The 118,060-nt window shown below is 39.0% G+C and overlaps 5 protein-coding genes and 1 long non-coding RNA gene across 10 annotated transcripts; 3 read left to right on the top strand and 3 right to left on the bottom strand.

Moving 5' to 3' along the window:
- The first annotated feature begins 15,591 nt into the window (after positions 1–15,591).
- Positions 15,592–42,212, top strand: LOC121522807. Its single transcript, XR_005993002.1, has 3 exons — positions 15,592–15,667; positions 33,662–33,799; positions 41,985–42,212. It is a non-coding gene; the product is annotated as an uncharacterized LOC121522807 (long non-coding RNA).
- On the bottom strand, positions 38,028–50,928 carry cbsb (cystathionine beta-synthase b). Its single transcript, XM_041807459.1, has 15 exons — positions 50,831–50,928; positions 47,889–48,188; positions 47,595–47,701; positions 46,600–46,734; positions 46,429–46,508; positions 46,148–46,352; positions 45,967–46,058; positions 45,591–45,710; positions 45,379–45,463; positions 45,159–45,264; positions 43,551–43,628; positions 43,339–43,473; positions 41,966–42,074; positions 41,782–41,866; positions 38,028–38,158 (listed from the first exon to the last, which is right to left on the bottom strand). The coding sequence occupies exons 2-15, from the start codon at positions 48,179–48,181 to the stop codon at positions 38,034–38,036; spliced, it is 1,755 nt and encodes a 584-aa protein (XP_041663393.1). The 5' UTR covers positions 48,182–48,188; positions 50,831–50,928; the 3' UTR covers positions 38,028–38,033.
- Positions 50,929–52,343: 1,415 nt separating this feature from the next.
- On the bottom strand, positions 52,344–60,582 carry u2af1 (U2 small nuclear RNA auxiliary factor 1). Its single transcript, XM_041807341.1, has 8 exons — positions 60,497–60,582; positions 57,795–57,882; positions 57,376–57,442; positions 56,810–56,859; positions 53,543–53,641; positions 53,315–53,448; positions 52,758–52,850; positions 52,344–52,667 (listed from the first exon to the last, which is right to left on the bottom strand). The coding sequence occupies exons 1-8, from the start codon at positions 60,538–60,540 to the stop codon at positions 52,544–52,546; spliced, it is 699 nt and encodes a 232-aa protein (XP_041663275.1). The 5' UTR covers positions 60,541–60,582; the 3' UTR covers positions 52,344–52,543.
- A 3,271-nt stretch (positions 60,583–63,853) lies between these two features.
- gabpa (GA binding protein transcription factor subunit alpha) lies at positions 63,854–72,059 on the top strand. Of its 2 annotated transcripts, none has more exons than XM_041807485.1 (10): positions 63,854–64,004; positions 67,492–67,591; positions 67,685–67,829; positions 67,976–68,060; positions 68,188–68,412; positions 68,505–68,699; positions 68,878–68,934; positions 69,134–69,256; positions 69,540–69,732; positions 71,324–72,059. In XM_041807485.1, exons 2-10 carry the CDS (start codon positions 67,515–67,517, stop codon positions 71,544–71,546), a joined length of 1,323 nt encoding a protein of 440 aa, XP_041663419.1. In that variant the 5' UTR covers positions 63,854–64,004; positions 67,492–67,514; the 3' UTR covers positions 71,547–72,059. The 2 variants fall into 2 exon arrangements, with proteins under 2 accessions (XP_041663419.1, XP_041663420.1); XM_041807486.1 differs by lacking the exon at positions 63,854–64,004 and adding an exon at positions 64,139–64,403.
- An 85-nt stretch (positions 72,060–72,144) lies between these two features.
- On the bottom strand, positions 72,145–97,729 carry appb (amyloid beta (A4) precursor protein b). 2 transcript variants are annotated; one of them, XM_041807482.1, is made up of 18 exons: positions 97,522–97,729; positions 92,158–92,325; positions 91,928–92,057; positions 91,197–91,309; positions 90,507–90,697; positions 90,194–90,420; positions 89,870–90,037; positions 85,528–85,661; positions 84,467–84,541; positions 82,659–82,817; positions 82,291–82,419; positions 82,011–82,110; positions 80,894–80,961; positions 79,493–79,631; positions 78,554–78,607; positions 76,723–76,814; positions 76,493–76,639; positions 72,145–74,175 (listed from the first exon to the last, which is right to left on the bottom strand). In XM_041807482.1, the coding sequence occupies exons 1-18, from the start codon at positions 97,573–97,575 to the stop codon at positions 74,074–74,076; spliced, it is 2,250 nt and encodes a 749-aa protein (XP_041663416.1). In that variant the 5' UTR covers positions 97,576–97,729; the 3' UTR covers positions 72,145–74,073. The 2 variants fall into 2 exon arrangements, with proteins under 2 accessions (XP_041663416.1, XP_041663418.1); XM_041807484.1 differs by lacking the exon at positions 89,870–90,037 and having other exon boundaries at positions 97,522–97,728.
- Positions 97,730–98,118: 389 nt separating this feature from the next.
- si:dkey-192g7.3 lies at positions 98,119–117,584 on the top strand. 3 transcript variants are annotated; one of them, XR_005992961.1, is made up of 6 exons: positions 98,119–98,351; positions 110,728–111,030; positions 111,144–111,419; positions 111,573–111,681; positions 114,625–114,910; positions 116,613–117,584. XR_005992961.1 is itself a non-coding variant. In XM_041806485.1 (5 exons), the coding sequence occupies exons 1-5, from the start codon at positions 98,303–98,305 to the stop codon at positions 116,734–116,736; spliced, it is 861 nt and encodes a 286-aa protein (XP_041662419.1). In that variant the 5' UTR covers positions 98,119–98,302; the 3' UTR covers positions 116,737–117,582. The 3 variants fall into 3 exon arrangements, 2 of the variants coding, with proteins under 2 accessions (XP_041662419.1, XP_041662420.1); XM_041806485.1 differs by lacking the exon at positions 114,625–114,910 and having other exon boundaries at positions 116,613–117,582; XM_041806486.1 differs by lacking the exons at positions 98,119–98,351; positions 114,625–114,910 and adding an exon at positions 104,708–104,774.
- The last annotated feature ends 476 nt before the right edge of the window (positions 117,585–118,060 follow it).

Raw genomic sequence — 118,060 nt, 5'->3', positions numbered from 1 at the left:
GTTGCGCTCCACAGGGAATCCATGAGGAATCCCAGACCTGAAACCCACCTGAGGTACAGAGTGTAACCGATAAGAGTGATCACTTGGTCGTTGTTGTGGCTGTGGTTAAAAATAAACATACACTGAAACCTGAAGTAGACACATCACTGATGTACAGTTGTTTTGTTATGTAATAACAATGCAGAGATGATCCGTGCTGTTGTTCTTAAACTCACACATATGCCCTCCTGAATCGTCCTTGGACCAGTTAGAGATTGTCTGCTGAGTATTAAACATCAACCTCAGTGACAGATATATAGAAGCCAATCTGTTTATAGCTCTCTGAGCTTTGTGGTGTTTCTGATGCATGATGTGTAAAGTGAGCTTTGGGTTTGTGCAGTTCAATGCAGGTTACAGCTAACACTGGACTCTGTGATCAGTACAGCTTGTCCCTGAGCTCCCAGTGCTTGTCAGCTTTTCATGAATAGAAAAGGAAACACAGAAACGGTGAGTAATGCCCAGAGAATGTACAAGAATTTTCAAAACAAATGCAAGGTCCTTCTGCTTAAACAACAGAAACAATGATACATAAGAAAACCCAGTAGGCATTGTCTGGATTCTGGGCATGACCTCTGGTGCATTTTGTCTCTCCTGTGGATGCCCAGTCTCTTTCTTATCGGGGAATCATGAACTCTGACCTGAACTGAGTCAATTGAGGCCTCTTTGATGTTGTTCTGTGTTTTTTTGTGACCTCCTGGATGAGCTGTTGCTCTTAGAGTAATTTTAACAGGCTGGCCACTTCTGGGGAGGTTCACCACCGTTCCAAGTTTTCTCCATTTGTGGATAATGACTCTTACCATGGTTTACTGAGTCCCAAAGCCTTAGAAATGGCTTTGGGACTCTTTCCTGACTGATATATGACAATGTTTCTCATCTGTTTTTGAATTTCTCTAGATCGCAGCATGATGTGAAACTATTTGAGGTCTTTCAGCCTACTTCACTTTGTCAGACAGGTTCTATTTAAGTCATTTCAGGTCTGGCGGTAATCAGGCCTGGGTGTGGCGAATGAAATTGAACTCGGCTTTCTAAAGATGTGGTTGATGACGGTTAATAAATGATTAGGCAAGGGGCGGCAATTACTTATTTTTTTCTTAGGGCCAGGTAGGTGTGGATGACTTTTTCTCATAAGAGGAGGACAATGGATAGAGTTGGAAATGGGAGTAGTACATGGGTAGCGCCTTAGACCGCTAGGCTATCTGTGCACCCCATCAAATTGACCTTGAATAAAAGAAATCATCGTTTGAAAACTGCATTTAAAATTTTTTTGATGATCGCAAAAATTGAAGTGTGACAAATATACAAAAAATTAAGAAATCACAAAGTTGGCAAATACCTTTAAATAGCGTTAATATTGTCAGGGATGGAAGGACAACATAAGAAATTATCTCCGATTATGTACACAAGCACATATACCTGACTTTTTTAGCTATGTATCACTGCAATAAGGCTGGTTGTGTTTCATTGAAAGAGGTGTTTCACCACCTTTCCAAACTAAACTTGTTAATTATTGAATTCAGGTGTTTCAATCAAACCCATTACCACAAAATCAAACACCTCTCCACGTCTCCATTTGCAAACATTTTTGGTACAAAATAGGTCGTTCTGAAGATCTCTGTGACTTCAAGCGTGGTACTGTGGTAGATGCCAACTTTGCAATAAGACGGTTCATGAAATTTCCTCTCAGTTGGATATTCTACAGTCGACTGCTAAGGCGCATGGTTTGTAAAAGTCACGCTCTGCTGATTCCAGAGCTGAAGAGTTGTAAAAACTGTGCAGTGGGAGCTTCATGGAATGACTTTCCAAGTCCAAGCAGCTACATGCAAGCCTGACATCACCGAGTCCAATTTTAATTGTTGGATGGAGTGATGTAAAGCACACGACACTGGACTGTGGAGCAGGGGAAACGTGTTCTGTGGGGTCACGAATCACGCAGAGCACCCTAACTCCAATGAAGGCCAATCATAATGCTTCAGCATACTAAGAAATTTAAGACAATGCTATGCTTCAAACTTTGTGGCAACAGTTTGGTGAAGGCCCTTTTCCATTCCAACATATCTCTGCCCCCGTGCACAAAGCAAGGACTAGAAAGACATGGTTCGATGGGCTCCAGACCCCTGAACTCAACCCTGTTTAGCACCTTTTGGATGAACTGGAATGGAGATTACGCCAGGCTGTCTCATGCAACATCACTGCCTGACCTCAGAAATTCTCTACAGAAGGAATGGGCCTAAATTCCATCTAAAAACACTCTAAAATCTTGTGGACGCCTTCCAAGAAGAGTGGAGGCTGTTACAGCTGCAAAAGGGGGGCAACTCACAATTCAAGTACATGCGTTTGAATACAATGCCATTACATTCCCTGTTGGCATTATGGGCAGGTGGCTCAATACTTTTGTTCATATAGAGTATGTGACTAAATTAATTGAAACGACACAGCCGGAGAAAGGAGTACATACCAAAATAAAAACAAAGTTTAAAATAAAAAATTGTTTGGTTGTATCAGATTGTGACCTTTTCTGCTTATCTGTTCACAGAAGGAAAAGAACCACATGCTGTCAGCCTTTCCCAAAGGTGCCGTACTTTTATTAAAAACAGCCTTAAAATGGAAGTTTACATCTTTGGCTGAAAGTAAAATTAAAGTCTGTCAGAGTTTGGACCGGACTATTACACACTTCAGTGTGAAGAAGACTTGACTGGTCCCATTCTGTCTCACTCTTCGGCTCTACCATCCACACTCACACACTTAGACACACACACAGAGTGAAAAAACATCTTGGGTTGCAGAGAAAAAGCTTGCCATAAAACATTCAGCGTGTTTTTCGAGTAACCCAGCTCTTAAAAATGAAAGCGTCTTAAACAGAGAGGTTTCCGAGAAAGTCTCAGTGTAGACATATGTGGAAGAGACAGAAGATTAGAAAAACCAGAAATGCCTGGGATGAAAGAGTTATTGTAAAGAGAGAGAGGGGGAATTTATGTTCCATGACAAAGGGGAAAGACAGATTTAGAAGGTTGATTAATCTGTGTCAGCCAAAATATCAGTTGCATAAGAAAGTTCCAGATAATACAGTTACTATAAGACAAAAAGTCCACTGGCCTGACTGTGATTTTCTTCACATAAATCAAACTCATTAATATTTTCAGAAGCTGCTGCAGAGGCTTTTGGATGCCTCCCGTGGCTGTGAGATTAACACTCCACTAATTGTGTGTACGTGAGTGAGAAAGTGTGCACATGCGTCACTGCCAATAATCGAGTTCTCTGGCAGGACAAGTCTGAATACCAGAGGATTTGTGTAACTTGTGGAAGTTCACAGCAAAGTAAATAAACAGGCTTGGGAAGTGCGCGACAGGACTCTGCATAGCAGAGTCTGATCTTACGTTAGTCAGTTCAACCATTCATCTGGGAAGAGCAGCGGAAATCTTTTTCTGTTTCTTTGAAAGTATTTTTTAACTCCTCTCAGCAGGTCCACTCAGTTTTGTGAGAGTGAGCACCCAAACTTTGTCCGAAGAACCTGCGGGATATGTACAACATCCCAGTTGAATTTGGTGTCAGAGATGTTCTGGCATGTAAATACAACCAGTAGAACCAGTAGAAACCTTGAGGGGAAATGCAACAATTCATTTTAATTTACTCCATTCTCCAATCATAACTAGTATATCTATGTTCTTTTCAGAGATTGTAACTTGTTTATCTAGTTGTAATGGGATGACAACACCAGTCTTCACATGATGAGTAAATTTATGAGCACTGACCTCAGAGCAAGGACTCCACTGAAATTGTTAAAGTTCTTATTACTCTGGAAAATGAATTAGTAAATTGAATGACTTAACATATTCAAAAGCTCAACAAACTTTACAGAATTGTGTCCCTGTGGAAATTGACATACAGTGCTTAACAAATTTATTAGACCACCCTAACCCTAACCAAAGTAAGGTTTATGCCACAGCTGCCCTAAATTAACAGGATTGGTAATTACCAAAGTCATTTTTCATGTTTCTGCAGTAGTTAATACACCAATATCTAGAAGCTCTTTAACCAAAATTATATTTTTAATGCTTAAATATCATTATTATTGCTATCCATGAATTTTCACAATTTTATTTACAAAAAAACCCTTAAAAATGCTAAAGCACATTATTATTTCTTGATTAATATGTCAAATTATAGTTATTTACTTGCATTCCTGAACAGAAAAATGAGTTTTAGTGTTTGAATGTTGTGCTTGATTAATTTCTGACTTCTCAGAGAAGCCCAGTGAGCCGGCTCAAATTTGGGTGAAATCAGTTTGAAATCCCTCATTCCTGTTCAAAATGGTAAAACATTGAGAGCTCACTGACAATGAAAGAGTCCGCATTAAAGCACTTCATGATGCTGGATGATCTCTGAGACAAATATGACAGGTTGTCTAATAGATTTGTTAAGCACTGTATTTCTGAGGTTTTATGCAGGTCCATCATGCAGGGGTCCACTGGGAGCCCAGGATGTCAGCAAGGGGCCTGAGTAAGAGCTACATGCATGACAATCAGACCAGAAATGTATCATGAGGAGACAGATAAAGGTTTCTTCAGACCATCCTCTAAAATGCACAGGAAGTGCATCACATACAGCTGTCCTTATCTTGCTCTCTGTCCCTGCTTTCTTCTCCTCCATCAACCTCAATTGCTCTCTGTCCCTGCTTTCTTCTTCTCTATCATCCTCATCTTGCTCTCTGTCCCTGCTTTTTTTTCCTCCATCGTCCTCCTTTTGCTCTCTGTCCCTGCTTTCTTCTTCTCTATCATCCTCATCTTGCTCTCTGTCCCTGCTTTTTTTTCCTCCATTGTCCTCCTTTTGCTCTCTGTCCATGCTTTCTTCTCCTTCATCATCCTATCTTGCTCTTTGCTCTGCTTTCGTCTCCTCCATCATCCTCATCCTACTCTCTGTCCCTGCTCACTTATCCTCAACTGTCCTAACTTTCTTTGGGCAGTTTCAGAGGGAAGAGCAGGGGTTTCATGGTTTTTTATTTCACTTTATTCCAATTAAAAAAAAATCTGTCTGTTGACAGTACATTTGGTTGCTTTTGATTCAATAATGACATGAATTACTAACAGAAAAAATAATACTCCAGGCTTCTTAAGGGCCCCTGCCTTCTGTGGGCCTGGGTAATTAGTACCCTTTCATGACCAGTGCTACACCCATGCTCACCAGTAACTCTCGCAAACCCATGCCAAACCAGGCTGAGAGAGGAGTGAAAACATCTTTTCCATACTGAAAAGCACTCATTGCTGTTTTAAACTTTTATCTTATAAGGAAATGTGGTCTAGTTCTGATAAAACTGCTGCTATACTATGGCTACATCCAAGCTTAACACTACACTGCTGGCAACCATTGCTAACGGCCTCTAGTACAACTGAACCCCACCCATAGCTACTGCCTCCCCCATTTTCAGACCGGGTACAATTATTTCATAGACGAGCTTTGCAGGATAAATCTGCTTGAATGTTCTGTTGGAATGTGGCCATGACTGAGAAAGTGTGCACCAGTAATAAAGGCATTCATTTACTTCCTCATGAAACTACACATTTGAAACAGTAGATGCCATCATAGTTTGTAACCTGCCATTTAACACAGGGAAAAAGAACAAAAAGCAGCACTGTGCAGCAGCAATAATGGCAGACTAAATATAGCGTCACTGTTGTGGGTGTTCTTCGGTGTTTCAGAGGAGGATAACGTGTTTGTGAAACATGCAAAGATCTCAAAGCAAGGAATCCAGTCCTCAAGTTTGAAGACATCGGCTCTTAAAAGTCACATTAAAGTCGTAATCCAAACAATAGACTGTTAACGGAATACAAAGCGACAATAGCTGCTAGCTGCTGCTAAAAAAACAGCAGACTTCTTAGACGTACCCCTGCCTGTTCTGTTTGATGTCGTTTCATTCAAGGTCTGATTGACAAAATCAGTAGCACAAGCTTCACCACAGACATCATTATTACGTATTTTTTTTTACCTTCCTTTGATATGACTTATATCAGTGCATATTTTATTTTTTTCTTTGGGGAATCAGCTCTTATTCAGATTTGACTTTTGCATTAAAAACAACACATCTGGCCAACAAACCTCTCAGTTTATTGAGCATGACAGTAAGTTATCATTGGTGTGTTTAAAAGACAGACTCCTTTTACAACAGGCTTTTAGGGCCCAAAAAAAATCACATTTATGTGACTCTTCAAGTTCAGAAGAGAGACGTTCCACATCATATTTACCCAACCTAATCAGGGGTCTTGAAATAAGAGTGTAAATTATGAATGATGCTGTAACAAATGATGGAACCACAGGAGGAAGTGCCAAACAAAGGAGAGGAAAGCTCTCTCCTGCTTGTTTGTGTTAACAGCTGGGACATTTTGTTCATCACGCCATTCGTCACTTGTCATGTATTGAAGTCAAATCCCCAAATGACATCCTGAGCTTTGGTTAGGGAATTACTGAAATGTCACAGCATCACTTTGTCAGGTGTTTCTGGACAACTTTTTTGTGATATTACACGTGAACAAGCAAGTACACGTGCATGCACATGTTTCTGTTCACTTATTGACGAATGACACGTTGACACACCAGTACTTCTGATCTCCGCTTTGAAGCTTGAGTTTCACCGTTGGGGAGGAGGTGCAGGTTCAGCCTGACCTTTAGATGTGCACACCCATCACTGGAAGAATGACAACTTTTGACAGCAAAGCATCAGTCATCAAAACTGAGCATTAAATAGAAGATCAAATATTTTTGAAATTAAGTCTGTTGAAATATGGGTGGTTGAAGGTTTATTCAGATGACTAAGGTTACAGCCAGGATTATTGAGTTCAGAGGTCATACGTGTTTTTTTAACTTGTCCAAAAGCAAACAAGGAAACTCATGCAACTTCAAGGCACTTAACCGATCACTTCATTAGGTACACTTGTTCAACTACTCATCCATGCCAATGTTTACTTTGCCAATCACATTGAAGAAACAATGCATTTGGGCCCCGTCCACACAGAGACGAATTCAGGAGTATACACAAAAGTTTTTTGTCATATCGGTGTTTCACCCACACAGTAAGGCATTTTGGGAGGCTGTGAATGCTACTTTTTGAATTGGGTCCCAGACTGAACAAATCTGTATCTGCCTACTGTTTCACCAACCACATCTTTCTTTCTTTCTTTTTTTTTTTTTTTTTTTTAAGAAATATTTTTGGGCCTTTTCGTGCCTTTATAGGATAGAGAAGGACAGTGGATGGACTCAGAAAAAGGGATGAGAGTGGGGGTGAGACATGCGGCAAAGGGCCACAGGCTGAACTCAAATCTGGGCTGCCAACGTACATGGTGCGCGCCTTAAACCACTCAACCATCGGCACGCCCACAACCACATCTTTCTTGAATCAATTACATCATACATAGCATAGCCCACCTAGGCCTCATGCACGGGTCCAGCCAAAACAACAGTGGCGGATAACAGGATTGCTTTATACATATGCTCTGTAATCCTCTTCTCTCTTTTTGGGGTATTTGTGTGGCAGCGTTACAGTGCCACTAATAGGCTTGGCATATATACTACAGCGTTTTCAGATGTTTTCAGTGGTTCTGTGTTTACGTGGACATTTCCTGAAACTACCACGTGTTTCTGGAAAACATTTTCAAAATGTAACCAAAAAATTTTGTTTTCGTCTCCGTGTGGACAAGGCCTTAGACACGTAAACAGGGTCGAGACAAACTGTTGTACCTCAAACTGAGCATCAGAAAGGGGAAAAAGTGATTTAAGTGACCTTGTGAGTGTACAATGGAATTCCTTAAGGTGCGCTTAAGCATATACTAGAGGCCATAATTGCACCATCCTCATACGTTGCTTGCTTATGTCACGACTGGTCCTGTCACTTTCTTGCTGGGCCCAAACTGTTCAGATGGGAGCTTTGCAAGATGGAGTCGCCAGTGAGCAGCGTTACTTTTGCACCTAACTCGTTAGATTACTGCATTACAAACTGAGAAAAGTAACTTGTTACGTTACTGCATTACCTACTTCTAAAACTAACGAGTTAGAGTTCTTTTGCGTAACTAAATATGAAAACGCTTTAGCCACTCGCTCCACTCGGCAGTTGTAAAAACGGCAGATAACGACCGCACGTCTACATTTGAATGTGCAGACTCGAATGCCAATGTACAGCGTATTTTACAGCCAATAATCTGTATCTCTGCAGCCTGTAAACACCACTAACAGCTCTTTAACATGCTCTTTAACATGCTCACAATCTGACAACAAGCTGAGCAGAGGCAGACAGGATCACTCGAATGCTGTGCGTAATAATCGTGTGTAATTGGAACGACTGCACAACTGATCAACGAAAGCAAACAGAGCTTTTAAACTTACGTTTCACCAGGATGCTGTTCTTGTCCCTTTTATCCAAAAATCCATCATAATGGGGATCATTCCACAGTGGCCTGCTGTCCTCTCTGTTATCTCACTGCTTCAACAAGCTAACAATGCGCGCCTAATGGCACAGAATGTTTACCTTCCGCTGGCATGGCGCTACATGCCAACGTGACTACAGGAAGAAAGAAGGACAAACAGAGCAGATGCTTCAAGGAGCTTCCTTTTTTTTCTTTCTCTCTTTTTGAAGCCACAGAAGAAAGGAAATTTGGGATTTTTCTTTCAGTAACACATTACTCGTATGAAAATGTGACTAATAACAGGATTACTTGGATTGTTAAAATAACGCGCTACAGTACTTGTTACAACAAAAAAGTAATCTGAGTACTCTAATGGGTTACTTTGTAAAGTGTTACCCCCAACACTGCCGGCGAGAAACACAGAAATGGGCGAATCCATCAGCTTTGCAAGGTTAGTTAACTTGAGCATTGCCTAGAAAAACATGGGACAACAATGGCACTGATGGGATCATCAAAATCCCTTGTGATCTGCAGGGATGTACACTCTGCCGCCGGTTTCTAGTCTATCTTTTTGTCTTTTTAACATCATCCATCACTGTCCGCTTCCATCTCTTAGGGTGCAGGAAACAGAAAGCTCCAGAAACCCTTGTAAGTCAGGGTCACCCTGATGAAGGCCCCAAGCCGAAATGCGTCAGTCTAACAAAGTTCTTCCAACTACAAGTTTTGCTGGAGCTTTCTGTGTCCTTGAAGACTTTATTGATTCCCCATGCACTTTGGAAGTTGGTGAAGTTGTGCCAGAAATACGTCCTTCATCTCTTAGGATGTGCCTTAGCATATTTAATCCCCAAAGCATGATACACTTCCCCAGCCCTGACACATAGGCATGACATAACTTTATGGACAAAAGTATTCAGCTGCCTGAACATTACACCAACAGGGACTCTAATGATATTACACTCAAATATGTGTTCTTTCATATGGAGTTACTCCCTCTTTTGCAGCTATAACAGCCTCCAAAAAACTTTTCCATTGGCACATTGCAAAACCTGCTGCACAAAACTTATTCATAATTAATATGGACTTAAACTCTACACCTTATGCTTTCAAATAATGATGCCAGAGTCTTACACAACAGCAATTTTAAATAACTAGGAGCAATCATGCCATAAATGAGACCACAAGAACCAAAAGATAACAACACCACTAATTGCACAGCCTCCCATGTCATTCAAAGCCTCAAACTTTCACACAACACCCACGATGCATTTGAGGTAATGTGCTATTGTTCTACACTGTGGTGACACCACCCGGCTCTTTAATTTGAAGGCTTGTACATCAGCACAACACTGTTGTGGCACTCCAGTAGAGCAGGATTAAAGGGAAGCAAATAACACACACTCTCACACACACACACAAAGAGTGTCAGCTGTGAGAGCTATGACGCACTTCGGGCTCTGTTAATATTGTACAGCAGGCTTTGGCGTCTGTGTGAGCATTCCATTACAGGCATTACATTCCATTACTGTCTCATACTGAGTTCACTAAGCAGCTGTGAGCTCAGCTAAACTCTGAACCTCGGCCACAGCAAACACGTAGCCGCTCCAACTTCTCTTTGTTCGCTAAATCTGTCACCTTTCAAGCTCCAATAAATGTTTATTGGATGCTCTTTGTAGATTAATGTGGTGACATTTCAAAGAGGGCTGTTGTTTTCAAATGTAGTTTTACTGAGCTTGTAAAAGCCCAGGTACCATCTTACCTACAAATGGTCCATTAAAACACAGAGATCTACATGGGACTTGATTTTGAATTTAGACCATTAGGAGGCTTTTCACCTTTTTATTGGGGCAAATATTCTGAAGAAAACTCATATGGTGCTTTTCTGCCATCACAACACTTCACACTGCACATCACCACAAAACACACCATCCTCATTGTGAAGCATATCATGCTGTAGGGATGCTTCTTGGCAGCAGGGCCTGGAAGGCTTGTTATTAGCTCATATCATATTGAATTTGTTTGACTCGGCTCAGTGTATCATATTGCTATTTTTTTGTTCAGCTGCCTCAGTCGGAAAAGGGCGGAATGCCCTCTCCAGGTTCGGAATGAGATCCTGCCCCAAGTGGAGGAGTTCAAGTATCTCGGGATCTTGTTCACGAGTGAGGGAAGAATGGAGCGGGAGATCGACAGCCGGCGGTGTGGCGTCTGCAATGATGCGGTCTCTGCACCGGTCTGTCATGGTGAAGCAAGAGTTGATTCGGAAGGCGAAGCTCTTGATTTACTGGACGAGCTACGTTCCTACCCTCACCTATAGTCACGAGCTGTGGGTAGTGACCAAAAGAACGAGATTGCTGATACAGGTGGCTGAAATGAGTTTCGTCTGCAGGTGGTCTGGGCTCTCCCTTAGAGAGGGGTGAGAAGAGTAAGGAGCTCAGCCCTCTGAGAGGGACTCGGAGTAGAGCCGCTGCTCCTCCGCATTGAGAGGAGCCAGATGAGGTGGCCCGGGCATCTGGTACAGATGCCCCCTGGACGCCTCCCTGGTGAGGTGTTCCGGGCAGGCCCCACCGGGAGGAGGCCCCAAGGAAGACCCAGGACATGCTGGAGAGACTATGTCTCCCGGCTGGCCTGGGAACGCCTTGGGATCCCTGGGAAGAGCTGGACGAAGTTGCTGGGGAGAGGGAAGTTTGGGCTTCCCTACTTAGGCTGCTGTCCCCGTGACCCGACCTCGGATAAGCGGAAGAAGATGGAAGGACGGATGGGTGCCTGCTAACTGTTTCTGATGTAAAACTAAAGGATGCAGCCTATGAGGACGATGGTTGATTTAATCTCCTTTTTTGTGTTTTAACAGCCAGTTCAAGGTATATGAGTCATAAATGGTCAACTCTTCATAGAAAAGCATCTAATAAAGTCCATGTCAGGCCGAATGAGTGAGGTGTAATGAATTATTTAGTCCTGGAAACAACAAAAGCCTTCACCATGTACTCACATGGCCAGCTATCTGCAGGACATGACAACATCAATCTTTAAATGGAAAATAAATTAAAATATTTGTAACTTTTAAAATTGTTAAAACAATTAGGCTCAAACTACTTAGAGAAAATGACAGTTTTGTTTGAAGAAATAATAACATGCAAATAAAGGTAGTCTTAACCTTCATTATCCCTGTCTTCTTTAACCTGCCTCAATCTGTTTGTTAAAACATTTCAGGTCTGCGTTTTGCTGTCATATGATTCTTCATCCTTTCTTTTCTGTTCTGCTGTCCCATAACCCCCCTCATCTTATCTCTAACTGTAGTCTTTTATCTTTCCCTCCAGGGACTTTACACAATGCACGTAAGTGAGACGATGGGGCTGAAGAAGTTCAACGATCAGAGGGGGAGAGTCACAACATCTTGTTGCATCACACACTGGTATCATGACACAGAAGCGTCAGAAGTTGTTACTGGAAACTTGGTAGACTGGAGGCAGATGATGCCTGCGTCACTGAGCCTGAATCCTGAAACTTTAGCTTCTGTTACACTTTGAAAAAAACACAGAGGATAGCAGTTCTGCTTTGTTGCTACTAAGTTACGTGTTACAGGTGGGTATCACAGGTATCACTGCACTTATCCATGGTGCTCCCTCCTTCCTCCTACACTACAAGAGGCCAGAGTTTAGTCTTTATGACTTAACAGCAACATTTTCACCATGTTCTGCTTCAATTTGCATTCATTGCTTCTCAAAAATTCTTAGCATGGTAACACATCAAACTAAGATGCTAGTCTTAGTCTTAGTCTAACCACAGTAAAAATATTGCTCATAGATGGGGGAATTATGGTTCAAAAATTCATTAAATTGCATAGATTTTTGTAAAAATGATGCAACATATGTTGCTTGGCTAGCCGGTTAAGGGGGGCTCTGTGTAATATTCTTTCAGGGGGCCCAAATATCCTAGCTTCACCCCTGCTGAGATATGGCATAGAAGGAGCCACTTTTACATTCTTATCATATATATGACTTCTATTCTTTCTGTCATTCCCAGTTATGGTGCTTTCACTACTTTTGTTTTTAAAGCTAAACCATTTTAGACAGATGCTACTACAGCCCTAAGAGAACATGCACTCATACATTTTATCTTGCTTATTTTTACTGGGGTGAGTACATTTTAGTTGATTTCTCAAATTCAAAATTTATATTTCTTGTCAGTTTGAAACAAAAATATCAGTGTCCCTGTGATAATGGGATTGAAGAAGAAGAGGTTTGGCACAAGAACCCTTCCAAAAGCTGGTCACCCAGCCAAACTGAGCAATCAGGGGAGAAGGGTCTTAGAGAGAGAGGTGAGCAAAAAGCCAATGGCCACTCTGACTGAGCTCCAGAGATCCTGTGTCACTCATCAGAGTTACAGTACAGTACAGAGATATCCTCAATGAAAACCTGTTCAGGACACAGAAGTGGCTTAGGGACAACTCCAGGAATGTCCTAGAGTTGCCCAGCCAGAGCCCTGACTTGAACCCTATTGAAAATTTCTGGAGAGACCTGTAAATGGCTGTTTACCAGCAGCCCCTATCTGACCTGAGTGAGTTTAAGGACTTACAGAGAAGAATAACAGAAAATCACCCAGTCTAAAACTGCTGTTACTTTAACCATCCCAGCTCATCCTTGTCGTATATAGCAAGAAGTGGCACCGGTTATTAAAATTTAAACAATACATGTGTAACAATATGATATAAAATAGATCATTTCTTAAGTTCAGAGATTTTCAGTTAGTATCTTAGCAAGTCTGCTGCCCATAATACTACAGTTATACTCCAATATAGTCCAGGCCCTTTCTTTTTGCTGTAGACTGAAAACATTTTGGTTTGACATCAAAAGATGAATATGAGACAGGAAGTCAACATTTCAGCATTTAATTCCAGGTATTTACATCTAAATCTGATACACCACTTAGAAGGGGGCCTTTTTGTAACAGAACACCAAATTTTAAGGTGAGCTTAGGTGATACTTTTCAAAGTATTGGAGCAGATAGGCATGAAATAGATTAGAGTAAATGTTTAAAACTTTTACATTCTTCTTTTATGATGTTTTTCCAGGTTTTCTTCACAGCCTCTTTCAGTTGGTGTTTGTTTTGGGGGGTTACACCCTTCAGTCTCCTCTTTAGCAGGTGAAATGCAGGTTTTATAGGGTACAAGTCTGGAGATTGACTTGGCCAGTCTAAAACCTCACACTTCTCACCCCTGATGAACTCCTTTGTTGTTTGGCAGTGTGTTTTGGGTCAGTATCTTGGCGCATGATGAAGGATATCTCAATCAGTTTGGTTACATCTTTCTTTAAATTGGCAGACAAACTGTTTCTGTAGACTTCTGATTTCTTCTCCTGCTGCCATCATGTGTTACATCATCAATGAAGATTAATGAGCCCGTCCAAGAAGAAGCCATGCAAGCCCAAGCCATGACATTACCTCCACGGTGTTTCACAGATAAGCTTCAACTTTTGCCTTTCCATCACTATGGTAAAGGTTAACTTTTGTCTAATCGGTCCATAGAAGTCAGTCTCAGCATTTTTGAGCCTCATCTCTGTTTTTTTTTTTTTTTTTGGGGGCAGCAAATTCCAGTGTGGCCTTCCTGTTCTTCTTGCTAATGAGTGCTTTGCATCTTCTGGTGTAGCCCCTGTACTTTTGTTCATGAGTTCTTCTGCCAACAGTATACTGCGACACCATCACTCCTGTGAATGGTAGATTGTGAAACCCTCACGCTTTTGAACTGTAGTTGTGAAACCTTCATTCCTGTGAACTGTAGATTGTGAAACCTTCACTCCTGTGAACAGAAGATTGTGAAACCTTCACTCCTGTGAACAGGAGATGGTGAAACCTTCACTCCTGTGAACAGAAGATGGTGAAACCTTCACTCCTGTGAACTGTAGATTGTGAAACCTTGACGCTTGTGAACAGAAGATTGTGAAACCTTCACTCCTGTGAACTGTAGATTGTGAAACCTTGACGCTTGTGAGCAGAAGATTGTGAAACCTTCACTCCTGTGAACAGAAGATTGTGAAACCTTCACTCCTGTGAACAAGAGATGATGAAACCTTCACTCCTGTGAACTGTAGATTGTGAAACCTTGACGCTTGTGAACAGAAGATTGTGAAACCTTCACTCCTGTGAACAGGAGATGGTGAAACCTTCACTCCTGTGAACAGGAGATAGTGATACCTTCACTCCTGTGAACAGAAGATGGTGATACCTTCACTTCATTGGACAGTAGATAGTGAAACCTTCACTCCTGTTGTTACTGATGTAACCAACATTTATTTAAGGGTCCTTCTTTGCACCTCTCCCAATGTTTCTGTCATCAGCTACTGCTGTTTTCCTTGGTCTACCTGTTTGATGTCTGTTTCTTAGTACACCAGTGGTTTCTTTCTTCTTCAGTACATTCAAAATGGTTGTACTGGCTATGGCAATGTTTTTGCAATGGCTCTGATAGATTTTCCATCTTCTCTCAGCTTCACAGTTGCTTGTTTTTGACACATAGACAGCTCTGGTCATTAAGTTGGTTACACTGCTAACCATAAATTTAGTCTGCACAGGCAAAACCCAAATCTGAAGCTGAGTGTAAATATTCAGTGCTATTTATTGTTTGAACAACCAATGTAATAGGACACATGTGCAACTAAACACATCTGTCAGTCACATGTTCCATTACTTTTGTTCACATTAACACTGGTTGGGGTGCTCAGCCCTGCTGGCCCATTTAAAACAGCCATCCCTGTTTGTCTGTAAGGGAAAAAGGTCTGCAGCTGAGTCCAGACGTAATTTTGCATTATAGCACAATGTTATTCTTTACAAAGTTAATTGCACAACAATGAGGAATTGTCTCTTTTAGTGGAAACAGTCCCTCTGACTGCAGCTTATTTGTTTATCTGTGTCACCTGTCTGTCAGTCATCTCCCCAGGCTGCAGCAGATCCATGAAGTCACCAGCCTCCACTGACGTCAGCTAAGCTCCACAATACAGCCAACAGTCTGCAAGAAGTTTACAAGTCCGTCTTTCATCCCTTAAAACTGTTGGTTACACAAGATGTACAGACCTTTTGTGAGTGTGTGCGTGAGCCTCTCTAAGTGGGTCATGTGAGTTTGCACAACCGGACGGAGGGCAGGAAAATGGGTCGAGTATGAGGGCAAGGGTTAGCATTCGTAGAGCAGATTGTTTGAGACAAGGAGCAATATTTTGTTCCAGCCCAGCAGTCAGTGGGGCTCTGCTGAATTTGTCAAGGTAATTAATGGTCTTGCCTGAAAGATTTGCCTCTTTTATTGCTCTTATTTCTTTGCTGTTTTTTTTCTCTTGTCCTCTGCTGTTATGCTCTGCGTCTCACACTAAGATCCTTACAGGCTGTGTGCCTTTTCCTGTGTAAATCTTCTGCTCAGCCATGTCTGTGTAAATTTACGAGACTAGAGCCACACTTCAGAAGTGCTCAGTTGAATCACTTTTAGTCTCCTTCACTGCTGCACAAAGTTATTGCATGGCTTCAAGACAAATGACAGGAACAAGCACTCTGTTAAGAGGAAGTGAGCGCACATCCTGTTAACGTCATGATCCTGTGATCGTTTCGCCAAAGGGGAAAAAATGGCAAACTAGTTAGCTTTATTGTATGATGAACACCTGCTTGGAAAATACTCGGCCCAGCAGAGAAAACAAGGAAGTTGGGGGATTTCTCAGGAAGTTTGGTCAGAAATTCCACAGAAGTTTTCTTGCGCCGGAACCCGTCGTCTGTAAAAGCACAGGGCCTGCAACAATAAAGCAGAGCTGGCAGCATCTCTCAGGGGGAATTGAGTAGGAAAACCCTTTCACTCAGTGACAGTCTGGAGGCATTGACGTAAGAGATGAAAAAAAAAGAAACAGATTGGGAGGACGGGAGCTCCCAAAATGGAAAATGTAGTGAGTCAAAACAGCAGCATCACACGTATCATCTGGCACAGACACCTTTAGGGAACATACACTTCCTCACACATGCAGCCACTTTCCATCAGTCTGTCATTTTTTAAAAACACTGACGTCTAAAATCAAACAAACTGTCTGCTACAATGACTTTGAATGTTGTTTTTGATAGCAGCTGTGTGAGAGGCTGTGCGGCAGATTGATCCCCCTCACACACAAACACTATACACAGCTTATTAACTCCTGTGTCAGAGCTCGTGTTACACATCTGTGAGAACGGACACCGTGACAGTTATGTAAGCCTGTGGTATCAAGGTCACTCATGGCAGAGACGTTGAGGTGCATGAGGCAGCAGAATCAGGTTAATGAAAATCATTTATAAGCACATTAACAATGGTGCTAGATCTGTAAACGTCCGAGGCAAAAGAGCAAGAAGCAGCCAGCTTTAGAGCAGGGTTTTATAACAGACGTAGCAGATGGAGGGGGGAGGCTTCTGTGGCTTTTTTTCCCAATCACAATCAGCATAAATTACTGCACAGCATCGCAAATGAATTATTTTGTTTTGCAAAAGAACAAAGAAGAGAACTAAATGGCTCTCAGAGGTGCTGGGAAAAAAAGTGATTCACATCAGAATCACAAATATTAATTTCAGCGACTCTGAATTGAATATAAAATTTCCCCAAATTTAGATTTTTTAGATCTCCACCTTCCCTGATGCACATATAATTAGCTGCACTGGTAGCTTTAGCAGCGCTAGCTCTCAGCGGTCATGATGTTTACACTGTTGTCCCTGACATATTGACATACTGCCTACACCGTCTATTACCCCTTTTCCACTGGCCCGTTAAACACTAACAGCCTGCTCCTGTCGGCAGTGGGAAAGGCTCTAATCAGCATTTAGACCCATGTCGACTGACCCTGCAATGGACACGGGTTTTTATTGGCTCGCCTCCGATCGGCTCCAGAGGGAACGTCACACCCGTGTGAATGCGGGATGACTTTGGCGTAACGTGCATACGTCATAATATCGCGCCCGTAACTTGGGGCAACAAAAGGACGCCGGCAGCAGAGGGACGAGCATGGTTGTCTCCCCTGTCATTGTTGTCTCCTCTTTGCCATCTCAGCAACAAATTCCATCCGCCTTCATATCATCAGCCCTTGAATGTCGTTCAGTCTGTGCTGAGTTTGTATATTTTAAAAGAGGGACAAAAGTACAGAGTACAGAAGACAGTTGACCACCGTGTCCATGGCTTCCATGCTCCATTCCATTGTTTACCTAGCTGTGCTTTGGCGCTGATGACGCACCAGAGGAAAAAAAAAACAGCCATGCAGCTCGTACTGGCGATCAGACCCAGGTCTGCTGGCAATGGGAAAGGAGTCACTTGCCACATGTTAGCGGGTTTACCCATGTAAAAGAAAAAAAAAAAAAAAAAAAAAAAGCTTTTACGCGCTAATTTTAGTGGGAAAGCGGTATATGGCAGTGTTTCCCAACCATTTTTCCTTGGAGCCCCCCAACGTGTACCTAAGAAAAGCAGTGCGCCCCCAGGACCCAAAAGAGAAGAAAAAGTGGCACACTCCAAAAAATCAACATAGATTTTAAGTGTATCACTGATTTAACCCTTAGAAAGGCCTATGCATGCTTTTCTTATCAAAAGACGTTTGCATAAACAACTTAATAACTGCTTCCTGTGGTTTCAGTTAAAATTTGCAAATCTAATTTTGCAGCCTCAGAGCAGACAAAGCCTCACACCCCCTCTAAGATCTTTGGCGCCCCCCATGTGGGGTCCTGGACCCCAGGTTGGGAATCAATGGTCTACGGAGATGTGAATTACTAAGCCTGTCCTGTTTCAAGACTCAATGTGGATTCTACAATCCCAGCTGAAAGGAAATCCTGACCCAGCTTCTTTGCAAAGTGTGCTAAACAAAAGTATTGGTGCCTTTTTCAGGAATGGTTCATTACGCCAGAGTTCACATCATACAGACACATTCACTCACTGTAAAAATAAGAACAGCCAACAATGAGAATGCAGACTGTTTATGTAAGACACCATCTCTGTCAGAACAAAAATACGCACAAAAACATTGAAAAATTGGATCAAACACTAGGGTTAGGGTAAGAGTTGGATACCAAAGTTAAAAGTGAAAAATCTGACCTGCAAAACCTGATTACAAACTATGAAGCTGAGTAAACAGTCTTCTTACAGAGTAAAAACTTCTCCTCTGTGAAAATATTCCTGTGCAGCTAATGTAGCTTACATAGCCCAATAGCTCTGTTAGCCACATTGGCTATGTAGATAACATAGCTACATAGATAATGTTGCTAAAGCTAAGCTCACGAGCTGCATAAACTACATAGCTACATTATTGATATCGCTATGGAACCTTTGCTGAATTTACACTAGCTAACATTGCTTGTAACATTAATTATGTGGCTAGTGTAGCTAAGCTAGCTTTAGCTAAAGTTACTGAAGCTAAAGTGAGCGACCGGTTGTGCCCCTACTTCTGAAATGGGTTGATACATATGAAGATAATGTAGCCTTGTGGATAATGTGGCTAAAGCTAAGCTTACAAAGTGGCTGCGTAAGCTATGTAGCTATATTATTGATGTAGCTATGGAAGCTTTAGCTATATTTGCTAAAGCTAACATTGTGAGTAACATTAATTATGCAGCTAGTGTCGCTAAGCTAGTTTTAGGTAAAGTTACTGAAGCTAAAGTGAGCAACCAGTTGTGCACCTACTTCTGAAATGGGTTGCTACATATGTAGATAATTTTATTTATTTTATTTTATTTATTTGTTTATTTAAAAGGGACAGTGCATATTAATGTACAAACGTACGGGGTACATACTGCAAATGCGCCAGAGTTAGCAAAAATGCTAATTTGCATCTGTTGTCCCTTGGCAGGTCGCTAAAGTTAATGAAGCAAAAGTGAGCGATTGTCATGCAACTACTTCTGCAATGGGTTGATACATAATTTACTCCCAGATTTGACCTCTGATGTTTTTCTCTGTTTTCTCTATGAGATATTGCTTCAACTGTAATGTTTGCAATGTGGTTATTTTATGAAAGTTACCGCCAGACTTTTTTATGAGTAAAGTTGAATTAAAAAAATTTTGAAACTGGAAATACATCATACCAGCAAATTACGACACTTCCGTTTTGACGGGGCGACTTCTCGGCTGTCTTGCCAACACCTGCTGTCCAGCAAGGACAATAAAAGTAACAGGATCTATCGTCTGTTTCACATCAGAGACCAGTGTCACCAGTTAACATGGTCACTCCTTGGTGACTTTATGTCAAATGCAGCTGTGGTTGTCTTAATAACAGATATCAAAAACTTAAAGGGCCCGAACATGAGCATGTTAGTCCTCCATTCAGGTTGAAGTCTTAATTCCAGAGCAGCTCCTCTTCCTTGTGGGTGGGCATGGTTTGGCACATTTATCCAACATGTCTACAGCATCCTAGAGCAGATTTTCCTGCCTCACTTTTCATGAATCTAAAACTTACATTTTTACCCAACAATCCTAAAAATGTCAATCAGTATTTTAAGGATTGTTGCTTAAAAACTCAGTTTTAGAAAAGGAAGGCAGATTCTATCTCAAGTAAGGTGGGTTTACATGCCCCTTATAGTCTCCCTTGACAGCTGGGCAAAATACTCAAGAAGATATTTCAACGTATAGTTAAAGAAAAACAGACAAACTTTACCCTCTCATGAAACAAACTAATGAAACTAGAAGGTAAAACTGTGAGTCATCTGCATAGCGGTGATACAGAGATTATATGTCTTGAAATGAATAACATAGGCAGGCCTGCCCACAGATTTGGCTGGGCCCCTAAGTAGCATTATTGCTAACATCCTGGAAAACAGTTCATTTTGGAACTGAATAATGTGCCAAACTATCTTTTTGTTCTGATGTTGGTTTAATTCATCGGTGCCCATTTTTTAACCCCTTCAAACCGCTTTTTCCTCCCATTTTTGCCACCATTGTTTGCAATGATTTGTCAATTTTGTACACTTTTTTGCCCATTTTGACTTCTTTTGACCCATTTTTGCCGTTTAAACACATTTTTTGCCAGATTTAACCCCTTTTCAACACTTTTCCTCCTATTTTGACCAGTATTAACCCATATTTGCTACCTCTAAAATTGTATTTCTACCACTTTTATACCCTTTCATATTCCTGCCCATTTTTTATCCCATTTCCGCCTGTTGTTGCCTCTGTTGACAGATTTTTGCCATTATTAACACATTTTTACCACTTTCTTTACCCATTTTTATCAACTTATCTGCAGTTTACCATTTGCCATGCCCTTTTTCCACTTTTAAACAGATTTTTGCCACTTTCTGTCCAATGTTTGCCTCTGACAGCCCATTTTTTGCCACTTAAAATTTTTTTGGCCAATTTTAAACCAATTTCTTCTACTCTTAAAACACATTTACCACCGTTTCTGCCCACCTTTGCAATTTTTTTTACCCATTTTAATTGTGTTTAAAGACGGGAAGGTTTACATTTTTAAGAATGCTATACACTAAAGTATGAATACGTAAATTACAATATTTGTTGCTTTGATAAGGGTGTTTATTTTTCAAGTTTCAAAAAGATAAAATATGGTTATAACAGCTTAACTTTCATTGGCCATGATTTTGCTCTACATGGGCCCTTTTTTGGCTGGGCCTCAGAAAGCTCTCCCATCTATCCACCCTTATGGGCGACCATAAATAGAGGCATGAAAACTAATCAATTTTAAAAAGACCCTTAGATTGAGCCTTCGGGGTTGCCACATTAATGCCCCATTTACGCGACCATGTTTTTGAGTGAAAACGCAAAAGTTTTGTAGCGTTTTGGCTGTCTGTTTACATGGCAACAGCGTTTTGGTGCCTGAAAACTGAACTTTTTGGAAAATTTTTCAAAACGCCCCCATCTCCGTCTCCATATAAACAGGGAAAACAGCACTTTCTGAAAACGAACATGCACACTGCGGCTGCAGTAAATATCCATATGCGAGTAGGCTTATAACGCATGCGCGGATGGGAAGCCCAGAACAAAGATGGCCGACACCAGTGTGCTGTTCGTGCTCTTCATTCTTTTGAATTTAACTGTACTTCTCCAACAAAGTGTTGATTTACCTCACTATCACTTGGATCAGTGGAGACGTATTTCGTGCCTGCACCAGATTCTGACTCGACCCATACGCCAAAGGGCGTATGAGTAAAGTCAGAATCTGGTGGAAAATCACACCGCCATCTAGTGACCTGGCATGTATACTACATCATTTTTAGTGTTTTCCGCAGTCCTGTGTGAACGGAGATCGTTTTGCAAATATTGCTGTCTGAACGTGGAACTTTTTGGAAACGGAAAATGAAGCAAAACATTGTCATATAAACAGGGCATCAATTACAATCATGCTAAGCATGCTGATTCTATGAGGTTCTTTAAAGAGTTTCAAGTATTTTATGCTCATATGCATTGCATTTTCATAAGTTTAATCATTGCTGTTTCAACACTGTTGAAAAGACAGGTGATTCATTGAAATATCTGGTAATTTTTATTTCACATGTGAAAAGGCAGTGAGAAAAGCCTTCTTTAGGCCTCACATGAGAGCATTTTGTTGAAGCAGATTAAAACTGTACAGAACAGTTTTGCATTTAGACACATTTTTTCATATCATCAATATTTTAGAGATAAAACACAGGTTGGTCGGACATTTTGCTTGAGATAATATACCAACATTTGTCAAAAGAATCCATTAATCCATAGAAAAGGTCTGAACTGAGCCTGGAAAAGGGATTAAAACACTCATTGTGAGCATGTCATGTAATGAGTCTTTCACAGTGAGGTCCAGAGATAATCTGTTAATGGATGTTTGATTTAAAAACATTTTATTCTGCTGCACCGTGACCCTCAGATGGAGTACTCTGCTGTGTTACCAGGCAGGCGGCCCTTGCATGTCATGAAGTATTGAAAAGCTGCAGCGGGCTCCTGGACCGAACTGCAGGTTTTGTAACAGAAAAGCTCAACTGTCCCCGGAGAGACACCTACACACAGCCGGGAGAGCAGTGTCTGTCTGGACAAGCTGACACGGCAGCACAGCCTGACTCACAGCAGCTCTACACTCCATCTAATGCACCACCTCTGCCTTTCACTGCACATCAGCGTCAAACTGTTCTCAGAGGCACCACTGGGTTTGTGTGCTTGTGTATGAATGAGTCTGTGTGCCAGTGAACTTGTGCACTTGTGGTTCTGCCCCATTAATCTTGTTCTGTAAATTCTCTGTGCGCTCCTTGCAGAGTTTTGGATAATTAGCACATGGAAAGTGCTGTTGAAATACCCACCCATCATTTTCAGAGTTTTAGATTTCTATCCGTCTGGCAGCTGGTGGGTGTGCACCTGGGAGAAATTGGGTTGCAGAAAAGTATGGACTGTTGTTCTCTAAAAGTAACTTAATAATCACTCATGTCCAAGAGTAAGTTTGTGCAAAATTGGACAAAATCCGCTTTATCTATTCTTAATATTGTCCTCAGCAGGTTTTAGGTCACAGTGACCTTGACCTTGTACCTCCAGAATGTGTTTAGTTTATTCCAGAGTCAGAGTGAACATTTAGCAGACTTTAAAGTAAGCTCTTAGTGCATTCTTGAAATGTCTTGGTCACAAAAAATGGATGGACATCAGCCCCAATGACCTTGACCTATGACCTTTAAAATCTAATTATTTCACTGTTGAGTTAGAGAGGACAATTCTGCAAAGTTTGAAAAAAATAACACTACGCTTTCCAAAGGTTTCCCATTTGCAAGAATTTCCCAATGCTGCCATCGATGTAGCATTTAGCTCAGATGCAGCCAGTGTTGTTGTGAAGGGTAAACACTGGCATACAGAGTATACCCACTTTTTTTTTTTTTTTTCTGCAGATATCAAAATTTCTGCTGATATTTCTGCTGATATTTTTCCTTGGTCATCCTCAAGTTTGTTTCCTTGGTCATTCTCAAACATTAAAGTGTGTCCAAAAGGCAGAGGTGGGTAGTAACGTGTTACATTTACTCTGTTACATGTAGTTGAGTAGTTTTTTTTTTAAATCCTACTTCTGAGAGTAGTTATTGAGCAGACTACTTTTTACTCCTACTCCGGTACATTTGTGATGAAAAAACTATACTTTTACTCCGTTACATTGGGCATGCACTGGTCGCTACTTTTACTTGTCTCTAATTTATTTTCACTAATAATTTTTTTACACTCAGCTGAGCTCTCACAGCAGCGTGAGGTAAAATCCTCAGCACCGCAGAGTAAACGGAGGAGTGACCCCGCCCCCTTAACTATCAACAGTTGGAGATTATGGCGGAAGATGTGATACCTGCATCTCCTTCAGAGGAGCATGTTCATCCCGGGTCCAACATCAAGAGTCTTTGCCTTTCGAACGACGAGGAACAACAGCCACATAATACGCTGCCTACTCTGTCTACCTAAAACGGTGGAAATCTCAAGCTCCAAAAATATCACGTCAAATCTAAGAAAGTACGTTATGGTAAGAAGCTAAACAAGCTAACGACTGCACTGCTAGTTAGCTAAACGAATAAGTTCAAATCTCTGTTTTAATTTGCAGACTGCAAAGACACAGTTGTGTCTGTGATAAATGATGTGTTCAACCACCTCTGCAGTTCTGCCAAAAATGTGATTTTACACGCCATTTAACGTTATGTCATAGGTGATACTATTATCATGTGCGTGTGGCATGTCTCTAATATCAGTGATTATACCTAACGTGGTTATAACGTGGGGCTAGTAGGCTAAATTTGTTAAGTGATAATCAGGATAAAAATTCATAAATTAGAGCAAAAAGTAAAAATCAAATAAAAAAGGACCAAAAGTCAGAAATGGGGACAGTTCATAAGATTAATTTCATAAATACAAGCCAAAAATCATTCACACATGATGAAATAAATCTAATGTGATTAAAAAGAAAGAACTGCAAGGTACAAATTCATGTGAGATTAAAATCAGCATGTAGAAATAAGATAACTATGATGAGAGAGTCCTTTTTTTTCATTATATTGAATTTTTTTTTAACCTCATAATTGTGATTAACAAACATAACGTGACTGCTGCTTTATGCATTAAGTTAGATTTTTTATTTTACGTTTGGCAAGTTATGCTACTTTATGAAAATGTGCAGTTCACATTACTACCCCTGAATAATGTCGTAATGCAATACGTTTTAACAAATTGCACAAAATGAAGTTATGCACTACTTGCAATAAGGTACTTTTTTACTCTTACTCAAGTATTTATTTTTATGAGTACTTTTACTTCTACTTGAGAAATTATTATTGTTAAGTAACAGTACTTTTACTCAAGTACTGTAACTGTGTACTCTACCCACCACTGCCAAAAGGATGGAAATTTATTGTCCGAAAAACATAATATCGGTATCAGTATCGGCTAAAATCCAGTATCGCGCATCCCTGCTTTTAACCACTTAGTTGCATTTTAAAGCTCTTTAAAAGGTCAATTCAACAGGACAAGTGTCTAGAGTTAACTCTTGGCCGACTTTTTCAACAAGGACAGAAAGAAAAACAGGAACAGAGCAGTTAAAACTCAACCTCTCAAGGGAGGTTGTGAGAAAATATTGGAAACAATAAACACATTTTACCAACCAACACATCTGTCCCCGTTCCCCTCCCAATAAAGTGCAAAGGTTAGTTTCAAACTGGCGTGCTCGCCCTGAGGGGCCTGAGTGTGACGCAGAAGAGAAATTAGAACAAACAGTCGCTTTGCCCTCTATTTGTTTGCCTTTTTTCTCTCCAGCGTAAAAACTCAATCAGATACTTGACCTGTCTGTCTGTCTCTCAACCATCTAAATTCAAACTATCTGTAATTATATTCTTTTATTTATTTTCTGCAACTGCAAATGGAAATAAGATCAAAGCCGTAGAGGACATGAAGCAGAGAGATGATGAGAGATGGAACAGGCAGGGATCTCCTATGTCACATGGAGACACGCTTGTAATTTACAGTAAATGTTTTGACGGAGGAATGACGCAAATTAAGAAAATTAAAACCAGTACATGTTCTTCTACTCAGCTGCCTCCTACCTCCACTTCACTACGTTATAAAAACCCTGTGATTCCCCACAATGACCCCCATTGTGTGGTGTTCCTGTTGGTTAAAGAGGCATTTCCTATCAGGAATCAACATCAGGATCCCCACAACTCTTTTTTTCCACGAGCAAACTCAATGTTCTGAAGGGAAAAGTCATCTGAGCAAAAAATCTGTTGCTCTTTAAGCTTCTGATGAGATTTGGGTGGTTATGAAACAGACTGAAGTGATCATGATTGCTCTAAAACTTAGGCGAAGATTTATTTATTCTGTATAGCCGTAGTTCATTAACATGGCTTTCACTACTGCCAACAGGTGTCATGAAATCATGTTATACACTTTAACATCCATCAGCATGTTGATAAAGTCTATATAATAAGAGCATAAAATTTATATTTCATTATATACTATATGGAAAAAAGTATTCTGCAAAAGTATTTTTGAATTCAGGTGTTTCACACTTCTCTGTTTGGCTGTCAGAAGGGCAAGTCTGAGTTTAGTGGATACCAGGAGAAGACCTGTCTGACCACATTGTGCCAACTGTGAAGTTTGGTGGACGGAGGATAATGATGTGGAGCTGTGATTCAGGGATTGGGCTAGACCCCTTACCTCCAGTGAAGGCTAATCTTAATGATTCTAGATACCAAGACATTTTGGACAATGCTATGCTTCCAACTCTGTGGCAACAGTTTGGGGAAGGCCCTTTTCTATTCCAACATGACTGTGCTCCAGTGCACAGTCTTCCAGTGGGGAAGAACTTGACCTGACCTCAATCCCATTGAGCACCTTCGCAATGAACTGCTTTCCTTGTCCAACAACACTCCAAAATGTTCTGGAAATGCCCCCAAGAGTGAAAGCTGTTACAGCTGCAAAAGCTGGTTTTGTGTTTTTATTGACGTATTAGTCGATGTGCAGCACTTTCATAATCATAATGTTTTAAAAATGCGCTTAATAAATAAAGTCGATTGGATTGGTTTTTTACATAATCCTCAAAAAGTCTAAAAACAGTCACAGCTGTAAATGTCCAGTTTTATTAGGAGAACTGTTATGTACAATGTAGTGTTTAGGTGTTCAAATTGCAAATCAAGTGTGCAGAGATAAATTATGAATCAAGTAAATGTACTGATACACTGATGAAGTGATATGACTGTGCAGATAAAATGCACATATTTAGCAGAGCAGAATCACCAATCAGTGAAGAGTCTATATATCTTTACTGGCTTTCATATCTGAGAATTTATTGACACCCTGATAGGTCAAGTCCTCTGAAGCCTTTTTATTCACCACACACCAACCCTACTTCAGGACAGAACACACAGTTTATTGTTCACTTCACAGGAGCTGTGGACACCATGTATTCAACATTCAGCACCGAACTGTGCTATTTTCAACCTCTATTGATTTCCCAACCAGAGCGGCGATGATAATGGCTCAGAGCTTGAACCATTTGGAGCGCTGACGCAAGTGTAACTTTCTAGGCGAGGGTTTGTGAGCGCGTGTGTCATGACCCAGTGACTGCACTCGTGTGAGTTAGATAATGCCATCCGGGAGGTGTGATGGGCCGCACCAGCAGGGCTGTCACTGACACTGGCTGCAGCATCGAGGGAGAAGAGGCTCCAGTCTGGGTCACATCGCCGGGGGCAACGTTCTAGTGACGAGAGTCCTCCGTCATTGCCGGGAGCTGTGCACTGGCTCAGAAACTGGCGGGGTTCAGTTTGTGCCACTTAGACGGGGAACATGTCATTTACAGTACAGAGACTATTTTTGTTTGTGTCAGAATCAAGCAGGTGTTAACAGGCACATCTGTAACATCAGTATTAAAGCCCTCATTTACATCAAATGCCATCTTCTGATTCTTCACAAAAAGAGGAGATCTAGACAATACTCTTTATTTTATTGGCTGAACTGAAGGACCCTCACATCCTAGTGCATGTTGAGGTGTGTTTCAACTATGGGTTTGAAGCCTCTGCCGGGTGTTGACAGCCAATGCAGTGTGCTGCAGTGCAGTAGTAAGGCCATGATATCCTCCCAGGACTGTCATCCAATGTGAAATAATGCGCATGATGCATTTTCTGTATGAGGTAGTACTGTTCACTCATAATAGGTGGCAGTGTGACAATGCAACATGATTATATGTAAAACTGAATGATATTTATCATGTAGAATTCAAAGAAGATTGGACATTCTATGTTAGAGGCCTACTGGCTTCTCACAGTGGACGGCGCTCTGGCAAAACCATAAGATTCATCTTAGAATGTGAAGAGGGGCAAAACTTGAACATACTGTACATGTGAAATTTAAAGCAACTCAGATGTTTCATATGAGTATTGTGGCAACTTCCTGTGAAATTGGCGGGATATCTAATTTGCCATTGCCACTGGGGTGTTTTTTAATAAGTCATGTCTATTAAACAATGTAAAGTTATTTGCTACAATCAAAAATGCTTTATTTTGAAATCGAGGTGAAGCTGCTGGACTTCCTGTTGGGATTTGGGCATGATTCAAAAGGCTTTTTTGTAGGTTTCATGATGATCCATAAACAGACTTAACATTCAGGCCCAGTCCACACAGAGATGAATTCAAGAGTACACGCAAAAGTTTGTTGTCGTAATGGCGTTTCATCCACATGGAAACTGGGTCCCAGAGTGCACAAATCCGTAAACGACGACTGTTTCATCTCCGTGTGGACAGCCAATCGCATCTTTCTTGAAATGATTACATCACACAAAGTGTGGCTCTCTTAAGATGCCTGCCCGGGTCAGGCCAAAACAACAATGGTGGATTACAGTGTTGTGTTTGTGCTGCAAAAGCTACTGAGCTTACAGCTTTTACAGCAAAATCTGATGCTCCTTTACCACCACTGCAAAACACAGACACCATATGTTCTTAAATCCAATGCGAGAACAACCAGAAGGGCAACTAGAAGAAAGTTTGAGTCAGTTTTCTGTGATCTTCTTCTCTCTTTTGGTGCATTTCCGTGGCAGTGTTACAGCGCCACAAACAGGCTTGGCATATGCACTACAGCGTTTTCAATCATTTTCAGTCGTTCTGTGCTTACGTGGATATTTCCTGAAACGATCCCGTCTTTACGGAAAACTTTTTCAAAACGAAACGGCAATATAACGTTTTCGTCTCCCTGTGAATGAGGCCTCAGTGACAGAAGGGGGCTCTCTGACAAAGTGTGATCATTCCTATGATATATCGGGATGATTTATATAAGCATTGCAGAGTAAAATAGAATCAAAATAGTTGGCACACTCTAAAAAGTAGCGAAAAGAGGTTTTCCAACTTTGGACCCCAATTACAGCCCCACCCCATTGTGAAAACTCATGGTTGGCATAACTGTAGATGTCCAGAATAAGGTACAAAATTCTAGAATAAGCTCAAAAAATGTGGATACAGGCCTATCCAAACTGTAGACAGCGATCCATTACTAGATGTAGCCAGTGGACTTTATGGTGTATTTCAGATCATTGTCCTGCTAAATAACCTAGGGACGCTTGAACTTGAGGTCATGAACTAATGGCTGGACATCCTCCTTCAGGATTTTCTATTAGAGAGCAGAATTCATGGTTTCAATTCAATTCATTTACAGCAGGCCATCCAGGTTCTGAAGCAGAAAAGAAGCCCTAGACCATCACACTTCCACCACCATGCTTGACAGTTGGTATGATGTTCTTTAAAGTGCTGTGTTAGTTTACACCAGATGTAACTGGACACACATCTTTCAAAAAGTTCAACTTTAAACCCATCAGTCCCTGGAATATTTTTCCAAAAGTCTTGGGAATCATCAAGATGTTTATTTGGCAAATGTGAGATGAGCCTTTGTGTTCTTTTCGCCTAGTCTCTTTATTTATCATGAACACTGACCTTAACTGAGTCAAGTGGGGCCTGTAAGTCCTTAGATGTGGTTCTGGGTTCTTTTGTGATCTCCTGGGTGAGTCAACAATGCGATCTATGAGTAATTTTTGTAGGCCAGCCACTTCCGGGAAGGTTCACTATTGTTCCAAATTTTCTCCATTTGTGTGTAATGGCTCACTGTGGTTGGTGGTGTCCCAAAGCCTTAGAAGTATCTATGTAACCCTTTCCAGAATGATAGATGTCAATACTTTGTTTCTCATCTGTTATTGAATTTCTTTAGATCATGCCGTGATGTGTAGCTAACAGGCGGTAGATAAGATCTATTTAAGTATTTTCTTGGTTGAACAGGTCTGGCAGTAATCAGGGCATGGTGTGGCTAATGAAAGTGAACTCAGTTTTTCCAAAAGTGTGGATAATCACAGTTAATTCATGAGTATTACAAAAGACTAGGTAGGGTTGGATGGGCATTTTCCTTAATAAATAAAACCAGAATTTAAAAACTGCATTTTGAATTTCATCTGGTTATCTTTGTCTAATATTAATTAATCACTGAATAAAAACGCTTCATAACATGTCAACAAGCATACATGAACTGAGTTTTTTTCAGTAAGTCAATAATGTCAAGTGGCAGAAAATATCATAGCATCAGTGTTATGCACCAGTCAAACTTTTATTTTGAAAGCAGTGAATTCCTTTCACAACAAACTATGCTGTTTATAGAACTAACTGGATATAACTTCCTTTGCTCTTCTTTAAAACTATACGTAAATGTCCTTTCTTGGGAGGGAAATAAAATATGTCAGACAAGTGTTTTAGATATTCTAGTCTCCTTCCTTTTCACTTTTCATCTCATGTTAGCATTAGCACTCACAGGGTGAAGAGACAGATGGTGAGTTTGACACAATTCAAGTGAGGGGATTCAAATGAATGATTTTAAGAAGTTGGTTGGACTTGTCCTATTCGTACATGGGCTCTAATTCCCAAAAAGTCTGATAACCTAGTAGCTACCATCAGAACGCAGCTAGCATTAGCACTCAAACTCCACGGTTATTTCAGTATTACTGTACATGAAGACTGATACTGCTCTTAGTGAAAGGATAATAGATCTTTTCAAGTTTGTTTGAATATTCTAGTTCCTTATTACTTGAATAGTGTTTACATTGATGTATCCGTTCATTTTAGCTTCATGCTAGCTAGCTAAAAACACACTTCTTTATGGGATGCATTGGTCTTTACCTCAGTGTGATCAGAAAAGCTTTCATTCCATTTCTGTTATACTTTTAAGTTCTCCTTGTTGTTGTTCTTGGGAAATTCACTGACCTTCAGTTGATGGGGAAGAAAACTTTATTGAAAACCCACAAATATAGAAATATATGTGAAGCTTCAAGAGTGAGCTATGTGGCTAAAGTAACATTGCAAACGCCTACAGTAAGTTTAAGCTCAGGTTCTGATGAATGTGGTCAAGATGAACGTTCACATTTTTAATAACTACATGCCTTTCCTATTGTATTTATGATTTTTAATTGCAAGTGTTACCTTGAAAGTGACTGAATGCTAATATTAGCTGGGTTCTGATGGTAGGTTTGAACATGTCACAGCCAAAGCTACTAGCTGTTTCTCTCGCTCTTTTGCTAGCTAGCCACTAGTAAGAGCATCATATTCAACCCCTTAAAAATCCACCAATGGGCCAACATTTTTTTTTCCAAAAACTTCTATTATATCAGAGATTGACTGTTTAAACTTATACCACATGCCATACACTGTGAAAAAGCTCTGATTCTCAGGATTCTGGCCATGTTAACCATTCCAGGGTAATACCACCACCGTAGCTATGATTAATGCATTTATCAGACTCCAAACAAACAACAAAAGTGACAAAACTCACCGTTACAACCTCCCTTCTTCTCTCCTTATTATAATATTCCACCAAAAACAGACCTGCTGCATCAGAAAGAGTCACCACAATCTAAATCCAGTCAAATATTTAACCATTAGACAAGATTACATACAAAAGATCCATGGACTGGTGTAGGCTAATTTTGATTTTTTTTTCACTTACACCTCATTTTACCAGTATCAATGTTCCTTCTGTCTAAAGCCAACAATAGCCAATTTTGGCCTGGGTTGAGGGGAAGTGCCCGCCTCTCTTGTGATGTCATCAGGCCATGATATTAGCACTGTAACATAAAAGTAGTGAAATAATAAACAAATAGTGAAAAAATGTGTCTCATAATGTTAATATGTGTCCAGTATGATATGTAAATGTAAAACCCATACTTTTCTCTCTCCTCCATGACATTTTTTTCATGCTCATTAATTATGCAAACATTACAAAAATGCACTTTACTGTATCTATTTGTCTATTTCTGTGGCAGTAATACTGATTGTGGTTGTGGACAGCATTCCTTTAAGTGTCGTCTCTCCATAGAGACCAAGATTGTGTCTGTATGTTGAAGCATTTAGGAGTAGCAGCCTTGTTGTTGTCATATGACCATGAGTCCTTTCAGGAGTCTCCAGTTTGAAAATTTCAGGACTTTTACTCATAAATTTAGGTGTAAAATACTCATTTTCTTCCCCACTGGCATCAGCTTCGAACCTGAACTAGGCAAGACTTCATGCTTTGCTCCTGACGAGTTTTTCTTCTAATACCTCCAAGTCATCTGCAGGCCTCTGTTTCACTATAAATACTCAGATGGGATTTTTTGGATGGGTGTTTTCGACTTATTTTACCCAGATTGTTAAGGGGTTAAAGTGTTGTTAATGTGCTATGTAAATTTACTACAACACTGGACATGCGTGCAGTAAGTTGGTGCTGTAAGTACTTCAAGCATGCAGTTTTTATGCTTTCTCTCCTTTAAGTTTTCTTCTCACTTCGTCTTTGTGAAAAATAACTTCCCCTCTGCCTGTCACTGAAAAGGAATCAGTGCTTGGACTTATTTTGTGACTTAATATTCACTCTCTCTGATGAGTTTATTTAGGCCTCAAGCTTTTAATTAACCTCTAACTTTGTAATTACTTTCATTAGCTGAAGAAAGCATAGAAAGGCTGAGAGAGAACTGGACGTGCGTCATAGTTCATTTTCAAATGCAGCCTCCGTTTCCATCAGCCGTCGCGATCTGGCAGTGATTTGTGGCACCTTGAATGATCTGTACATTCTGATAAATGGTCTAATTTTCTTATTACGTCAAATAGCCGTCAGATCAGAGGAGTGTATCTAAACTAAACAGACCAAATCAGAGTCCAGTTGAGGACAGCTGTTGGTTTTTACCTTTTATGTTCAGTGATTACATGTTTAACAGCACCGATAAGAGGGGTTCAGTTTGAGATGATATGAAGCAGAACCAGCACATTTATACATCTCATTAAGTACATTTACAGGATGTTAGAAAAGAGGATTATTGTGTAAGTCCCACTAAAACGTGTTTTATTACAATACCTGTAACCATGTTAAGTCTGGTGTTTGTTGAGTCTACACTGCTGTGTAGCCCTGAATCCTGCAGAGACATTCACATGTAGCTGATGTGCAAATCCTTATAAATGTAGCTGCATGTCAAAATGTCAAAGGCCGCAAGTCCTGATTGGTTTCCTGGCACTGGCTGACAGGCATATTGCATGTACTCTAGGGGAGATAAATGGCTGGAGATGGCAACTTGTCGAATCTTGTTGAAAATATCAGCTATAAATTTTTCATCCATGTCTCTCTCAGTGACAGAAACCTAAACCTCAGCTGATAAAGTGGTTGTACTTTCCATCTCCTGCCATGTCACAGTCATTGTTAGATTGTTCAGAGCTCCCATTAATACTGGATGAACGGATATTATGCTAATTTGATTCATATATAATGTGGTGTCATCTCTTTCCAAGCTATTCAACCAGACAGTAAAAATATCTAGGAGTGACATGTCGGGCCATTGAAAGGGATCAGAGTATTTCTGATAAGTCAGCTTATAGCAAGGACTCAGTGTTGGACAAATCAGCTTGTTAATGTGTTAGCTGTGCATTAGTTCATGCAGGACATGGTAGTCATACATCCAGCCGTGATCAGCTGACCACCGGTTGATCCCAATAATTGCCTCCCAACTCCCACAGCCAATCAAAGCTCTTCCTTTCAGCACATTGGTCCATATAAATATATCATACTTCTCACTAATCCCTGCTTGCATTAATGCTGATGCACCATGCTGCTGCTGGCAAAGCTTAACCTCCACCACCCCAGCCTCCTCCTTTATAGCACAAAGCTTATTGGACCCTCATATTAAGATTTATACTATGGGTTAATTGTAACCCTGCTACCGGCCCAAACAGAACACTAGGCTGTGCTTACTGGCCACATCCTCCCCTTACTCTGCTCTTTTGATGTGGACTTTGTTATTTTTCAACAGATTATTTTCCCATGCCCCTGGTGAGATGCGAAGACTTCCAGAGCCCGACTGGGGTTGTGTCAATCCCCTCTCCTGCCCGATGGTGCGCTGAGGCAGTTTACTTTGGTGCTATTGTCTTCTTCACTTTCACCACCAGTGGTAAGTCATGTGAATTGACACACTATCTCATCCTGTCTCTTTCAACGGTTAATTGTTAGATATCACTCACTGTTAATGTTTGCTGTTACAGTGTCAACAGTCGGTTTCTGCACCATGCTCTTAACTCCTGAATCCTGCTGACAGCAGTAACATTTGAAAAATCACTACAAAGTCTAAGTCTTGTTTTTGGTCACTCACTCTTCATTAAGTCTTAGAAAACATCAATATTGATGTCATTCTGGTTCATAACCAAATGAAAACTCCTCATGAGGCTTTAATAGAATCCTTGAAAAAAAAAAGAGAGAAACAAAACTGTGGGAACAATTTATTAAAAGATCACGTTAACAAAAATTAACGTTGCATAATTCCATAAATATGAAACACTAGATGAGCAGCCTGGGTTCGTTTTGTACACTTATGTAATATGCCAATAGGACTAAATCAACCGATGAGTAATGTCTCGTTTCAGGATTTTAAATAGAAAATAACAAAAGTTTCCAAAGCAGCAAAAATATGACTCACTTACTGAATCAAAAAGTGTTTGACCCAACCATCTGAATTCTTGTGATTATTTCCACGACAGGATGAGCTGCTTGCTGGAGATTTTAATGCAATGTTTGCTTCAAGCTTTAAAATGAAATACATATACATAGCTTCAAAGGTCACATATTTTACCCCTTTAAGACAAGTTTATATTGGTCTCAGAGGTCCCCAAAACAAGCCTGTGAAGTTTGTTGCTGAAAAACCACCCCAGTACTGGATTTTTGCATGTCTAAAAGCCCCCTCTGTTTCAGCCTTGCTCAGAATGAGCTGTTTCTGTGTCCGTAGCTCTAAATGTTAATGAGCTGCCTGGCTCCGCCCCTAACTCCGCCCTGCTCTGGAAATAAATGTGGCTTAATGGATGCTGCTCTCCTGATCCTCCTCTTCGCTCAGGAGAGGAGGGCAGAACTTTCTTCCAATCAGGGAGGGGCCAGGCGTACCTGGGGGCGGTACTAACTCCCCACATGACATCATGAGGGGAAAATCTGAGAGCGGCTGGTTTTAGCAGACATTTTCTGAGAGATGGAGGGGGGTGGGGGGATTTTTTTGATTCCTTGAGGGACTGTGGACAGGCCAGGGGCATATATTTTTGCGAGAAAAGCCTGAAAAAGTGACCTTTAATGTGGTCCGTAACCCCAACTTAATCTAAATAATGCAAATGTCGCATCAGTGAGGCTAATTTTACATAAACATCAAGTTTGACTTTTGAAATGCATTTCTTTTTTTTTACAAATAATGGAGTCATGTTGGCTTTCTAAGCCAGAGACCTCCTGCTGGCATAAGGGTCGTTTGCAGCTGATTGTGAAGCACCCAAGATTAGGGTCAGCCCCTTCAAGTCTAAGGTCGTAGTTCATCACTTGGAGTCTGTGCTCCAACTAATGGAGTATTTCAGGGTCCTTCTCACAAGTGAGGGTAGAACGGGCCGTGAGATCGGCAGGCAGATTGGCGCAATAGAATAGAAGTCGGGCATTTCACTTGCGGAGAAGAGGGAGCTGAGCTGGAAGGTCTCTATTTACTGGTGATCTCTGTCGACTCTCACCTGTAATCACAAGCTTTGGGTAGCAGCCAAAAGAAAGAGATTGTGGATACAAGCAGTCAAAATGAGATACTTCAGGAGAATGGCTGGGCTCAGCCGTAGTGATAGGGTAAGGAGCTCAGAGTAGAGCTGCTGTTCTTTCACATCAACAGGAGTCAACTGAGGTGGAATCTGATCTGGGTGCCTCCCTGTTGAGGTCTAAGAGTCATGTCAATCGGGAAGGAGACCCCAGCACAGTCCAAGAACTCATTTGAGGGGTTATATTTCCCACAAGACCTGCGATGCCTTTGAATCCCCCGGGAAGAGTTGTAAAACATTGCTGGGGAGAGGTACGTCTGTAAGAAGATGGATGGATGGAAACCAGTGTGGACCAGAGACGGTCCAAAAAATAGGAGGGAGGAAGCTGGTACATTGATGGGGAGGCTGTTTAAGAGGGAAAGTTTAATTCCTGTTGGGGCTACCATGATGTCTGCGTTATTCATAACACCAGTTCTTCATATTCAAGGCTATTTTAGGTCTAAAAGTAGGTCTGAAACTTAATGGGTGGTTCTTTTCCCACTGATGGCCACACACAGAAATATAAAAGAATAGTGGGGCCACTTTTCTGTTGAGGATATTTAAGTAAGTAAAACCAATCCAGTGTAAGTTAATACATGCTTAGCGATTAAATACACCTCAATGGCTTGTTAATGACTGACAAAGCAAACAGTCATTTTTTTCAGAATTTGGGGAAGCAAATCAGATTTCAGGGGGCTCTGTTTGGCTCTGGCTACCACTGGCTCTGCCCCAGAATGTTATTGGTGCTGCAATTTGCTGCAATAATCTATTAGGACATTGTGACTCAAGATATCTTCTTGTCAGAAAGTTTGTTTACAGAATCAACATAGTAGCACTGCCTAGTGCTAAAACTAAAAGCACCATACAGTTGAGCACAAGCTTCATCATCTCATGTGGGCCATATATCATTTTATTTCTAAAATTTGCTGCGGGCCAATCAAGAATGGACCACGGGCTGCATTTGGCCCCCGGGCCATAGTTTGGACACCCCTGCTTCAAGGGATTTTCAATGACTTGGATGCAGAAAGATCTGGCTGTAAATTTTGTGGGTGATCCTGATGATATTTCCTTTTTTAATGTAGCGTCTTTTAAGGTTTTATAGTCAATTCAGTTGTCTCTGGGTGCTGATCGTCTATCAGAAGTAATTTTTCATCTCATAAATGGAGATTAAATGAATAAATTAAGTAATCAGTTTGGTTTGAGGTGAAAGAGCTGGCATATAAGGAAACTAAGGACAACTAAGACGTTTCAATAAAAATCTGAATAAATCTACCATTTTGTTATTTCCTGGAGTTTTTTTGATGCAAAGGTATCTGTAAACCCACATAAACCTCTGGACTTAATAGGCCAAGAAAGTTTGTAGCAGCAGTTACATGAATAAACCAACTGTGTGCATATTGCTTATGAATTAAACATTAGTTTGAAAACAGAGTAAAAACACTGAAACCCTTTGAGGGGAAACAGAATCTTTTCATGACCATCACAGTGCAAAAAGGCCGAGTGACTGTCTTCAGAAACAATTATTTCATAAGATCAGAGATGAATCAGAAGAATTACACGAGAGAAAATCAGATAGATGTGATTTTCATATGAATTAATATTTTAAGTGTTCTCTCTTTTAATCTGTTGTTGCATTTAGCCTGTAAAGATCTCCACAATAAGATTTTTTTTTTTCACACTTAAGTGGTGATATATAGCAAATGACTTTATTACACCAGATTAAAGAATTCATGATTTTGATGGTGTAAAAGCTGAATGAATGCACAGAAAAATATGTTTAAACTTAAAAACATTATGGTAATGGGCATCATGTAAAACTCACATTTCATTATGCTCTGCCTGTGTCTTTGCATGGCTTCACACTGCCCCCTGCTGGTCAATTTAGATACTATGAATAGTATATTCAGAACAAGCCTGAATGAGTAGGGGAAGAAGTAATCATGACTTTATTTTCAAAACTGGGAGAAGATAACATGCAAGCTGAGTGTGAAACACACTTCCTGGCAAAGATAAAAATATTTAATCTTTAAAAAAAAATACACACTTTGATTTAAAAAAAATGTAAGTAATTCAGCGCTGTAGTTTTCAACAAACAGAGCTCAAAAATTGATAGCACATTTTAACATGATAGTATCATGGTGTTGGATAAATATCCAAGCATACATTATTTGTTCTACTTGCAGGGGGAGCTGGAGCCAGTCCCAGAACATGCAAACGCTTCACAGAAAGGCTCTGTCCAACAAGGATTCAAACCAGAAAACCCCTCGTGGCCCCTGCCACTGTACCACCGTGTAGTGCCTTGAAATAAATACATAAAATAAATACATATCTCCATTTTAATGGTTATGTGGCAATATGTCTACAAAACTCATTTCTCTTCTTCTTTATATGTTTGAAAGTAAGTAAAGAATGCTGTCAAGCCTAAAAATTATGTTTATTTGTAAAATGTTACATATTTGAACCCTACAGGGAAAAATAACCTCTAAGCATAGGCATTAAGGTGTTGGACACACAGACAAGACACTTCATCTTGATTTATCCAGAAGTTCTCAAGTCCCGCTGCCTGCTGGTACACAAGCTGTATGCATAATCACATTGTGTCTAGAGAGAGCACTCAGAGGGGGAATGACTCGCCCTCTTGTCCGCACTAATGTAGTTGAGAAGGTCGATTGCTGTCACGACAGCGGACACCACCGGCCTTTGGCAAGCTGACCCATCAGCGTTATCTAGAGGGATGGCGGACAAGATAAAAGTTAAACAGTAAAAAGACAGATCACCCCCTTCTTTAAAAGCTAAAATGTAAAATTTAAAAAATTGAAAGCGTTATTGTTTTTTGTCAAAGAAATCTAAGACAACATATCAAATGTTGAGAAAATGTCCCTGATTTTGGAAAAAAAAAACACCTAGTTTGAATTTGGTACTGACAACATGTTTCACAAATGCTGTGAAAGGGTCATATTTGTTACTCTGATGACTCATTTTTCCTTTAACATCAACCTTTCATTCAAATTGTGTGTTTTAATTGCTTTCAGATGATTAGATAGTTAGTCCTAACTTTAAGGCAGGGCTGTCAAACTCAATCACAGCAGGGGCCAAAATCTGAATTCAGGTTTAACCTGAGGGCCTAACAGGGTCAAGATTTAACTGAAAACTGTCAATCGTGTTTTCACAGGTAATTACTTTTGGGCAAAATTAAACAGTGATGATAAATGATGGGAGAAATGAATGGGAGAGCTCTGTGGGATCATTATCTTCTATGTTCTTTGTCATGTTTTTGACTTTTTGTTTTTCCTTTATGATCATGTTTGTTGTTTTTGATGTCTGTGTTTTTGTAACTGCTGATTGTATGGCTGTTGTTCTTGCACTGAGTTTGCTTTGTTGGAGTGCACCAATTAAGAGTACACACCCACTTTTTTCACTGCACCTGAGAAGCAGTTGACTGATTGCAAGGCAGCTGCCACAGCCTTGAAATTCTGTGGACAGTCACTTGTTTTTAAATGCCCTGATGAAGACTTCGTGAGTTGAAACGCGTAGGCGCTTTAGCCCATTTATTAAAGGTTTTTTAACTTTTTCAACACAGTGTGCCTTAGTTTTTTCTGGTTATCACTCTTTTTACCATACATAATACAAGTCTGACCTCCCCCTCTGTTTTTAGTGATGATAAATGATTAAGATTTAAAAAAAAAAAAAAAAAAGTCACCATGATTAAATATCACAGCATTAATGTTACTGTGTCCATGTCAAATAAATGCTAAATAAATAAATGAGTTTAAAGGCTCAAAATCTGAGATAAAAAGCCAACTTTATAAGTCCTAAAGGTCAAAATACAAAATTAAAAGTCAAAATAAGGTTTTTAAAAGGTAAATATGTGAGACAAATTACAAAACCAAGAGTTCAAAAAGTCAAAATAGAAGATAAAATTCAAAATTGGGACTCTAAAAGGTCAAAATATGAGATAAAATTCTCAATCAGGTGTTTAAAAAGTGAAAACATGGGATTAAGAGTTAGGGGTTGAAAAGGTCAAGATTTGATTTAAAAGGAAAATTTGTGAATTTAAAGGTCACAATGGGAGAAAAAAAAGGTAAAAATTACAAATTTAAAACGTCAAAATATTAAATAAAAAACAAAATCCTAAGTTTCAGTCATAACCTTGGGATGCAAAATGAAAACACAAATTAATTTCTTTCCCTCATTCCTGACTTCTGATCTAATTTATTTCTACTCTCTTCTTTTTCAGACTTGTATAACTTAACAAGGATTTTATATATATATATATATATATATATATATATATATATATATATATATATATATATCTTCAAGGTTAAACTTACATTTTTATACTGGAGGAAATTTGCAGGCCAATTCTATGATCTTGTGAGCCGGGTAAAACTGCACCGCGGGCCACATTTGGCCCCCGGGCCTTGAGTTTGATACCTGTGCTTTAAGGAAATGAGTTTGTAACAGCTGGGAAATATTTATCCAAGGCAAGGCCCTAAAAATATCTTTAACCAAGTTCTTCAGAATTCTGCTGCATACACACACATATAGTGCCTAATACAAGTATTCACCCCCTTGGATGTTTTTCCGTTTTTTTTTTTAATTTTATAAATCAATCATGGCCGATATAATCCAATACAGCATTGACCGGAGAGCCGGGGCAACAGTTGTTTTATGCAGTCTCTCCCATCTCAGCTGCTGAAGCTTGTAACTTCTTCAGAGTAGTCCTGATGGCCTTTCTCACTAAGTTTCTTGTTGCACAATCACTCAGGTTGAGAGGACGGCCTGATCTAGGCAGATTTACACATGTGCCATATTTCTTCAATTTCTCAATGATGGATTTAACTGAACCCTGGGAGTATTTGGTGCCTTAGATTTTTTTTTGTATCCATCTTTGACTTATACTTTTCAGTGTTCTTTTGTCTTCATGGTGTAATGGTAACAAGGAATACTGATTAACCAGTTACTGGGCCTTCAAAACACATGTGTCGTTATACTACAGTCCCTTAAGACACATTCACTGCACATTCACTGGTGATCCCTACCTCAGTTGAATTAGGTCAGTCACTTGTAAAATGGTGAATATTTGTGCAATCAATTATTTTTCCCTACATATTTTTATTTCATTGACATTACTTTGTAGAAATCTTTTGTCATTTTGACATTAAAGAAGGGGTTTTTTTTTTGGTAAAAAAAAAACAAACCAAATTATACTGGCCATGATTGATTTATAAAATCAGTAAAAGGGTAAAACATCCAAGGGAGTGAATACTTGTTATAGGCGCTGTATTTGCTGCATACTGCAAGCTTAGCTAACAGTTAGTATGCAGTTGGACCGTACTCAGAGGCCTGACATCTCTGCATCATGCAACTGTATTGTTTAACCTCCTAAGACCCTGTGTGCACATATTAAGACATTGCTCTCCCACAACAAAGTAACCATTTCTGGATGTTTTTTTCTGTGTGGATATCTGGGGAATTTAGGAATTTAGGGGACATGTTTGAAGATTTTGGAGAGTTCCATTAGAAGATCTGAGGAAATTGCTTTGTATTTTTTGGGGCATCTTCATGGGAATTTGGGAAATTTATTAGTAATTTTTTGTAAATGGGATCAGGAATTTGGGGGAAGGGGTTATCCTTTGAGATTTTCAATCATTTTCATGGATATTACAAAGAATTTGCTTGGATGTTTCAGTCATTTTCAGAAATTTTGTTGAATGCATGTGTATCTTTTTTTAGAATTTGGTAAAAAAAAAAAAATTAAAGGGGAATTTGCTTGGCAATTTCATGTGACTTTTTTTCTGGAATGTTTAGACTTTATGATGAAGCTTCACTGAAAGATCTGAGAACTATTTAAAGAAATCTTGGGTTACATTTTTATAAGATACTTTAAAAATATGTTTAAGAATTTCAACAGGAATTTTTGGTAATTTCTTTGAAATCTTAAGAAATTTCTTTCGATTTTGGAAAGTAAAGTTTCCAAGAAATTCCTGTTCATAGAAAGGGCTGGAGTTTTGACTTATCACTAGACCCTACTTATCCCAAATAAGTGCAAGAAACTAAAATGCTTTCCAGACAAAAAGCTCAGGTCTCAGGAGGTTAAGTATTTCTTGGTTGAGCTTCACTGGCTATGCTTGCAACAAGCTAATGCAAACTCTCTAGATAGTCTGAAAGCCACTATGTATTTTGGGATGGTTGAGTGTGACCAGTTTTCTCCCAACACATAGTAGAAAACCTAGCTGATCATACACTGGGGGGTTTCTCACAAACAGAAAATTGCATAATATGAATTTGTGACTAATTTCAGACAATTAAATACAAAGAAAGTGCCAGAAAAAAAGCGTCTTACACTGGATTTGATCATGCACCACCACTGCGTAGTTGTCGGTTTCGAGAATATGAGACAGTTTCCCCAGGATGTTGCTGAGGTGCACCTGAAAGCAAAAGACAGGCATGTTGTTAAATTACACAAATATATTTGATGAGTCTATTTTTAAACAATCTGACCACTTAGTGTGTCCCCACTGACTGACCTGTTTGAATTTTTTGCAGAGGACCTTCAAGACAGCGTCTGAGGGTTCAACCTTCCCCACTGCTACGGAGGACAGGATGGCTCCTAGAGTCACCATTCCCAGGATCCCTCTGTTTTAAACACAAACATAACCACACAAAGATGACTGTGATACACATGTCCACCAAGCTGCTGTCTGTATATGTGGACTATGTATCTATTTATTCAAAAAAACTATAAGACAAACACTGATAAAAAGCATAGAATGCACAAAATATTGTGAATTTTATCTGTTTACTCTTAAGGGTTATGCAGCATGTTACTCATTGATGAAGCAGATATCAGCTATATCCTAACTGAATACATCTTTAAGTAGTGACTTTGGTTAAAAGAAGTGAAGTCAAACTCCCTTTGGGTTTGTTGTTCTCAGCTCTAACTCTAACCCTAACCCTGGCCCTCACCCTCACAGATGCATGTGACGTACCGCCCCAGTCCAGATAGCTAAAGGGATAAGTAACTTACTGGATGGATACCATCTATCCATCCATTCTTCCATTCAGGTCGCAGTGGTAGCAGGTTGAGCAAGTCAACCCACACATCCCTGTCCCTACCAAACAGTTTCCAACTCTGGTGGATCCTGAGGCCTTCCCAGACCAGACAGGATATAAAATCCCTCCAGCATATTGTGGGTCTTCTCCCAGGAGGTGCCTAGAAGGCATCCTGATCAGATGCCCAAACCACCTTAACTGGTTCCTTTCAATGCAAAGGAGCAGCAGCTCTGCTCTTAGTTCCCTTCAGATGTCTGAACTCCTCACCCTATCTCTAAGGCTGAGCCAGCTACGCTCAACACATTTCAGCCACTTGTATCCACAATCTCATCTTCTCAGCCATTACCCAGAGTTCATGACCACAGGTGAGGTTTGGAAGGTAAATCAACCGGCAGATTTATAGCTTTACCTTTCGGTTTAGCTCAAAAATCCGGCACAGCGCCTGCAGTTCTTCTGACACTGCACCAACCCACCTTTCAATCTCATGCTCCCTTCTACCCTCAACAAGACCCCAAGATACTTGAACTCCTTCAGCTGAGGCAGAGACTCACTCCCTACCCAGAGGGAGCAATCCACCGTTTTCCAGCAGAAAACCATGGCCTTGGACTTGCAGGTGCTGACTCTCATCCAGACTACTTTGCACTCAGCTGCAAACCCATGCCTGCTGGAGGTCGCCAGCTGAGGAAGCCAACAGAATCACGTCATCTGCAAACAGCAAAGGTGGAATTCTGCAGTCCTGAACCCCCCTCCCCTCTGGATGGATACCAGTGCCAAATAAATACTCTGTAGACTTCTGCCAATTTTGAAGCAGAAGCAGATTGTGACATCCTATTATACAGATTTTTACCCTGATTCATCGACGACAGGGGCCTGGTCGAACGCTTTCTCTTCCAGGATCTTGATGACGCTCTGGCAGGACATGCTGGGTGATACTGTGAGGGGAGCAGACAGCTGTAGACACTGGACGGTCATGTTCCACCACCTTGGAGACACAAATAAGTTATCTACAACTTATCTATGTTCTGGATAAGTTTTATACCACCTGGTTGACTATCTCACCATGGTTTGAGCTCAATCGGGGATTCCAGACTGAGGAAGCCTTTCTCACACATCCACTCGTCATTCAAGAACTTTGACCTGAAGGACAGAGTTTGAAAAATTGAAGACATAAATTAATTGTGCTATGTAGTTTTTCGTCTTGTTTTGGTCATCATTTTGATCGTGGCTCAACGTGCCTTGACTCAGCCTTTTCTTTGTTTTTGTCGTTTTTCAATTAGTACTGTGTACCTGTTACATTTTTGGTATCCCCTCTGGTGAAATTGAGAGCAAGCTGGGCTGAGACCAAAATTTAGCTTCAAGACATCACTGATAACTGGATAATCAGAGAGAATTGAGAACTGTTTCAAAGCTATCTTTGAAACAAAACTTACGGTTAAAAAGCGTGGCAGCCTGAGAACCAGGCACACTATCACCTCGGTGTCTTCTGTTGTTGCTTTGAACATCATGGCAGTTTTGGGCATTTTTCTGCCTACACTAAGTAGGTACTATCATAGTTTGTCCTTAAATGGGGCCAAGAAGAGTAGAGTCGTGCTAGAGTCAAGTCTGAATCGAGCTGGTACCACTGATGGAAATGCACCAAAAGTTTCTCTCAGCAGCCAGCTATAAATGGCTGCACTGAAACTGGTGGTAGTGCCAAGAGACATGGTTTGAACCTCTCCTGAAAAAATTTCAAAAGTTTTGCAACTTTTTTAAATCCATGTGGAAGCTAAATGACTGCTACTAGAGTGATAAAGTTTTATCTTAGTGCTTACTTCTTCCCACCTGGTCCACATGACTTGATTAGTAACACCCATAGAGCCTCTATCTAAATATGACAGCATACCTGTTAATGATGACTTTGACGCTAAAGTGTTTTAACGATTGATTACTGATGTAGAGTTTGAGTTTGTGCCGGTCAGTTTGACACTGTTTGCTATAAGAAGGATCATGTGCATTTGATAGTTCCCAAGATGCAACGGGACTCGATAAGAAATGATGATGGGGCATTTGGGAAATAATGTTGTGCAACTGGCAAATGATTTCTGAGCACGATCTGTTTCATGTGATAATAAGTACTATAAGAATTCATACTGAATCAAAAAATGCTACTTCAGAAGGTCTACCATCAACAGAGCATGGGTAAATTACCACATCCACAAGTACCAGACCCACCAGACCACATCACTGTCATTAAAAAAAATCTTTAGAACACTTCATCAAACCTTTTGTGGAAACTTTCAACAAAAATTTTCAAAACATGTGTCAATTTTTTTAACTTCCCTCAAAGACATTCATCAAGTCCCTCCAAAATGTTTCAAAATTTTTGCCAACATTTTTGGAAACTTAAATATTCAAACTTGCCTCAAAAATATTTTCCAATTTTTTTTTTGGGGGGGGGATTAAAAATTTCACCCAGAAAAGTTGAACATGGGGCACTAAACGGGTGTGCAATCCTTTGTTTTTTGTATCCCAGCATGATATTCATTAAAACTTTAAACAGGATCAATACGAGGATGTGTTAGTTTTAAAAGAATGGACCCACTCCTCACATGTATCAGGAGAAGCACCTTGTAATCCAGCTGTAAATTACCACTGGGTATGTTTGAGTTACATAAACATGTATCTTACATGTAGTTGCGGATGGAGTCGGCGAGGATTACGACACAGCGCTGCCCCTCCTCAAGCTGCTGGGCCATTTTTACAGCTGCTGCCATGGCTGAGCCAGAGCTGCCCCCTGCAATAAAACAAACCAATTATCACACATATGATAACAGGAAGTGATAAAGACAGAGCAGTAAACCTCTAGGAGCAGGAAATTTTACCGTTCAGGTTCACTCTGAGAACTTACCACACAGAAGACCCTCCTCTCTGATGAGCTTACGTGCCATGGTGAACGTCTCCATATCTGACATTTTACACCACAAGTCCACAAGCTGAATGAAGAGGACAGCAGGGCAGTTACTGAATGAGTGCCATAAAACATGAGTGCTGCTCTGCTACAGTATCTTAAAAAGCTAAACTTGCAGGTTAAAGTTTTAACATTTGTACAGAAACACTCACTGATCTGTCAAACACTGCAGGGACAAAGTCATAGCCGATTCCCTCCACCTCAAAAGAAGTTTTCTCGCTCTTCTCTTTTGTGCCGCCCAGGATGGAGCCTTCAGGGTCAACGGCAACAATCTAAAACAAACAAGACATGGGCATAAGTTCCCACAATCTGTGGAAACTGTTTATGGCTGCAAAAGGAGAAAACTCCACATTAAAATGCATTTATTTCAATACAATGTCATTTCAGTCCCTGTTTGGCATAATGATTGGCGTCTGAATACTTTTGTCCACATAGCGTAGCTTTAATGAATACCTGTGCATTATTTTCTTCATCTGGTTTTCATAAAACAAAGCATACATATGAATCACTACAGAATGAATGTAATACCTTTATATTGGGACATCTCTCCTTCAACTTCCGAGCCACTCCAGTAAGAGTACCACCTGTTCCAGCCCCTGCCACCAACATGTCCACTTTACCTGGAAGGAAAATCATAATACACAGAATGCATTATGGTGACAGGAAAAAAAGAATATGAGTAAATTATCAAACAATAAAGAGCACACACCATCACACTGCTCCAGGATCTCCTCTGCTGTGGCATTATAGTGAGCCAGGGGGTTACCAACATTACAATACTGGTCAAGGATGTGCGAGTTGGGAGTCTCATTCTTTAGACGCCAAGCTACACCCATGTGAGATTCTGGTGAGTCGAAAGCTGCAGAATTCGGCGTACGCACAACTTCTGCCCCCAAAGCTCTCAACAGGTTCACCTAAAAACAGAGAGAGATTTTCCTGAAATAAATGTTTTATTAAGAACTCATGATCTAATGGGATCGAGCTACACACCTTCTCCATACTCATCTTCTCAGGCATGGTGATGATACAGCGGTAGCCTTTTACTGCTGCCACCAGGGCGATACCAATACCTGAAGACATAAAGAGGACAAGGATGGTTGGCCATGCTCTTCTGAAGGTTGTAAAAGGTGTGATTTTTCTTTACACCCATGCGAGAGATACCCGTGTTGCCTGAGGTGGGCTCGATGAGGGTGTCCCCTGGTTTGAGAATCCCAGCTTTCTCAGCATCTTCGATCATCTGCAGGGCGATCCTGTCTTTGATGCTTCCTCCTGCATTGAAAAACTCGCACTTGGCCACTAAACACAAAAGAGAAATGCGTCTCTGAAGAGTGCTCTGGTAAGATTTAAGAATATGATTTACTAAAAACCTCTTTTCCTAAAAAGATGGTACATGTAAAATGTAAATGAAACATGTAAAGAAAATATTTATTAGCATATAGACAGCATAACAAATGTTGAAACTGGTAGATTTGATCATTTTTGAAATTTTTTTTTTGGCCAACAACAGGTTCCAAAAAAGCAAGGACGGGGTCATGTTAACCACTCTGTAGCATTACCTAAACTCAAACATAGCCTATGTTAACCTTAATTTAGAATTCAGCCACTACATTTCCATTGATGCACCAGCTATGATCATTCCAACACCGCAAATGGCAGCTTGCATGTGATTAGTCTTTAGATTTTTTCAAATTGTAGAAATCTAGGGAGTTTCTTCGTAGAATAGACATTGGAAATGCACTAATGTTAATCCAATAAAGCTAATATGTCTCAATATGCAGGGCTGCTTTTATGAAAATCCTTTCAGTGATTGACTTTGTGCAGATAAAACATAATTTCTGCAAAAATAATTGAGATAAGTAAGCATTGGCTATGACCAACTTTACCTGTGGTGCAACAATCAATGGCATAACTTTTGCCATTTTTTTTCCTTTTTCCCTGTATAAAAAAGTGTGCCATTTTCCTTTAAACAGGGGGTCATTGTAGGTTGAAAATATACACATTTTGTTTTTATTAATGTCCCAGCTTAGTAGGAAATATGGTTGTATAAGTTACCAGTCAAGTCCAGTTTTGTTCATTATTAAATACAGTGCAACCCCTGTTAAAATGCTCCATTTAATGTGTTAGTTTTCAGAAAGTATATGCAGTATTTTACTCACAAATATCACACTTGAGTCCAAACTCTTTAGGGATCTTGTTCAACCGAACCAGGGGTGTGTGTCCAATTTTGCTCAGGATGTTTGGGAGGATAGTCGGTGCTGTTGTGCTGTGAAAAAACAAATCACCATCAACTTTCTAATGCAGAGCCACCTTTCTCAAATAAACATCTTAATGACCGCTTTTTTTTTTTTTTTTTTTTTTTGTCATGCATTAAAATGCAGAATCCATTCGTGGAGCATTGCTGCTTTCAGAAGTTACAATGTTACCACATGGTAGACTGATATCACTCTCACCTTACTGGCTGGCTGTGGGGCGACTCTGAAGAGGGTGCACCCAAACTCCAGGTACATCTGCTAGGCAAATCAGGACAGATCCAGTCCTCCTGAAATTGAACTTTCCCGTCCTTCAAAACTTGACTGTCATGTTGTGGTTTATCCTGAACTTTTTGCAGATCCTGATCTCCATTTACAGCGAACTTTTTACTACCGTTGACAGTAACAGCATCCCCATTCACAGCAGAGGATTTTGCTTTTATCAGGCTGACTGCATGTGGGCAGATAAAGGTGCTTTCAAAAACAGAAGGCATGGCTCACCTGCAGGAAGAAAAGACATTATGAATGAAGATATCTGATTTATTTTTGTTGTCACTGCATTTACGATTTACATGTTGTAAATATCGGATTACTTCCACACAGAACTCATCAAACCATGTCTTTATTGTCCTTGCTTTGTGTACTGGTGCACAGCTATGTTGGAATAAAAAGGGCCTTCCACAAACTTTTGCCACAGAGTTGGACACATAGTTTTACCCAAAATATCTTGGTAGGCTGAAGCATTAAGATCGGCCTTCGCTGGAGATAGCGGGGTCTAGCCTAAACCCTGAAAAACAACCCCGTACTATTATCCCTCCTCTACCAAACTTCACAGTTCAGGGAGATAATGTTCTCTCAGCATCCGCCAAACCCAGGCTCAACCATCTGACCCCCTTAATAGTGAAGTATGATTTGACACTGGACTGCAGTGACGACACCACTCTATACGATGCTCGGCATTGGACTTGGGGATGTGAGGCTTGCATGCAGCTGCTTGGCCATGGTAAGCCATTCCATGAAGCTCTTGTCGCACAGTGTTTGTGTTTACATTAATGCCTGTGGAAGTTCAGAACTCTTCAGCTATTGAACCAGTGTGTTGGCGACTTTTACACACCATGCACCTTAGCAGTCCTTGATCCCGCTCTGTGATTATACATGGTCTTCCGCTTCATGGCTGAGTTGCTTTGTTCGTAAACACTTCCCCTTTCTAATAAAACCACTTAAAGATGATGGTGGAGTCTGAAATGTTCTTTTTTTAATTTACTCATCTATGGTAAGCCTTTTTTTTTTCTCTTCCTTTTTTAAAAAATTTATTTTACATTTGTACGTAGTTTATACAAGTGCATTTTTCGCATCTATTGGTATACATGGATATATGTATGTATGCATACACATGTATATAGACATTTGTTTATATGTATATTTTTGTTTACATATATACTTTTAGTAGTATTCCTTTTTTAAAGTTTTGTTAATTTTTTTGTTTAATTTGCTTTTATTGCAGATCCAAGGACCGCTGGGGGGGGGGGTCTCTTTTTTTTCACAGTAATTCTTGTCGTCATTTACATTATTACTGATGTACTTAAATGTGTAAAAACCCAATAAAATTGTCTGTTAAAAAAAAAAGATGATGGTGGAGTATGCAGCTGAGATGAAATTTCTCAAATGTTATTATGTCAGTGGTGGCATCCATCACAGCACCAGGCTTAAAGTCACTGAGCTCTTCAGAACAACCCATTTTTTATCATAAATGTTTGTAAATGGGGACTGCATGGCTGAGTGTGTGATTTTATACACCTGTGGTAGTACTTTTCCATATAGTGTATGTCATTTTAGTCATATAATTTGGTGTGGCCCTGTTAAAAAAATTAATCATGGGCTGCTATTGGTCACTGGGCCATAGTTAGGACGAACTTGCTTAGTGGTTTAGTTCACACTGGTGAGGCTGGTCCTCCAAGCGGGCAGCCTGGATTAAAGTCTGGCCTGCTGCCATCACACTTTCTTTATCTATCTATCTGTCTGTCTGTCTGTCTGTCTATCTATCTATCTTGTCCAAATTGGATAATGATTGCTCATGATTGTAAAAATCCCCAAGAACAGTGATATTATACAACAGATTTTATTATTCTACTGTGACTGCTGATGCTTCTCCACCTGTAGTTCTTTTATCTCCTCACCGATAACACTGAAGACCCACTGATGTCGTTAAAATGCAACTTTAGTCATCATTGTGGGGCCTCGGAGCTACTGAATGGCTAAAACAAAAACTAATCAATGATAAAATAAATTTAAAAATAAAAGTATCCCTCAACAATTTTTGAGTGCTTAGTGTTTTTTTGACTTTGACCAAACCAGTATCTTACAGAGATAGCTTTGCTGGTGAAAAAGTGCTGCTTCAGCCACGTTGAACAGATAAGTTATTACTGCAGAGTGACACTTTTTACTTCATCTTTGTATTGTATCTGTAATTGTTTATTTCAAAGACAAGTATTATAGATTTAAAGAATTTCTCCAATCCAAATTTGAGGTGATGACTTTTCTTCTTCATGACCTCTTTGATTTTTGATTAAAGAACAGTCAGTGAAACATAGATGATTTACCAACATCAGCTGTGTCTATTTTATTCACTCAAAGCTCCTTATTTACATTGAAGTTACACACTTGAATCACTGAACATAGAGGCAGACCTCATATTACATTCTCATTGTAATGATTAGATCTTGAGGGTCCACTTTCCTAAGAAAACAAGGGAATAAACGTAAACTTACGTCTCGACTTTTGAATATTTGGTGCTTTATTTGATTCTATGTGAAGTTACGTTTTGTATTTTATATTTTTGAAGAGTAGCTCTGGTCGACAGGCTTGGTTGCCTTTTCCACAGTTCATGAAAATAATAAAAACTGAAGAATGTTGACTCAGATGTTGAAGTAAATGAAGATATGTGTCCTACTCTATGGAGTATTTAAAGAGAAATTATTTCAATATGCTAAGTTCAATCGCGATGTTGTCGCCTAAATAAAAAGTTACCGACGTTACCGGATCAAATGACAAAGGCGGATCATTCTACTGATGATGAGAGTATCGTAACTTTTTTGTTAGAACTTTAAGATACTGAATCCGTTTTTAAAGAGACGTGAACTCACCCGTCAGACGTCACTAGCAGCTGAAGCGAAGAGAGACAACTTCTCACTCCTAGCCAGAGTGCAGTGGCACACACTTATAACAGTAGCACCATCTAAACAAAGAGACGATCTTTGATTGATCACTTTCCATCGACGCTTTCTCCACTTCTCCACCCCCACCTCCGCAGGGTGCCAATAGAGAGAGAGAGAGACAAATCCCCGCCCACAGGTGCGATGATTAGGTAGATCCTCTCCATAATTTAATCAATCATTCGCCGTAGTGCTACAGTGACTACATTCGTTGAAAAGCCAGCTCTCTGCCCAAAATTCGTCGAAAAAAAAATTTCCAAAATTTGAATTCCCAATAAATTTCTGAACATTTTCTATCTTTTTCTTGAAAATATATTTAAATTTCAGCCAAAAAAAAAAAAACTCGGTAAATCTCCCAAAAAAATTTCTGAAGAGTTTCTTGAAGTTTCCAAATATCTAGAAAACTCTGACCAAAATTCATTTATTCTAAACAAATCTCATAACATCCAAGAAGTTTTGGGGGAAAAAATCTATGTATTACCAGTAAAATACTCTTGAAATTGGAATTCAGTCAATCCAGGTGGAATTTTCCCAGAATCCCAGAGGGAAACACAAAATTCATCCCATTTTACAGGAAAGAGTTTTCTGAAAGTTGACAGAAAATTGCGACTAAAAAAACTGGTAAATTTCCAAATAGATCTAAGGAAATTTCTGTGAAAAATCCTGAAAAGAATCCTGAAAAACCCCAGGGGTAAAGGTGTTTATATAGGAAATAAATCTCTTTTTTTTTTTTCAAACCAAAAAAATCAAGAATTATACGCAAGGTTTATGCAAAATTCACAAAAAAATTCCTACGTAATATTCTATGGAAAGCTATTAATATTTCCTACAAAATTTCACAAAAAATCCTGGAAAATTCCACCAGACTCCCAAATAAAATTTTGGAAAAATGTAGAAAATTTCAGTTGGTTTCTAGAAAAACCACGAAAGGTTTCAAGGACAAAATAAAGGTAAATTACAGAAGAAAAAAAATCCAGTAAAATTATCAAAAAATTCCTGGGAAATTCTTGACAAAAAAATCTGAACAATTTCTGAAATTCAATCATCTCTAATGACTTTGATTACAAAAAATCTTTGTTTTATTGTGATGTTATATGAAGGTTTGATGTTGAAGGATTTTATCAAGCTTCAACTTTAAATAAGGCTTACAGAAAAATTCTGTATGTTTAAACAGAGTTTAAAAAATACTTAAAAGAACTTTTTACTTCATTAATTTCATTAAAAGTACTCAAACCTCAGTTTTGCTTGCTGGTAAAATGTGAATCCTCCTGTCACATAGGCAATGCAAACCCTTTCTGTAAAACACAACAAACACTATCTGAAAATATTTATGTTAACAGCTGTCTGCAGAAAATTCCAACTGGTTTCGAGCACAGCAGCACAATAATACCATTTATGTTATAATTTCATCATTGTGACAAGAAAGCTTCATGAGTCAGTTGTGTTCATTAAAAATGTTCAATTTAATGAGGTGAAAGTCATTTTCAGAAAACAAGAAAAACAGATTCATCAATGCCGACACAGCTTCTCCATCAGGTTACAGGTACTTTTCTATCAGTCCTATAATAAATCTCAGAGAGTATAAACTTAAAAAAGACCAGGGATGGATGCGGGTATGAGGGATGAGTAGTTATGGCTTGTGGTTCAGAATCGTCCTGAACGTTCTCTGTCTCTTGAGCGACGTCTCTCATGGTCACGGCCACCTCCTCGACCTCTGTCTCTGGAGCGAGACCGCCTCTCTCTTGATCGTGACCGAGATCTGTGGCGGCTGTGGAAGTGCGGACGTAGTAATGAGACCATTTACATCGGCAGGCTTACAGAATAGTCTGCATGTATACATGATGAGTTTATTTTTTACCCCTTCCTCCTGCGTCCATACAGCTCTCTCCTCAGTTCACGTGAGATGGGTTTCAGGTGCATGAAGTTGCAGAAGCCACCACGAGTGCATTCCCTGTGGACAAAGGCAACATTGGATAGAAGAGTCACGACTAATCTATAAAAATATGTGCATTTATTTGCATAATTCCTGTATGGTTGTAGCTCGATCCAGCCTTTTAATCTGAATATGGTCTTTGTCTACGCACCAAGTGAGGATCAATTTTGCTACAGACTTTACACAGAAAAACATACTGTTTAAATTCTGGGCCAAACCAGGTAGAGCAAACGTGGAGCATGCACAAAGCTCTTAGATCAGTACCAAAGATGACAGAGGTGTACAAATGAAAGAATAAACCACATTATCTAGGTATTAGTCAGATTTCAAGAAATCTGACTTAGTACAAGTTCAGCTAGGCTAACATATTAGCATGTGTCTTGAATGTTAAGTATACAGTATGTCTGAAATCTTGTTTTATGAGGACCTGTTTAGATTTAATGGATACTAATGAAAGGTCAATCCTATCATGCACCACTCACCCCATTTCATACTGACGACAGCAGGCTTCTCTGAAGTCAGTGACAGGAGAGAGTTCTGCATGGATGGGCTGTCCATTAAACCATCGATTATTCAGATCTATCACAGCCTTCTCTGCGTCCTCTTCATAACGGAACTACAAAAGGACATAAGTTGTTAATGAGATCTACAGACTCTGGGTCCAAGCCAAAAAATCATAGCATTACAGTAGCAATAAACTTAGCACTCACCTTCACGTACACATTTCCTACTAGATGGTCTCCGAGGTTGTCACACACATTCATTTCCTCCACCTCTCCGTACTTTTCTTCCATCTCTGTGAAAACCTCCTGCATGGTCAGGAAAGAGGGGAATTTATCATTTATTTGAGTTTTTATTACAATGTAATGTATTATAATGCGCAGCATGCCAAGTTACGCTTGTTTTACTCCCATCTCTTGTAATGTGGTAAATGTTTCAGTGTTCTTTTTTACTACAGTAAGGTAATGTTACTGATGGACAACTTCAGACTTTTATTGTGAAGGATTTGTTGGCAGTACCATGTTTATCATAAAGCTATAGCAATGTTGCCAGCCACCATGTCTACAGTCAGAAGCGCTGCGGCTTTTTATAGACCCTCCTCTGACCTTTTTAAACACCACAGCCCACTGCTTTGAATTATCGTACGTTTAAAACAAGCGAGTCATGTTATAGAGATTTACTTGAACAAAATAATCTCCAATACATCTGCACACTGATTTCATGTGCTGTGAAAGAGTTGAGAAGAAACTCCTACTGAGGTGACAAAAATACAGCTTCTATTACATGAATAGAGTCAAAATATTTTATTACTATTTTAAAACAAAAAAGCTTTTAAGAATAGAAACAAATCCTTTTTACTACTTAATTGTTATTATATGTTCTATTACCTTCTTGCATTAGCACTGCAGGTTGTTGATTTAAAAGAGACTAAATGAACCTTCTTCTAGGAACTATTTTTGCTGTATAATCAAAACAGATATTGAATTTTTAAACTGGTATTGTATTGAAGTTGAAAATGTTGGTATCATGACAACCTTGCATTTTAATATGAGGTGCTGGAACTCCTAGAGAGGAGAAAACACACCTCTCACCTCTTATTACTGTGCTTCACATTAATGTCAAAACAGACACATTCTACTATGTTATGCTAGCAGCACTTTATTTTTGCTCTGTGTGCATTACAATGCGATGCATGTTACCGAGTGGTGCAATCACACTGAAAACTCATTAACTTGGATCCTTGACATGAATCGGCACATCAGTCCAATGTCTGATGTCTAGAAGTTATGTAAATATCGGCCCGATACCAATATTGGATCAGATAAGTGCCATCTCTACTCGATACCTGTATAGTGGGGGTGTGACGAGACACTTATCTCACAAGACGAGACGAGACAAGATTTGGGCTCACGAGACACAAGACGAGATGAGATTTTACACCTTTTTTTTTTTTAATTTTGGGAAAAAAATACATGGGTGGATAATATGTCCTTTATACAACTGAAAGCCATAATTACAACGCATTCAGGTCTACTCAAAAATGTTTGAATTAAGTACTGAATAGGCTATCAGTGCTTCCAAAGAGTATGTTTTGTCTAACTTTGACTCAAACTGTACATTTTAATGCTCTTCAAATCAAACCTTTCATTTAAACAGTCTACAAAATCTTTAATTTACTACACTATGCACTCATCGCTACAATTATAATAATTATTTTTGATATTATATTTAAGTGCATATAAGAAAAGCATGTCGATTATTGTAACTGTACTTTAAACACTGTATACAACAGACTGAAATATAAAGAGCTGCATCAGTAAAATCAAACTATTTTTCATCCTCTTTAAGGACATCCATATTTAAAACACTCAAAATAAATCTTTCAGTCAATAACACATAATTTAAAGAAATACATTATTGTATCGTTTTGTGGTCTTTTTTCTCATATGAGCTTTAACAGTGTTGGACACGAAGCACAGATGAGCGTGTGTGTTAATGTGTGTGCATTGGTGAGTGAATGTGTGTCTCTGTCTGCTGTCATACAACAGGGCGTGTTTAACTGAAGCTCTAACTTCGCTTATTGGAGCTAACTGTGGACTCTATGGCGCTCAAACAGAGTTAGTTTAGCTAAGTTTACTGCTGCAGTATGCAGACTCGATGCGCTACACATGTAAAGCTTCTGACTGATGATACGCACCGCCAACAGCTGATGGATGTGTGACTGACAGACGGTGAGACGAGGAGACATGACAATGCCACGACTCAGAGTTACAAAGTCACAAAATTTGCAAGCGAGTCTTCTTCATGTACGGCCCAAGTAGCGTACGCGAGGGGGTGTCATCTTAGTGGATACCAGATGAGCTCCGTTTCTTCATTTGCTCTCTCACCAACTGTTTTAAAGTGTCCAGGGCATGTTTGCGATCTTTTATAACTTCCAGTTTGGTATTGTTTTCTGTAAGGAGAGCTCCAAGTGTCTGCGCAATATTGATCTCACGAGATTGACTTTTCCGCGACGAGAAATCTTGTGTTTTGATCTCGCGAGATCTCGTGGCATGAGATCTTGTCATACCCCTACTGTATAGTATCATTTTTTATGTGAATGCTTTTTCCTCTCATTTATTTTCCTTTATTGCTTGTTTTTCAAAGTGTTGAGGGAGTCCAGCTTTGATAAATGCCTGTGATACAAATGTTGTCAAATCAAGTTATGGTGTTTTATAATCATAAGCTCAGTACCAATCAAAATCAAAAATCAAGCAGCCCTATGTGATATTGTAATTTTCATTATTTGGTTATTTGGATGAGAACTTCAGGTGTTTTCATAGTTCTCTACGGTCTTCAAACCTTTAGAAATTCATGCTGATTCAGCAACAGTGTCATATTTGATGTTAATTCGCATAGCATTACAGTGTTGTGGGAGTGTGAAAGAGCAAGGCAAAGCCGAAACACTACATCCTTGCACAATGCTGCTCTTTCATGCTGGCTCTGCTGATCCCATTCTTGCCTTTATAACTTATGTTGGCTTTACTTATTAAAAAAAGAGAAAAGGCAACACTGTTTGTGGAAAACATATCTTATTCTGAGTCACCACTCTGTAAACAACCATTAAAATTAATTACAGTGGAGCTGAAGTGATAATCATTCAACAACCCCCTCAAGCACTCATTAGAGGAGATTCTTTAATCACAATGATGAAACATGAGTGAGTGACTCTCGTCTGATGGCTGAAGGCATTTCTTTGGTTTCTATTCCATCAATCTTGGGACTCACATTAGATTTGACAGAAAACATTCAGAGGTTGTGAATGGCCCAATTGTTAATGTCTTCTGCAGCTACAAACTGTTGGTAGTTTTAGTGAATTATGAAGACAAGTTCTGAATTTACTCTCTCAAAAGAAGTTTAAAATAAATGTATAAGCTGCAAAGTGGTTACTACAGTCCTGAAAAACATGGGTCAATTTGCATAAAGGGATAAGTTACCTCAAAAAACTCGTCATAGTGCTCCTGCATCTCCATATCACTGATGGCACCTGGTGTAAACAGAAACAACAGAAACATCATAATAGAGTGAAAAAAGGAAATTTTGGACAGAGGGTAGACGACATGAAGGGGGTAACTCCAAACAGGCAGGGCATTAGCCTGTATTTGTAAAAATCAGACTAAATAGTGATCAGTGGTCAATTTGAATGCTGTTTAATACAAATATACAAAGAGCCTTGCTATGACACAATCCAGCACAAAATAACCTATGATGGAATTATGCACACTATTTTAATTCTTCTAATCATCCATCAAGCCAAATTTTTCAGCCAATTTCACATTTCACCTGGCTACTTAAAATGCTGGTCTTGGATAACACAACTACCACACATGTACTACAGAAATATCCCTGAGAGAACTGGGCCTAACATTTCATCACAACACTACTGCAAAAGGAAGATGATAAAAAATGAGAAACACCGGTGCATGTGGAAAAAAAAAAGAAAGAAAGAAAAGAAAAACATTTATGAAAACTATGGAATTATCTTAAAGGATGAAACACTCACAAGTCAGACCATCAGCAGACTGGGCACTGTTTTGAGGGTTACGGTAAATATTCAGAAGGGCAATTGTCTGAAACACAGAAAGAATAAAGAAAATTACTTTGATTGTAAAAAACCAAACTGATATTTCAAATACAGGCCTAGACTAATCTAGCAACAAAATGATGCCAACATTGAAAATATTCTTTTTTTTATCTTGTTATATTCTTCTTTCTGCCTTGTTATCTTACTTGACCCTATAAAGTCAGGTATAAAATCTATCAAATCTATAATAAAGGCCAAGTATTTCTATATTTTCTAATCCCAAATTCTTACATGACACACAAGATAAGGAGCTGTCTCAGTCTCCCCATAATTTCCATTTCTCCTTGGAAAATAAAGTGCTACCCAATAAGTGTGCTAACAGTAAAAGAAAAATGTACCTGGCTGAATGTCGGCTTGTTGTGTAATCTGGAACAGCGGTCGCCATGTCGGCAGGCACCAATTTTGAAATAAAAAGAACAGTTGACCCTGAAGGAGAAGACACAAAAAACATGATTAGATGACAGAAAAAAACATTGTTTTATCCTTACAGAGATTAAACAGATTCTTGGTGCGAAAAACACAAAGACCCTAAAAAAAAAACTTTGTAATGAGTTGAGGGAGCCAGTAGACAGGGTAATAGAGGGGTTTGTAGATTTAAAGGTGCCTTGAAATGGCTAGGCAGGTATCTAACCACTGTAACATCAGGTAAAATTCACTTGAGGCTGTTCTTCAGATGTGTCTAGCTTTGTATTGATAATATTTTAAAGTCTGTCAGTCATTGACTTTTCCTAAAGGGTTAGTATCTGATGTCATAAAATTGCTTGCATAAAATAAAATTTTATAAATGGCCATTTATAACTAGAACTGCCATGCATGTATATATACCCCATTAGAAAACATTAATTTCCGCTCTGGAGATAAACAACAGATGTTGCCATGGAAACACCTCCTGTCTTCTGCTGCACTGCTTAATCACAAATCATAGATCAACCTTCAACATGGACACCACAAAATGTGAAATATCAATAGATCTGCTAAATGCTTTGAGTAAAGAAAAATTTAATGATGGGGAACTTGAGCAATCAGTCCCAAGATAGTGTTGGATGTGACCGATCGTCATCTGATAGAGATCTAGTTCTCTTTCTATGGCTAATGAGCTGTTCAGTGTCTGGGGTTAAATGATTGCTCTTGATCAGTGCTCTTTGAGAAAATCAATGCACTCAAATAATGGGTCAATTTGACCTGCTGGCTGCTTTAAGTATATAAAGATCACTGGCAGTTCTAGTATTAATTAAAGTCTGCACAATTCTCAATTTAACATTTTGCAGTCGCAGAGTCAGACTTGTTGGTTTGTGGGGTTAAATCCAAATATAAGGATTGTAGGGGTACACAATATTATCAGTTTATCTGTGTCGACAGATATTAGCATAAAAAAGGAATTGTCATATTGATGGATAGGAAACTTTTTGCCAATATTTTGGCAATAAATTTGCCTTTCTCAGCTGTAAATATTGGCCATTCAACAGATTAAGTTGATTACATTTTTGGCTGGAACAAGCCCACATCATCAAAATTTAGATCAAGTCCCAATATGTGCTATTGCAAAATCTTGTTAACCTGAAATGTATTTCAAAATACCAGTTTAATACATTTTTTTGAGGCTGAGATGTTATGCTCTATACATCACGCAGACATTCAAGTGTCATTTTTAAAAAATAGATTGTAAAACATCCTACTTTCCTCATTGTTGTATGTTTCTTATTGATGTGTGAGGGACATAAAACCATCATTCCTTTGACACAAAATTCATATTGAATTTGCAATGAGTCAAAATAATTGCAATTTAATATTTTTCTAAACTATTCATCTTGAGTTTAATGTACCAAGTATAGTGTTCATTTTAAAGTACAATGATGTATTGCTTGTATTTTGAGAAAAACATTGCTTATTAAATGGCAATATTGGGTGAAAAATCGCAATTAGAATTTTTTTCCCATATTGTTCAGCCTTAGTTCTAAGGTCTGAAATATGTTCATTTGTCCATTCTCGAACTTCAAATTGTCTCTGAAAGACTAAAGTTCTAGGTCTGAATGAAATTGTACATCAGTATCAATTTTGGCATGGGTTAAAATTATTTTCAAAATATCAGCATACTGGATATCAGCAAATATCCACTATCGTGCATTCCTAAAGGACTGCTGTTGGTTTTTGTCAAAAAAAAAAAAGTATATCACCAAAAATCCTACTCTCACAGGTAAAAAGCAATGTCTCTACCTAGTTTTATATAAGTGCTTGAAGATAAATTAGAAAAAATTCAGTAACATTTTTGAGGTTTCATTTATTTCATTAATTTACTTTTCTTATTTCATTATCTTGTGGCGTGGCCAATCTAATATAAAGGGGAATCACTCAATCTAACAACAATAAGCCAAACAAATAATGAAGAAGACTGTAGAAACTACAGTTGAAAAGAACACGTTAAAATGGAGAGTATGACGATGGACGTAGCGGGACTCATTGTTTCATACATACTTTCTCACACGCCCACACGTAATCTCCTTTTCATTCATTAATTTCACCTTTACGTTACTCCCAAAGCTGATGCGTAACACTTTGAAATACTGTCGGTGTTGGGTTCAATTTTCCTCCTCCATTACACATTGTGCAGCTTGTTGGTAGTATAATCAACCGTTTATTGCCATTCCCCTCAGTAACAAAGACTTCTATAGGATTCCTGAATTAACTACCGTTAGCAAACTCACTGACTAAGCTTGGGTATATAAACTGCTTGAATAACTCTATAGTTTATGCCTAAAATCATTAGTCATTACTAAAAGTAAATAGCTGGTAACGAAAATGTGTTTAGGACCAGCCCAGCACTTTTGGGCTCCCATGCGTTGAGGATGCAGCGGCGCGGTATTTTGCTCACGTTAGCTAGCAGACAAGGACTAGCCGTTAGCCGGCGGCTAAAGCAATACACCGTTTCCAGTTTTGGGATTTCAAACAATGCTGTTGATATTAAAGCTCATCGCAAAAGTGTGAGGGAATTCGTAATAAAAAAAGCCTTCACAATATCCAAAAAATGATTTTAATCACTTACTTATCCTTTTCTGTCCCAAAAATGGATGCCAGGTATTCTGCCATCTTGGCTCGCCTGAGTTTAGCCAACGGCAGCAACGACAAGACTTCCGCCGGTCCCCCTTCAGAATAAATGTGTGATCTCAGAAATACTCAGGTTTGGCCACTCTTGCCGTATCGGCGCAAAGTGTATCCACAAAATTCCGGAAAAATCTGTGAATTTGTTGTAATATGCCACTTTCACAATGTAAACATTTTATTGTTATGTATTTCATCAAACACCAATATATTAGTCAACAAAATAGGAAAAGAAAAAGTCATTGTACGTCTATTTTGTTTTCTAATATTAAATACTACTTTTCGTCACCATTACCAAATTATATACCAATTACTGTCACAATTACGGTGAAATTTTCAACTGTGCATTTTAGATGACAAGGCTGCATTGACCTTTGACTAAAATACCTTCTTTGCATATCTGACTTCCAGCACTTTCACTTCTAAAGTTCTTTCCAACTATTGCAGTGTTATTAACAGATCTGGTGAAAATACAGCTGACTTCTAGACATGTAAACACAGACAGAGCAGATGGGTCTTTGCCTCAAATTTATTTAAAACTGACCAAACTGACCCCAAATATACTGTTATATATTGCAATATTTATTGCCAATATTTCACATCCATATGATCAAATATAAGCTGGAAGTTGTTTTACTCTGGTTATTTCAGAGTTTATTTAATTAACTTTATTATACTTTCTAGATATAATACATTTTACTTCCGGACCCCTAATCAAGTCTGGTAGACCTCATATTATGGCGATGTCTGAGGGAAAATAATTGGATGGGTAAGCAGCAGCATTTGTAGTTTTATTGTAACAGTAAAGCTAATCTTTGAACTAGAATGGTCAGAGTAATTAGAGCACAGTCGGTATAAACCTTTAACTGAAATGAAATTCACGTTTAAATGTCCTCGGATATGAAACATCTTACAGAAGGCTGTGTATAAAAATATCTAACTTTATTCTGAAGACAGGACACCAAAACCGGAAATGACTGATGCTATCGGTCGCTTTTCGCCTCGATGCGCTCTTTCAAAACAAGAGTCGCCTTTATGCTGAATCAAAATTGAACGCTGAACGGTTCACTATAAGAAATTTAATGATGCACGTGGGCTCTTTTTTTTAAATTTGATTTGTAAATATCAGATATATGCCACATATGAGTGCACTCTGGTTTTGGCTTCACAATTGCAAAAACCACCCGAATCATAATTTTGGCATTGATACTTTGATTTTGTTCCATTATTGTGAAGATTTCTTCAAAATGTTGACATTTTGTTATTTTTTCATTGTTTGTATGCCCTCAACAACCAATACTATAGAAAAGTTAACTTCTGCGTGTTACTAAGGGTGTTTGATGAAAGTTATATTCCAAGAAACACTTTGGTGTCATATCAATAAGGTAATTGAATAAAGCCTGACTCTGGAGCATATGAACTTCAAAACTCAAACAGTAATAAAAGAAATAACTGAATTCAACTGAAATTAAGCTACAAAAAGTAAATTGTTAGGTGGATGATATATAATAGCAGATTAACAGAAAACAAAAATACATGACAAAAAAATGGTCAAAGAGACGTACTATAAGGACAGGTTTTGTTTATTGTTTAGTCATTGATTTTTTCCACTCTAAAATACATTTGCCATCCCTGTTACAGTACAAGTCTCAGTCAGACCAACATTAACAGCGTAAATACAGCCATACATCAGACACATTTTGATAAAACACCAAAGTTTCGAAATCTGCAGCTAGATTTAGAAACACAAAGGTCAACTGACCATGGACTTTAAACCAAGGCCCTTAGCCCCAAATGAGCAGGTCATCAGCAGCAGTTAAAGAGATGGAAAGGGCCCTTAATTGGTATGAGTATTACGTATAAGGGTAGCCTTTTTCAAAATGCACTTTTAACACACTTTTAAGTGACTATTGTTTTTCATGAGGGGCAACATTTTCTGCAGGGTATTCGGGGAATGTGTAGTAATTTTGTAATTTTGGAAGATTAAATATGCACAGAAGCATGTTTCTATTTAGGCACTTGGCAACTATTTTTGTTGCAAAAATCTAAAAGGGCTGTTTCAAACTGGTAAGATTTTCAAGACCCTCTTCAGGTTGGTCCCTCGCTAACAAACAAGACTTGCCTTTGACAGTTTTTTCTAATAAATGAACTATAAAATGATCTGTTAGTTTGTGGAATTAAAGCTGAGTTTGTGATTAATTTTATTTAGCTGTAGTACAATTTAACTTTTTTTTCAATATGTAAACCCCTTTACTGTTTTAGGTGATGATAACGATGTGAATGCAGGCACATTAAACCGAAACATTTAGAAAGTAAAATGATGGATAAATGGCCCCAAAAATAGTGAAAAGGGATAAAAATGTCAAAACTTGGTTTGAGGTTTTTGTTTTGTTTTGTTTTTTTTTTTTAAGATGTATTTTGGGCATTTTTGGGTCAAGAGTGGGGGTGAGACATGTCGCAAAGGGCCTCAGGCCTGATTTGAACCCAGGCTGCCCGCGTACATGGGGAGCGCCTTTAGCCACTAGACCACCTGCTCCCCAGATGAAGTTTTGTCTATGGGTTAAAAGTTGGGAAAATGGGGTAAAAGTGGTGAAAATTGGCTAATTGGGGGAAGACATGGCAATAATGTGTTAAAGGTGGCAAGAAAGTGTTGAAAATGGGTTATAAGTGGGGAAATGGGTGGAAAATGTCAACATCAGACCCAATAATAGCTTAAAACACTTTTGAGGAAAGCCCATTCACTGAGGTTTTCAGGAGCCCAGCGAATTTGGTGGGCCTGAGTGAAGTGCAGGGTATACATTATAAAAGGTTTTAAGAAATTTTGATAAGGCAATATTGTACTACAGCGTATATGAAATTATTTTATTTCTTTTTTTTTTGTTTGATGAGTGGTTTTTATTCAGGTTAAATATAAAATACGGTTATTGCAGCGATACTTTGGAATGGACCATGTTTACGCAGACCTCCATGAAGCCCAAATATGGCTGGGCCCCAGAAAGCTCTCCCCTTCATCCCCCCTTATAGGCAGCCTTGGGTAAACCTACTTCTAAATAAGAGTACGTCCAATATATTAATCAAGTGTACACCCACTTCTGCATGTACACCACTGTGTACTAGTTTGATCTGCTACACTTAAAAGCTGCAGAAAAAACACATGTAGGCATCCTTTAATTTAACCAAATCCATGTGTTGGACAGACATCTGTACTGAGAAAATGTTTTAGTTTGACAACGGCAATCAAGTGTATAGAGAATGAAAGTAGTGGGAATCCTTGATTGTGTTCCATACTAGTTTAGGGTAACAGTCTTGTCAGTTAGTCTCCGCCCTCCTCTAAATGGGAGTCTAGCTGACCAAAAACTTGTATGATAGGGTTCGACTGTTCGAGTAATATTGGGCTGCTAATTTACCAGATTTAAACATATAACAACACCGTTAAGGCTTGTTTCTAACAGGTATGTATATCACGGATGTATATGTGTGTGTGTTGAAGGATTATGCTCTGAACAGTGCTTTTAATGGGATCCGTCCGTCGTGCTTGGACTCTTCCCGCTATTTTGTAGCTATCAGGCTAGCTAGCTACTAGCTGTTGTCGATTCCTTTTTAGCCAAGCGGTAAGAGGCCTCATACAGTACAGTAAATCGTAAAATCAAGAAATGCGGTAACCAGCTTCCCTTGCGTACTAAAATATCTACTTTTATTTACTCAGGGGGTAGGAATAACATTACTCGACCGATGTAAACAAAACTGAATAGTGTCGGTTCAGCGTTAGCTGTTTTGCTAACAGCAGAGCAAAGCAGACGCAGTGAGGTGAAGAGGCTTGATGCTGATCGACGTCCAGCGGCAAACACACGGTGCGTATGTATCCTCGGTCGAATTGGCTTCTTTTAAGTCCGTACTTCTTTCAGAGGTCACAATATGTGATTATCTGGAGTTTTGGTGCATTAGAAACATCGCACTGTTCCCGTTTTCTTCTGAAGCTTGTGTCGTAGATCACGGTTGCTCTCGGAAGTTTCCATGCTGCAAACCTTAGCCAGGATTTCCGGCTTCTTTCCATTTTGCCCTATGCTGTTTTGTTTCCGTTTATTCTATTTCCGTTTTAAAAGTTTTCTCCATGCCGAGTTAAAGCGTGATTTATCGGATATACGTTAGAGAAACGAAGCGTTGAGCGTTTGTTGGACATTTTAACCGTTGTTTAGCACGCGGGGACCAACGGTTGTGTAATAGGCTGCCTCACCCCGCAGTACAAACGCTTTCAAATTTGCAGCTAACTTGCTTCGCTATTTACCAGCTTCGGAGCACCAACACGTGCACCCATATGTTTAAATTATAGTTTCATAATTTTTTACTGCGTGTATCTATAATGTGTGTTAATGTTTGAGAACTACTTTTGGTGTCAAATGGCCTAGCATTTGGCCTTAAGAGCTTGAAGCCTCGCCCCTCGAGTTGGCTAACGTTAGCAGTTGGAGCAGTCAGTGAACTGTTCCAGGCGGCCAATGAGGAGTCGAGGCTGAGGGCCTTTATGATAGATAACCTCAATCTACTGGTCCATTTTACACCAGGGATCCAATATCTAACTGCGGTTGTTTTATTCTTTTTAAATCACATTAATTACATCCTTTATTGTCCTATTCCACCCTACTAAGCTCAGTGAACAAGTCAAAAGTCATCTGCTCCTCCTGTCAACAAATATTTGCACTTTAACGCTCCTTTACGTCCCTTTCTGTCCATAACAAGTATGTCCAGTTGTGTTCCTGTCATGACCTTTGATATCCAAAGTTCCTGATTTAATTCAAAGTAAAAACAGGTCTATATCCAAACAGGAACTGAGTTATCCTTAGTTTAAGACAGTACAAAAATCAGAAATGAAACGCAAAACAGTTTTGAAAGCAAAATAGTGGAATTTCAAAAAGTGACAAGTGTCGTGATTAACTGCAGAAATTCAGATATTACTTGTGATTGAAAATTGTAATCTTCTTACAGCCCTAGTATTTAGTTAATATATGGTACAGAAAATGTAATGTTTAGCTTTGGGTGTTAGAAGTTTTGCCTCCACCTACAGATGAGGATTAACTTATTAGCTCACCTATGAAGATTTCAGTTTTTCTTAAACGTTTTACTTTGTACCCAGAACACCCCCATCTGAATAATTGTGTATACTTTTTGCTGGATAACAGCCTGAAGCTGTTGTTGTAGTTTTAAACAAGTCTCAGACACATCTCCTGAGGAATCCCAGTCCATTCTTCTTCTGTGAATCTCTCAAGCTCTTCCAGACGTTATAGTCTTCTGGCATGGACCTTGGTCTTTAGTTCACACTACAGACTTTAAATAGTATTTAAGTCTGGGCTTTGTTCAGGCCAGTCAATAAAGTTGACTTTGGTCTTCTGAAGGTAGTTCTTCACCAGACGTGACAGATGTTTTGGGTCATTGTGATGTTGTAAGACAAAGCAACAACCTAGACCCAGTTTTCCCACTGACTGATGAGGTTTTCTTTCAAAATCTTTGCATATCCTTCTTTCTTTATGATTCCTTCCACCTTTACGAATTTCACAGTTTCAGACACACTAAAGCATCCCCACAGCATAATACTCCCACCACCATGATTCACTGTGGGGACAGTGTTCTTTGGGTTATATGCCTCTCCCCTTTTTTTCTCCAAACATAACCAACATCTCTATAGTCAATGAGCTCTAGTTTGGTCTCATCTTGCCAAAAGACATGCTTCCAGTATGCATAATCTTTCTCCAGGTTGTCCTGAGCATACTTCAGTGTCTGTGGAGTTTTTCTTGGCATTCAACCTCAGTCCATTCCTGTGTGGGGCTTTAGCGATTGTCTTCGTTGAGACTATAATTCCTGATTTGGCTAAGTCATTCACTAGTGTCTTGGCAGTTCTGGGGTTTTAAGACACAACTCTCACTAGTTTTCTTTCCATAGTCTTTGAAATCATTGGCTTTCTACCTCTGCCAGGCTTCTGTGCTGTGTGGCTCTCTTTTGAATTTCTTGGTGATACGTCTCACTTCAGTTATTGACACTTGGAAACACTGCGATAACTTTGTATATCCTTCTCCTGCTTTGTGAGCATCAACCATTATTTTTCTCAAGATAAAACTGATTTCTTTTTCTTTTGCCATGATGCTTTCTCCAGTGACAGCTCAGTACCTCACTGATGTCCTCATACTGTGTGTAAATTAGAAGATAACCATTAGTTTTAATTTGATACTACAAGCTTTGAGCATTATAGAGTTAGAATTTTGACCACAGTAGTTTTTGTTTTGTTTTGTTTTGTTTTGTTTTTTTGTGAAAAAATAGTGTTTCTGTGCCAAAATGAAAATTTAAGCATCCAAAATAAATCCAGAATGTTTGGAAAAGCTGTGTTAAAAGTCCTTGCTCTTTTTAACAGCGCTTGAGAAATACTTCATGGGGGGGACTAATGATTTTCTCCGCATCTGTGTGTAAGATGTAAAATATAATAAAGTTTCATCCAGCTGAAAAGGCCCTAAAATTCTACACTGATGCTTTCATATCATCTCTATGTTGATGTCAAAAACTAAGGCCCCCACATACTTTTTAAACACATGGCCTACTAAGTTAATCTATAGTTTATATATTTATATGTTCCTTAAGCTGTAAAATGTCCAAAAACAACCTTACATGCCTCTATAGCTCATGTGTGGGTGTCTTCAAATTATTTCCTGAAAGACTCAGGAACTAATAATTTCCCTTAAAAAGTAAGAAAAATGTAAAATGGGAGATAGGATAATATTGGTAATATTTGATAGGCAGGGTAACAGAGTGTTTTGAATTTATGTGAATTTAAGATCATTAAGTAATTTCATCATGTACATTTCGCTATTTTTGGGGCAAAAAAATCCAGTAACAAATGTTGTAACTGCTCTCTGTATCTGTGAAGTATAGTTAAGTGTCTCTTTTTTCTTCCTGCAGCCTGGCTGTTGTCATAAGGCACAATGTCAAAAAGCGAGACAGAAGAGATGATAGAGATTGAGATTGACGAACGGGAGAAACAGGCGTGCTTGGAGGAAGGGTAAGGGAGATTTTAGCCTGTATTTACAAGAAGCTCATGCATGTAACAATTACACATTTACAGTTTCTCTTTCTTTTCTTATTTTACTTAAAGTGTTGAGGAGCAGACCATCACTGCATCAGATCTGATACAACAAGATATTGACATCAATGAGCCCATTGGCAATTTGAAGAAGCTTTTAGAGCCCCGTATCCAGATATCACTGGACGCATATGAGATCTGCTTGCAGGACATTCAGGTAAGAATAAGCACACACAGTCTCTTTGTAACTTGATGACTGTGTTGCTGAAAAAACAGGTTCTTGACAGAATGTGAGTCAAATGTTCATCCCTTTATCTGCAAAGTATGATGAATTCTCTGCTTATTTGTACTTCACTTTTCTAGCTCCATCCCGATCACAGCCTGTTTGATCAGGGAGTAAAGACAGATGGCACAGTGCAGCTCAGCCTGCAGATTATAACTAAACCAGGTACTACCAAGAGGCTTCAAAGATTAGAAAATGTACCAAAATGTATTGACAATTGGTGCTCAAATTAAAATGTATACATAGAAAGGGAACCTCACTAACTTGTGTTTTGTTTTTCTCACGTGTTCAGGTGAGGAGAAGTTGAACATTTTGGAAATCGTGAAGCCAGTGGAAACAGTAGAAGTGGTGATTGATCCGGATGCAGCTGGAGAAGAGGGGACTCTGGTGGAAGAGGGTCAGCTCATCGCTGTGGAGCGATCTGCCCTGACAGATGAGACATCAGAGCAGGTTACACGCTGGGCTGCAGCCCTCGAAGGCTACCGCAAAGAGCAGGTTCGCCTGGGCATACCATATGGTGAGAAAAACGTTTAATCAGCAGATGAAACAGTCCTGAATAAAGACAGTAATGTAGTGGTTCATTTATGAGGTTTATTTCTGTCTCCATAGACCCGGTACTGTGGACAGCTGACCAGGTGATCCACTGGGCCGTCTGGGTAATGAAGGAGTTCAACATCGATGAGATGGAAATCGGCAGCATTCACATCCCAGGTCGAGATCTCTGCTCATTCAGCCAGGAAGAGTTCCTGCAGAAAGTGCCTAACGGGGAGATACTCTGGAGTCACCTTGAACTCCTCCGCAAATGTAAGATAAAATGTTTAGTGAAAGTTTCTTGATCTTACTCGCAATTAAGGAGTTATTGTAGGTCAAATGAAGGGCTCTTGTTTGTTCCACTGAACAGTCTGCATAGTTAAGTGATCTTGCATTTGATACAGAAGTTTCCTTTACCTTATTTTATTTTGTTTTTTAATTTTTCATCCAGATGTGTTGGCAAGCCAGGACCAGTCTGGTGGGGATGCTACTGTCACCATCGATCAGCGTAGGTTCTCAGATAAAGGACAATCAGTGTTCTTGAAAATGTCACCTTACATCATGGAGATGTTATTGCCATATTTTAACTCTCAGCTGTTTAGCCTTGTTATTTTCCCATAGGGCAAAAACAGTTAGATGAAGCTACTACAGTTCAATCTGGTTATTGAAAATCTGTTCATCTCTAATGTTTCCATTTATATCCCCAGCTGTGCAGATAATCCCAGCTCAAGTGAGCACGCCTTCCGCCATAAAAGTGTTAAAGCAGAATCGTGGTCCCAGAGCTCCCCGGATTTCAGGAGAAGAGCGGAGCTCACCGGGCAACCGCACAGGTACAGGGATAGAAACCACATTGTCATAGCATGCCTGTGTTGTGAAAATTTGAAAGGCAGCAGTCCAATCTTCTGCAGCATGAAAGCCTGTCAATGCGCCAATACAACACATATAGGGTTAATACTTTACTATAAGAAACATGTAAGTAATGCAAAAGTTGATTATTTTAGTTGCAGATACATCACCAGTAATTCTCACTTTCATTTTATTTGGAGGGCATTTTACAACTTTTACAGAGAGTTTCATTTTTCTCTTTTTTTTGTTTTTTTTTTTTGGTTCTAGGCAACAACGGTCAGATCCAGCTGTGGCAGTTCCTGCTGGAGCTTCTGACAGACAAGGATGCGAGGGACTGCATCTCCTGGGTGGGAGAGGAGGGAGAGTTCAAACTTAACCAGCCAGAGCTAGTGGCACAGAAATGGGGGCAGCGGAAAAACAAGCCCACTATGAACTACGAGAAACTCAGCAGAGCCCTCAGGTTTGTTTTTTTTTCTGTTGCTATATAATTTAAAGCTAAAATATGTAAAATTTTTAAACTGGAGCATCTACATTTAACTAAAAATGAATACTCAAGAATATGAATAGTTGTATAGTATTTTAAGTTAAGCATCCCAAACCCAGAAAGGCACTATTAACAGATTTTCTCCCTCATTGTGTGAAATTTATCAGTTCAATGTAAATGCTGGTTTACTGTTTATTAAATACACCTTACAGAGTACCATTTTTATTAAGAGTCCTTCAAAATAAGGACAGCAGAGCTGAACAGAACTGGTTTCTCTCTACTTATTGTTTGGATTGAGAGCCCCCTGGTGGCAGAAAGGTTTAAACTGCTCTTCTGAGTGATTCCTTCAGTTGCACTCAGCAGTGTGTGCTGTACACTGTTTGTATGCAGCTACAAGGCTCTTTCTTGTTCAGTCTCTCGGCCTGATTGTTTAAAAGTTCTGATCCACGGTACTATACCTCAGGGCACACAGCCAGATCTCAGGACTGTATCACTTTTAAAAACCCAAGGTTTAGAACCCAGACTACAGATTAAAATTAACTTCTGGTCTGAATCTTAAAACAGCACTGCTACATAAGATTTATTAACTGTCTATTTTGATTGCATGATTATGACCAGATGAAGGAATAAGCAGTTAGAAGAGGGTGCAGTCAGTCCATTCGTTTTTTGCAGTGAAGTACCAGATTGTTTTAATTACACCAAACATTGAAAACCCTTTATGCAATTTTTGGTTGTAATAGACAAGAAATAACCAAATACTAAAAGCCACTTTTGTTCCCATAGTATTAATATGGTTGTTATAAACATAAGATTATTACTGCTATTTCATTGGAGTGTAAACTTCTGGCTTTACAACAATTCTAGTGGGAACATTCTAATATATTTATGTAGCACGCACCACTGACATGTATGCAGGGGTGGAAAATAACTAATTACATTTACTCAAATTACTGTAATTGAGTAGCTTTTTTGTGTACTTGTATTTTTTGTGTAGTTTCAAAAATGACTACTTTTATATATATATTTTGAGTGAAGTATTGTACATAATTACATTTTTAAAAGCATCAAGTACAAAAATAGACACTAAAAGCCACAAATAAGAGGTCTCAGTTTTCTGCCAGCAACATGAAAACAACTGGTCATTTGGCTTTCACAACACATGACTGTCAGTACACACACATGACACGAGAGTGATTCAGTTTTTCTGTCCAAAACAGCTGTTGCATTGTACTTTAGGTCAAGTCAGATCTTATAATAACTAACCTGGCTGGAGGTCCATGTTTTCTTGTTGTTATTGCACATTAAAGACAGGTCATATTTCATTGTGAAAGTGCCTAGGGTATCAAAAGTAGCTACTCAGTACTTTGAGTACATTTTAAATGACTTGCTTTTTACTTTTACTTAAGTAGATTTACAGACCAGTACTTTTACTTCTACTCAAGTAAATTTTAATCAGAGTAACTTTACTTTTACATGAGTACAACAGTGGTACCTTTTCCACCTCTGGCTCTATGTTTTTAGTTGGTTAGTTGTTCATCTGGTTATCTGCTTCTACTTTTCTGTTTAGGTATTACTATGATGGGGACATGATCAGCAAGGTGCAGGGCAAGCGCTTTGTCTACAAGTTTGTGTGCGACCTGAGAACTCTGATTGGCTACAGCGCTGCTGAGCTCAACAACCTGGTGACCGAGTGCGAGCAGAAGAAGTTGGCTCGGATGCAGATGCATGGCATCGCTCAGCCCATCACTACAGTGACCCTGGCCACTACGACACTAGACAAAGACAGTTAAAGGAGGATGCCTTTTAAAGGAGAGTGCTTTAGCATTCTCCGCCAATGCTTGGAAACAAATCAACACAATTCTTTCTTTTTGACACAGCTGTGTTCTTTGGGCACAGGAATGCAAGACTGATCAGTTTGGACTTTTGTCATCTTTACAGTTTGATCTGACTAAAACAGTGGCAGGCTTTTTATAGCTTTTCTTTGACTCTAACCAAGAGAAGAAATGTGTTCAGGACAAGAAGAGGAATGGCTGTGTGGCTTTTTTGTGTGCATGTGGCTGAATGTCTGAGTGTGTGAATGAAACCCAGTTATGAGTTATGTATAATGTACTTCTTGTCTCTAGTTCAGGATTGTTTCCACTGTATATACCGGTACTTCATGTTTTTGATAGCTGCAAGGACAAGTGTATTTTCATATTTTCCATTTCTAGAGAGCCTGTTTTGTATTTTATTTAGTGTTTTCCCTGAACTGTTGGAACTTTTTTGTCCACTAGGGGGAATAAAGTGGTAAGAATTTTTCTTAACTTTTGCAATTCAGTCTCCTCGCTTTAGCTTTAAGTTTATAAATCACAGTAAGAACTCAAAAGTGACAAGAACAAGAAACATGGGTACATTCAAAATTTTATTCATGGTATAGTGGGTGTAGAAAGCATTTCTCACTCTAAGCAAATGATTCATTTAACTACACATAGAGGAAGGTCGCTGGATCAATTAAACAAAAACTTTTGTTTTCAACACTAGCATCAAAAGACACCCAGATTGAGCATAATTACAAATTTTAAAACATTCACCTGATTAAGAGCTTCAATTGTGTCTGTACATGTGTTGACATAATGCAGAGAGGTGATATGTGTTGTATTTAATGGTATAAATGCAAAAGATGCATGTCACATTCATGTGGCTTTAGCTTAATTCAATCAGGGAAAAGTGTCTCTACACTGGTGCGGTCTTTTTCTCATTGATATTAATCCTTCATAACTCCATGAGACTGGTGAGAAGACAAACATGCAGGCAAAGAAGAAATAATCCACTAGAAGACAAACACTGTACATGTATACACAGGAGATGTAGAAAAATAGAATGTGTGTGAGATTTGGTGAAGGAATGTGCACAAAGATGTGGCCCTCTAGAAAATTCTTCTCATCTCTGCTGGCCCAACAAGTGCTGCATTGTACAATATTGCTGACAGTCAGAAAGAGTGCATAAACAAGAAAAAAGAGGGCTAGAAAGAAGGAGTGAACAACAAAAAAAAATGACTGAGGTGGAGCTTGATAATGAAACTGGGCCAGAGAGAACCATATCTCCATCTTCTAAATATTTACATACCGGAGAGAGAGTGAAATGATGACTCTGGAATGATACTTTCAGAAAACTCCTCTATAGCTTCACTTATATTCTCATTGTAAGAAAAACCTGAAATGCAGCGGCGCAGTAACATCAGGGACTGAACAGCAATACTATTTGGTGATATAATCAGACTTAAGAGTGCATAGAACGCAAACAGTAACAAAATTGTCTTCCTTTCAGGTACTAGTACACTTCATATATTACATATAGAGCATTTTGCCCATGCAGCTAACACAACAGTGAAGCGTGGAGATGAGCAGAACAAGCCAAGAGTCAGTTAAAGCAAGTCTGTGTGAACAAAGCAGACCAGATTCTGAATACTCTTTTCTTCTTCATATCACAAGATCACAAAGAAGACACTAGAAATGTACAATCCTGCTAAAATATCTAATAGGAGGACCGCTCCTGAGGACCTCAACATACAGTTTACTGTATCTGTCATCAATATGCCATGCACTACATATACTTACAGCTAATCTCTCTTTATATATTACACATAAAAAATCAGACAACAAAACATTCAATATTTTTCGACTTTACATATTTTGATTATGGATATTTTTCTGCTTTTTTTCCTTTTTTGAAAAACAAACCTGAAACACGTGGGCTTTAATCGTGCGTAGAGGCGCTTTGAGAGCCCCTCCTCCCACTGCCAGCTCCAAGAGCTGTTATGTCATCACACTTCACACAGCTGTCAGCAGAGAGCAGCGGGGATGTTTGGGGCAGTTACAGAAAAAATGGAACAAACAGTTGGAGCAATAAGACCGGGAATTAAACTGGGGTTCACGTTTGTTGGTTCACTGCAAACGCACTACTGCGGTGACTTCATATAAATCACAAACAAGGTGGTGAGTACAAACACTACAATGTTTTGCTGTGATTGGCTAAGATGTGCAGGTGAAACAGGGCACCCTTGTCTGACCAATTGCAGGTAAATTTAAGCTCAAAGGGATGCTCTGTACATTCAGGGGATTGGGAAGCCTGTGTTCCATGCCATTGTCCTTTGGCCCAAACTCCTTACTGAAACTGACTAAAGAGCTCTTTCTTTTTCTTTCAGTCATGATAAAAATCTCTTTGCTGCTCTCAGGGTTACAAACTGAAGGTGCCAGGTCAAAGGGACCAGAATGGAACAGACCTTAGGAGTGAGAGTTGGGTTTGGATGCGCCTGAAAAAACGCTGATCAGCAGTTCTTTAATTCTGCATTTGCTCAAAGAATTTGTAGGTGGGGTTCTCATAGCCGTTCTGCTGCATCCTGGCCAGATGACGCTCCTCTGGTGTGACAGCTGCATCGACCTGCCGACCAAGACAAGGAGGAGGGTTAGTACCAAAAAAAGACAGTGGATGCAAAGCAGGGGTCATCAACTCCACTTTCACGAGGGCCAGCTTTTCTTAACCAATGCTGTGGGGGCCAGACATTGAAATAAACTGAAAAAGAATCAATTTCTTTTTTTCTTTTTTTTTTCTTTTTTTTCAATCGATACTGACATACTCTCTAAAACATATGATTTCCTTCCAAAATTAAAGAAACTTTAAGCATTTAAGAGTGAGATCAGTCCCTATCACCTATACTGCAGTCAGCCACAAGGGGGCACTTGAGATATTTTAGCTACATATTTCTGGAGCCACTGTGATTTCTATCATAGAGTTTAATGCTAATATGCTGTGTTGTGATTGGCCAAAACCATGCAGGACACAGATCATCTGTGAAGACTCTCAGAGGGGGAAACTGCACTCTCAAAAAGCCTAATGTGGAAAGTTGAGGCAAAAAAATGCAACTTTAATCAAGACAACAATAAGTCAGTGTTTTCCATGCAAAATTGCCAAAATACTAGTGTGCTTCTTAGCCACTAGTTTGATGGTTTTGTTTAACCCTTTCATCCTTAGGCCCTTTTTCAGTGTTAGAGCTTGAAAATGACATACCCAAATACAACTAAGTATTTCTCTGTAACTACAAAGTCTACATGAATCATTGTAAAAATAACTCTTTACAGATTTCAGCAGATGTGTAAAAATCCCTGTACTGGGGCGGAGTAAACAAAGATGGAAAATAGCATAACTAATTTTTTCTGCCTAAAATCTTTTACACTTGTAGAGTAAATATGTCATGTGTCACTGGCATGAAATGTAAAAGTATTGAGGGTGCCTTGTTTGCAGTAAAGTACTGTGTTTGGAGGAGCTGTAGTTTTTGACATCTTTTCACTCTTCTGGTTGCTGTCTGAGTTGTGTTTTGTTTAGGTGGAAAATGTGCTTGTTAGTTTGCCGTGATCTGTGGGCTTGTAACGATGTGTAACAGGACTCTGTTGATGGACTTTGAAACTGCCCTTTAAAGGTTTTCCTCAGAGGAGACCTAGCCCCAGATATGGGGCCTCTAGAGATGAAAGGGATACACTTTAAGAAAAAAGATAAACAAAAGCATGCCATATTTTTGCACGCTTAAATTTTCTGAATTTGATCATTCTCTAAGGGCTAGATGGGAAGCCGTGGGGGCCTAATGTGGACCCCAGGCCTCCAGTTGATGATCACTGATGCATAGGTTCTTCCTAGATGATGACACACAATAATGGAGAACTCCCCTTGGGGGGCAAAAAGTGATTTCTCCAAAGAGAAATGCAACCAAAAGTTTTAAGCTGTTTACAACTAAACCATGCATTCAAAGTGGTAAAATATTAAATTTCTTCATTCTTAAGCTACTTTTGTGTCCTGAAAGTGGTGAAATAACCAGGCAAACAATTAATAAGTTTAAAAAACTCACAGAGAAACAGCAGCAGGCAGGAATTAAAAAAAAAAAAAAGCCTTTGTCTAAAGTCTGGATGAGACACTTGAGTATGGTCCAATTTAGTTCGGTACAGTTTTGCTATGGTTTAGCAGAATAACTCAGATCTTGCCACTGTTTCCTTAGCTCCGTTTCATGAGGTCCATCTCACAAGGCCTTAGCTCCCTTTTTAGAGATCCAGATCATTTGGCTCAGCTCAGTAGAGCTGGTTGTTCAGCTCCTAAACGGAGCTTTACTTGGTACTAGTTTGGTTTTTTTTTTGTTTGTTTGTTTGTTTTTTAAAGATTTATTTTTGGGCCTTTTCATGCCTTTATTTGATAGAGCAAGGACAGTGGATAGACTCCGAAACAGGGGAGAGAGTGGGGAGAGACATGCGGTAGAGGGCCACAGGCCGGATTCTAACCCGGGCCATCCGTGTACCTGGGTAGCGCTTTAAACCACTCGACCATCTGCGCTCCTCCCAGTTTGGCCTTTTAAATGTGGATTAAATAACAACAAAGGATGAAGGGAAGGAAAGTGCACTTAAACAAGAGCTAGCTACCACGGCTAACATAAAAGAGTCGTTTCGTAGCACAGGCTCATTTGTGGATGGAGCATCATTACTCGGGCGCTCACCGCACCAAGGTTTATTATACACTTCATAATCACTGTTTTGTAAAGTGTAGAAATCGTACGCAATGTACGCACACATTTTCTGATGATAACTGCAGCATACAGATCCCTTTAGAACTTTAAAGTTCCTCTGTTCTATTCATCGCTGATGGCTGTCCCCCAATACCAGACATTCTGGATCATGTCATTGCAAACAATCTATAGATAAACAACTGATTCCATTACCTCAATAACACCATGGTGAATAGAAGTGTACTGTTTCTTCCTCAGCATCACTAAGGTAATGACAATGACGGTTGCTATGACAACGCCTCCAACCATAAGTCCAATGATTGCGCCTTTATTGGACCCGACATCCTCAGCGAAAAACACCTGCAACCAAAACATAAACCAATTAGTGTCCACAAACTTTAAATGACATGAGTTGTGTGTGTGGTATTACAGTGGCTTCATACAAGTTTCTGATGGTAGACTTCATATCCAGTGCTCTGCCTCTCCTCAGTCTCCATCCTCACTTCAGGCATCTCCTCCGGCTTCAGAGCTGAAACTGAAAATAAAAGAAGCATACATTAGCATGTAATGACATTTAGCTGATAATTACTCTATGTTTATCCGTATGGAGACAAGAATGAAGCATGTAAACTGTTGCTGCACTCTAAAGCATGTATAGCCTCACTCAAAAGTCTCAGATCATCAAACAAATTTGACAAAGACAAAGATAAGTAAGCCATTTTGAATGGTGATTTAATTTATTAAGCGAAAAAGCAACCCAAACTACCTGGTCCTATGTATAAAAAAAAAAAAAAAAAAAAAAAAAAAAAGTAATTCCTTCCTGAACTAAATAACTGGTTGTGCAGAACTGTCCTAACTCAGCCACATTGGAGGGTTTTGAACATGAATGGCCTGTTTAAGATCATGCCCCAACATCTCATTTGGATATACTGTAAGTCCAGAATTTGAGTAGACCACTCCAAAACTTTCATTGTGTTTTTTTCAAGTCATTCAGGGTGGTCTTGCTGGTGTGTTTCTGGGTCATTGTCCTACTAAATAACTCAAGAGTGCTTGAGCTTGAGGCCATGAACTGATGTCCGGACAGTCTCTTTCAGGATTATCTGGTAGAGAGCAGAATTCATGGTTCCGATTATGTTAAGTTATCCGTGTCCTGAAGCAGCAAAGCAGCCCAGACCATCACACTACCACCACCACATTTGACTGGAGGTATGATGTTCTTTTTAATGCTTCTGGACTGGACTTTGTTGTACGAACTGAAAAACACAGGAAACACAGGAAATCTGGCCGCTATAAGCCTGTGACACTGGAAAATAAAGGAATGATTGTGGTGTTGTGGGAGTTGGGTTTTTTTTGAGTAATGTACATGTCATACCTGCTCTGTTCCTGTTTTGTTAGTTAATTTTCAAATTGGAAAAACTATGTTACTGTTATGCTTTGTAAACAATATACCATCGTTGTAAGAACTTAAGAACCTTAATAAAAAGCGAATAGAAAAATGGTTAATACGTGATTTAATAAGGGGTGGCAATTACTTTTCCAAACAGGGCCAGATAGGTTTGTATGGCCTTTTTCCCTTAAATAATTAAATCATCATTTAAGAAGAGCATTTTATATTCACTAGTCATTTTTGTGTGATATCATAATTCATTTTATGATCTGAAACATTAAAAACCTGACGACAATGAAAGGACTAAACACAGATTACAGGAAAAATAGTACAAAATGAAAAACGGGAGCTTGAGTCCTCTTAAAAAATTAATTCAGTTTGATTTTAGAATGAGCCCAGTCTGGATCCAGTCTGAACTCTGTTGGTAAAACATTCCAAATCCATCATGTTTTCTCTCAATCAGTTTCAGTTTGAACATTCTCTCAGTTAGAGAATGGTGATTTCCCCACTGGTTATTTAGGTTAATGCTTAATAATGTTCTGTGTTGGAAAAGTTAAGGGTAGAAATTTTGTTTATCAAGATTATCTTCACAAAAGAAAACTACCTTCATACGATCGAAAGTAAGAAGCTTATCTATTAAAAAATCTCTTCAGCTCAGACCTTATCTCACAGAAAAGTCTTTAAAAATCCTCAGACCTCTGAATCGGAAATTGCAAAAATGCTACATCATTTCCAGGTTTCAGGACTCATCACTGGAGCACTTGCCAGAGCCCAAGAATACTCAACTGGTGGAGTAAAACAGACTGTAGTAGGAATGGTCCCTTATCCTGTCAAATGTGAAGCATTTGGCTGCAGTCAAAGTAAAAGTAACATAAACACAAACTCACCGGGCCGTGTGGGGAGTCCTCTATCTGGAACAGGACGAGCATCTACAGGCTCAACTGCAAAACAACAAATTAAAAAAAAAAAGATATACATTAAATTGCCAATCCCTTAGATCTCATTTAGTGTTAGAACAAGGCTCAATCTTAATAAACCTTTGACCCTACCTCTTAGCCTTATCTCTATGTTTTGTATATTTACATGAAAGGAGTAGATTATCCTGATTCATGTTTAAATTGAGGGGTAGGGCGAAGTGTTAGGGCTACATGACCCCTCAAAGGGAAAAAATTTCCAGGCCTAGTGTTATAGGAAATCTCGCAGAAGGCACTGGCAAGATTTTAAAATTATGAGTTCAAAGTTAAAATGCATTATGGTCCTTTTGATTTCAAAAAAGCCTTTTTTAAAATCACTTACAGTAGAATTGTCCAGTATTGTCATTCCATCTGTTTACACTATGCTGATGACATACCAAGAACTTGTAGGGTCAACCCATTTCTTATGGGGAAGATTTCACCACTACCCCTCCGTCTATTCTCTATTTAACTCTGTTCTAAGGGGCAAGGGGGCTCTCGAATTAGGTGGTAGGGATTAAAGTAAGACATGGGACTGAATTCGAGTGTAAGGAAACATTTTAGGGCATACTAAATACAAGGAGAGTCTGACTGATAACCACAGGGCTTTTTATATAACTGCTATCACAGGCAGGGATGTCAGATTCATGTCTATACTGTATATTGTGGGCTTTCAAATCCATAGAAATCATCTACATGCTAAAAATTAAAGATACATGTTCATAAAATAAGATTGTGGTTACTCTGCAAGATTTTTTTCAGTTCTAATTCTATATTAAGTGGCAATACTCTCCAATTTTACTTTAACTCAACGGTTTTTTTCACACAATGAGAATTTGATTTAACATTTAGGTGTGTGTGTGTTTTTGTTACCATGGTTCTCTGTGTTTGGCTGGTTAAAACTCTCAGGGTGGATAAAGCCCAGTCCATCCAGACCAGGATCCATAGGAGCTGAGCTGTAGGCCTGATCAGGCATGAGAGCATCATTACCATAACTCACTCTGCCGTCCACCTGCAAACAGAAGAAGATGAGGCTACAGTCATCTTTAAAATACACTGCCTGGCCAAAAAAAAGTCGCCACCTGGATTTAACTAAGTTAATAGGTACAAGGCTTCTATTGAATAATTACTGCATGGGCGATTCTCTTTCAGCTGGCAACAAGTTATTTAACCCCAGCTGATGCAATGAGTAACTTCTCATTTCTTAAAAAATGGATTTTTTCTTCCCTAATGGCACGGGCATATTCCAAGATGACAATTCCAGGATTCATCAGGCTCAAATTGTGAAAGAGTGGTTCAGGGAGCATGAGACATCATTTTCACACATGGATTGGCCACCACAGAGTCCAGACCTTAACCCCATCTGGGATGTGCTGGAAAAGGCTTTGCACAGTGGTCAGACTCTCCCATCATCAATATTAAAATTAATGCAACACTGGATGGAAATAAATCTTGTGACATTGCAGAAGCTTACCGAAACAATGCCACAGCGAATGCGTGCTGTAATCAAAGCTAAAGGCGGTCAAACGAAATATTAGAGTGTGTGACTTTTTTTTTTTTTTTTTTTGGCGACTGTTTTTTTTGGTCAGGCAGTGTATAATCCAATCCAAAGGCAAATGCACAAAATGTAAAGCTTAAAACATCAAAAGGAATTCAATTAGCTGATGTAACTATAATAAGATAAAAACACCTTTTTTTCTACAATTGTGATCTACTTGACTAAATGTTCTTTCTTTCAGATATTGAACTCTCCTGGAGATCATTTTATAATTTCAGCTTATTCAGTGTGAGGACTTTCCCTCTATGCATTCACCCTTCTCTTTTTTGCATGTGCCTTTAAAACATAGTCCAAAAACCTATTTAACTCTTTGCTATGCTCTGGCTGTTTTTAATCCACCTTTCTTGAAAATTTCCCCAAATTTTCAGGGTGAACTACATGTGTGAATGCTAATACCTGGATTTCTCACAGCTGGGATGAAATGATTTATATCCTGCCACTGCTGCAACAAACTCAATCCTCGTACATTTAGTGAAGCTGCTTCTTACTCTTTTCTTCCTTCCAGGATGTTCTATCCTCTCATTCATTAATACTGTGAACATACCCAATTTCTATACATGTAGCACTGGTATAAAAGTAAAAACTGTCTTCTTCATAGCTTCAATCTGCTTTGTCTGCCATCTTGGATATGTGCAGCAGAGGTGATTCTATTTATACATGTGCAGTTTATACAGGACAGACTCCATGCATATGTGAGTGGGTGCACATCGACTCACCCTCCCATCGCTCTGCAGGGAAGAGACTTGCTGAGACAGCTCCGACTGAATCCTCTGCACTATAATAGCTGAGAGAAAACAGAAAAAGAGAGCATAAGAGAGAGAGATGGAGCATGAAGATAGATGGGAGGATGAAGAGAGGGAATGAAAGGGATTTTTAAAAGAGCATACCAGGTGAGGTCCATACAGTGTCCTGAATACTGAAGACAAACTAAGAAGAGGAAAGCTGTGTTGTCAGCATACCATGCACCACTAGATGCCGGACATGCTGATGAACTTGTTTTCATCCTAACTCAGCACTATAGGACGTTGTAGGGTTACATAATTGAGTTTGTAGCAAAGTAGTAAATGTAAAGATGATTATGCTCAACAGTTTCAATGTGAATGCGTTTATCTCCAAAAAAAGGAGAAAAAACAGACTGCTGGATCTAGCTGAGATCACAGCAAAACACAAAACTGAAAATGGATAAACAGAAAATACACGTTCAATGTCATCTTATGTGAAAATGAAAGAAAATGTTTTGCTTTGTTAAAGGAAGTAGGCCATGACCTTTATACTTAAAAGCAGCTGTAGAGGCCAATCTGAGCTTTAACATCTAACATTACCATGCCTGGGTTTTGGTTTCAATGCCATTTGCAGTGTTGCTAGCTGGTGGTCTTAAAAATGACAAATACAGGACCAAAAAGTTAGACATTTATATACAATTTTAGAGTAAACTTAAACAAAAACATTTTTTCTCAGAGCAAATGCTTTTTTCTTGAATATCTTAATTTGTTTGCTCAAAACCTCAAACCAAAACATGTGCTAAGTATCAAAAAAGTCAGAAAATCTAAGCCTGTACAGTAGTCATTATTGCTGAAAAAACATTTTAACATAGGCAAAACAAGATGAATAGGTTGGTTTTATCATATCTGTCAGATATATTGTCCTCTGTATGTGTCTGTACTTTATGAGATGGAATTAGCATTTTTAAAAAGATCACATTAAAATCAAGAAAATAAACATGATGGAAAAGGAATTTTGATGCTACTGCCGTGTTCATTAGCATGGAGAACAAAGTGTCTTCAGACTAGGCAGCTTTCTAAAGTTCATATAAAATATTAGTCCAATACTCACCAACTTGGTTTTGAATCTCATTCGCCACACTCGGTACTTTGTAGAGCAGACCCAAAGACTGATTCATCCTCTCATCAATCACCCGAAGGTGGGTCAAAACCTAAGGAAAGTGTAAAGAAGTTCCTGTTCAATCTTGAAACAGTTATCTTCTTCAAGGACTGATCAGTTCAATTGTTGAAATTAAAGCCACAGTCACTCTAAAAAAAATACGATCATTTCACCATATCAAAGGTTTGCTTCTCCTGAAGTGTTTAGAGTGGATATGTTTGAGGTTTAGTACCTGAGGTCGGATCTGTGCTGCTTTCTTGGGATCGACAGTGCGGACGTGTTCGTAGTATTTCACTGTGTGCTGCCTGTCCTTCTGCTCGGCACGCACGTACTTCTTCAGCAAGCTCAACACCTGACGAGCCTGGTAATGCCAGGGATGTTCAACGTTAGTACATTTACCACCATACAAAAAAACTACTACTGTATGATGTGATGATGCCATTTTAACCCCATTTCTCTGCGTAAATAAACATGCTTTTGCTACATGTCTCTAATCATGCCTTAGTAAATGGACCACAAACACACCCATGACTAACAGCTCTGCTTTTTCAAAGAGAAGAGGTATATGTCTGCTTTGTGCATGTTTCTTTTTGTGTATACCCGTGGAGGGTTGGCCTGGAGGGCACTGAGGTAGTTTTCCAGAGCTAGGCGTCGGCGGCTGTTGAGGAGTGCCTCCACTCTCGCCATGTGAGTCTCTACAAGCTGCTGCCTCTCTCCTTCTGCCTCACGTTCCAGAGCCTCCACCTTTTCCTGGAAATGCTGCAGATGGGAGAAATGGACAGACCAGACACTCATTCATTTTGTCTGTGTAGCTATTTATGAATACAAACATTTACAGTACAGCTTTTATTGTGGTCTGTGTCAGTGACAAACTTAATTGCAGGGCAATCAGAGGAGCCATAAAGCAATCCCTTGGGCTAGACTTTGGTATAAGTACCCGCTGAAAACGTTCAGCTACAAGTAGAAAAGATAACTAAATATTTTTATGGGTATAGGCTCAGGTGAAAATAAATAAAATGCAGGTAGGTGGCAGGTGACAATAATAAAAAAAAAGAGAAAACCATAGGCTATATGGCAATGATTTGGCATTCTTTTTTAATCAAAGTAAGTGAACACTGTCGATGATCAGAGTTACATCCTTGAAGCTATGAGGTGTTTTTGGGCACATTTTTTCTCTGTAGCTCATGTGGGAGTTGTTCTTGGGCAAATGCATCTTAAGAGCCTGAGGGAATTGCTCAGAAAGTGCTTAACTTGCACAAGCAAGTTTTCAGTTTTAGGCTAATCTTTCACAGTTTTTGGTTATACTGTATACAAGTGGGCATTTGTTTTAAAGGGCGCGTGTAGTCAATGCTGTATGCATGCATTTATGAATGTGTTTAGGTGTCTTATTTACCACTGCATATCTGTAGGTCTGCCCACAGAATTGGCTGTTGGATGAGTGCATTTTTTAATATTAAACAACTAAAAAAAATCATAACTATAATAATACCTTCTGTCAAAATTAAAGAAAAAGTTACAGATTGGTGATAATTTTACTCTGTGGTCTTAATTCTATTGGCATTTCTGCAAGGTAGCAAAACTCTCTTTTTTATCATCTTAGAAATATTGTAAATGTTAGACCCATTTAACCTAGCTGGATACAAAAGTGCAGACATATGCCTTTATTTCCAGCTGTGCAGATTATTGCATGTCTTAGTTTATTCTTCTCTCCAAAACTCTTAAATACTTTAAATGATTTAAAATGCAGAAACCTTGATTTTACTCTCCAGTTCTTTTCACTCCACTAGAAAGCAGTCATATTGAAAATTGATTTTAATAATTTTCTTTGATTCATCTGTAAGGCCTTGCATAATTCAGTGCTGAGTAATTATCAACTGCTATTGTGTTTGCAATCTTTGTTTATCATCTTTGCATGAAAAGCTAAACATAAGGATTATTACCTTTATTACAACTTCTCAAATTAATAAGCAGAATGAAAACCTGTGAATCTAAAAATTATTTTTCATCTCATTCTAATCCAGTTTAGAACTTTTAATGACATTGTCATTGATAAAACTACTTTAATGGTTAGATATGGGCTTTAGCCTTTAGATCACAAACAAAAAATCTGAAACCTAAAATGCCACTTGCCTGCAATCTTCCAAAATCAATAAATAGGTTTCTTAGTAGTAAAATCCTAGGTACCGGACTTCAATGTAAAAACTGAAGCTCCTCTTCTGCTGCATTTCTTACAACAACTCTGCACCTCTCATGATAACAGAAACCAAGTATTTTTATACCATCAAATAAAAATGACGGGATAGAATTTCTATTCCTGTTGATAAACAAACACTGATACTGATGTAAAACCTCTTTGACTAAACAAGGATTGTATGAATGAAACAAAAACACAAAGGTGGGTTTCCTACCTGGATGACTGCTTTCTTGTCGGCACGAGGAAGGCTCTTGGCTTGTCTCTCAGCCTCTTCCCACTCCCTCATCACCTGCACAAAGTGAGGAAAAGTAACTTTAATATTTTGATAACTTCAGCTTGTGTTACACTTTGAAGAGGGAGGGCTTATTGCAGTTTAATTCTGAAATAAATATAATATACTTGTCATTGATAAATGCTTAGAGAAAAGACAGCTATTACGCCTCAATTATTCCCCCTTATGCTCTTGATAAGATACATAACCTTCTACATAGCCTTTAGTTGCCACAGCATCGCCACCTTCAAGAGATCCAAGCTCTGTACATGCAACACTGATGCTACCTATCCTACCACATGGCCCCTCTTGGGGCACCTGATCCAACTACGTGGGAAGCAACAGCGTGAAAATCACTTGGGTTACCAAGTGAAAACCTCCCTTCACCAGTGTTTCATCTAATGAGTCTCACAACTCTTTCAGGAAGCCAAACAATGAACTCTGACATCCAAAAGGATTCACTCCAAGCTAGCTCCGACCAGCAACAATACCGACATGAAGACCTTCTTTGTCTTACCTATTCTACCACATGGCCCAAACAGCACCGTCACCTGGAACAGACCCAGGCTCTGCACATGTAAGCTACAGATAGTGACAACACTGATGCCACCTACCCTTGCACATGGTTACTGATATCCCCTAATAAACAGAAGTTCCTGATGCCAACATTGCAAACGAGAAAAAACTGCAAAGAGAACCCAAAAGAATACAGAAAGACACTCATCCCCACTACTTTGGGGTGTAGTTTGGGCTGAGGCTCTACCTCCCCCTACTTCCTCCTTTAACTCTCGGACTGGTTTAAACTGTTTTATCTGACATCTACTTTAGTGTCTTTCACAAACTCTGTCCCTGCATCCCAGCTCTCAGTCATGATGCTGCTGATCTTGCCATAAACCCCTATATAGCCAACTTCAACCAGATGAACCCTTACTTTCCATCCTCACTGTTTAGCTTTTGCACCAAAACCTGCATGTCTAAGCATAAACCCAAACACACCAACTAACCTGGGACATCCTTTCACGGTGTCTGGCTTCCAGGCTTTCCTTTGCCTTCTGGAAATCAGCATGTTCGTTGTCGTCCCCTGGAGCTTCCAGGTAGCGATCCACAGCATCCGGAGGACTTGGTGCCATAGTGGGCACTGGAGAGGAACAAGAAGAAGGAATCAGTTACAGAGCAGGAAGAGGTTTTGATTCAAAGAGAAGGATAAAATGAAAACAACTTAAGAGGGCACATCATGATGCATCTGATCATAAGGCATCTGAAACAAAAAGCATTCCAAAGAGGGCAACAGATTTCAGTGTTTCAGCGTGAGACGTCTAGACGAATGTAAGTGTTTTCAACACATACAAGAGGTTAGATACATACACAGATAAAGTTTAAATACTAACACAAATAATAGTGTATGGACAAACAGGTTATCAGGGGACACAGGTTGATCAGTTTCCCAGTACAAGTGCTGTGCGTATGCCTTTATTTAATGTGGGAGCCTGGAGATAAGATGAAAAGTGCTGAGTCAGCATCAGGGTAGATGCTGCACCACTGTGAAAGTGATGCTTCACTGGGTGGAAACTGCAAATCAACCCATTAACCTTTAAAGACACACATGTACAATCACATTCTGTAGACTGGTTAAGACTGGTTGAAGACTGTTGCAGACTATTTCAGGTCAGACTACAGAGCAAACACAAGACCTTGCAGCTGCAAGGCATGCAAACACATGTGTATGGAGATGCATGCAGATAGAGACTGACATTCAAAGGTCAGTATTCAGGCTGCCTCGTCCACATGCTGTAAGAAGTATTGGTTAGTGTAAATGGTTAGAAAATGACACACTAAGTCATTAAATGATGTTGAAAATGACAACAAGAGCATCATGGCTGCTTTCCAAAAGAGTGTGTTTAAAATAATTCTTTTTTTTATTTTTTTTTTACTTAAACTAAAACATTTAAACACGATCAGTTCAAATTTAACTCTGGTTATGGGATTTTCTAAGTGTGCTGCTGGTGATAATCTGCATCAGGATACATTACATTAAGATTGTTAATAATACAAGTGAAAATCAAACAATATAAATGCCAGTTTTGATACAAAAGAAACCAAATTCTAAGCCCTTAACACACAATATCAGATAATTTCTTGCTTCCAGTCAACAAAAATTGAAGCAAACATTAGCATCATTTTGATTGAAAAACCTTTGTCAACATATGTATTTTATTTACAGTGTTAAGGAGTTTGGCTGCATTTTTTTATGGATTTGTTCCTCCCTCATTCATTAAAGAGATGTTCTTTTAGAGCGCTTTTACACTTTTCTTATAATCAGTTATCATAAAAGGGATACTCTCTTGTATAAAAATAAATTGTATCAAAATACAATACAATCACAATGCTTCTTGCCAATATATCATGTACAGTTTGAAAGGCTGTTTATTTAACTTTTAAATGGTGCCACATTTGTAAGGTACATGCATTTATGAGATGAGCAGCAGAGCTGAGTATCTCAGTTGCACCTATGAAAAATTTGCCAAATCTTCTTTGCCAATGCCAAACAGCTCATTTTGCTGTTGCTATTGACTTGTTTTGAGCTTCTGGTACCACGAGGTGCCAGGTGACAATCAGGTGCTGATAGGCACCTAATTGTCAGCACCTGTGAGCATGGGCCCTGCTACAAGGGTCAGTCGGTTCCTGCTGATCTGAATGGGCCCATACAGGAGGGCAACTTCAAGCTGGTGTTCCACTTAGGAACAATAGGCTCTGTTCCAGACAATACAGAAAAGACTGCACTCGGCCAATCTTCAGTCTCATAGAGCTGCCAGGAGGCCTGCCATGACTGCCCTTCACTGTCAGGCCTGTTTGAGCTGGTGTTGGCAACACATGCACTGGAACCTGAGCATGTAAAGGAACGCTATGTTCAGTGATTAGTCCAGATTCTGCCGACAGCAGTTGGATCGCAGGGTCAACGTAAGGAGAAGATGCTGAGAATGCTATGCTGATTGCTGTACTGACAGAATAACACCTTTGGTTGGGGGTAGCTTGATGGTGTGGGGCGGCATCTCCTTCACTGGAAAAACAAGGCTCTTCATCATTGGAGGCAATCTGAATGCAGAGAAACTGAGATGAGATTCTGCAACCAGTGGCAATCCCATATCTCCACAGTCTAGGACTGAACTCTATCCTCCAAGATGACAACATTCTTCCCCACAGAGCGGGGTTTATCAGGGACTACCTCCAAAATTTGGGAGTAGAGAGGATGAATGGCCTGCCAGCAGTCCTGACCTCAACCCCACTGAACACTTATGGGATCAACTTGGGCGTGCTGTTCATGCCAGAGTGACCAACACAACCACGTTGGCTGACTTGTGGCATATGCTGGTTGAAGAATGGGATACCATCCCACAGCAGTGTGTGACCAGGCTGGTGACCAGTAAGAAGAAGAGGTGCCAGGCTGTTATGGCTTTAGACTTCAATCATCCAATCCAACAAACAATACCAGACAAGACTCAATGGCAGAGTGAACTGTCTGGCACTGGCTTAAAAGATTTGGCCCATTGTTCATGGGTATGTTCCTTACGAATGTATTACCATTTAAAAGAGAAATAAACAGGCTTTCTAACAGCATATGATTCATTGCCAAGAAGCGTTGTTACAACAAAAAAGCTATAAAACCAAAACTTCCTTACTTTTTGTGCTAGGTTAATAATAAACTCATTAGTAACAAATTCCAGGAAAACACCAAAACCATTATTGAACTCAACAGCTGCACAGTGCTGCAGTAATGAGTCCTAAAGCAGGACTAAATCTAAGACACAAAATCCATCTTTCATGTCTTACTAAAAGCAGCTCTTAAAAATGCACCTGGTACGTTTTCTTGCTGTAACCACTCAGACTTTGCAATTTGTTGATCACAAAAAAGAGGAAATCTTTTACAGAAAAGGTAAGAGCGCAGAATTAAAGTTGCAAGCTTAGTGTAGGTGATGCTGAAGTAAGTCAGCCAGACTGCATTTTCTTTGTTTTTACACATTATCTCAATGAACCAAACTTCTCAGTGTCATAAGCTTTTCTCACCAGGGCTTATATAAAGCAATCATCCAAGAACCCATGGAAAGAAAAACCCACAGTTTGTTACTGAGGGAAACTGTGCAATGCTAACATCTGGGTTCGCCGCTGAAAACATATCATCTCTGCAGCCCTCCATTTAAGTCTGATTTTAGGCTGGTAAATTATGCTCTCTGTGGACTGTGATAGCTGTTTTTCTTCTGCCTTGATTTAAACAAACATACTATTTTTATGATTCTAAAAAGATTTTAAATTCCTTTCTCCTTTACCATTGTTTTTTGTCATGCATTCCTCCTCTGTTGCCCAAAAGCCCCATTGTTACCGTCAAAAACATCTTAATGGGTCACAGGAAGAAATGTTCCTCCTTTCCAATGAACATCAGCATTCAGCTATGTGGTAAAGTTGTCAGGATACCTGAATTTTGAACATGTTTACAGTTACCAAAAATGACAAGCAAAACACAGTCCAAACTGCACTGCAATAATGAAAGTGTGCAAGAGTTTGCTTGCAATTCTCAACAGATTTATTCGTCCCCTATTACCCCTTGTTACGAAATTAACGTACCTTTTAAGTTTTCATATTTTTCAATACTGTTGCTAATCAAAATAATGGAGATTATCTTCATATGGTGGGATTTTAAAAAGTAGCAATATTTTTACAGCCTTACACTGATCAGATCAGTTATTTTACTGGTTGCTGCAAAAAAACAAGATATAACAGGAGAACCAAATATGTATTCATCTGAGGCTGAGGAGTTCCCAACAGATGCATTATTTAAGCCTGAATTAGTGATGTTAGCTAAAATGTACAGGGCTTAGATGTTCAAGGAAATAACCAAGCTTTAAAATGCATCTGAACGGCGTGTTTGTTATCTAGTTTTGGAGATCTACATCTTTTGTTAGAGGAGGAAATAAGCTTCTACTTATTAACAGACCAACAAAAGCTTTGTAGTTTTTAGTCTTTGTTAGGATTTGTTGACAGTTCATGTTGACCTCATTCAGACAAGTTTTCACCCTTATGAAAGATACACAAACAAAAATACAGAAAGATCACTGATTTGAAGCATTCATCTTTTACTATCCTGCGTAAATAATCCCATTATTTACAACACTAGACAGGAAGAGGAGTAATCTGTCAGTGCTAACATTGGTAAAGAGCCAAGAGACACTCAGGAAAGACACAGAGAGATAAATTAAAAGAGACATGAGACAATCTGTAACCAGCCTGAGGACAGGAACCAGGCTGCTTTTGTGAGCATTTCAGCGACTAGACAGTTCCAGTCCTGGGACTTACACGAACTGCTGCACACGGCCATGCAGTACTCCTCCGACTCAAAGTTATTCCTGTTGCCCCCACAGCCCCCAAATAAGAAGGGGGCACAGCGGCCCTTCTTAGGCACGAAGTACCAACGCTCCAGCATGGCGTGACATGGGCCTGACACAGCACGAGCCCAGCAAACAGCTGAGATGTACACACAGGCAAACGTCAAAATCAAACACAAATGAAAACAAAATGTGACATACAAAATCAACACCACTCAAAAAAAAAAAACATGATGAATACAACCGAAAAATAATCAATACATACAATAAAGTACAACTCAATGTCATGTCTTACCTCTGACAACTTCCTCAACTGACTCAGTGGTGGTTGTAGTGGTGGTAGTCATGGCAACATTAGCACTGCGCTCGTCACTATCACGCTCATAGATCACATCGTCTTCATCTTCATCCTCCTCGTCTTCTTCGTCACCATCTCCATTCTCATCCCTTTCAAAAGCCTCTTCATCCTCATCTTCATCATCTTCTGTGGTGGCAGGCTCAGCATCTGCTGGACGCGTCATGCTGCAGGAGAAGTAGTCAAATTAGTCCATGTTTTTTAAAAATGTGCGTGCATGTGCATTTATCTGACACTGGATAAAGGGTGATACCTGTTATCAGAGTATTCATTCTCAGCTCCCCCCCACCAGACATCTGACTCCTCCCCATCCAGCTCAATGCTGTCCACCTCTCGCTCCGCCTCTGCAGGACAGCAGACAAACTCCACCCCCCGGAAGCGATCGATACCACATGGCAACAGCATCCCATAGTCATGGAGATTCATGGAGCGGTCTCCACAGGACTAATGTTAAACACAGGCATAAATCACATCTTAACACAATTACTGAGAGGATCTTTGGTATAAAAACAGCTGTATTTAGTTATGAAAGTCATTCAAACTTTAGTCATTTTCTAAACATATGTTCTAGGAATGTTACAAAAAGAAACACATTGATCATACAACTTTCTGTGAGATCTTATGAGGACTCTCCACTGTTATAACTGTGATGTCTCACAGGTTTTATAACTGATTAAGGTTTGAAAGTCATCTTTTGGGTAGCCTGCCTGAATATCAAACAACACTGTTCATTATTCAACACCAAAAAAATCTTCTACTTTTGTTGCTGTGGTATTAAAACAAGAATCAATATTGATTCAGTATCAGTATATATTCTGGTATTGTGACAACCCTTGCATCCACGGAAAAGCAGACAGAGGCTGAAAGAGGAATTCATTAACATATAAAAACACAGTAAAGTCCATACCGTGGCATTAAATGATATCATATAGTCCATTCTCACCTCTTTGGCTACAGTGTGCCAGTGCAGGTGGCTCTCACATTGGTCCATACGCTCCTGGTGCAGGAACTTACACTTGTCAGGAACCAGCAGGGCATCACTCACAAACTCCCCAACTTCAGTGGAAAAAAAAAATATTTGCTTATAATAAAAATGCACAGCTATACTGAGAAACACCAAGCAGCAACCTCCAGTCCTGAAAAATGAAGCCAATGCAGAAGTGCAAAAAATAGCGACACAGCAAGTGTCCACTAAATGCTGGCAGCAGGAACACCTGATGTCACATACACAATGCATGTTAAAAAAAAGCGTTTTTTTTTTCCACACAAGAAAAAAACTAGTTTACAGCCTGGTTCAGAAAACGAAATGTGTCTGATTAGCTAATGGCTCCATGTGCACACACTGTATTTTTTTTTTTGGGGGGGGGGGGGTGTACCACAGTCGTTTCAATTATATTTAGGATAAACCTCACTGCGCACTGATTGGCACATCTCATTTGACAGACAGATAGCTATACAGGCAGATGCTACCTATCTGTCAACCAGAAGGCTAGCTTTAGTGATAGCTTAGCTGACAGGAAATCGAGCTCAATGGGCGGGCTCTTGTCTGCCGTTAGGTTGATCCAAAGTTTGGTTGAGACAGCAATTTCAATATGGATCGGCTTCAAAAGCTGTTTGAGTCCATCTATTGTAACCAAATGGTTGGCGTCACAATGTGTTATAAGAAATGCTTACCCAGGCAGCGGTATGGCACTACGATGTGTGTGTGACTGTGGCATTGTTTGCGGCCTTTCTTGCACCAGTTCTGGATGCTGACAGGCTGATTGGCTTCCACAACATTTGTGATTTGCAGCTCAGGGTAAACCTGGAGACCAAAAAAAAAGACATTTTTGTGTTTTTTTTTCATTCATCTTTCTTGATGTGTTTCTTAGCATCTGCGCTGCCATCCAACTCTGATTTTGTACCTCTTGGCAGTACTGAAGGATTCCCTCCTTAGTGCCAATGCAGCTCTTGGTTCCAGTGGGGTCCGACTCCCATTTGCCACTCTGCACATTGATGTGCATGTTGAACTTCCCACAGAACATGGCCACCTGCGGCTCGGTTAGTAAACCCACTGAGTCATCAGCAGGAACCTGAACAGAGTAGGGAAAAGAGAGGACAACATTGAAGACTGATTTTAAACTGGCCTAAGTATAGCTTATCCATAAACATATCAGGATGCAGCTTGTATATGAAGATTATGTGCAGCCCTTTTTAGTTTATCCTACTTGCTCCACAAACATCTGCCTCTCTACACAGCACTGGGATTAATAGATCATACAAACAAAGACCACTTTAAAATATGCTAGAATATCATTGCACATTATTATACACATTCAAAATGATAATATTGCTGGTGTTAGCCTTAGCAAGGAAGGATACTTCGTTTCATCCCTTGAGCCCATAAGCCAGAGCGTTAAGCATTACAACCACAGGGCAGAACATGTGCCTTTTACAACCCTGGCTTATGAAGTTTTATTCATTTCCTTTATCAGAGAAGGTGCGGTGAGAGTGTGGAGGAAGAGAAAAGAGAAGAACAGGCTACCCAAACTTCAAATATGAGGGAATATAATCTCTTATGAGTAGACTGCATTTGGCAATGTAATATGCAATATGACAGAGCTGTCCATACTTGAGGCTTTCTTTCCTTTGTTTTTGTGAAACAATAAGTGGATGTGTTGTCACTTTTTACATTCAGGGCCAGATATGTTGAGGTTGACACCGGATAGACTGAGAGCCTTCTACAGAGCCAGCTGCATCCAGTTTTCATATGACTTAATGTGACTATGTTTGACTTTCAATTTTTGTATACGAGCCAATGATGAGTACATACAGGATAGTCCATTGTTCTCATCTGCTGAAACACTCTCTTACACCTCATCAGCCATTTGTATGATGTTACTCATGATCTGGTTTGATATGAAATAATTTTTTTATTTTTTAACTTGAGTGTAGGGATATCACGATTACCCTTTTTCACGATTAATCGCGGTAATAAACTTTACAACTAGTTAACCGTAACGTTTCCTAAATACCGTAAATAAAGGGGCAGCTAAGCTGCTAATGGGCAGCTGTAAGCCAAAAGCTAGCTAGATGTCTTTTCCTTGTGTTTTCTCTTCACAGTTTCAAAAGAAATGTTCAAAAATATTTTTTGTAATGTAGTTTACAGAAAGAACCCTCCCAAGTCCAGGTAGAGGTCCTGTAGCCTTTATTTATGTTTTATCTGAGAGAAGTACATAGTTAATATGTAGCATTTATTGTTTACACAGCAGATGTGATTTTTGTTTATTTCCAAATGGGATTATTATCTTATTTCTTGTACTTTTTGGTTAATTTATATTGTTGCTATATTATTTTGTTATGAGAGCATCCAAAGACGGAAATAAATTAAAATTCAAGACCTATACGGACTGTTTGTGTGATTTTACTTATTCATGGTAGTGTGAAATTAATTAATGCAAAAATAATCGTGATAATCATAAAATCATAACTATTTCTCTGACATTAATCGTACCAAGAAAATCTGTAATTGTGACATCCTTACTTGTGCATAATATGGCACATCCATCTGGCGTATCCTGTGTGAAACACGTCAGCATAACAAAAAATGCTGCAGCACTAACAAGCTGGAGCATGAAGCCATACACAGAGCACCACAGGCTAAGAAAATGACAAAATAAACAATAAAACAGCTGTTTTAATACACAAAACATCTAAGCATTTGATTTTGGGGTCAAATATCTAATGGTAAACTAAGACGTGAAAATTCTGTATGTAAGGCCTTATGTGAAAATGTCAGAGATAAAAGTGAAACACTTGATACATACAATAGGTCTTAGGATTAGAGATGCACTGATAGGGAAATGTAGTTCAGATGCCAATGTTTAAAATATCAGCTTAGTCAATTGACAACAAAAAAGAAGTCCAACAGGTGACCTCTTCTGCCCAGTAAAAAAATTTACTTTTATTCAGCATTTAGCTGTGCTAGATGTTAGCACTAAACTGACAGGACTCAACAGATAAACAGCAGTTATGTCACATTATTTGCCGCTGGCTGATGTTTCTCAGCCCCTCTGATATTGGCTAATACTGATATTAAGCAATGTAGCTGTGCATCCTTTATCATGATACTGGATCACAACAAAATATTGTCACTATAGTTTTCTTTAACGTTGCGGTTAGGCCACTGCAATGTCTCTCTGCAGCCACAGTGATGTAAAATATACTATATGGATAAAAGTATTTGGCCACACCTGTTACATACTAAATTCAGGTGTTTCATTCAGACCCTTTGTCACAGGTGCATTAAATCAAGCACCCAGATGCAGTCTCCATTTGCAAACATTTGTGATACTAAATGGGTCATTCTGAAGAGCTCAATTACTTCATGCATGCTACTGTGATGGATGCCACCTTTGCATTAAGATGGTTCAGGAAATTTCATCCCTACTAGATATTCTGAAGTCAATTTTAAGTGATATTGTTAGAAAATTGAAGCATTTTGGAACAGCAATTCCATATAAGACCAAGACCATATAAATCACAGTTTGGAGTCAACAACTGCTAAGGCGCATGGTGCGTAAAAGTGATTTGACAGCTGAAGAGTTCTGAACTTCCGCTGGCATTAATGTAAACACAAAAACTTTGCAGAGGGGACTTCATAGAGTGGGTTTCCATGGCCGAGCAGCTGCATGCAAGCCTCACATCAGGGATAGTGGTATGGGGCTGTTTTTCAGGGCTTGGTTTAGGCCCCTTATCTTCAGTGAAGGGCAGTCTTGATGCTCCAGTATACCATGATATTGTGGACAATACTATGCTTCCAACTTTGTGGCAACAGTTTGTTAGAGGGCCCTTTTCTATCCTAACACAACTGTGCCCCAGTGCACAAAGCAAGAACTATAAAGACATGGTCTAATTAGTTTGGTGTGGAAGAACTTGACTGGCCCACAGCCCTGACCTCAACCCCATCCAGCACCTTTGGGATGAACTGGAACGGAGATTATGGGCCAGGCTTTCTTATCCAACATCAGTGCCTGACCGCTTAAATACTCCACAGAATGAACGAGCAAAATCTTGCAGAAAGCCTTCCACTAAGAGTGGAGTGTTATCGCTGCAAAAAGGGGGACCAATTCCATAGTAAAGTACATGTGTTTGAATACATGCCATAATCTTGATCTACCAAAAGTTCCTTATTGTCTTTCCAATTAAGGAAGCAGGATTCTATCCAATCAGGAAGTCAATTACTCTGAGAATAAGGCAGTACAGAAATGAAACAAAACTGTTCTAAATATAGAATAGGGAAATTTCCCATTTCTATTACAAAGCGCATATTGACGACAGATATTCTGAGAATAAGCATTTCAGTCATTTGCCAGCACTAACAATGAAACTAAAACATTTTTAAGTGACACTAATTATGTCTTATAAAGACCTTGACATTTCTGTTCAATCAAAATGGATTTTAAACAAAGTAATGCACTGTATATTTTAACCAAATTTAAATACTAAGCATTTAACCAAGTGAGTTACATCCCTAATAGACACTGAGCAAACACATCGCCATTCACTTGTGTCCTTCAAATCACGTTTCCTTTGAACACATTTTAGTCACGAGGCAAATCAAGTCAACTTCCACCAGTAAATGGCTTCTGAGCTCATTAGTGTAGGATTACACAGAGCTAACCAGTCCGACTTGATCCTGCATCAAAGGAAAAAGCTTAAAAAACGCTTGTGTGTGTGACTGTAGGGTACACTGGCAGCAGACTGGTGCTCAAAGGTTATCACATCGAGGTACTGCTGCTGCAGGGCCTCTGTGACTTTTAAACATTTCACAGGACACAAATAGACATACTGCAACACAATGGGTGGATCTAACTGGATTAAACAGTTGCCTGAAAAGCTAAACTCTAGACTTACATATTAGCTATATTTTCAATAGCGTTTCTATGGATACTGTAAAGTATTGCAGTATGACATTGGATATGGCTATGCCTTTATCAAAAGCAATTTTTTTCAATAAAACCACCAATGTAGTCTATCAATGCTGTACAATTCAAATAACACAGGCCTATTACTAGGTACAGTGCCATGCTGGTTTAAGTTATTTAATGCTACATGGTGTGTCCTGCGTAATTCCACTGTGGAGACATTTTTCACTGCAGCAAGCAGGGGCTATTGGGTGGAAAACCTAAGGCAGCCTTGATGATACATTAAGCATGAACAGTTGAAACACCTATATACAGTATGACATTTACAGAAAAAAACGCACTCTCATAATTATTTTCACATTTCCATTGAACTTATTCTGTTCATACAGCTCCTGAGCGTCTCTGTCAGCCTGCACAACAGCACAGGCTGTGGGCGCCATCTTGCTCATGTCAAACTAAAAGACTGCATCCTTTTTCCATTCTCCTCAGCACTATCCACATACTGCAGCTGAAACTGCTGGACTGGACCAAGAGTGCCAAGGCAACGTAGCTGCCCATTAAAACACAGAGCAGTAGCATAGCTAAAAAAAACACAGCCTTGGCATCAAAGGCCAGATGCCTCCCAATGTCACTTTCCATACGAGTGTTGTTTATATGGTGGATTTTTAACAGAGCAGACTGTCTTAAAACCCAAATGATGTTTGGTTTAGCTCATAGCTGTTGCCATGCCAGCCACTGTATGTTTCTAGAAAAAAGCTAGCTACCATAAATGCTATGATCTGTTAGCTGCGCTAATTCGGGGACATACCAAATCATTTTACTGACAATCGACAACAGCAACTATTCATCATATCCAGTATAATGACAAAACGCAGCGTCAAATGTCACCGGAGACCAAACCAAAACAAGTCAAACATGGCAGGTCAAAGCTGTCAATCACTGACATCTAAGGGCCCTGGTAGCATTGCTGGCATTTACAGTGCTTATTCTGCGTTGTAAACAACAGTACACTGTTAAACTGACAAATACAATGGACTTAAACGAGGCTGAGGCTTAACATTTAATAGCAAAAACGAACAGAAAGACCTGAGAGAAAAGCAGGCCTCTGTAGAGCTCGGTAATTACGTGTCCTCTGTGATGCTGTAACTGTTACATAGTTCTGTGACAAACGTTACATTTCTGACATTAATTCTTGACCGTCATTTGAAATGCGTCATTATTCAACTGCGACAAGGCGGTTATCGCTGTGGCTGGACCGTGAATCGTGCCAGCTAGTGTTTTTATAAGCTAAGGCCCACAGGAAAAGCGAAGCCAGGAAAAGGCACGGCGACACTGCCCTACAGATTTCTCCGCTTAACTTACCCCCGATGAGGTCGCGACCAGTAGTAACAGCAGAAACGCCGTGTGCTCCCCCATGCCGTCCTCCCGTTATCCAGCACCCCCGTTATGTCCGCGTTTGTTCCCGATAGAAAAAAACAATGTTTAACTCAGCTGCAAATGCGTCGACGCGGCGTCGGCTCGATGCTATCCCTCCCTGTTTGGATCCCGACGGTGTAGGCTGGAGGAGGAGGGAGGTGTTAGGATTAGATGAGGGTGGAGGGAGCGTGCGTGCATGCGTGCGCAGGCGTGCGTACACGCATGCACGTGCGCCAATGTGTATGTTGTTTTTTTCTTAGTGCGTATGTTTAATTTTACGCTTTGGAGAGAAAAAAAAACCCTTCACTAACTTACTTTTTTAATATGTTTACATGCAAGACGGGAAGGTGGGAAAGAAGCGACAGTGATTAGATTAAGATTGTTTTATGTTTCTGTGATATGTAGTAAAAATCAGTGTTATGACTGTTAATGATCACTCGTGTGTGGGTGTGCAGTATGAGGTGGGAGTGGACTGGCGGAGTGGTGACATTTTCCTGAAAAGAAACACCAGTTGCCGTAATACTTTCACTTATTCCAATAAGAGTACCATGCATGTCCTGCAGCTCTGATTTTTGCTGTGGTTACCGGCTGGTCCTTTTAAACGGAACAACAGCTACAGCCCGACTCAAAGAAGTTTGAGCACTTTTATTGAAACTGTTGAACTAGGCTACTTCAGCAGTGAACTCCAAGAGTTATCTGCTTCGTCTTCTTTACTCAGAGTTCGGACATGAGGATACTAGTTTTGGGAATACTGCTGTTGACTGTCTGGGTCTCTGGTAAGCTTTCATGTTATTCAGTGAGTGCTTTGGAGTCTGCAGAATGATCACGTTATGTTTTCTTATTAAATGCTATTCATGCTTTTATTGAAAATGTTGTGTACAAACCAACATAAGGATATTTTGCACCTTTGTAGACCGTCTTACTTTTCAAGTTATTATCTGCAATTAAACAGAATATGAATGGTTTCATGTAAAAGTTTCATTCAAAAACTGTTATTAATCACAGGGATCATAGAAAGATTTGTTGGATGTATTATTGGTCACTTTATCGATGAAAATCGATACGGAAAAAATGTGGTCAAAATCGACCCTGTTAATGATGAACCTTTTTCTTTTAACAGTATTATGCCTTCTAGCGGGGTCTTATCATTTGGTGCCCTTTTTATTTGTATGCTTGTGTTGTATGTGCCATGCAGGGGCAGTTTTAGTAATGTGGTAGCCCCTGGTTAAGACGAATGGGGCCACTCTTCCATTTTGCTAAAGCAAGACATGCGAAGAAACATATGTGGAAGTAGGCTATCTGTTTTCTATTAGATAGGCTATGAGGCAATATGTGTGCAGGCTCATAACTCTTTTGACTCATACTATCGTCATCTCAGGAGTTAACATATCAAGGCAAGGCTAACTTGCACCTAGAAAAAAATATGTGTACTATTAGCAAGGCCATCCATAAGGGGGGATAAAGGTGGGAGCTTTCTGGGGCCCAGTAGAATGGGGGTCCATGGAGGTCAGCAAAATCATAATAAATTTTAGTTAAACTGTGATGACTATGATTTATTTTCAACCTGAATAATAATCACTTTTATCAGTGTGAAAAAAATCATTACTGCTCTTGTACAGTAGGTATTAGTGATGGGAATTTAAGCTCTTTTCAGTGATCCTGCTCATTTAGTTCAGCTCGGCAAAAAGAGTCGGCTCTTTCGGCTCTCAAACGGCTCTTCATTCAGATACCAGTTTGGCTTCATTTGATCTGCCAATTTTAGCAATTTTATAACATATGACTGATATTAGGGCAGGTATTTTACTCAAACTATGCTCAGTTTTTAAAATTGATGAAAACATGTAATTTTTCAAAATCTACTGTCACCCCAATACACCTTGTGGGTCATATGAAATCTGCTCACTGGCCGGGATGTATGACACACCTAACGGAAACCATGAGTCCTTAATGCATGGTGTGCCTGTGGTAGAAGATTAAAGGTCATCCGTACTAATCAGTCAAATAACACTCAGACACACACAACCAATATAAAAATGATAATACTTCCACTATTAATAATAATAATAATAATAGTTATAAAAAACATATATAATAAAAATTACTGTAAATAATTAGATAATTGCCAAATGATGCAAACATGAGCAACGAGTGACAAACAAATGAGTTAAAGGAGGTTTGAAAATGATCAAACTTGGTTTAAGTGGCAAAATAGTTAGGAGTTGTGGAAATGTGTTAAAAATGACAAAATAGTTGCAAAAAAATGGTTAAAAGTGGAAAACAAGTGGTGAATAAGGATGAATAGGGCCAAAAACATGATGAAAACAGGTTAAAAGTTGCAAAAACGGATGAAAATAGATGAAGAGTGGCAAAATAATAAGTTAAAACTGGTGTAAATGAGTAAAAAGTGGCAAAAATGGGCTTAAATTTGCAAGTAATGGCATACTGGATTAAAGGTGGCAAGGTGTTAAAGTGGCCTTAAAAATGGGTGAAAATGGATTAAAAGTGGCAAAAATAAGCTATCTGTGGCAAAAATGACAAAAAGATGTTAAAAGTGGCAACGAAGCGATGGAAATCTGTTAAGAGTGATGAAAATGTATAAAATGGTTAAAAGTGGCAATTGGGTCTCAAAGTGACAAACATGCTGAAAAGGGGTGGTAGTGGTAAAAATGGGTGGAACATGTGGTGAAAAGGGGTTAAAAATTAACCCCATTAAATGATTCTTACATCAGACCCAATAATGGCTCGGCACACTGCTCCAAATGTGATCATTTGTTTGCCAGGACACTGGTACCAATGCTACTGATCCAACAAACATGCCCTGCTATTGTTAATAAATCTCAGCTGGGGAGGGCCCATTCACTGTTTTTTTTTTCAGGGGCCTGGCCAATTCTGTGGACAGGCCTGACTACAAATGTAATGACTTCCTCTGCCATTAAATGCCATAATGTTCAAACATAATTTAATGCCATTTTACAGTGCATGAATCCTCTGTTTAATGGGTTCGACATTTCTTTATCTATATTGCTGGAATTTGCTTCATGTAAAGGTTCCACGAGTTTTTTGAGGGGCTTGAACTCAACAGTGGGCCCAAAGATTCTTTTTTTCTGAGCTGTCAGACTCTGTTTTGATGCCTTTTTAATACACCCTTTGAACCTATGTTTATAGAGTTCTTTAATTCCAGTTAATCCCTTTCAACACACTTTGGTTAAACCATGTCAGCATCTTCCTGCAACCACAGTGATGTCAAATAAGTCCACCACTGCTCCTTAACGTCTCACTTCCCTTTAAAACAACTCACTGACAGCTCAGTGGACAAGTCAAAAGTCACCTGAACTTTCTATTATCAAACATTTACCTTTTACTGTTCCATTATTGTCTTTAAGATCCATACAAGATCATTTTCCATGGTTAAATTCATGTTAAAATCTTTGTATAAGTATCTACATATAAAAGCAGGTCTGTATCCAAACAGGAAGTCCATTACGCTCAGTTTAAGAAAAGAGAAAAATGCAAAATAACAACAAAAAAAATTTTGAATGCAAAATAGTAGAATTTTAAAATGCAATAGAAAGGATGTGATTAAATTACTTTATTCATATTAAGAAAAATCTTGGCTTTTGACAGCCCTAGAAAAATGTTTAAACTCTATTTTCTCACTGATATTATCTTCCTTTATCTCCACTAGCTCCCTCAGTGTAACACTGCAGTGAGTCTTCTTCTCCTCTACTTTATTTGTCAATCAGCGCCATCTACTGTTAGGAATGTGGATTTCTAATAATCAGTAGAACATGGAAACCCCAGAATTTAACTTTTTGCTGAATTTCTTAATGTTTGTTTAAATTTTGCCATAAATTTGTATGAAAACTTCACCACTAATATTTGCCACTGTCTAACAGATAACAAACAAGAGAAACAATGAACTGGTAGCGCCCTCTGCTGGTTTAAAAACCGTGTTGAAGACATAAACTGGATATTAAGATGGACTTCACAACAGTCGCCTAGGAGTAAAGTAAAAATATTTAGAGCGCTCTACTGACTGGCTGCAGGGAGAACAGATGGACTATCCCCATGTTAACAGATGGGACATGGGTTGAACTATAAAAATAGAATAAACATTGATTTTTACTTCTCAGAGCTGAAGTCTGTCTTGATAAGTAGTAATTAAAAATCTGATTTATATTCAAATTTTCATTCTTCTGAGCAGTTTAGTTTAGTTGAAGAGTTATTTTATACAAAAAAGACTAGATGCAGCTCTCTGCAAACATGCCTCCCTGCAGCATGAAAAAATAAGAAATGTAGGAAATCATTTTATTTTGTTTTATTGGTTTCTTTGGCAGGGAAAGATACATTAAACATAGGGGAACTGATGGGGGGGGGTAACAATCCCATTTATTCAAATTTCTATAATTGAATAGTTTTTGGGGTGCTTGTACTTTTTTGAGTACATTTTGAAATCAGTACTTTTAATTCCACTTAAGTATTTTTTTAACCAGAATAACTGTACTTTTACTTGAGAGAGGGGCCATTTTGATTTACAGTCAATAACTGTAATTGTCCATATTTGTATTGATTTGTAATTGGGATCTAAAGTGCTGGTACATCCCTAATTCATGTGGTTTCTGCCAAAACTGGATGTGTCAGTGTGTTGTGCAAGTAGACATTTTTCAGCTACTGAAATTCATGAAAGTTTTTTCCTCTGATTGTGCTTTGAGAGCATTTTACAAGTATTTCTGATGACCTCATCAAAATGGCTCTTCCCTCTAAGCACCCTTGTCAGAATTGTTTGCACTCAGGTTCAGACTTCAGTGAAAAAGCAGGGAATCGTACGTCATATCTGGCAGCTTTCTTCCCTAAATGACATAAATGAAAAAAAAAAAGTCCTTTCTGTTTGAAACAACTCAATATCAAAATAACAGGAGGTCGGTTCAAATTTTGAGGTCAGAAAGTCAACGTTGTCCTCTGAGAGAAGGAGTGGCAGTTCAGGTGTGTTTTAAATGAAATAAAAGGTCAAGGAAGTGGGTCTGTGTACTAAGTGGGGTCACAAAAGCTGCACAGTAAGTGTGACAATAGAAAGACTCACCTGAAGGGGCTGGACTTCACAAAAACTAAAATTGAATAAATATTTTGGTTCAATTAACATATTTTTGTTTAATATTATTTTTTTTGTTCTTCAAAAATACAACACCTACATTTTTGGACTTTGGCAGGGAGATCAGTCCTGACTGCCAAAACTGCAACAGCCACCAGGGGGGATTGCAGTATTTTGGCTACATGTATCTGAGGCTGGCATGTTGTCCATAACTGTGTTTGATGCTTAAATGTTGAGTTGTGATCAGTGGGAAAATGGGCAGGAAACCGGTCTATTGTTTTGATTCTCTGGCAGGAGCAATTAAATTCTCAAAATGCCTGAAGTGGAGAGTTGATGTGGAAAACAGCAGCTTTGATCAAAAACGGACTAATCATGTGTTATAGTCACTACAAATGACTCACAGATGGATTTCTGTAAAATGGATTAAACATTAAGATGATGTTTTAGAGTCTGCTGGGATATTTTCAAACACCATACCCTATATACCACAACATATATGTATGTTCCTCTGCACATTTTCTGATTTTGATCATCTCCTGAGGGCCGGATGGGGAGCTGTGGCAGGAATGATGTGGCACAGGGCTGACAGTTGATGATCACTGCCCTGAAGTAATCATGGAGGAAAACAGTTTGAAGCATTCCTGTTTGATAAAGTTACAGAACTACAGGACAAAAATGTTCATTATAAAAATGCAAACACACCCAGGAGTCATCATCTCTTAAAAGACTGACAATTCAGCTCAAAGTCTCAAAACATGCCACTCAAGAAGACGTTACCTATAAAAATAAACAACATGTGCACCACAGATGCTCAAATCATGGAGTTATTTCTACTAATCACTATTTCATTAGCTGGGTATTTCCAGGTCTACCTTACCTATGTTTGCTTGATAAGTGTCTGGACTTTTCTCAGGTCCTTTGAACTCAGTAAAGGCTGGCCAGGAGTCCTTCACAGGGAATTTTTGTAGCAATCAAACTCTAGTTCAGTCCTATCTTATGTGTACAGAGTACAGTCTGAGTATTAATCTTATCGAGATCAGTTTTGGAGTAGACCTTGCAGTTAGTGGACGCTTTGTTTTGCCTGTGCCTTGAGGCCCCTTGGCCCACAAAGCCCCAGGAAATTCCCTTTGCAATCAAGAAAAATATGGTTGTCACCTTAAAGTGTAGGAGAAAATAGAGGGGTCTGGCTGCAGGTTGTACATCTCCCCTCTCACAGACCGTTTATGTGAGACGCCGTCTCTTTTAAAACAAAAATACATGCTAAAACTTTGAAAATAAAACCTGATTAAACTTCTGTTTAGAATTAGGGTGAGGATTAAGGCAGTGCTTCCCAAAGTCGAGGCCAGGGCCCACTGTTGGGCCCTGGGAGTGCTGTAGGCGGGCTTTCAAAGCATAGTTTTGAAAATTAAAATCAAGTTGTAACAAAACACAGCCAGAAGACTTAACCTACATGTCACCTTTTCAACATGATGGACAGAAGTGTTGTCATGGTTGGACTGATGCTGAATTAATTGCTCTTGTCTGTTAAAAATTCTATCATGCTGCATTAATGTAACCAGGAGAGGGGGTTTCAGAGTCATGGCATACACTTTAAAGGATTAATGTTAGAAAATAAAAAGTTTAAAGGCTGTTGGATTATTAAGTGTACTTAATGACTATGTAAACAATTCCTTGTGATGTTAATATCTCTTAAACTAGGCATTTGCATTAAAGCCTCTGTCTATTTAATAAAATAAGGCAGTCAATACTTTCAGTCTCAGGTGGTCTCCAGAAAATGTTAAAGTCTGACAGTAGGCCACAGCGCGCTAAGGTTTGGGAGGGCTGGATTAAGTTAAGGTTTAGGATTGTGTGACTATAGGCCTACGTCCCAATTTACCCAGATACAGTCCTGTTTTCAGGTTTTGGGTGCCGTGTCCCAACAAAATCTGTAAAACACCAACATGTTCAATTTTTGGACCTAAACAGAAACACAACTAAAATACTGCATGTCAAAGCTCACTCCTGATTTGTCCGTAGACGTGTCAATCAATCTGCCAACTGGCCTGCTGTGCAGGTAGACTAGCTACTATGCTTCGATGGAAGTCAGTTTTAAGCTCCAAGCTTTCTCCAGGTAAAGAATACGCTGCATTTTTACACACTTCAAGTGTATATTTTCTGTTGCTGTATTTGACACTGGTGTCTGAACGTTCATCAAGAGGTGGGGTCTTGATTGCTACGGATTTGATGCAGCTGGGACTCCTAACCAGCTGCAGCTGTGATGAGTGATGGTAGCTGAATTAAAACTTGAGTGGGTGTGTTAAAAGTTTTACTCCAGTAGAGTTTCATCTGTGTTTTTACTCCAACTCTGGCAGTAGAATACTCTAAAAAAGACTAACTGTACAATTTTTAAAAGACTCCCCAGATTTTCCTGATACTGTTTGCTTGTGTTAATTACTTTTTTTTTTTTTTTTTTAATTCACTGTATGCCCTGCAGCTTGTTCTGGCAGAGATGTTAGGGTGTGAACTATGAGGAGAGATTACTTTATTGTTGTGTGAAAGCTACCATGGAAACAAACCAATCCACCATGTATGTCATGAGTGTGCCTAACAGACAGAAGTTGTTGCATGAAAATTTGCAGAGCACAGCAGAAATAAATGCATCCATGCTTTGGAGGAGAATCTCCAATCTAAACGTTATTTTATTAGCTTTGCCTTTAAATCACTAATAATGTGATTAGAATTATGTTTTATGGCTGCATGTGACAAAACATGAACCGATCCCTTTTTCATTGAGCCTGTTATCTCCCGCCCTGTTAAAATTGCTGTGTGGCATTCTTTCTCACACACCTGCCCCCTTTTTTCCTCGACGCAGTTGTCTTAGGTACTTTCTGTGGTGTTGCAATATCTGGCATCGTAAACAGGATTATGTTTTCTTTTGCTTACATGAAGCACCCTGAATGACTTCTGTGATAAAAGATCAGTTGTAAAAACATGTTGCTAGTGAAACATCTAACACATTGCAGACTTCAGGGAGCTATAAGGCAGACTTGACCTCTGAGTTTAGTTAGAAATAATAAAGCCCCAAAAAACTGAAAAAGACAGGTTTAATTCTAATTAATGCACATAAGATCAAATTATTATTTTTCTGTTAAATCTAGGAAGCTCAGTGATGATTTTCTGTTGAATCAATGCAGGAAAATAGAAATCTGATTATGAAGTTAATGATTATACCTGGTAGCGTATTACATGTCATCTCACTTTAAGAGCAGGGTGTCAGTTATTCCATTATTGGGTGTATCATAAAATATGTGGTGCACAGGTTGTACAGGTGTCTTAAGTGTGTATTTCCTGTTTTGCCACCATGGCAGAATGAGGTGACTGAGTTCCTTCTTGGTCCTCTGATCAAAACCTTTATTACCACGGCGCTCAGATGGCCAAGTCCCACCCCATGTACACGGGCTCCTTTCTTGCATTCTCCCATCCCTGTTTATGAAAAAACCTTTTGCTATCATCAGTTTTCTTTACTGTTACAAACTGGTTGTGCTGCAGCATCCATCACCAAGCAGTGGTTGATCAGTTAGAGAAAATGTGTGCTCATGTGCCGTTTTCACTGGTCTCTATTAACAGCTACTTTAGTTGAGCAACTAAGCAAGATGCCTGTAGGAAATTTACTACTTATCAATATGGACAGCACGTCTCCATCTCCTTCCACTGTACAGAGTTGAAGCCAAAACTTTACTATGACAACTGCTGACATATTTCACTGGTTATGTGATTTAATGCCAGTAACAACAGCAAACACTGGGCCGCATTATCGACTGCTTTCAAATAAAAATTGTTCTTAAAACTCTGTTGCAGTTTTTACAAAGACTCTGACATTCACCAAAAGTTTTCTTATCTGTGATTTGTCCTTATCTAGGAAAAAAAAATCTTATAACACTCCAGAGCACTCTAATGCATGTTTCACTGCTGATATAACAGGAAGAAATGGTTCATTTCAAACTTATCTGCAAAAATACTGAATAAGAAAGATACTATAGCCTGTAATTTTAACAAATACATGGCTTAAATATTGTTCACTTTTATTACTACAACCCCAATTCCAAAATAACACATGGGGTGCAATGTAAAATATAAATCATATAAACCCATGTTGCTCTGACCATCAACTGGGGGCCCGGGGACCATATCAGGCCCCCCAAAGCTTCCTGTCCAGCCACCAGAAGACCATTAAATATTAAAATATTAAAATAGCTTTAAAATGACCTAACATTTGATCATTTTTATATAAATTTACCTGTCAGCCATTATTAGTAGATATTAAAAGAAAATGGGTTAAGGTGGGCAGAGCTGTTGCAAAAATGGCCAGATAAAGTGGTGAAAGGGGTTAAAGAGTAGCAGAAAAGGGTAATTAAGTGGAAAAATGGGTTGTGGAGTGGCACAAATGGACACAGTTTTCAGAAAAGTGGTAATAAGAGGTTAAAATGTGGCAAAAAAAAATGGTGAAAGAGGAAAAAAGGGTCAAAAAGTATCAAAAATGAGTAAGTGCCAAAACGAAGTAATGGAAAGGGGTTAAAAAGTAGCAAAAATAGAGGAAAAGTGGCAAAAAAAAAGATAAAATAGTGGCACAAAGGAGATAAAAATGCAGGAAAGGTGTTTTAAAAGAGTTAAAGGATGACAGAAATTGGTTAATGAGGCAAAAGGGGGCATGACGTATGAAAACAGTGCAATAATTGACAGGAAAGTGGCTAAAAGGGGTTTAAGAGTGGCAAGATAGGAGAAAAGTGGCAAAAATGTATTTAACAGGTGGCAAAAATGGTTCAAATAGTAATGGAAGGTGGCAAAAATAGAGGAGAAGGGACAAAAACTGATAAAAGAGTGGCACAAAGGGGATAAAACATACAGGAAAAGTGGTTTGAAAGAGTTAAAGAATGGCAAAATTGGGTTAAAGTGGCAAAAAGAATCAAAAAGGGGTTAAAAGTGTCAGTTAATGTTGGTCCTGAATCACAACTGTGTAGGGCCCCATTCTCTGGGATTTTCAGGAGCCCGGCCAGTTCTGCTGTCAAGCCTTTTGGCTTGTGTCATGTTATAGATAACAGGGATAGATCTCACAGGGAATGCCTAAAAGTGTCCTGCATTTAAAAAAAAATATTGATACTAATACAATAATATGTTAATCAGACCAAATTATTGATTTAATTTTTGTTTATTTGAAAGTCTTGCTCCCAGAATCTCTGTCAAGACTAAATCTGGCCCCCGTGCAAATGTACTTGATGACCTCTGCCATATTTTATTCACACCAGAACATAAACAACATATCAGATGTTGAAACAAACATTTTACCATTTCATGAAAAATATATGGTCATTTTGAATCCACAGCAGAAATGCATCTCAAAAAAGTAGGGATGGGGCAACAAAATGCTGGAAAAGTAAGGTGTGTTAATGAGAAACAGCTGGAGGATTATTTTGCTAATTAATAATAACTTCTAAGATTAACTAGCTGAGGTGGAAAAAGTACCTGACTGTTGTACTCAAGTCCAAATACAGTTACTTTGGTTAAAATGTACTTAAGTAGAAGTAAAAGTACTATTCTATAGCTATAATCAAGTAAAAAGTAAGTCTTTTAACGTTTACTCAGAGTACTGAGTAACTATTTATGACCCCAAAGGGATTTTTGGTGAAATATGATCTTTCTTTAATTTGCAGTACCAACACAAACATAGGGATCTAACAAGGCTGTCTATTATTATAAGGTGTAACTTAAATGAAAGTGAAACACAACAAGATGAAATGTGATATCATTCTCTTGCTATTTGCTACTGACAGTCATGTGCTGTGGAAGTCAAACTTGAACCCATTCTCTTGTTGTTTGCAGAAAGCTTAGACTTCCTCATTATGGCTTTTAGTGTTTGTTTTTTATTCATTACTTTATGCTTTTTAAAGTGTAACTAAGCACAAAAATATATTCAAGTGAAAGTAAAAGTAGTGATTTTAAAAAGTACTTTAAAAGTACATGTACACAAAAAGCTACTCAATTACAGTTACTTAAGTAAATGTAATTAGTTACTTTCCACCACTGTTAAACTGGCAACTGTTAAGTAACATGAATGGGTATAAAAGGAACATTTTAGAGAGGCAGAGTCTCTCATAGGTAAAGGTGGGCAGTGGTTCTCCAATCTGCCAAAAATCCAAATCCAAAAATTGTTGAACGATTTCAGAAAAATTTCCTTAATGTAACTTTGCAGAGATTTGAAATTCCCCTCCACCTACAGGTGGCACTGCAGTAAAAACAGGCATGATTCTGTTCTGGAAATCACTTCATGGGCTCAGGAACACTTCCAGTAATCATCTGTCAATACAGCTTGCCATGCCATCCACAAACGCAACTCAAAGCTGCATAATGCAAAGAAGAGGCCATGTGTGACCTGGATCCAGAAATGGAAAACTGCTCTGAGCTTGTTGTCTGTACACAGTTCAAAAGCCTGCATCTCTGATGGTATGGGGTTGCATTAGTGCCTATGGCGTGGGCAGCTTACACATCTGGAAAGACACTATCAGTGCTGAAAAGTATAGGGGTTTAAGAGCAACGTATGCTCCCATTCAGACAATTGTACTTCAGGGAGGTGGCCCTCCGCTCTGCTAAGATGCTATAGCCAGACTTTTTCTGTTTTTAGCAATTTTAATGTATCCTGCGCCCTGTATAAGGGTCCAAAATGTGCAGTTTAAATTAACAGCTCAGCTTTTCTGCAGATGTGAGGGGATGTAAAAGTGCTGGTTTTTGAGGAGATGGAGATTTAAAATGCTTTAAAATCCTTTTTCCTTTTTTTTTTTTTTTTTATTTAAACTAATTAACTGATTCATTTTCGCCCTTCAGCCCAGTCAGTTGCGCGACTAAAAGCCATTGATCCATTTGAGAATGCTGCTCTTTATTGTTTGAATCATGTCCCATCAGTTAGGACAGTGCTTCTCGAAGTGTGGGCCGTGCCCCACTGGTGGGGAATGGAGACATGACAGATGGGGCGTGACACATGGGAGGAAATATTCAATTTAATGCGCCTTTCTTTCTTGACAATAAAGATCATTCACTTGAAACAAAATGCCTAACGCACACACAATAGCCTACAAGAAGCTGAAATTAAAAGAGCAATAAATTATTGAACAGCATAAGAAAGGCAACCAGGAGAAAAATCTAACTTGGAACTAAAGGGCAAAACTAATGATTGACGTCGGCATGTTAATTGCAGCAGAACAAAACAAACTTTCACACAACAAGGCAGCAGGCTACTGTGAGCAATATGGATAGATTTGTGACACGGACCACCAAGGTTGGCAAGCCAGCAGCATCACACACACACACACACACACAAGGCAGACGGGCCAAGTCAACCAAAAAGCCAACCAAAAGAAAATATGACAAGAGTTATCTAGGTTTTGGATTCACAGTAGCAGTGGTGGGGGCAGAGGAGAGATCCGTGTGTGTTCTGTGTCTGAAACCGTTAGCAGCAGACAGCATGAGGCCCAACAAATTAAGGAGACACCTGGAGACAACACACCCCAGTCACATCACCAAGCCACTGGATTTCTTTAAAAGAAAACTCACTGAGTATCGACAGCAGGAACAGCGCATGGTAAAAGCAACATCAGTTACCTGTCAGGCACAAATTTGGTGTTGGTTCAGTAAATCTAAAAATGTGTAATTTGTCAGGATTTTTTGGGGGGCGATCAAGCCAGGTGGGGCTTGAAGATTCCCCCTTGTTCAAAGCGGGAATGACCAAAAAAGTTTAAGAAGCACTGAGTTAGGAGGTGTTTTTTTTTTTTTTTTTACCTATACTGCAGTCAGCCAACAGGAGTAGCTCTTCTATGTACTGTCTTCTGTGTGCTTCATATACAGTCAATGCTAATGAACATAGTGGAACCAAAGTTATCCAAGATTAAGAGAAACTGTCAAATTGTCAGAATGGATTCCATCTAAAGGTATCAACATGGACAACATGCTCTTATCAGATTTTGAGCTGATTACTTTACAGTGGATGTCTTTCAGAATAACACTCCTCTTACCACTTTTTGCCTTTTCTGCTGTAGGGCATGATGTTACCATCCATGGCTTCCTAGGACAGGAAGTCCTCCTGCCATGCAACTGCACCAATGTCAATTTGACCAGGGGCTTTCGGTGGCAGAATGGCAATAAAATTGTTTTCCAATACGAGTCAAAATCCTCTAAAAGAGAGGTGGACAGAATCACAACCTTTGTGAAAGATGACAGAAATAACTGCTCTATTCTCCTGGCCAACATCACAGCGGAGGACCAGGGGAGCTACAGATGTTGCTTTTTTACACAAGACGAGGATGCCTACGAACGATTCTTTCTATCTCTAAAAATTTCTGGTGAGTTACTGATTACACACTCTCAGAGGGTTTTGTCCCTTAAATATACGGGTTAATTTTCGAGTATGTTATCTAACCACGTACAGTTTTATAATGTTGTCTTCATTCTCCAGCTAAATTCGATGTCTGCCAAAAGAAATTAAGTGACCAGAGATTCCAGTGTGATGTAGAAGGACTGTATGAAGGTGCTGAAATTCTGTGGCATTTGGATGGACGGCCTCTCACAAACTCATCCACAGTCAAAATTATTAACAATAGCACAAAGGACGCTCAGCTCCACCGATTTAAAAGTGAACTGAGGAGTAATTCCAACATAACTTCAAATCTTACATGCTCTGTCAGGACGGGAAACATGCCACTAAACATCACTGCACACTGTAAAGAGCCAGGTATTTTTCTGCAACTTCTACATAGCATATGTCTTCTTTGCACCAACATTATAGCTAAAGTAACAGTTATCATACAACACATTTTTACAATTGTGACATCAAATTTTTAAAGAAATGTCCTTTAATTTATACAATGTCTCTTTCTATCTGCAGAAAGACGAACCAATCCCCCAGAACAAAGAAATGACCGGAAATACTTCCTAACAATTCCTTTCTTTCTGGTGCTCATCCTCTTGGCTGCTATTGCTTTCAAATACTCAAGGTAAGTTTTATAGATTTTTGCAGGTTTTAGCTAATAAAAAGACTTCAGTTGTTGATGCTCTAACAATCCGTTCCACACAAAAAGAATCCAAAGTCCCACCCAATAAAAGTTTAACTCTTTATTTCAACAAAGGTTACATTAAAAACATAAAAACATGATGAAAACATTATTTTGAGTTATGAGAAAAGAGCAAAGAAAAGAGGTCAAAACCCAAGACTAAAAGCAGTGAAGCTGCTGAGAAGACAATCTAGGACCCTTTGACTATCAGCATCCAATAGGCCAGTGTTTCTCAACCATTTTCCCTTGGAGCACCCCCCGCCATCAGACATCAACACAGATTGTAATTGTTTCGCTGAGAAACCCCTAAGAAAGGCATATGCATGCTTTTTATTTATCAAAATATCTTTGTATAAACTACTTAATAATGTTTTATCGCGGTTTTAGTCAATACTTGCACATCTAAGCCTCGTGCCCTGCCTAAGATCTTTGGCACCCCTCCTAGAGGTGCCTGGACCTCAAGTTGGGAATTACTGGTCTAAAATACTTTTTTTTTTTTAATGTATTGAATTACTTTTTGTTTAAAATCTTCTGGTCTTTGAAAAATAAACAAATAAAACTCGCCTTTGTTAAAAAAATACTTCTATTGCAACATTCTTGAGTTCTTCACAATGGAGGGATTGAATTTAAATACTTACTACAGTAGTAAAAGATTCATCTCTATGAATGTTTTACTCTTCCTTGATTTCACTGAACAACTAAAGTAATCAAAGAAGGCTTGGTGCTCATTTTAAAGAATAAAACAGCCAGTCATTCTTAGTGCTCGCAACTTCCCTCATGGTGCAAAAACAACAACAATCCATCAGAAACATGAACAATGGAATCCCAGAGAGATCGCTGTAAATCAGGCAACAACTAAACACATCTTAACACATTTAAAACACATATAAACACTGCCTAAGGGCATCATGGGAAAACTCAACTCAACATATCCCCTGATTTGAAATGACCAATGTTATCCACCGCCCTCAGACAACAGTTAGCTATTCCTGACTGTTTGAAAAGCTCTAATATGGAACTGTGTACCACAGGGTCATTGATAGTTCATTAGTACTGTAGTAGTTTGTGTATTAATATACAGAATGGAACAAAGTAAAGAACAATATCAGGTTTTGTTATGCGGATGATCTTGGAAGATTGTTTTCTATTACATACATTTTTCTTGTTCAGGAAAAATGTCTTGTGTTTTTTACAAATATAGTTAAATTTAAACATAGATTTATTTATGTAAACTAGAAACTTATTTTTTAATCGTTGATATCACAGATTGAATGAAGTAAAATGTACTTTTGCTTTGATTTACTTTTGTCAGTGTAGTTGAGTAAGCACTGGCTTTGAAAATGACCTTTACAGGAACTGAAATTAAAGGCTCTGAAGATTGTTCCTCAAATTACAGCCAAGATTAAAAAACAAAACATAACAATAAAGTAATTAACAGATTTGTGCCCAGTCCTGGTGAAATTTAAACTACTGGATTTCCAGCTGCACTTTTACCCAGGTATCTTTGTGCACAGATCAATAAATTTGATTATGACAGTGTGTTAGTGCCACTAATGAAAATATGAGGATCTGTTAGTTTTCGAGTTTAACAAGTCATAAATTAACAAGAAAAGAAAACATGAACTTTTCAAGTTTAGAAAGTCATAAATTTACATAACTTGACTCACCTGATAGGCTGTTTTATATTTTACATGAAAATAATTCATATTCAGCTGACAAACCTCCCATACAAAGTGTTTGAGAATGGCAGACTTTACAAAAAATTCTTAGATGGTGGTTGGAGAAACATTCTGTCACTTTCCTTAAAGGCCATTCAGAGTGACAAGACAAAATGAGGTTGTAAACATGCAGAGCTCCAATGCTAACCTGAGCTACAGGCTGCTGCTGCCTTTGAATGGCAGATCTTCCTGGTGAATAAGTTCATACGATCAGGTGACTTGGAGAAACATCTTCTCTGTTTTACTCTTGTTTTATTAATAAAGACGTGGATGAGACCTGATTAAACTGACACTTTTCTAAAGCTACATCCAAGCCAATCACTGCCGTGGCGGCAGGCGCTATCTACACCGGCTAACAGTGCAGCTAAACCCCATCCATAATGATGAAAAATCATGCTGAAGTAGGTTGGTGGTAACTGGACAAAGCCAGTAGAATTCCCTGACTCCACGCCTGTCATCAGGCAAGTCCATCTTAAAGCCCCAATCCACAACATTTGTGCTAAACCAAACACAGTTCAGGCCAATCAGCATCATTTAAGGTGAACAAGGCGGTAACTACAGGCCGGGTTTAGATGTACTGTGAGCCATCAGCTATAGCTTCTGCTCAGTGTCACTGTTAGCTCAGATGTAGCTATGGTATAGCAGCAGTTTTCTCAGAACTGGACCACATTTCATATTTCTAATTGGTCAGTACAATTCAGATGACAGATTCAATTTTAAAAAAAAACTTTATTCAGCCCCAGGGGGGGAATTCAAAGCACTTAGAGCAGAAGTCGAACAAAAATTCACAATTGTAAATATAAAAATATGTTGAGTGGTCACCAGAGTTACTCCATGATTGTACAAATGAAAACTAAAACCTTTTATGAACTGAAACTATTTAAAATTGTAAATAATGTTGCTTTGCCTCTCAAGGCCTTTGAAATTATCTAACTGTGTAATTGAATATTTGTGCATGAACTTCACTTACTGCATGCTGAGTAGATAAGCATCTTCATGTGCTTCTGTTGTTGAACCTGTTTCATTGAAACTCTCCAGTGAAACCAGAGTTGCACAATACATTTTTGGAAGCTGCTTGCCAAGCTTGCAGCCATTACATTGTTATTTAGTTTCTGGAAATCTGTTTCTGCCTCCTACTGAAGCTCAATTGTCCTCCATATGTTTTTAGGCCTCCACAGAAGAGAGAAATCTTACTGACTCAAGATCCTACTCCTGAAAATGTGACATTATTTTCACATATTGTCTAGTGTGACAATATGAAGCATTTTCCACCAGACAAGAGTCTGTCATGAGTGCCTGCATGCTAAGGGGCAATTTGCAGGCATGTTGTGTCTTGCATTCATTCCACTAATGGGATTTTTTTGTTTCTCTGTGACATTTTGTGAGTTTTAAATGTTCAGGTGCTTACTCCTCAAACTCAAGGGCTGCTGAGTGTTGCCTTCTGTGATATGAAGGTGAGATGATCGGTTTGAGGGTGATCATTTTCACTGTAAGAGCAAACAAAATAGGAGTTCTTATCCCTGACTAGGCAGCGGCAGTGATGCAAAAAACAGCTTTTAATGTTATCAATATTGTTTCATAAATGCAAATACAGCATAAATGCAGCGTATTCCACTGAAAGTTTAAATGTAGCTTGATGTTAAAGCTGTGAGCCGATTTTAGCACCCGTATGAAACACACTAAAATTCATACTGGTGACACTGTCATTGTCATTACATTGATGATTTCTTGATATTCTTATTTTCTGTCACTTGCTGAAAGGTGTCAGGCATGTACGGTAGCCTGGAAGTGCAATACAATTTTACAAAGTCTGAAACACTTTTACAGAGCTTAAAACAAATTTACATTAATAAACACATATTTACATTTCATAACACAAATCTTTTTATCAAACGCTTAAACAAATGACAAATCAAATTTACAAAAAATCTGATCCAAATTATTATCCAAATTTTAAGTGCAAAGTCTGAAACACTTCTACTAAACTTTAAACAGTTTAACAAAGTCTGATACAAAACTGCAAAGTCTGAAACCTTTAAACAAAACTTCAGACAGATTTACAAAGTCTGGTTCAAAAATATAAAGTCTGAAACGCTTTTTAAAAACATGAAAAGACATCACAAAGTCAGATTTAAAATTGACAAAGTCTGAAACACTTTCAGAAAACTTGAAACTTGGGCCACTTCAGGTGTTTTTTACATTACCTCTCATTGTTGTTAAACTAGTTTCAGAAGTTGCTAAAGTGTTTATACAATTTGTTCATTTTTTTTTTCTTTTTTTTTCTCAAAATTTTAGTGTTTGGTCATTTGTTTTGTAAAATGTAAATTTTACATTTTGAATGCACTTTTTTGGATTTAAAATATGCCTTTAAAAATGTCATAATGTTTTTGTTAGGTGTTTCGAACTTTGTTTTGTATATATTTTTAATTTGTTTCACATTTTGTAAAGCGGTTTCACACTTTTAAATTTTATTTTGGACCATGTAAATTTGTTCAATTATTTGTAAAAGTGTATTGCTCATATAGATTTGTTTTATGAAATTTTAAAAATGTTCTGGTTTATGTAAATTTGTGTAAAGTGTTTCAGACTTTGTAACTTGGCATTGCACTTCCAGGCCACCGTATGCATGGCTATCACACCACACCACTGAAACAGCCTTTGTTTGTATTTTTATTTACAAGATTAACTTCATGTTAAAATCAGCAGGATGAGATTCCTTGTCAGAAAATACTTCTCTTGTACAGAAAAAGGAAAGACACAGTGGTTGCCAAACACTTAAAGTTTGTCACAGATTTAAGGAATTTTATTGGCAGGCTACTTTTATAGAAATAGGAGGAGATCTTCCAAATAAGGAAATGTTTGTCTACCTTTTGTTATTTAGCTTGTGTTTAAGACTACAGCTGTTGCATTAACTTCGAGATATCATGCAACTTTTCCAAGCTGTTGTCTTGACGTTGACATTTTTATTACACAATACTCTGTACTCTCCATGCATATTAATGTGAAGTCTGTGGAACTTTGTCTTAAAGAAATTACTGTGATTTACTTGGTTGAGATTCTGAGTGTAGGCAATATCTTGCAAATGTGACATGTTTTTCATTTTTGTGTGTTTTTTAATTGATTTATGATGTCTGTTTCACTTTTGTTCATTGAAAGGTCGATGGCACGGACTGTAATGAAAGCATGTTTATACACACTCCACATTTGGTGGGACAAAGTTCCTGCAGGACAGCTATCACCGCAGCCCTCCGCTGACCTGCGCTCATGGCACACCGGATAGACGGAAACCTCTCTCAGTTATCTTTAATAAAACACAATCTTGTGATGTCTCGTGTGGATAAGAACTGAGTTCGACTTTTCTGTGGCTCTCACTGAAAGACGCTGATTGTCGGAAAGCTTTTTTTGTAAATATACTTCTTTCTTTTGCCCCTGCCTCTCAAACATTGTTCATGTGGAATACTCATGTTGTATAAAGGGTGGTTGGTGCCTGATTGTGAATGAAGCCACACTGAGGACATATCTGTAACGAAAAAATAAATAAATCAAAGTTCATATATTGTATTTTTATGATATTTCAGCAGTAGTAAAGTCGTGTTTTATCACTCATTTCCACAGGTTGTTTTATGAAAGTGTGGCCATAACAGAAATGTGACATTTAAAATCACCTACAAACTGAAGAATAGCAAACATATTTATGAAAAATCATAAATGTTTTGTATGTTTTGAATTATGCCTTAAAACCGTTCAAAGTATCACTTCTCTTGTGGGTTCTCAGTTTCATTTCACCAGTAAAGTTAAATTAAAAAAAACATCAGCCCTAAGGATTCTTGTCTGTTCAGCCCATCCAGATCTTCAACCAAAGGAATTTTTTTTATCAAGACTTCCTTCTGTGCCTTTAATGTTCCTCATTGTCTCTTGCTAGATTTAAAAAACCCCACGTAAACAATAACAAGGTATGTGATTGGCAAAGGGTCAAAATCAAGCAAAACTCCCCACCCACACACTGATACTCACACCCACACACACACACATTACAGATGGACAGATGGAACTGGATGAACTGCCAAGGAGTCAGATTTCTCCACGGTGATTAAAAAGTGAAAGTAAAATGGAGGGTTAAGAGGAAGAGCTGGAGCGGTTGTCTGAGTTATACATCATAAGAAATGGATGCACATAAAGAGGAAATGACCTTGAACTCTGACCTTCAAAATGTAATCAGTTCACTAAGTCACAGTAGATATTTGTGCAAAGTTTGAAGAGAACCCATCAAAGCACATTTGAGACACTGGTTTTAAAACAAGGGAAATACATGAGGTCCAGTGATGTTGACCTTTAACCTCCAAGATATGATCAGTTCATCCTTGAGTATGAGTGGATGATGTTTGAAGAAAGCACAGGGCTGACATGAGTCCTAATGACCCTTTTACATCAGGGGTGTCCAAACTTTTTCCACTGAGGGCCACATACAGAACTATAAAAGGATGATGGCCCACTTTCATTTACCTTGCCTTGAGGATATTAAAGTTAGAAAGGGTTAAATAAAAGCTGAAATGCTGATCTATTGTCTCACATTCATCTTTTGATGTCAGACCCAAATGTTTTAA

The sequence above is a fragment of the Cheilinus undulatus genome, linkage group 15 (assembly GCF_018320785.1).
Source record: "Cheilinus undulatus linkage group 15, ASM1832078v1, whole genome shotgun sequence".
Lineage (NCBI taxonomy): Eukaryota > Metazoa > Chordata > Actinopteri > Labriformes > Labridae > Cheilinus > Cheilinus undulatus.
This window is presented reverse-complemented; position numbering and strand designations above follow the sequence as displayed.

Coding starts and splice junctions, on each gene's coding strand:
- si:dkey-192g7.3 (XM_041806485.1), top strand. CDS start 98,303: ATGAGGATACTAGTTTTGGGAATACTGCTGTTGACTGTCTGGGTCTCT. Junction 111,420..111,572: donor TGCACACTGTAAAGAGCCAG/GTATTTTTCTGC, acceptor TTCTATCTGCAG/AAAGACGAACCAATCCCCCA. Junction 111,682..116,612: donor ATTGCTTTCAAATACTCAAG/GTAAGTTTTATA, acceptor GTTCATTGAAAG/GTCGATGGCACGGACTGTAA.
- appb (XM_041807482.1), bottom strand. CDS start 97,575: ATGGGGGAGCACACGGCGTTTCTGCTGTTACTACTGGTCGCGACCTCA. Junction 84,542..85,527: donor ACCGTGAAAGGATGTCCCAG/GTTAGTTGGTGT, acceptor CACTTTGTGCAG/GTGATGAGGGAGTGGGAAGA. Junction 80,962..82,010: donor TGAGATTCAAAACCAAGTTG/GTGAGTATTGGA, acceptor GTTTTCTCTCAG/CTATTATAGTGCAGAGGATT.
- u2af1 (XM_041807341.1), bottom strand. CDS start 60,540: ATGGCAGAATACCTGGCATCCATTTTTGGGACAGAAAAGGATAA. Junction 56,860..57,375: donor GTCTGCTGATGGTCTGACTT/GTGAGTGTTTCA, acceptor TGTTTACACCAG/GTGCCATCAGTGATATGGAG. Junction 53,449..53,542: donor TAGGAAATGTGTACGTGAAG/GTGAGTGCTAAG, acceptor GTCCTTTTGTAG/TTCCGTTATGAAGAGGACGC.
- gabpa (XM_041807485.1), top strand. CDS start 67,515: ATGTCAAAAAGCGAGACAGAAGAGATGATAGAGATTGAGATTGACGAA. Junction 68,700..68,877: donor CCTTGAACTCCTCCGCAAAT/GTAAGATAAAAT, acceptor TTTTTCATCCAG/ATGTGTTGGCAAGCCAGGAC. Junction 68,935..69,133: donor TACTGTCACCATCGATCAGC/GTAGGTTCTCAG, acceptor TTATATCCCCAG/CTGTGCAGATAATCCCAGCT.
- cbsb (XM_041807459.1), bottom strand. CDS start 48,181: ATGCCTTCTGTTTTTGAAAGCACCTTTATCTGCCCACATGCAGTCAGC. Junction 47,702..47,888: donor CCCCACAGCCAGCCAGTAAG/GTGAGAGTGATA, acceptor GTTTTTTCACAG/CACAACAGCACCGACTATCC. Junction 46,735..47,594: donor TGGACTCAAGTGTGATATTT/GTGAGTAAAATA, acceptor TTTTGTGTTTAG/TGGCCAAGTGCGAGTTTTTC.